This window comes from Triticum urartu, chromosome 3 (genome assembly GCF_003073215.2).
Source record: "Triticum urartu cultivar G1812 chromosome 3, Tu2.1, whole genome shotgun sequence".
Lineage (NCBI taxonomy): Eukaryota > Viridiplantae > Streptophyta > Magnoliopsida > Poales > Poaceae > Triticum > Triticum urartu.
Window position 1 is genome coordinate 216798675 of NC_053024.1, and position 144179 is coordinate 216942853.

Sequence of the window (144179 nt, forward strand, 5' to 3'; positions counted from 1 at the left end):
GCAGGATTTCTGCATCCCTTCAACGCAAACGGTTGTTTTGCATGACCCGTGTGCGACCACGTACAAACAATTGGGTAAGATTTGCATATCTGTCATTTTGGGTATGTTGCCATTTGTCAAACTAGAAAGATTGACATTTTTTATCTAGTAACATTGCCATTTTTCAACCTTGTAACACTGCGATTTGTCAAAATATGCAGCTCCGAATCACTAGCACTATCTAATTTTTGCAACTAAAATCACTAGCACTGTTCATATGGACACCACTAGCAGGCGTGAGTTCATGGATGCATATGCAAATGTATCATTGATTTCATACAACTAGTCATCAACCCACAACAACGATGAGGATACACGTTGGATTATAGATCATTTCCAGCAAAACATTCTAGTAAAGTTTTTCTCACACAACAAATAACAAAGCGATGGAATGAACTACAGCTCAACCACTCATCGGCATTGGAAACGCTTGCTTTGAACCAGAAGTGATTCTCTGGGAAGGGCCAGCTATTGTCAATCTCGAGACCAACGCATGACTGATCATCGAGGCTGAAGCAGCATATGTCAGGACCCATATTGTGACGGTACAGAAACATAGTAATGTACGAGGTATAGATACAGTTGCCTCTCATAAATGGTAGTAACGTTGTGTCAACAGCAGCTGGATCGCCTTGCACCATCATTGGATAGTTTTGTCCAAGGAAGAGTGAGTTTCCTCCTAGACTTTCAATACTGAACCAGGGAGAAGGTGTTGGCGCTAGTACACTAGTATCCATCCCGAATACCCTGCAACGGATGTTGGAATAGGTCTGGAGAGTGCGACCATACGAGACAACACCTGCTTCCTTGGTAACATCAGCAGTGCCCTGTATACAGACAAGAAGAGGTGATCCATCGGAATAAGTTGCCAGGCGCCACTAAGTATATGGGTCCTGCTCGTTCTCATGCTCGTGAATAAAATTTTCAAGTATAGGTGGTGGAATGTTCACAGGACCTTGGGAACACAATAAGGTTAATTAGTAAAGGGAAACTAGCTAACCCGCATGCATGTGGATGAAACAATTATAATTATGGGGGAAGACAAACGTACCGAAATCATAAGGGTTCCATGCAAAAATAGTGCCACGAGTGGTGGCAGCAAACACAAGACCGACATATTGAATTGCATCACAGTACTCATCCGTGTATAGAAACTGATTTTTGAGCAATATCCATTGAGTTGAACCATGAAGGACGACAACAAGCTTGTCGAAGATAGCAACAACAGAAGCATTCCTATAACCCCAAGAGCGGTTGGGAACTTGACAAATTACTATATTCCGTAGACGACAGTCAGCATGGTCGTATTTGAACTCACATAGAATACCGGTGTTCTCAACCTCTGGGCAGTCGTCTGAGATTTTTGGAAGTGGAACCCGGTGACTGGTGTACACATTCACAAGTTCCCACTCGCAGTTGTGCCCAATATAAACAACCCAATCTCCATTTGTGCCCGCCCAAGCCTTGCCCTCAAGCGATGGCATCTTAACATCATACGTATCATTATCAAGTGACATCAACTTACATAAGGCGAGACTTCCCTCGTCCCCACGCCAGTCAGCAGGGTCATGATGAAGAAGATAGGGGAGTTCAAACCGCTCCTGGACCCTTGGGTTCCTTGTAATGATGTTATTAGTTGAGTCGAGAATGGTCTTGAACGAACATGCCATGCTAGCGGAGGTGATGATGTCGCACCAATCAATGAGTTCCTCCACTGCGTTATCATTCAAATTGGGGCAAGAATAACGGGGTCGTTTCTGGTTTTGTTCCCTCCATGGAGAAGATGATCAAACAATGGCAGAAGGAAGGGTGAAGACAAATGGAGGAGGGAGGAAGAGCTAGTGTGCGACAGCAGTTCCAAATCGAGAAGGAAAGGCGAATAGTTGGTGGACGGTTGCCACGGTACACGAAGAGGCGCCTGGGGAGCGAACGGTTTCCGTAGAGGTCACACACTAACGACAAGGGTCGAGTGAACCACATGCAATCCCATCGCACAACACACACGTCTTGTTAAGTTGAACCGTTTCTGTTCTCTTGTGTCAACGCAAACAGTTCATCCGAGTGAACCGCATGCCGTATATCGCACACACCTTGATCTGGCTGACCATTACTTTTGTGTTGCCTCATCACAAACAGTTTATCCGAGTGAACGGTATGCTGTATATCACACACACCTTCATCTACTTGCCCCTTTCTTTTGTGTTGCCTAATCACAAACAGTTCACCCGAGTGAACCGTATGCTGTGTATCGCACACGCCTTCATCTGGTTGCCCGTTTCTTTTGTTCCTACTCATCGCAAATAGTTAATTGAACTGAACCGTATGCCCTTCATCGCACACACAACTAAAATTTGAACCGTGTTTGATGCATCCTCCAACGCAAACATTTTGCACCTTTTTTGACGGTTTTCATACACCACCGTTTGCGATTATTGCATCGCACACAGTTTCTCGAAGGGTCTCTTATCGTAGTGTCGTGTTAGCACCATCCTGCAGTAGTGTTGTGTGTGAGTTAATTCCATGTGCAGTAAATTGGAAGGAATTTTCAAACATATTGGTGTCACGGTCTGGACATACATGCAAGGAGCGCCATGCCATTCAAATTCCAAAAAATAAAAAAGATCAAAAACACATGAAACCTTGAGTGACGTAATGCCATGCTACCAAGATGATGTGTTAAAATAATTGGCATGTTTGACGAAATTTTGGACACAGACCCCTCACAAACCGGAGGAACTCACTAGACGGCTCGTGGTTTCGAGAGGGAACAATGCATGTTTGATGACGAACGGACGATAGCTTCCTCTTATGGGCTTAAAAAAATTCTATAGTTAACGTGCACTAATACAACTATCATGTTATAATTTGGAAAATTTCAGGGGTCATTTGCCCTTTTTAAGACATTTAAGTGATTTTCTAGCCATTTAATGACCGTAATCCAAATTTGAACTACATCTGCATGCAGCGCTAACCATAACGGTTTGATAAAAATATTTGTGTACTTGTGTGCGGGTTAATTCCATGTGCAGTAAATTGGAATGAATTTTCAAACATATTGGTGTCACGGCTTGGACACATGCATGGAGTGCCATGGCATTTAAATTCCAAAAAAAAAATCATCAGACGATGTAAATATCTGGTGTTCAAAAAAGAAAATGTAAAGATGTGGCAAGACAACCGCCCCCACACGATTGACACTCTCTATTTCACGCCTCAAGGTATGGAAAGTGAGTGGCGTGGGTTATTAATCACACACAGTTCTGTATTGGAAACCGTCAGCTATTAAGTTCACACACGGATTTTGCTGCGGGAATCATGTGTAATTCAAACTACAATACTCGTAAATTCTGGCGACCGGCGTGTATACTGTTCCTATCTAGATTCTGGCCACCAATAAATACTACCTTGCTCATGTCATCCCGCATGCATTCTCATCTACATCCTCCCCTCGCTCGCCCTCTCTCTCTCTCTCTCTCAAATCTCTGCCATGGCGCCGCCGATCTGCCCATGCACCGACGAGGAGTCGCCGCCCACTAAGGACACTCAGTCGAAGAGCAGCGACGAGGAGCACCCCTACACGCCGTCGGACGAGGTTGCACCGGACCCCTCCCCCACTTTGGAATTGTTTTGGGGACAATACAATCTTTTTCTGTGGAATTCGCTGCCGTCGGCTGAGAAATCCAGGCAAGTGGTCTTCAAGAAGGAGATGAAGGAGGAGGAAGCGAGGTACCAGGTGATGCGGCTTGAACTACGTCGGTATTTCCCCAAAGAGGAAGGGATGATGCAGCACAACTACGGTAGGTATTTCCCTCAGTGATGAGACCAAGGTTATCGAACCAGTAGGAGAACCACGCAACACAATGTAAACAACTCCTGCACACAAAGAACAAATACTTGCAACTCGACGTAAGAGAGGGGTTGTCAATCCCTCACGGGTAAAAAGATAGGTAAAATTGTAGTAGGCATAACATCCAATATTAGTAGTCCGACTCCTGCTTGCATCTACTACTATTACTCCACACGTTGACCACTATCCAACATGCATCTAGTGTATTAAGTTCATGGAGAAACAGAGTAATGCAATAAGAACGATGACATGATGTAGACAATATCTATTTATGTAGAAATAGATCCCATCTTGTTATTCTTAATAGAAATGATACATACGTGTCGATTCCCCTTCTATCACTGGGATCAAGCACCGTAAGATCGAACCCATCACAAAGAACCTCTTCCTATGGCAAGAAAAATTGATCTGGTTGGCCTAACGAAACCAAAGATTCGAAGAAGAAATATGAGGCTATAAGTAATCATGCATATAAGAGATCAAATAACTCAAATAACTTCCATGGATAAAAACATAGATCTGATCATAAATTCAAAGTTCATTGGATCCCAACAAACACACTACAAAAAGAGTTACATCAAGTAGATCTTCAAGGGACCATTGTATTGAGAATCTAGAGATAGAAGAAGAAATCTAGCTACTAACTACGGACCCATAGGTCTACGAAACACTACTCACGCATCATTGGAGAGGCACCAATGATGATGATGAACCCCTCCGTGATGGTGTTTAGATTGAATCTGGTGTTCTCGGAACTTGCAGCAGCTGGAATTGATTTTCGTCGACTCCCATAGGGTTTTTGGAATATTGGGGTATTTATAGAGCAAAGAGGTAGTGCGGGAGGCCACCGAGGTAGGCACAACCCACCTCGGTGCGCCTGGGGGGCCAAGCGCGCCCTGGTGGGTTGTGCCCCACTCGGGGCACCCCTAGGTGCTTCTCCAGCCCATTGGGTGTCTTCTGGTCCATAAAAATTCCACAAAAAGTTTTGCTACATTTGGACTCCGTTTGATATTGATTTTCTGCTTTGTAAAAAACAAGCAAAAAACAACTGGCACTGGGTACTATGTCAATAGGTTAGTCCCAAAAGTGATATAAAATGATAATAAAATGATTGTAAAACATCCAAGAATGATAATGTAATAGCATGGAAGAATAAAAAAATATACATACATTGGAGACGTATCACTAGGCGACATGTGAAGCCCGTGATGCCGCCTAGAAAAAGGAGGTGGTGGAGCTTTGGGGGTGGGCACGTCGTCGTGCGGAGGTGGTGTATGAAAACGGCTACTTCACGAGGAAGGTCAAAGGCACTAGGCACCTCATTGTTGCATGGAGGTGGGCTAATAAGCTCCAGCGTGCCACCGACAAGGAGCTCCGGTGGGCGCCCAATGAAATGGCAAGATCGTTCGCGCTTGTCCGCCAGCAAGAGGCATATCAGTATATCAAGCGCTGCGAGGATGCTGCGCACCAGGGAGCTGTTGGCGAGGGGCTGCCGGAATACTGCCCCCAGGAGGGATTATTAGTTTTAGTATTGTTCGTTTTCAATTTTATGCATTGTACCTAGTAGTTAAGTATCATCACATATATGTGATGATATTATATATATTATGTGATGAACTAATGAACAATTAATATATATATATATTATGAACTCCATTTTCTATCTATTTTTGTATACTAATTTGTATCTAGCTGTTATCATCCATATATACAGAATGGAAAGCATATATACACACAAATTGAAATAGAAGATATAAGAAAGAAAAACAGAGTACACACATTGAAACAGAGCAATAAATAGAGCAATATTATGATTGTTGTGAATACATAGCGATCCACGTCGAAATGACTCAACAAAATAAAATGCGTCCATGAGACCATGACCAGCAGCCTTTGCCTACGGTAGCTCTTGGCTCTGCCTGAAGTCGTGCAGGCGTTGGACCAAGCGGTCGACATGCTGGCGGTACATCTGGAGCGCGATCTTGAGCTCCAAGTTGGCTATTTCCTCAGAGATCACCAGGTCGAGGATGCGACGACCATGTTCCTCTACTATGCCAGATGGACACCTGGGCCAAGGAGGTGGTCGAGCCTAGCGACCAGTGCGTTGGCATCGAGCGGGCCGCGGAAAAGGCGAGTGGCGCAACCCATGCGTACACATCTTGATCGTACACATTTGACCGTACACTAATCATACACACAAATGTGTATGATCAAGATCAAGGACTCACGGGAAGATATCACAACACAACTCTAGACACAAATTAAAATAATACAAGCTTTATATTACAAGCCAGGGGTCTCAAGGGCTCGAATACAAATGCTCAAAGACACAAGAGTCAGCGGAAGCAACAATATCTGAGTACCGACATAAGTTAATCAAGATTTCCTTAAGAAGGCTAGCACAAAATTAGCAACGATCGAAAAGGCAAGGCCTCCTGCCTGGGACCTCCTAACTACTCCTCGAAGTTGAACTCCATGTAGAATCATCCTCGAGATCCTCTGGCTCCTGGACTCCATCATATGATCGCAATAACCGGGAAAGGGGGAAAAAGAAGTAGCAAAGCAACCATGAGTACTCATCCCAAGTACTCGCAAGACTTACATTAGATCTAAACTAAGTATGCATATGTATTAAAGGAATGGGTTGTATCTGTGGACTAAACTGCAGAATGCTAGAAGGACTAAACTGCAGAATGCTAGAAGAGAAGGGGAAAGCCTAGCCTATCAAAGACTAGCATCTTCAAGCAGCTCCAAGCATCTTGCAGCATCATAAGAGATAAGAGTGGCATATTATAATATTAATAAGCATGTTGTAACATTGCCCAGATATCACTTCCTCGACTCCCTGCGAGGAAACAATCCCGGAGCCATCATATCCAGTACATGACTCAACATCCAGTATCCAGTTCTAGTTGTATCGATCGGATACAACTCCGAGCATCTGTTACTGTAGGACAGGCTATTGATAGATGTTTTCTTCCCTACAGGGGTGCACAAACTTACCCAACACACTCGATCAACTCCGGGCGGACACACCATCAGGTCATGACCGGCCTCGGTCGATCGACACACCGCAATCCTACGTAGGCTCAACAGAGAGGCCAGCACACCGGTCTACATCCTAAATGCGAAGGGGTCATGGGCCATCGCCCTTTGCAATCCTGCACATTGCATACGCGGCCGCTGAGCAGACCTAGCCTCCCTTATAAAAGGCGAGGTGTTCCAGTCCAACCCGGCACGCACCGCTCCATCGCTGACGTCCGTTGAGCTTTCGGCTGATACATACGACGCGGAGTGCCCATACTTATTCCCACGTGGTGGTTAGTGTGAAAAAGGCCAGAGGCCTAGTCGGGTCAAATATCCAAACCATTAGTGTGTTGGTAGTGCGGTCACGAGCAGAGACTCACGAAAGATGTGACCCCATCGCCCCATCTCGAGGACTTGCGGCAAGGGCTAAGAATGCCCGGCCACGCCTCGTATTCAACTCTCGGGTACCCTCTAGGTCAACCCGTCTCCACATCACCCGTGGGTACCCCTCAGGGTCGACCTGCCTTTCCAAGTAACAGTTGTAAATTCCAAGTATCCGTGTGTCCAAAACACCAAGGGGAAACCTCGAGGAATCACCCTCGGCGGATTCCACTCGATGTAATCATCAAGGTGAACTTAGGAGGAACCACCCTCGAGGTTCACACTTGAGGGGTTGCACGATAGAGTCATATCGGAAGTGGTTAAGGAGGAATCACCCTCGATGACCACGACCAAATAGCTACACTATAGGGTTAACATCAGAAGTGCTGTCGAGGTACTACCCTCGACACTCGATAGTAACTCTGCAGAGTCGTACAACTAAGGGGGGGCTGATGTGCGGTGTCGGGGCCTGGATGTCGATCACATTGATCAAGTCATCGAACATAAAGCGGGGCAACTGGGACAAGGTGGGGGTCACTGATGGGTCTCTAACTAGGCTATACTAAACAATTTAGAATACGCAGGTAAGGTATGAAAGCAGGTAACAACACACGCTATGCATCAGAATAGGATCATACAAAAAGCAGTACTAGTTCTAATGCAATCATAAGAGAGAAGGGAATGGGTGATATCGGAATGGTCAAGGGGGATTTGCTTTCTTGGAAGCTTTGCTGCAAAAGAAGGGTCGTCGGTGACGTAGTCGAACACAGGGGCATCATCAACGTCAGTCTTGAAGTATACCGGAGAGAAGAGGGGGAAGAAGAAGTAAATACAAGCACACAAATGCATGACATGACAACAAGCAAAGCTAGGGTGTTCTAACGCAGGGCTATACGATATAGGTGAAGGGGAATTCAACCGGGAAAGTTTTCCCGGTTCCAGACTTGCGTCAAACAGATGACCGAAGGGGGAATGTTCCATGTTCAGCTAGTTAGAGGCATTTGACAAGTAAACGGACCTCGTGTTCGGATTCGTCTCATCGTTCTGAGCGACTTCCATGTAGAAAACATTTTCATCCGAGTTACGGTTTATTTTTTATGAATTTCTAAAGTTTAAAACATTTTCTGAAATTATTTAATTTTAACAGAAACATAATTAGATGTCAGCATTGCATGGGGGTGATGTCAGCAGTCAACAGATTCACTGACCAGGGTCAAACCTGACCTATGGGTCCAGTGGGACCCACATGTCAGCCTCTGTTAGTATAACAGTGGAATAAACTAATCTAGCAGGGTTAATTAGGGTTGTGGGCCCCGGGTGTTAGTGAGTGTTTAGGTTAATCTAATTACTTTTGTTTATAAACATTTATTAGACTAATTAATAGAGGGGGCCCACATGTCAGTGGCTGGGGGCTGCCCAGTCAGCACGTGGACCGCGGTCAAGAAGTCAAGGGGGCCACTAGTCAGTGACCCAGGTGGTGGCCCCAGGCTGGCCACGCCGGCTGGCGGCGACCATTCAGACGGCGGCGCTGTGTGGACATGGTAGGAAAACGGCCACGGGGGGACGTTTGGTCCATCGTGAGCATCTACAGGCGTAGGGAGACGGCGCGCTTTGAACAGCGGCAGCTGTGGGGGCGGGGGTTGGCCAGAGCGGCGCCGACGGCGAGCATGGGCGGCGGTTGGCTGCGGGCCTCATCGGGGACGGGGCTACGGGCACTCAAAAGGAGCGTGGGGTGGTGCGTTCAAAACAAGGGGCTCGGGCGCACCCATTCGAGGTCTCAGCCGAGGCTTGGATGAACGATGTCGACGGTGGCGCCGACCGTGGCAGACGCCGGAGCTCAGGCAAGCTCGAGCGCGTCGAAGCAGGGCACGACAGGGGCAACTAGCATGTGTGTCAGGCTGCTCGGAGCGTGCTGAGAACAGCGCAGTGCTCTGTTGAGCTCAACGGCGAGCGTGGCCATGAAGTCTGCGGATCTAGGCGACGGTGAGCTACTACAACTGCGGCGAGTGAGCTAGGGAGGTTGGTAGCCTACACAGTGCAGCCAGGGGAGAGAGGGAAGAGGGAGGGGCTCACAGTGAGCCGTAGGGGGGTGACAGCGGACTCGAGGGGGCCTGCCTGAGCTGGAGTAGTCGACAGAGTCCGGCGAGGCAGAGGAGGGAGAAGATGGTGAGGCGGGCGCTCTGGTGCTCGATGACGAGGTGCAGTCGAGGCAGACGAGCGAGGCAGAGCGGTAGGGCGCATCGGTGAGGCGAAAGAAAGGCGGTGGCCGCGGATATGGCACGGCCATGGTGGCGGGCGTGTCAGATCTGACGAGGAGGGAGAGAGAGGTGGAGCGGGTGGAGGTGGAAGAAGGAGCTAGGGTTTGTCGTGGGGATCGGGGAGGGTCAAGCAGACGTCGGAGAGTGGCGGATGACCGCCCCGTGGCCGATCTGAGCTGTGGATGTCGCACATGCGTCCACCGTGCTCTGATGAATAGAGGTAGGGGAAAGCCCCCAGATGGGCTGGGCCGTGGCACTGTAGAACTAGAGGCCCAGCCCCATAGTAGCATTTGGGCTTTTTCTATTTCTTTTTTTTATTTTAGCTTTTATTTATTAACAGAGAGAGAAAGGGAAATATTTGGTCAACTATTTCACTTAGGAAAAATTTGTGAGGTGTCCCATTAAATCCCTGGTGATTATAGACAGTGCCATAAATATTTTGGAGACCAGAAGAATTAATTTGTATTTTTCATAAATAGGATAGCATTTGAAAATGCTGAATTGGTGCTGTTATAATTGCTAATGCTCATCTCTCCACAAAAGTGATGTTGTGTTCCTTAACAAATAATTTTTATGGAATTTTTGACAAATGATGAACATTTTGTCAGCAACTTTTCTTCAACTTCAAACTTCACTTGAATTTGAATTGACTGGAATTTCAAATGGGATACTGAACAAAGGTGATTAAGCACTATTTGGAAAAATAATTAGCTTAATCACAAAGGGTTACTATAGCATGACACTGGGGGCGTTACTGTTGTGCCCCCCTCGGGGCACCCTCAGGTGCTTGTATGGCTCATTGGATGTCTTTTGGTCCATAAAAATTCCACAAAAATTTCGCTGCATTTCAAGTCCGTTCGATATTGATTTTCTGCGATGTAAAAAACAAGCAAAAAACATCAACTGGCACTGGGCACTATGTCAATAGGTTAGTCCCAAAAAATGATATAAAATGATTGCATAACATCCAAGTATGATAATATAACAGCATGGAACAATAAAAAAATATAGATACGTTGGAGACATATCAGCATCGCCAAGCTTAATTCTTGCTCGTCCTCGAGTAGGTAAATGATAAAAATAGAATTTTTGATGTGGAATGCTGCCTAACATGTTCATCACATATTATTTCTTTTATAGCATGGACAATTGGACTTTTATATGGTTCAAAGCAATAGTCTAGTTTTAACACGAGGACTCTAATACTCAAGCATGGCGACTCCCACCTCCCACCTCCCACCCTCCCATGGCGACTCCCACCTCCACGGATCCTACACCGTCGATAAACCCCTCCTTGGACTCCTCTAACTACTCCACGTCATGGCCAAGATCCTCCTTTGGGATTTTGCCCCGGGTCTCAAAGTGGAGGATCAGATCAGATGCAGGTTTGGATCTTCGGTTCATTTCAATCATGATCCGAAAACCAAGGAGTTTTTCTTGGTGGTCTCTTTTTCCTCTACTTCTTTCCCTCTTTCAGTGGAATCTGTTGGTTTGGTGTTACAATGTTGCATTGGTGGTCAGGCCTTAGGGTTTAACGTGATTCAATTGGGGCCTCGCAACTTTCGCTTCTCGGTGGCTTCAAATAAAGTTGGGCATTTCATATACTCTCTTAAGGATCGCATCTGGCCTAATTTCATATGTCATTTCCGTTTATATAAGGATAATGCGGATTATTCTTACGACTCAGGTTCTTGGCATTTGGATCTCGAAGTCCCGAAGATTGTGGCTCATAAACCACTGGCTATCAAATCGTCTCTGGATTTCCTTCATGATAGTTCTCAAAAGGATCATTCTAGTGCTAGAGAGTTGGCAAAATTTGGCCTTCACAAGAACTCTTTGGCCCAGCGTATTCTTGATTTTGAGGAGAATCATCTGGAGAATGTGTTGGTCCAGAATGACACGGATTCAATTCTCTCTTTTGGTGTTATCAATTGCAAGCTGTCCTCAATGCATGATCATGTTGACAAATCCACGTTCTTGGGTATGGACTTTAAACACAAGTATTGGCGGTCTATTCATTGCACAACTCTGGAGGAAATCTTGGATCTTTGGCAGGCTGGGTATTCTAATATTCATATCATGAAAGCTCTTGCTCTTAAGGATGTTCCAGATAAGCAATTTATTTCCAAGCTCTAAACAGATGTGAATTATGCTTCTGAACGAGTCATCCTGGTTCTGATTGCCCTAATAATTCGTGTGCTTCTTGTTTGAACTTGGGATACATTTGCAGTATCCATAATGTTAGTGTGAAGTCATCTACTCAGTGCTACAAATGTTTTTCTCATTTGCATGACAGTTCTGCCTGTACTATTGGGCTTCAATGTCGTATCTGCATGCAGGTGGGACATAGGGGCTGGCAATGTATTTCTAAGTGGAAGGATCAGACGCGTGCGGTTTGGAAAAAGAAAAAAAGGATTGATGAAAGATGTCCAGCTCCAAAACTACTGCCGCAACAAAAGGGTCAAGAAAAAGTTTGGCGCAGAAAATCGGGGAAACCGAATGTACGAGATAAGCGCTATAAGCAAATTTGGATTCCTAAACAGTTGGAGAGAGAAGCTCGTGCTTATCCTACACTTGACCCAAATACCCCGGACGATACGCCTTCTACTCAAAGTATCATAACGCCTCCAGTTCCCCAAAACCACCCCCAGCTTTCGTCTGCTCCGCCACCCTGCAACATCCCATCTCTCTCCTCTGCTCTCTCTGCTTCTCGCACCATGGAGAATCTACCAGTGATGCCCTACCAGTTCATCCCTGGTGTCATGAACATCCAGCAGGGGCCAGAAGGAAGGTTGCATAGGAACATGATGGTGGTGGATGATCCGCCTCTTGACCATGCAAGGTTTGCTCTGGTTTTTGTAGTTCCTCCTCCTCCAGATCTACAAAGGGAAGCTGTTCTTGCTGATGTTAGGCAGGTTTTGAGAGATGATCATGATGCGAGCACCACTGAGGGAGAGACTTATCCTTTCTGTGTCGGTTTGGTTTGTTTTGAGTATAGAATCATCAGAGATGCTATGGTAGATTTGGGGGAACAAGCCTTGGATGAGCATTCTAATTTTTATTTGCTGCGTCATGATGATGGACCAAACATGAGGCATCCTATAATTGAGAGAGATGCATGGGTAATGCTGCTAGGATTCCCGCTCGATTATCAAACTGAGCACTACATCATGAAGGCGGTTTCTTGCTTCGGTAGATGCATGTTTTGGCACCGTCCTGGTCACAAAAAAGCTAGAGTGTTGGTCAGAGTATTAATTAATGAGCTCATGTCTGTGCCATTCAGCTTAGTCATCAAAAGATTCATGGATATCAGTGGCATTGGTAAATCTTGGACTGTACCAGTATATGTGCTTAATGGTAGAAACCCAAGCCTGGGTCTTGAAGGAAATGAGGATGCTCCTCCTCCGTTAGGGGCATCTCCACACCCATCTCAGTTACCGTTTCTGAATGGCATGCAACAAGCTCAGCATAACACTCAGGTTTGGCAAATGGAAAATGCTGCAAATGCTTGAGAAGATTGCACCTACATCTCATGTTCCACATTGTTAACATAAATCTCAGGAATTTGCCTTGGCTTGACATGAGACTCTTTCCTTTTGATGTCAGACATAGAAGGCGCTTTGAAACCAGCATTACAGCATCTGGGAAGCTCAGCACATATGTTGATTCCATTTGCCAACTCCTATCAAGACATTACAACATTTGGGAATCAACATATGTGGAGTACCTCCTGAAGAACTCTCTGAAGACAACCTGATGCAGGGGGAGGAGGAGCAGAACCACGGACAAGTTTAAAGCACTGCTTTTATTTATATTTGCTTGCTATGGTTGGTTTGTGCTGGCTTATTTTGTTAGCTTGTTTTATTCCTTTTAAGACTATGTCATCAGTGCTTTGGAACATCTTATGTTGGAACATCCGTGGCATTAATTCAGAACCGAAATGCTTAGCTCTCCGTAATAAAATTGATGAATCAAACTGCTCCATTGTGTGTTTACAAGAAATGAAGAAAGAGCATTTTGATCATTCTTTTCTGAGAAAATGCTGTCCTAGAAGATTTGGTAAATTTGAATATGTGCCTTCATCTGGGGCATCTGGAGGACTTGTAATTATTTGGTGCAGTAGTCAATTTACCGGGCAAGTATTGCATAGCTACAAGTTTGCACTGACAATTAAATTGACCTCACTGGTATCTAATCAAACTTGGAATCTAACTAATGTGTATGGGCCATGTGAGGGTCCTGAGAGGATTGAATTCACGCAATGGTTTGAAGCTATTGAAATAGAAGATGAGGAGTTATGGCTTTTTATGGGTGATTTTAATTTTATGAGGTCATTAGATAACAGAAATTGGGAAGGTGGCAACATCGAGGATATCATTAAATTCAATGAAATTATCAGTTCTCTTGCGCTTTTGGAATTGCCCATAAAGGGACGCAAATACACGTGGAGTAATATGCAACAGTCACCTTTATTGCAGCAGTTGGACTGGTTTTTCTCATCACCCAAATGGATTTCAGTCTTCCCTAATACAGTGGTAAAACCCCTATCCCAACCAATTTCACACCATATTCCATGTGTGCTTTCGGTAGATACAATTATTCCAAAGAGCAAAAAATTTCGGTTCGAAAGTTTCTGGCCATCTCACCCTGGTTTCATGGACGTGGCGAAAAACTCTTGGTCGGCTCCCATCAAAGCTAGCTCTAGCGCAACAAAGATCTCAACAAAGCTAAAAAGATTGTGACGTGCACTGAAAAGGCGGAGCAAGAAAATCTCTAAATTACGTATGCTCATTGAAAACTGTAATAGAATTCTAGCACAAATTGACAATCTTGAAGAGCTACAACAACTTTCTGTACCTGCGAATTTTTTTAGAATAATTCTAAAGAAGCATCTCCTTTGTCTTCTAAAGTATCAGAGTGATTACTGGAAAAAGAGGTGTACTTTTCGATGGGTAGTGAAAGGTGAGGAGAACACAAAATATTTTCATGCTCATGCAATGGAAAGATTCAGAAGAAACTCAATCACTTCGATTATTTTGGAAGATGGTAACTCGATTGAAAATCACAATGACAAAGCTGCGGCCTTCTTCGAGTGCTTCAAGGAAAGAATGGGTGTTTCGAACACCACAACCTATGATTTTGAAATGTCTGAGTTAATCCAAGAATACCCTGGACTTCCGGAATTATCTGAGCCTTTTACCACTGAGGAAATTGACATGGTCATTAAACTAATACCTGCTGACAGGGCTCCAGGACCGGACGGGTTTAATGGCCAATTTCTGAAAGTCTGCTGGGAAATTATGAAGGAGGATTTTTATACTCTTTGTCAGGATTTCTGGGATGGAAATATAAATCTTAACTTCCATAATACCTCATTGATAACACTTATTCCTAACAAAGGTACACCTGAAATTGTTAATGACTACCGACCGATATCCCTCCTTAATTGTGTGCTCAAAGTCTTAACCAAAATTCTTGCTGAAAGATTGCAAAAATGGATTTTGAAAATTGTTCACCGTAACCAGTACGGTTTCATCAAATCCGCACAATTGAAGACTGCTTGGGATGGGCATTCGAATATATACATCAATGCAAACAATCCAGGAAAGAAATTGTTATCCTAAAACTAGACTTTGAGAAAGCTTTCAACACCATGGAACATGACTTCATTCTCAACATTCTCAAGTACAAAGGTTTTGACGAGCGCTGGTGCATGTGGATAAAAATGCTCCTGGAATCTGGTACATCTTCAATTCTCTTAAACGGAGTGCCTGGTAAAGAATTCAAATGCAAAAGAGGTGTGTGTCAAGGTGACCCGGTATCTTCCCTATTGTTTGTTATTGCGGCAGACCTTCTACAATCTCTTATCAACAAAGCTTGGGAACTAGGGCATATTCAGCTACCGATTGAACAACCTGCATCAGAACAATATCCTGTTATTCAATACGCAGGTGACACAATCATTGTGCTGCCGGCCGATGTTGACCAGTTGCATACCATTAAAGCTATTCTTGATTCCTATGCTAGAGCAACTGGGCTTAAAATAAACTATGGAAAATCACAATTGATGCCCATTAATATTAATGATGAGAAAGCTCGTCAGCTAGCTATGGAAATTGGTTGCCAAGTTGGAAACATGCCTTTCACATACCTACGCCTCCCAGTGGGTACCACACGACCAACAGTTAGAGAACTTATGCCACTGGTAGATAGACTTGAAAGAAGATTAACTGGTACAGCCATATGGCTATCTTATGGAGAGAGAGTGCAACTTAATAATTCTGCACTTTCATCTTTACTATCATTTGCCATGTGTGTCCTCAAACTCCCGTTGAAGTTGATTGATATATTTGATCGGGCAAGGCAACACTGTCTGTGGAGAAAAGTTACAGATCGAGATGCTAAAACTCATTCCTTGGCAGCGTGGGATTTGGTCTGCCGCCCAAAGAAAAAAGGTGGCTTAGGGGTTCTGGATCTTAAAGCACAAAACAAAGCGCTACTGATCAAATACCTTCACAAGTTCATTCACAAAGTTGATGTTCCTTGGTTCATGCTGATTTGGAATGCATATTATGATCAGGGTGTGCCTCACGCACATGCAGCTTGTGGGTTGTTTTGGTGGAAGGATGTTTTTTTTCCTTAATGGATATATTTAGAGGCATCAAGATTTGCATTCCTAGAGCTGGTGACATGGTTCTTTTTTGGAAAGACTTATGGCAGGGGGATACGGTCCTTTCGAATTCTCATAATCATCTTTTCTCTTATGCCTAAGATGAAGACATTTCTTTGGCTTAGTTCCACTCCAATCCTGATCTTGCAACATTGTTCCATCTACCTCTGTCTATCGAAGCAAGATCAGAGCTTGATGACATCATGCCCGTAGTAAACACTATGACCCTACAACAAATGGATGTCGATGAATGGATTCTTTGTTGGGGAGATGAGCAATTCAAACCCAGGAAATTCTATAAGTTCCTCTTCAGAAATATAACAGCCCCAACCCATATAACTTCAGTATGGAAATCTAAATGCATAATGAGGCACAAAGTTTTTGCATGGCTCATGTTAATGGATAGGGTGAACACAAGAGATATGCTCCTACGAAGGCACTTCAATATTGGAGAAGATCATTCCTGCCTCATGTGCAACCTTGATGTGCTTGAAACAAACAGACACCTTTTCTATGAATGTCAATTTGCTATCAGTTGCTAGGATACAATAGGAATCCAATGGGGGACTAAAAGGGATATCCAAATAATGTTCAATACAGCTCACAACTCTTGGCACAACCCTGCATTCAAGGAAATCACAATTCTTGCAGCTTGGAACATCTGGAAGCAGAGAAAGGAAGTTTTATTTGATGGTGAGGTGGCCTCACACTTGGACTGGCTCAGGATGTTTAAGAAGGATCTTGAGATTCTAACATTTAGGATAAAAGGTGATAACAATGCTTTTATCCAAACCCTGATTCAGGATTTGGCTCTTCACCAAAACCCCTCTGTGTAAAATGTAGCCTTCTTTTATTGTTTAGCCCTTTGGTTCTGTACAAAATGTAAACTGTAAATGTCCTCCCTTATAATAAAGCAACAGTAGGAGCCTCTCCTACTGTTTTTAATTTTCAAAAAAGCAACCATGTCTTTCAAAATATCAACGCTAAAGCAAGTTATCCCTAGCCCATTATGCTCAATCGTTGATCCATTCATGAAACACACTCGCATATTAGCTACATCCAATTCTCAAGTACGATCATAGTGCCCCTTAGTTGGTGCTCTATAAGAGAAGATGGAGACTCAAGTAAAAATAAAAATTGCATAAAGTAAATAGAAAGGCCCTTCACGGAGGGAAGTAGGGATTTGTAGAGGTGCTAGAGCTCAAAGCGAAAAAGATCGAGATAAAACATTTTGGGTGGCATGCTTTTCCTGTCAACGAAAACGATCAAGTAGTTCCCAATACTTTCCATGCTAGATATATCATAGGAGGTTCCCAAACAGAAAATAAAGTTTATTCCTTTTTCCACCATACTTTCACTTTCCATGACTAACCATATCCACAGGTTCCTTCCATACCAACACTTTCCAGGGAATTTATTATTTGACAACATAAAGTAATTTCATTTTTCATTTTGGGACTGGGCATCCCTAATACCTTCGTCGTACTCCCGTGCAATGACAAGTGAATAAACACTCATATTGAGAATAACACATCTAGCATGGAAATATATTAGCCACCCCTACCGTTTCATGAGCGGTACGAGCACACAAAAGGGAAGTTTATTTTGAAAATTAGAGATGGCACATATAAATTTGCTAAGAATGGAAAAATAATACCACATATAGGTAGGTATAGTGGACTCATGTGGCAAAACTAGTTTAAAGGATTTTGGATGCACAAGTAGTGATCATACTTAGTGCAAATGAAGGCTAGCAAAAGATTGAGAAGCATCCAACCAAGAAACGAAAAATCTCATAAGCAAGCATAATCATAACTAACACTCAATAATGCACCACAAGTAGGATGTAATTTCATTTCATAATTATTGACTTTCGTTCTTGCATAGGGAATCACAAACCTTAACACCAATATTCTTACTAAAGCATAATTACTCATTAACACGACTCACATATTATATCATCATATCTCAAAACTATTACAAGGAATCAAGTTTATTTTGTCCAATGATCTTCATGAAAGTTTTTATTATATCCTCCTTGCATATCTATCACTTCGGGACTAGTTTCATATGTTGCTTTTAATAAGCTCAAACAAATATAAGTGAAGAACATGAGCATAAAAATTGTCTTCTCTCAAAATAATTTAAGTGAAGGAAGAGAGAATTTCTTAAATTTTTTACTAAATCTCAAATAAATCTAAGTGAAGCATCAGAGCATTTCTTAAAAAATACTAAAGCATACCGTGCTCAAAAATATATAAGTGAAGCACTAGAGCAATTCTATAGCTCATAAAGATTTAAGTGAAGCAAAGAGAGCAATTCTAACAAGTCATGGCATAATTTTGGATCTCTCAAGTAGGTGTGTCTAGCAAGAATTCATGACTAAAAACACAAAGCAAAACAAGCAAAGACTCATATCATACAAGACGCTCCAAGCAAAACTCATAATATGTGATGAATAGAAATATAGTTTCAAGTAAAATACCAATGGTTGTTAGAAGAAAGGGGGGATGCCACTCGGGGGCATCCCCAAGCTTAGTTGCTTGATACTTCTTAAATATTATCTTGGGGTGCCTCGGGCATCCCCAAGCTTAGCCTTTTTCTAATCCTTATTCCTTCATCCATCGTAAAGTCACTCAGAACTTGAAAACTTCAATCACACGAAACTCAACAAAACCTTCATGAGATCCGTTAGTATAAGAAAACAAATAACTACTATAAGTTCTGTTGCAAACCCATTTATATTTTAATTTTTCATTATATATAATGTATTCCAACTTTTTTATGGAAAAACTCTTCAAATAAAACCATAGAATCATCAAAACAAGCACACAATGCAAAGAAATTAGAATCTGCCAAAAAACAAAACAGTGTGTAGCAATGTGGAGATTTCAAATAATTGTGTAACTCCAAAAATTAAGAAAAATTAGGACAACGTGAGAAATTTGTATATTAATCTTCTGCAAGAACAATTAGTATTTTATCGCGCTTCTGTCAAAAACAGAAATTATTTTTCTGGGCGCAAAAGTTTCTGTTTTTGAGCAAGATCAAATCAACTATCACCCAACATGACCCCAAAGGATTTACTTGGCACAAGCACTAATTAAAACACAAAAAACACAATCATAACAGTAGCACAATTTTGCAAACACTCCAGAACAGAAAGAAAAGGACCAAAATAAATTTTATTCATTGGGTTGTCTCCCAACAAGTGCTATCATTTTATGCTCCTAGCTAGGCATAATGTGAAGGATCTAAGTATTGTCATCTTTGTTTCTAGATCCATATGATGCCCTCATGATTTATTCATAAGGTGGCTTAATTCTAGTTCTAGGGAAGTGTTCCGTACCCTTCCTTAGTGGAAATTGAAATTTAATATTTCCTTCTTTCATATCAATCACGACACCAATAGTACGTAAAAACGGTCTACCAAGAATAATTGCACAAGACGGATCGCAATCAATATCAAGAACAATAAAATATATGGGCACATAATTCCTATTTGCAAGAATAGGGAAATCATTAATTCTTCCCATAGATTTTTTAATAGTAGAATCCGCCAAGTGCAAATTTAGAGAATACTCTTCAATATCGGTAAGACCAAGCACATCACATAAAGATTTCAGAATTGTAGAAACACTAGCACCCAAGTCAAATAAAAGCAAAACACTAATAATTTTTAATCTTGACTTTGATAGTAGGTTCCCATTCATCATACAATTTTCTAGGAATTGCAATCTCTAATTCCAACTTTTCTTCCAAATCTTTCATCATAGCATCGACAATATGTTTAGTAAAAGCTTTATTTTGTTCATAAGCATGGGGTGAATTTATCATGGATTGCAACAAAGAAATACAATCAATCAAAGAGGAACTATCACAATTAAAGTCTTTGTAATCCAAAAGAGTGGGCACATCACTAGTTAATGTTTTGACCTCTTCAAATCTACTTTTATCAAATTTTTCAACAAGATTTTCACCCTCCGAATTATCGGGACGCCTTCTAGCTAAAGTTGACTCTTCTTCAGTCCCTTTATTACCAATCTTAATTTTACTAAACAAGGAATAAATATAGGAAACACCAATCATTTTAAGATCTTCATCACTTTTATGAAAGCAATCACTAGGAAACGCTTTTCTAAAAATTCTCTTCTAGCTCTAAGCATAGAAGTTCTTTTCTTAATTTCATCCATAGAAACATAAAGAGCCTTAATTGATTCCTCAACCTTAGGCATGAAAATTTTCATCTTGAGATTTTCGACATCATGAGAAATTCTATCAATACTTCTAGACATATCATCAACCTTATTCAGCTTTTCTTCTATTGTGGTATTGAAAACTTTTTGAGTATTGATAAATTCTTTAATATTATTATCAAGATCAGAGGTGTTCCTATTATTATTGTAAGAAGGATTACCATAGGAATTACTATAATTAGTAGAGGAATTACTAGGAAAAGGCCTAGGATTAAAATTACCTCTATAAGCATTGTTATTGAAATTGTTTCGACAGATAAAATTCACATCTATGCATCACTATTTTGCTCAATCAAAGTAGATAAAGGAACATCATTAAAATCAATAGGAGCATTTTATTAGCAACCAATTTCATAAGAGCATCAACTTTTTCTCTCAAAGAAGAAATTTCCTCAACAGAATTAACTTTTTTACTAGTAGGAGCTCTTTCGGTGTGCCATTGTAAATAATTTGCCATAATATTATCAAGAAATTTGGTGGCTTCACCCAAAGTAATATCCATAAAAGTACCACCCGCGGCAGAGTCCAAAAGATTACGAGAAACAAAATTCAACCCCACAAAAAAAATTGTATGATTATCCAAAGATTTAACCCATGAGTTGGGGAATTCCTTAGCATTAATTTCATCCTTTTACAAGATTACACAACATGCTCATGTTCAAGTTGCTTGAAATTCATGATCTGGGTTCTAAGGGAATGTCAGGACCCCGATTCCAAGTCACATCGATCTAGCCGGTAACACCTCATATCACATTGCGGCCTCACGCACGGTATCCCCACGGGTGTCGCCTTACCATGGCCCGGGACCGTTTGCGCCTTTTGGCTCACGTATATGATAGTGTCGCTAGAATCCATATGACAGAGAACCCGGGCCGACATGGCTAGTCGTGAACCCAAAGCGGCACAGACCTATGGAGGCAGGCATACGTGGATCACATCGAGCATGTCGGTCATCAGCGTGTGAATCCGGGCTGTAGCACTGGGCTAACAGGACTCCGGGGAACCCGGGCTGTAGCAGGCTAGGCAGGACGCCGGAAGTCACCGCGTGACATTTCCCCGAAGGGACAGACATAGGAACAAAGTGAAACACATGCCGGCCAGTCAAGTGTCCTGAGCAGTAGTGCTGGGCTAGCAGGACTCCGGTGAACCGGGCTGTAGCGGACTACTATGGCTCGAGGAACACTAGACTACATTTCCCCATAAGGAAGGCTGCCAAGGATAAACAACTAGATTGTCGGATCCCACACATACCAAGCATTTCAATCATACACACAATATGCTCGATATGTGCAAATACAACATGGCATCACAACAAAACTCTACAACTCAAGTACTTTATTTAAAGGCTCCAGAGAGCCATACATAACATGTTCATACAGGTAGGGGTCACATGACCCAACACTCAAGTCATACAAGCATACAAGCACATGCGGAAGCAAATAGTCTGAGTACAGACACTAGAAAGCAAGAAGGCTTCTCGAAGCCTGTCTATCTACATGGGGCCCTCCATGGCCATGATCACCACCTGGGTGGCAAGTCAGTCATCGACGTCGAGATCTACATAAAACCCATCGAGGGGCGGTGTTGTCGTCTGAAAACAGTAATTAAGCAAACATGAGTAGAAAGGTACTCAGCAAGTCTTACATCAGAACCTACTATACATGCTCATTCTCAAGAAGGTGGTGGGGTTATTGCAGCAAGCCAGCTTTGACTCTTGGCTAAGCTATCCTACGAGACTCCACTAGTAAAATAGTTTTCGCACACGAGTCCACTACTCACCAACACAATACTCCACCGGGGATCCTCCCTCGTCATCCTACGTGAGGGGCATCCTCGGTACTCACAATTATCTTGAGTCTTTTAGTAGTATCCATTAACTTGTCTATGAACTGTATAGGTAACCAAGTAGTCCTTTACTGCGGACGCGGCTATTAGAATAGTTTTATACCCTGCAGGGGTGTACATCTTCACACATGTTTCCACCACTTGGCGTCTGCACACGACATGTGCTCGGCAGACTTCAAGCGAAAACCGACGTGGGTGTAGACCACGACCTGACTAACCGCACAAGTCTCTAGTCCAGGTTTATCACCTATTCAGGTTCCATCCGCAAGGAAATCCGGCCGGGGTGTCCTCAACGGCCCCAAACGATGTGTGCAGGGTTCCCGAGAAACCAAACGGGCGACTCGGTACACCGTGCCATGGTGTATCTACCGCATCATAGCCCACCCCTAGGGTCAGCGCTACGCACGGCCGCCATCACATAACCTACAAACACCAAAAACTAGTTGCAACTCCTGGACAGAGGACGAGATGGGTCAGTAAGTCGAGCGGGGTCATATTTCAGGGCCCAATGTGTGGTAGTAACCGAATCTTAAATCACGCATACAAATCTCAGTTCTTATGGACGACCTCAATGACCACCATGTACTCCTACAAGGCCTCTCATCGATACCTTTACCAAAACATGTTCAACACATCCCTCACATTACCGACATAATCATTTCACTCTAGCCCATCACCCAAATGAACCAGACCTGACACAACTCTAAGCATAGCAGGCATAGCAAGGTAGGAAACACATACATGGCTCAATCAACTCCTACACATGCTAGTGGGTTTCATCTAGTTACTGTGGCAATGACAGGTCATGCAGAGGATAAGGGTTCAACTACCGTAGCACACAGCAGTTTGAATCGCGTTGTCTTAATGCAGTAAACAAGAGTAGAAGCAAGAACATGGGTTTGTATCGGAATGATCAATGGGTTGCTTGCCTGATGGAGTGGTAGTAGGGTACTGCCCTTCAGTTGGATACTTGGAGATATCCTCGGAGGCAGAACCTACCACGAAGGACACACAACACATAATCAACACAAGACAATATGCAACAATATGATGCATGCTATGACATGGCAAAATGATGTGTCCTGCCTAATGCAATGTGAAACAAGTTGAAATGGGTCCATTTGAACCAAAGATTCAAATGGAAGTTAAAGTTCTTATGCATAAAAAGTGTATTAGCTTTTTTCACCTAAACAACAAGGTTAAAGTGGTTTGTCATGCATGAAACCATTACAGATGGATAGATTGAATTTTTCTGATCATTTTTCATATATAATTTGTTTGATTTGGAGCTATGGTTGATTTTATATGATTTTTAGAAGTTTTGGCTATTTTCTGGAATTTCCTATATAAAAAATCCAGAAAATGATAATTGCGTCAGCACTGCGTCACTGTGACGTCAGCGAGTCAAAGGCGCCAGAGCCAGTCAAACCTGACTGGTGGGCCCTGTCTGTCAGTGACTCAGCTAATTAACAGGATTAAATTAGTACTAATTAACTGTCAGTGGGGCCTGGGCCCACATGCCAGTGACCTAACTAACTAAAATTAGTTAACACTAATCCTAAACTAACTAACCGGCCGGCCCCACCTGTCATAGACTCAGGGGGGAGTCAACCTGGGCCCACGCGTCAGTCCACGGTCAAAACGTGGTCAACTCGCCGGCGGCTTGACGCCGGCGACGACAGACGCGGCGGAGGGGCTCGGGTTTTGCCCACTGTCGACCAAATCGACTGCGGTTTGGTCCTACGAGTAGCTGGGGGCAAGCCGCGGCGCTTGTTGGCAGTGGGTGGAGCTAGGATGGCCGGAAACGTCGCCGGCGATGAGTTTGGCGGCGGCCAGAGCTCGGGTGAGCTCGGAACCGAGGCTGCGGGGCACGGCGAGGCGCGTGGTAAGGTGCGTTAGGCTCCTGGAAATGTGGTGAGGTTAGTGGACTAAGTGGCGTGGCCGTGGCATGGCCAGAGCCTCGTCGACGACGAGCTCCGCGGCGACGCGTGCGGGCGAACTCGAGGCGGCGCGTATGGTGCACGAGAGATAGAACGGAGAGGGGGAGAAGGGTCAGTGGCTCACTGCGGTTGCAGGGGAGCGAACGGCGAGCTAGGGGAAGAGCTGGAGTGAGCGGGGCGGCGAGGGGGATCTCCGGCGACCGAGGTTGAAGACGAGCTCGGTGAAGACGCTCGGGGGCCTCCGGCGGGGTGTGGCTCGGTGGAACGGTCGAGGAGGGAGTGGCGAAGCTTTTTGGCACGGTGAGTCAACGAGTGGACGGCGGTGGCTGCAGTGGTGCTTGTCGGCGACGACGGCTGCGCCCTGCTTCGGGAGAGAGAGAGAGCGAGAGAGGCGAGGCAGGGGGAGAGTGGAGCGGTCGAGGGGTCCAGGGGGTCTGCGTGGCACTCGTAGACGCGTTCGGGGCATCAGCAGAAGCAGGAGGTGGCCGGTGTGTGGCTACGGGCGCCGGCCACGCGCCTCTCGTCCTCCTGGCGAGAGGAGGAGGATGACTGACGGGAGCCAGTGGGCTGGGCCGAGCTGGGCCAGGCCAGGCGACAGGTAAGTCCTCTATCTCTCTCTCTCTTTCTGTTTGCTTTTATTTATTTTCTGCTATGTGTATTGAAATATAATAAATACTATTTCATTTCCAAAAACTCTGGAAATATTCAGAGGCACATTTGGGAATATTCTCAACTGCCTAAAAATGCTTCCAAGATTATTTGAGCACTTTAAAATATTTATAGCATTTAAAATGCCCAAATTCAGGTACATATGGCTTGTTTAAAAATCCAGAATGGCTCCATAAATTGCAAGACCATTTTTGGCAGAGGTTTTAGTCAAGACCAAAAATGGTGGGCTTTTATGAAGGGCATTTTGGGTTCATTGAAATTCCAATTGTTGGAAATTAGCATTTTCAGGGGGGTGTTGGGGTTGATTAGCCCCCATTTCAAGTTTAAGAGAAATTTAAACATGATGCACATGTTCATCCAATCCGAATGCATGACTAAAAGCAGGGATGTGACAACTCACCCCCACTCAAAAGAATCTCGTCCCGAGATTTAGGATCCTCCGGGAAGAAGGTGGGGTACTCGAGTCGAAGACGATCCTCCCTTTCCCAAGTGGCTTCTTTCTCGGAATGCTGTGACCATTGAACCTTGAGAAACTTGATATTATGGCGTCGAGTGGTACGCTTGGCTTGATCAAGGATACGAACGGGATATTCCCGATATGAGAGGTTATCTTGTAGATCAAGCGTTTCGTGGTCCACTCCACGGATAGGATCCGCGAAGCAACGCCTGAGTTGAGAAACGTGGAAGACATCGTGAACTCTGGAAAGATGCGAAGGTAGTTCCAATTGGTAGGCAACTTCTCCTCGTTTGGCAAGAATGCGAAAGGGTCCAATGTAACGAGGAGCCAATTTGCCTTTGATACCGAAACGATGGGTTCCCTTTAACGGAGTAACCCAAAGGTAAGCCTTCTCGCCGACTTCATAAGTCATGAGCTTATGTTTACGATCATATTGGCTCTTTTGACGAGATTGGGCTGTTTTCAATTCCTCACGAATAACGTGAACCCGCTCTTCTGCTTCCTGAATCATATCCGGGCCAAAGAGTTGTCTTTCCCCGGTTTCTGACCAGTTAAGAGGCGTTCGACATTTTCGTCCATAGAGAACTTCAAAAGGAGCTTTGCCCAAGCTAGCTTGATAACTATTGTTATAAGCAAACTCCGCGAATGGAAGGCATTTCTCCCAACCCATTCCGAATGAGATGACAGAAGCTCGGAGCATATCTTCCAAAATTTGATTGACTCGCTCTACTTGACCACTTGATTGAGGATGGAAGGCGGTGCTAAAAGAGAGACGAGTTCCTATAGCATTTTGGAAAATTTCCCAAAATCGAGAGGTGAAGAGACTCCCACGGTCTGAGTTAATTTCCAATGGGACACCATGAAGCGACACTATTCGGGAGATGTATAATTCAGCTAGCTGGCTAGCGGTGATACTCTCACGAACAGGTAGGAAGTGGGCTACTTTGGAAAGACGGTCGATCACGACGAAGATGGCATTATTCCCTCTCTTGGTCCTGGGAAACCCAATGATGAAATCCATACTGATTTTATCCCATTTCCACTCAGGAATAGCCAAATGTTGAAGGGTGCCAGCAGGCCGTTGATGCTCTGCTTTAACACGATGACAAACGTCGCAATTAGCAATGTATTGAGCGATTTCTCTCTTCATCCTAGTCCACCAAAACCTCTGGCGTAGGTCTTGATACATCTTAGTACTACCAGGATGAATGGTGAGAGGGGATTCATGAGCTCCCTTAAGAATCAACTGGCATAGATGTTGTTTCTTGGGAACCACCAAGCGGTTTTCGAAGAAGACAACACCTCGCTCATCCATGGAAAAACATTTAGCAACTCTGCTAGCAATGTTTTCCTTAATCTGGAATATGCCCTTATCATGCTTCTGGGCAGCTATGATTTGATTCGTAAGGTTAGGCTTTGCCACCAGGGTGGATAGAAATCCTCGAGGAACAATGTGAAGATTAAGCTTACGAAATTCCTCATGGAGAAGTGGTTGACTTTGTTATAACATCAGGTTGTTACAATAGGACTTACGACTTAGTGCATCAGCCATGACATTGGCTTTGCCCGGGGTGTAAGTTATTCCTAAGTCGTAATCCGAGATCAACTCGACCAAACGTCTTTGCCTGAGATTCAAATCCGGTTGGATGAAGATATATTTCAAACTTTGGTGATCGGTGAAGATCTCGCAACAATTACCGAGGAGGTAATGTCGCCATGTTTTGTGCATGGACTACAGCTGCAAGCTCTAGATCATGTGTGGGATAATTTTCCTCATGTGGGTGTAATTGCCGTGAGGCATAGGCAATTACCTGACAATCTTGCATGAGTATGCAACCTAGTCCTTGTCACGAGGCGTTGCAATAGATAATGAAGTCCTTGGAGAAATCTGGTGGTACCAGTACGGGGGTAGATGTCAGGCGTCTTTTCAGTTCCTGAAAGCTAAACTCGCACTGTTGGGTCCACTCGAACTTTTTATCTTTCTTGAGGAGTTCAGTTAGAGGTTTAGCAACCTTGGAGAAATTCTTGACGAAGCGGCGGCAATAGCTCGCTAAGCCAAGGAAGCTCCGAACTTGCTTGACCGTCTCAGGTGAAGTCCAATCAAGGACGGCCTGAATTCGCTCGGGATTGACAGTAATACCCTTACCAGAGATTGCATGGCCTAGATAGGTCACTTCTGGCAACCAAAATTCACACTTGGAGAATTTGGCATAAAGGCGATGCTCTCGAAGTTTCGTCAATACCAGCCTTAGATGTTCGGCATGTTCCTCTTCATTCTTGGAGTAGATGAGTATGTCATCGAGGTAAACTACAACGAATTTATCCAAATACTCCATGAAGACCGAGTTCATTAACCGAGAGAAGGTGGCTGGGGCATCGGTTAAACCGAAGGACATGACGGTGTATTCGTATTGGCCATAGCAAGTAACAAAGGCCGTTTTGGGAATGTCCCTGTTTCTGATTTTGATTTGATGGTAGCCCAACCTCAAATCCATCTTGGAAAAGACTGAGGATCCAGCGAGCTGATCATACAGATCGTTGATCCTGGGAAGCGGATACTTGTTCTTGATAGTGACCAAGTTGACAGGTCGGTAATCTACAACCATCCGATCCGTTCCATCCTTCTTCTTGACGAAGAGAACGGGGCAAGCCCAAGGAGAGGAACTAGGATGGATGAAACCCTTTTTCAAGGACTCATCGAGTTGGTTCTTAAGCTCGGCTAGTTCTAAGGGTGCCATCTTATAGGGTCTTCTAGAAATTGGAACGGTTCCTGGAACAAGGTCTATCACAAACTCGACATCCCTGTCAGGTGGAACACCTGGCAGTTCTTCTGGAAAGACATCCGGAAAGTCTCGGACTACCGGAATATCCTCAAGGTCTGGAAGGGGGTTGGCATTTAGGGAGTAAAGCTGGCGCTTGGCCACTCGAGTTAAGACATTGACTGTCTTGCCCGATGGGTGAGTAAGTTGAACGGTTCTAGTGGCACAATCAATCTTAGGATAATGAGCTGACATCCAGTCCGTACCCAAGATGATGTTAATGTCTGAGGACTTGAGAGCTATTAAGGACGCAAGGAAGATAAGTCTATCGACAAGAATTTCGTTCCCATGGCTTACTCTAGAAGTTTGCCATTTGGAACCCGGAGTTTGAATTACCATGGAAGTGGACATGTCACAGAATGTTGTGTTATGCAATCGAGCATAGCTCTCAGATATGAATGAATGAGATGCTCCAGTATCAAGAAGAACAGATGCCGGATGGCAATTAACAAGGAGCGTACCAAGGACGACGTTAGGATCCTCATGAGTCTCCTCGGCTGAAACATAGTTGACATGGCCACGTGCAGTGGTGACCGGCTTGGCGTAGAATGTCTTTCCCGCTGGCTTACCACGGCCAACGGACTTTCCAGACTGATTGGGGTTGTTGTTCTGGGGACACTCTCGACCATAGTGACCCGGCTCTCCACACTTGAAACATGTCACAACATTGGGGCGTGGAGCAGCATTAGCAGCGGGGCCACCATAGGGCTTGGGCGGTGCAAACTACTGGTTGGGACGAGGCGCCTCAAAGGATGGCCTCGGAATTAACCTAGGTGGCAGTGCCGTGCTTGGAATCCACACCCGGCGCTTCTGAGATCCAGAGCTGGATGAAGAGCCAAAATCACGGGAGTGCTTGCGTGAAGCGTCATAGTCAGACTGGCCTGTCTCAGCATTGATGGCTTTATTGGCCAACTTCTGAAAGGAGGTGCACTCGTGCAGACGAAGATCGCGGTGAAGCTCAGGGCTAAGTCCCTTGCGGAACCTTGCCTGCTTCTTGGCATCGGTGGATACCTCTTCAGGAGCATATCGTGCCAGATTCCCAAATTCACAACTATATGCATCCACAGTCAGTCTACCTTGGGTGAAATTGCAGAACTCTTCCCTCTTGCGATCTATGAGACCTTCCGGAATGTGATGCTCACGGAAAGCCTCACTGAATTCAGCCCAAGTAGTGATTTGGCCGATAGGGCGCATAGCTTCAAAGTTTTCCCACCAAAGGCTAGCAGGGCCTTCGAGGTGATAGGCAGCATAAGTAACCTTATCAGCTTCGGCTACATTGGCAGAACGTAGCTTGTGGGTGATGCTGTGAAGCCAGTAATCCGCGTCGAGGGGCTCGACAGAATGGTTAAACTTTGGTGGGTACAGCTTGATGAAGTCATTGATTGACACCATGTCATTTCGCTGATGGCGTGCAGTGTTCTGCTCAATCCGCTCCAACAAGCGGTTAATCTCACGCTTGTTTCTTTCCGCCTCTAGCATCACTTCGGCCAGAGAAGGCGGGTGAGGCAGATTTTCACCCCTAGCTACACTGGCTTCCCCCTGCTCCGGGGCAGCAGGGTTGCTGTGGGTGTTGACCATCCTAGGAGAAAACAAGACAATGGTTTAGATAAGGATGGCACAAACTTAGCAAGGAAGTGCAGAATGTAATGGATAACATGGAATGCTAAGATGTTCGTTGCACGACATGGTAATATAGAAACTGCCATATATATACCATTGGTCATACACACCGTACATAGTTTTGTACAAGCCCAGGCTAGAGTACAACTACGGTGAAAGACATTACATCTCATCGAAGGCATTCCAAGCTCCTATACATTATTTTCCTACACCTCCGGAGCATGATTCACACCAAGTCCTATCCCACGGTCACGCAGGACTGTGGAGAATACAACTACTACAATACAAGTGAAACTACTACTAGCTCAGACGGTCCGTAGTAATCCTCATAGAAGTCACCACCAAAACCTGGAAGTGGAACATGATCATCTGGGAACAGACGGTCCTGCGGAGCCTGCGGACCATAGGGACTCGGATGTGGACTTGGTCCCACAGGTGGTGGCAGACGGGGACCACGAGGAGGGGTGATGCCTCCTACATCGCGCCACTCCATACAATCTAGCAATCCAGACCATACAGGGTACAGATCCCTCAGATCCATGTATCCTGCCTGTACCGCCGGTGCAAACCGAGTCAAAGTGGCCCAGTGATCAGCAGGAGAGTTAAAAATCTCCATACGCAAGGCCCGATTTTTGCGGTCCTTATCCTCGAGCATCTTGGCAGTGGTGCGGAGTAGTGACTCCTCATGTGTGGGGTCAGCATAGATAGCCTGGAGATACCCTTGCGCTCCCGGAAGTGAAGCTAGCATATAACGGAAGTCGGTGTTCCGAAGCAGGCCAGTCCGGACTCGCATGATGGTCATCATGGAATAGGCAGCATCCTGCACAACCATCTCAATAGTAACCCCGAGTCCATAGGAACAGTGAAGGGGCTCAGTGGCTCCAGGATATGAGGGATATATCCTGACGGTACAGAGGTACTGGCTCTGGTTGAAGTCTCGGAATTGCTCTTCGACGGTGTATTCGGGATACCAACGGTAACCCGTCTCGATCATTACCCGGACTAACATAGCAGTATGACCGGGCACATCGAGGCACCGGGTCAGGCGAACCACTTGGTTTTGAGCACGAGTGGCCATCTGAAAGCACAACCACAATGCAGAGACATTAGAATTTCTAGGGAAAATTGGACAGCATAACAGCTGTAAATGCTCAGAAAAGGATTTGAGACATCCACAACAGTTTGCAATACCACTCAACAACATCATATCAAGGTTCTGATTCAACTGGCAACATACTAAAAGTAGTAGAAACTGTACTGAGGCTTGTAACAACAATCCTATAAGCTACTACGGATTAGTAACACGTGAACCTGATAGAAGAAGAGAGCCTAGTCCTTAACCCACATTGAATGAGAAGAGAATGACTCAGATCAGAGGGCATAAGGTAAGGGAGTAAAAAGAGCCTTACGTTCCCTCCCACAATCAATTCCCCTACATATAACTAAAGCATTTCTAGACTCGACATCGACCAGTTTGGCTCAACGAACCTACAGGCACTCCGGCTCTGATGCCAACGCTGTCAGGACCCCGAATCCAAGTCACATCGATCTAGCCGGTAACACCTCATATCACATTGCGGCCTCACGCATGGTATCCCCACAGGTGTCGCCTTACCATGGCCCGGGACCGTTTGCGCCTTTTGGCTCACGTATATGATAGTGTCGCTAGCATCCATATGACAGAGAACTCGGGCCGACATGGCTAGTCGTGAACCCAAAGCGGCACAGACCTATGGAGACAGGCATACATGGATCACATCAAGCATGTCAGTCATCAGCGTGTGAATCCGGGCTGTAGCACTGGGCTAACAGGACTTCGGGGAACCCGGGCTGTAGCAGGCTAGGCAGGACTCCGGAAGTCACCGCGTGACATTTCCCCGAAGGGACAGACATAGGAACGAAGTGAAACACATGCCAGCCAGTCAAGTGTCCAGAGCAGTAGTGCTGGGCTAGCAGGACTCCAGTGAACCGGGCTGTAGCGGACTACTAAGGCTCGAGGAACACTAGACTACATTTCCCCATAAGAAAGGCTGCCAAGGATAAACAACTAGATTGTCGGATCCCACACATACCAAGCATTTCAATCATACACACAATATGCTCGATATGTGCAAATACAACATGGTATCACAACAAAACTCTACAACTCAAGTACTTTATTTAAAGGCTCCAGAGAGCCATACATAACATGTTCATACAGGTAGGGGTCACATGACCCGACACTCAAGTCATACAAGCATACAAGCACAGGCGGAAGCAAATAGTCTGAGTACAGACACTAGAAAGCAAGAAGGCTTCTCGAAGCCTGTCTATCTACATGGGGCCCTCCATGGCCATGATCACCACCTGGGTGGCAAGTCACTCATCGACGTCGAGATCTACATAAAACCCATCGGAGGGGGCAGTGTTGTCGTCTGAAAACAGTAATTAAGAAAATATGAGTACAAAGGTACTCAGCAAGTCTTACATCAGAACCTACTATACATGCTCATTCTCAAGAAGGTGGTGGGGTTATTGCAGCAAGCCAGCTTTGACTCTTGGCTAAGATATCCTACGAGACTCCACTAGTAAAATAGTCTGAGTACAGACACTAGAAAGAAAGAAGGCTTCTCGAAGCCTATCTATCTACATGGGGCCCTCCATGGCCATGATCACCACCTGGGTGGCAAGTCACTCATCGACGTCAAGATCTACATAAAACCCATCGGAGGGGGCAGTGTTGTCGTCTGAAAACAGTAATTAAGAAAACATGAGTACAAAGGTACTCAGCAAGTCTTACATCAGAACCTACTATACATGCTCATTCTCAAGAAGGTGGTGGGGTTATTGCAGCAAGCCAGCTTTGACTCTTGGCTAAGATATCCTACGAGACTCCACTAGTAAAATAGTTTTCGCACACGAGTCCACTACTCACCAACACAATACTCCACCGGGGATCCTCCCTTGTCATCCTACGAGAGGGCCATCCTTGGTACTCACACTTATCTTGAGTCTTTTAGTAGTATCCATTAACTTGTGTATGAACTGTATAGGCAACCAAGTAGTCCTTTACCGCGGACGCGGCTATTCGAATAGTTTTATACCCTGCAGGGGTGTACTTCTTCACACATGTTTCCACCACTTAGCGTCTGCACACGACATGTGCTCGGCAGACTTCAAGCAAAAACCGACGTGGGTGTAGACCACGACCTGACTAACCGCACAAGTCTCTAGTCCAGGTTAATCGCCTATTCAGGTTCCATCCGCAAGGAAATCCGCCCGGGGTGTCCTCAACGGCCCCAAACGATGTGTGCAGGGTTCCCGAGACACCAAATGGGCGACTCGGTACACCATGCCACGGTGTATCTACCGCATCATAGCCCGCCCCTAGGGTCAGCGCTACGCATGGCCGCTAACACATAACCTACAAACACCAGAAACTAGTTGCAACTCCTGGACAGAGGACGAGATGGGTCAGTAAGTCGAGCGGGGTCATATTTCAGGGCCCAATGTGTGGTAGTAACTGAATCTTAAATCACGCATACAGATCTCAGTTCTTATGGACGGCCTCAATGAAACAACCCACCATGTACTCCTACATGGCCTCTCATCGATACCTTTACCAAAACATGTTCAACACATCCCTCACATTACCGACATAATCATTTCACTCTAGCCCATCAACTAGATGAACCAGACCTGACACAACTCTAAGCATAGCAGGCATAGCAAGGTAGGAAACACATACATGGCTCAATCAACTCCTACACATGCTAGTGGGTTTCATCTAGTTACTATGGCAATGACAGGTCATGCAGAGGATAAGGGTTCAACTACCGTAGCACACAACAGTTTGAATCGCGTTGTCTTAATGCAATAAATAAGAGCAGAAGCGAGAACATGGGTTTGTATCGGAATGATCAATGTGTTGCTTTCCTGATGGAGTGGTAGTAGGGTACTGCCCTTCAGTTGGATACTCGGAGATATCCTCGGAGGCAGAACCTACCACGAAGTACACACAACACATAATCAACACATGACAATATGCAACAATATGATGCACGCTATGACATGGCCAAATGATGTGTCCTGCCTAATGCAATGTGAAACAAGTTGAAATGGGTCCATTTGAACCAAAGATTCAAATGTAAGTTAAGGTTCTTATGCATAAAAAGTGTATTATCTTGTTTCACCTAAACAGCAAGGTTAAATTGGTTTGTTATGCATGAAACCATTACAGATGGATAGATTGAATTTTTCTGATCATTTTTCATATATAATTTGTTTGATTTGGAGCTATGGTTGATTTTATATGATTTTTAGAAGTTTTGGCTATTTTCTGGAATTTCCTATATAAAAAATCCAGAAAATGATAATTGCGTCAGCACTGCGTCACTGTGACGTCAGCGAGTCAAAGGCGCCAGAGCCAGTCAAACCTGACTGGTGGGCCCTGTCTGTCAGTGACTCAGCTAATTAATAGGATTAAATTAGTACTAATTAACTGTCAGTGGGGCCTGGGCCCACATGTCAGTGACCTAACTAACTAAAATTAGTTAACACTAATCCTAAACTAACTAACAGGCCGGCCCCACCTGTCATAGACTCAGGGGGGAGTCAACCTGGGCCCACACGTCAGTCCACGGTCAAAACGTGGTCAACTCGCCGGCGGCTTGACGCCGGCGACAACAGACGTGGTGGAGGGGCTCGGGTTTTGCCAACAGTCAACCAAATCGACTACGGTTTGGTCCTACGAGTAGCTGGGGGCATGCCACGGCGCTTGGTGGCAGTGGGTGGAGCTAGGATGGCCAAAACATCGTCGGCGATGAGTTTGGCGGCGGCCGGAGCTCGGGTGAGCTCGGAATCGAGGCTGCGGGGCACGGCGAGGCGCGTGGTAAGGTGCGTTAGGCTCCTAGAAACGTGGTGAGGTTAGTGGACTAAGTGGCGTGGCCGTGGCATGGCCGGAGCCTCGTCGACGACGAGCTCTGCGGTGGCGCGTGCGGGTGAACTCGAGGTGGCGCGTACGGTGCACGAGAGCTAGAACGGAGAGGGGGAGAAGGGTCAGTGGCTCACTGCGGTTGCAGGGGAGCGAACGGCGAGCTCGGGGAAGAGCTGGAGCGAGCGGGGCGGCGAGGGGGATCTCCGGCGACCAAGGTTGAAGACGAGCTCGGTGAAGACGCTCGAGGGCCTTCGGCGGGGCGTGGCTCGGTGGAACGGTCGAGGAGGGAGTGGCGGAGCTTTTTGGCATGACGAGGCAACGAGTGGACGGCGGTGGCTGCGGTGGTGCTTGTCGGCAGTGACGGCTGCGCCCTGCTTCGGGAGAGAGAGCGAGAGAGGCGAGGCAGGGGGAGAGTGGAGCGGTTGAGGGGTCCAGGGGGTCTGCGTGGCACTCGTAGACGCGTCCGGGGCGTCGGCAGAAGCAGGAGGTGGCCGGCGTGTGGCTGCGGGCGCCGGCCACGCGCCTCTCGTCCTCCTGGCGAGAGGAGGAGGATGACTGACGGGAGCCAGTGGGCTGGGCCGAGCTGGGCCAGGCCAGGCGACAAGTAAGTCCTCTAACTCTCTCTCTCTCTGTTTGCTTTTATTTATTTTCTACTATGTGTATTGAAATAGAATAAATACTATTTCATTTCCAAAAACTTTGGGAATATTCAGAGGCACATTTGGGAATATTCTCAACTGCCTAAAAATGCTTCCAAGATTATTTGAGCACTTTAAAATATTTATAGCATTTAAAATGCCCAAATTCAAGTACATATGGCTTGTTCAAAAATCCAGAATGGCTCCATAAATTGCAAGACCATTTTTTGCAGAGGTTTTAGTCAAGACCAAAAATGGTGGGCTTTTATGAAGGGCATTTTGGGTTCATTGAAATTTCAATTATTGGAAATTAGCATTTTTAGGGGGGTGTTGGGGTTGATTAGCCCCCATTTCATGTTTAAGAGAAATTTAAACATGATGCACATGTTCATCCAATCCTAATGCATGACTAAAAGCAGGGATGTGACAGGGAAATAATTTTTGTGGGTGGAAAATATTTAGTAATAAAAGCATCTTTGCACTTATCCCAAGAATCGACTCTATTGCAGGGCAAAGAAGAAAACCAAATGTTTGCACGATCTCGCAAAGAAAACGGGAATAATTTCAACTTCACAACATCATTGTCCACACCTTTTCTCTTTAGCATATCGCATAATTCCACGAATGTGTTACGATGGGATGCGACATCCTCATTAGGAGTACCGGAAAATTGATCTTTCATAACAAGATTCAACAAAGCGGTATTAACATCACAAGACTCCGCACTAGTGGCGGGAGGAGCAATCAGAGTGCTAATAAAATCATTGTTGTTGGTATTAGAGAAATCACACAACTTGGTGTTCTCTTGAGTCATTGTGACTATGCAACAAGATTGCACTCAAAAACAGATCTGACAAGAAAATGGTGAACGAAAAAGTGGGCGAATAAAATGACATTTTTTTGTGAAGTGGGGGAGAGGAAAACGAGAGGAAAATGGAAAATAATGTAAATTGCAAGGAGATGAAATTTGTGATTAGGAACCTAGTAGATGTTGATGATGTCTCCCCGACAACGGCGCCAAAAATTCCTTTTGATGCGGCTTGAACTACGTCGGTATTTCCCCAAAGAGGAAGGGATAATGCGGCACAACTATGATAGGTATTTCCCTCAGTGATGAGACCAAGGTTATCGAACCGATAGGAGAACCACACAACACCACGTAAACAGCTCCTGCACACAAAGAACAAATACTTGCAACCCGGCGTAAGAGAGGGGTTGTCAATCCCTCATGGGTAAAAAGATAGGTAAAAATGTAGAAGATTGGATAAATAGATCTCGTGGGAACGCGAGATAAAATAAATAAATAAAAATTGCAGCAAGGTATGTTTGTATTTTTGGATTAATAGATCTGAAAACAAAAGCAAATAAAAATAGATTGCGAAGGCAAATATAATAAAGAAGAGACCCGGGGGCCGTAGGTTCCAGTAGTGGCTTCTCTCGAGAAAAATAGCAATGGTGGATAAACAAATTACTGTTGGGAAATTGATAGAACTTCAAATGATCATGATGATATCCAGGCAATGATCATTATATAGGCATCACGTCCAAGATTAGTAGACCGACTCTTGCCTTCATCTTCTACTATTACTCCACACATCGACCGCTATCTAGCATGCATCTAGTGTATTAAGTTCATGGAGAAACAGATTAATGCAATAATAACGATGACATGGTGTAGACAAGATCTATTTATGTAGAAATAGACCCCATCTTGTTATGTTTAATAACAACGCTACATACGTGTCAGTTCCCCTTCTGTCACTGGGATCAAGAACCGTAAGATCGAACCCATCACAAAGCACCTCTTTCCATGGCAAGAAAAGTCGATCTAGTGGGCCTAACACAACAAAAGATTCGAAGAAGAAATATGAGGCTATAAGTAATCATTCATATAAGAGATCAAAGAACTCAAATAACTTTCATGGATAAAAACATAGATCTGATCATAAATTCAAAGTTCATTGGATCCCAACAAACACACGGCAAAAAGAGTTACATCAAGTAGATCTTCAAGGGACCATTGTATTGAGAATCTAGAGAGAGAGAGAGGAAGCAATCTAGCTACTAACTACGGACCCATAGGTCTACAAAATACTACTCACGCATCATCAGAGAGGCACCAATGAGGATGATAAACCCCTCTGTGATGGTGTTTAGATTGGATCTGGTGTTTTCAGAACTTGCGGCAGCTGGAATTGATTTTCGTCGACTCCCCTAGGGTTTCTGGAATATTGGGGTATTTATAGAGCAAAGAGGCAGTGCGGGAGGCCACCGAGGTAGGCACAACCCACCTGGGTGCGCCTGGGGGGCCAGGCGCGCCCTGGTGGGTTATGCCCCACTCGGCGCACCCCTAGGTGCTTCTCCGGCCCATTGGGTGTCTTCTGGTCCATAAAAATTCCACAAAAAGTTTTGCTACATTTGGACTCCGTTTGATATTGATTTTCTGCTTTGTAAAAAACAAGCAAAAAACAACTGGCACTGGGCACTATGTCAATAGGTTAGTCCCAAAAAATGATATACAATGATAATAAAATGATTGTAAAACATCCAAGAATGATAATATAATAGCATGGAACAATCAAAAATTATACATACATTGGAGACGTATCACTAGGCGGCATGTGAAGCCCGTGATGTGGCCTAGAAAAAGGAGGCGGTGGAGCTTTGGGGGTGGGCACATCGTCGTGCGGAGGTGGTGTACGAAGACGGCTACTTCACGAGGAAGGTCAAAGGCACCAGGCACCTCATTGCTGCGTGGAGGTGGGCTAATAAGCTCCAGCATGCCACCGACGAGGAGCTCTGGTGGGCGCCCAATGAAATGGCAAGATCGTTCGCGCTCGTCCGCCAGCAAGAGGCATATCAGTATATCAAGCGCTGCCAGGATGCTACGCACCAGGGAGCTGTTGGCGAGGGGCTGCCAGAATACTGCCCCCAGGAGGGATTATTAGTTTTAGTATTGTCCGTTTCCAATTTTATGCATTGTACCTAGTAGTTAAGTATCATCACATATATGTGATGATATTATATATATATATATATTATGTGATGAACTAATGAACAATTAATATATATATATTGTGAATTCCATTTTCTATCTATTTTTGTATACTAATTTGTATCTAGCTGTTATCATCCATATATACAGAATGGAAAGCATATACACACACAAATTGAAACAGAAGATATAAGAAAGAAAAACAGAGTACACACATTGAAACAGAGCAATAAATAGAGCAATATTATGATTGCTGTGAATACATAGCGATCCACGTCGAAATGAATCAACAAGATAAAACGCGTCCATGAGACCATGACCAACAGCCCTTGCCTATGGTAGCTCTTGGCTCTGCCTGAAGTCGTGCAGGCGTTCGACCAAGCGGTGGACATGCTGGCGGTACATCTGGAGTGCAATCTCGAGCTCCAAGTTGGCTATTTCCTTAGAGATCACCAGGTCGAGGATGCGACAGCCATGTTCCTCTACTGTGCCATATGGACACCTGGGCCAAGGAGGTGGTCGAGCCTATCGACCAGTGCGTTGGCTTCGAGTGGGCCGCGGAAAAGGCGAATGGCGCAACCCATGCGAACAGCGCAGCGGGCGTCCGGTGCAAGTACGACGCGGCCAACCTCTGGTGCAAGTATGGCGCAGAGGGCCTCTGCCAACTCCTGGCGAGGAATGGGGGTACTTACGGGACGTGTACCTAGCTGCGACGCCCTGGCGACAACAGGCAAGCGCTGATGTATCCGCTCCTGCTGTGCGGTGTACCGCGCCTCTCGCTCTGCGGCGCTCCAACGGTTCCGCCGTGCAGCGAGCCACAGCCTATTGGCGCGGACGCGGCTAGCTTGCTCTGCAGCGCGCCATCGATCATGTTGTGTGGCAAGTTGCAGCCTCTCGGCGCTGACATGCCTATCTTGATCTACGGCGCTGAAGCGCCATGCTCCAAGGGTCTGCTTAACCCTGGTAATGACGCACATCACGGCGTCGTCCATTGTGTTGCCGGGGAGCGCCTCAGCCTCGACGGACCGTGGCGCCTTCTTGTTTTCCTCGTCGACAAGGTTGAGGGCAAAGGTGACGCTTTGGTGTGTTGGCATGCTTGGAAGAGGTGGATGTGCTACAGGCTGCGCTTGTTGCCTCCGTGCATCGCGCACCACCTAGGTTTATGCGCAATATCACTGGGTGGCAGGAAACCGGTGAGGAAATGGTGGGAAATGATGGCATGTTCATAAAATTCCATCAATTGATGGAAACTTAGCATAGAAGGAACATCGAGCTAGCACAAGAAGTAGATGATGATCAGATGATCGTTTATCCTAGTTAATGATGCATGTAATAGTTTACTTTGGTGTGTGGAAATTTCATGTGTGTACTAGCCACCTATGTAATTAGATGTTTCCCGCGTATTACACACATCTTGTTTATGTGAAACGTTTCTGTTCTCTTGGCTCAACACAAACAGTTTATCAAAATGAACTATATGCCTTCCATTGCACACACCTTGATCTAGTTGGACCATTTCTATTGCATTTCCTAATTGAAAATAGTTCATCCGAGTGAACCCTATGCCATATATCGCACACACCTTGATCTGGCTGACCGTTTCTTTTGTGTTGCCTAATCAGAAACAATTTATCTGAGTGAACTGTATGCCGTATATCACACACACCTTCATCTGGTTGCCCATTTCTGTTGTTCCGCCTCATCACAAACAGTTTATCCGAGTGAACTGTATGCCGTATATTGCACACGCCTTTATTTGGCTGCCCGTTTCTTTTGTTCTGCCTCATCGCAAATAGTTAATTGAACTGAACCGTATGCCCCGCATCGCACAACAACTAAAATCTGAACTTGATATATCCTTCGTCACAAATGTTTTGCATCGTTTTTATGGTTTTTACATCACCGTTTGCGATTAATGCATCGCACACAGTTTTGTCAAAGGGTATCTGATTGTAGTGTCGCGTTAGCAGCATCCTGCAGTAGTGTAGTAGCCTTTTGTAGCAAAACAAAGCAACGGTAACTTGAACAAAGGCAATAGTATTAAAGCGTAGACATGGAGTAGTGATGGATATTTAGATGAGATTCAATATGTAACTATCACTACCTAGAGCGACACACAATAGATCCAATTCATCAATCATATGTAGGCATGTATTTCGTACATAGTCATATGTGTTTGCGATAACTTGCATAACATCTTTTATCCTACACTCCTGTGGCAGCAGAGTCCTAATATAAACTAAGGGTAATTAAGCCATCCTTTTAATAGAGAACTAGAACAAAGCACTGATACATAGTGAATACATGAACTCCTCAAATTAATGTCATCCCCATCGATATCCTGATTACTGTCACCTCGGGGGGTCTAAGGTTCAGAACGACAACAGGTGCATATGGCTTGCAGGTAAGATCAACATCTCGACTATATTCATGAAAAGCATAAGTGTTTAGATCTGAAATCATGGCACTCAGGCCCTAGTGACAAGAATTAAACATAGAAAAGTCATATCAACATCTGATGACACACAAGTATAGGGGATCTATCATAGTCCTTTTTATAAGTAAGAATGTTGAACCCAACGAGGAGCAGAAGGAAATGATAAGCGGTTTTCAGCAAGGTATTCTCCGCAAGTACTGAAAGTAGTGGTAATAGATAGTTTTGTAGTAGGATAATTCGTAATGAGTAACAAGTAGCAATAGTAACAAGGGTGCAGCAAGCTGGCCCAATCCTTTTTATAGCAAAGGACAAGCCGGAAAGTTCTGTTATATAAAGCAAAGTGCTCTCAAGGACACATGGAATTCTTGTCTAGTCATGTTCATCATATTTAGTTGATTCGCGTTTGCTACTTAGATAATTTGATATGTGGGTGGACCAATGCTAGGGTGTTGTTATTACTTGAACAATAAACCCTCCTATGATTACCCCCTCTCACAAGCATCCACAACTACGAAAGAAGAATTAAGATAAATCTAACCATAGCATGAAACATGTGGATCCAAATCAGCCCCTTAAGAAATAACGCATAAACTAGGGTTTAAGCTTCTATCATTCTCTGACACATATTCAACATATCTATAATTTTTTATTATTCCATGCTATTATATTATCTGTTTTGGATGTTTTATATGCATTAATATGCTATTTTATATTATTTTTGGGACTAACCTATTAACCTAGTGCCCAGTGCTAGTTTCTGCTTTTTTCTTCTTGTTTTTGACTTTTACAGAAAAGGAATATCAAACGGAGTCCAAACGAAATAAAACTTTACGGTGATTTTTCTGGGACCAAAAGAAACCTACGAGACTTGGAGAGGAGGCCAGAAGACCTACGAGGCGGCCACAAGCCGTAGGGGCGCACCCCCAGGGCTTGTGGGCCCCTCACAGCCCTTCCGACCCTAATCTCAGCACTATAAATCCTCAAATATTTCCTTTACATCAGAAGCGTCCACAAAAATACTTTTCCGCCGCCACAAGCTTCTATTCTCGTGAGATCCCATCTTGGGGCCTTTTCTGGCACTCCACTAGAGCGGAGTTCGATCTTGGAGGGCCTCTACACCAACCTTGCTGCCCTTCCGGTGAAGAGTGAGTAGTTTACAACAAACCTATGGGTCCATAGCTAGTAACTAGATGACTTCTTCTCTATCTTTGATCTTCAATACAATGTTCTCCTTGATGTTCTTGGAGATCTATTCGATGTAATCTTCTTTTGCGGTGCGTTTTTAGAGATTTGATGAATTATGATCAGATTATCTATGAATATTATTTGAGTCTTATCTAAACTCTTTTATGCATGATTGAGATAGCTTAGTAATTCTCTTCGATCTATTGATTTGGTTTGGCCAACTAGATTGGGTTTTCTTGCAATGGGAGAGGTGCTATGTGATGGGTTTAATCTTGGGGTGTCCTCTCCCAGTGACAGAAGGGGCAGTGAGGCACATATTGTAATGTTTCAATTAATGATAAAAAGATGGGGTTTATATCATATTGCTTGAGTCTATCCCTCTACATCATGTCATCTTGCTTAAGGCATTAGTCCGTTCTTATGAACTTAATACTCTAGATGCATGCTGGATAGCGGTCGATGTGTGGAGTAATAGTAGTAGAGACAGGCAGGAGTTGGTCTACTTGTCACGGACGTGATGCCTATATTCATGATCATTTCCTTAGATATCATCATAACTATGTGTTGTTCTATCAATTGCTCAACAGTAATTTGTTTACCCACCGTATGCTTTATTCAAGAGAGAAGTCTCTAGTGAAACCTATGGCCTCGGGGTCTATTTTACATCATATATTTTCATATCTATAAACCAAAAAACCCAAAACTACCTTGCTGCACTTTAGTTATATTTACTTTGTTTTGCCTTTTTTATCTTTTATACCTATCTCTATTAGATCTCACTCTTGCAAGTGACCGTGAAGGGATTGACAACCCCTTTTTCGCGTTGTGTGCAAGTGTATGTTAGTTTGTGCAGGTGCATATATTGGGGACTTGCTTGTGCCTCCTACTGGATTGATACCTTGGTTCTTAACTGAGGGAAATACTTATCTCTACTTTGCTGCATCACCCTATCCTCTTCAAGGGAAAAATCAATGCAAGCTCAAGAAGTAGCACTCCCGCAACCCATCATCTACATACTTACTACTCTGCAATGCCTTCCCATAGGCCCAAATATGGTGAAGTGTCTGCTACTTGTGAGCTATGTTGGGATTTCCCCGAAGAGGAGGGGATGATGCAGTACAGTAGAGGTAAGTATTTCCCTGAGTTATGAAACAACATCTGCACACAAACAACAAATACTTGCAACCCAACGGTAGAGGGGTTGTTAATCCCTCAATGGTATTGAGATAGATTAAATTGTATCCGATTGATAAATAGATCTAAGTAAAATACAAAATAAAATATCTAAAAGAAAATTGTAGCAAGGTATTTTTAGGATTTTTATATGATAAAATATGGACCCAGGGGCCATAGTTTTCACTAGAGGCTTCTCTCAGAAAATAGCATACGGCGGGCAAACACATTACTGTTGGGCAATTGACATATCCAAGGAAATAATCATGTATATAGGCTTCACGTCCAAGATTAGTAGATCGAAATGATTCTCCATCTACTACTATTGCTCCACACGTCGACCTCTATCCAGCATGCATCTAGTGTATTAAGTTCATGGAAAACAGAATGATGCCTTAGGCAAGATGACATGATGTAGACACGATAAACTCACATATGAATAAACCCCATCTTATAACCCTTAATAGCAACGATACATGCGTTTCTTGTCTCTTTCTGTCATTGAGATTGATCACCGCAAGATCGAACCCATCACAAAGCACCTCTTCCCATGGCAAGATAAAGCAATCTAGTTGCACAAACCAAACCAATAAATCAGAGAAGAAATACAAGGCTATAACAATCATGCATAAAAGAGTTTAGAAAAAACTCAAATAATATTCATGGATAGATCTGATAGAAAACTCAAAACAATATTCATGGATAGTTCTGATCATAAACTCACAATTCATCGGATCCCAACAAGCACACCGCAAAAAGTCATTGCATCAAATAGATCTCTAAGAACATCAAGGAGAACACTGTATTGAAGATCAAAAGGGAGAGGAGGCCATTTAGCTACTAGCTACAGACCCGTAGGTCTATGGTAAACTGCTCATGCATCATCGGAGGGGCAGCAAGGATGATGAAGAACCCCTCCCAGTGATCGTTAACCCCTCCGACAGAGTGCCGGAAAAGGCCTCTAGATTGGATCTTGTGGTTCTGGAACTTGCGGCGGAGGAAAAAGTATTTCCTATACTCCCCTAGGGTTTTTGAGATTTTAGAGTATTTATCGAGGCGGAGGTAGGTAAAGGTGGTTCCCGTGGGCCCCACTACCCACCAGGGTGCGCTAGAAGGCCCTTGGTGCGCCTTGGTGCCTATTGGGCCCCATGAGCCTCTTCTCCTAGCCTCCAGAAGCTTCCAGGGTCTCTTATCACCAGAAAAAATCTCCAAAAAGTTTCATGGCATTTGGACTTCGTTTGGTAATGATATTCTGCAAAGTAAAAACAAGCAAAAAAATAGCAACTGGCACTGGGCACTAAGTTAATATGTTAGTCCCAAAAAATGATATAAAGTTGCTTATAAATGTATATAAAACATCCAAGATTGATAATATAATAGCTTGGAACAATAAAAAATTATAGATACGTTGGAGACGTATCAGTGTCATGTAGTTGACGTTCACATGACACCACTAAAGGAAGAACAACATACATATCATCGAAATATCGAACGAATACCGACTTCCACTACAAAAAAGACACTTCCGTGATGATACGTGTTTGTCATAGTAGGTCACGTTTTCTGTCATGCATGTACATCCATGAAAAATTTATGATAGAATGAAGATAGTCATACCTGTGCTGTCGTAGAAGTGTTCCATGACATTACCAAAATTATCATCACGGAGGTGTCCACTTCCATGACGATAAATCGCGCGTCATAGAAGTGTTTTCTTCAAGGTTGACAGACACGTGGCCTCCACCGTAACGGGACGCCGTTAAGCTACCGGTTCGGTTTTGGATTCGATAACCCATTAATAGCCCGGACCAATGGGAATTTTCCACGTGTAAAATTCTCATTGGCCGGAGGAAACACGTGTAGGCTCACCGTTCGGTCAATTGTCATCCACTCATTGGACAGGAGGCGCCTATGATACGTCGACACGTGGCACGGCCCAACATAGGCCCATTCCGGTGAAAAGGTTGGCCCGTTTGACTTGGTCAAAAGGTAACGGGCCGGCCCACGGAAAGCCTGTTAATGGCCAGTTCGTATATAGCCCATTTACGACCCGCTTACTACCGGCCCGTTATGGCCTATCAGAATTAAGCCCAGTAGCTTCATCTGGGCCGTCCAATATGATTCCAGCCCATTGTAACTTCCGGCCCATGTATGGCCCATGATGTCTTTTGGCCCATATGAGGCCCTTTGTAACTCTCGGCCCATTAAAGGCCCGAGATGAAATGGCCCATAATGAACAGTGTATCACTTTGTACCCATTAACGACACATTATTCTGTCGGCCGTTTCCAACCCATGTTAACTTTCGGCCTTCTAAGGGCCCATTTATTCTTGGGCCCATTTCTAGAATTCGGTTAGATACGGTCCGTTACTGGCCTGTTCCGTTTGTGGGCCAAATACAGCCCCTGATTACATTCGGCCCGTTTGTGGCCCGTTAACCCGTTGGGCTGTTTTCATAGCTTTATCAAATACAACCTATTAACGGCCCGTTATGGTCCATGAATAGTACGACCCATGTTTGGCGAAATGATTATACGCCCCGTAGAAGGCCCATAGATCCTACGGCCCGTAGAAGACCAATGGATCCTACGGCCCGTAGAAGGCCCATGGATCATACGGCCCGTAGAAAGTCCATGGATCCTATGGCCCGTAAAAGGCCCATGGATCCTACGGCCCATAAAAGGCCCACAGATCCTATGGCCCGCAGGAGGCCCATGGTTACAACAGTCCATGTGTTGCCATGATTATTGTGGCCTAGTTACCAAAACTAGGTTATTGTGGCCACTAAAAACGCATAAAAAGAACTGCAGTGACTACAAGCAAACAACTAAACAAGACAATAAGGAAATAAATAAGCAAGAAACTAACGCTAGCCTATTACAACTATTACACATATTACATCCACTGGGCATCAAAGTTCGCCACCAGTGCAAATATAGGGAACAAAGCAGCATATTACATACACTGGCGGTCAAATTGTCCACCAGTGCAAATAAACGCAGCAGCAAAACAAGTCCATAACTGAAACAACTTCAGAAGAGCTCAAGAAATGTTATCCTGGGTATCCACCATGCTGGCAATAAGCTTAGCAAGTTTATTAGCTTTTTCCTGTTTGGCGCTAAAATCCTCCAACGCTTGCTGTTGCACTAGAAAGTATGCATCTGAATGCTCCAGGGACTTCCGCAGTCCTTCCGCTTCTTGTCGCAGCACAGCTGATCGATGTCGCAGCACAGAGACTCAAGAAACCGAACTGATTCAGACAGTGAGTTTGAATAGCTTGTGCAAGCGGTAGTGGCCAGTAACTCGAACAGTAAACCAAGACAGGACTTTGGGGTTGCCTCACTATCTTCAAGATAGTTTTCCTTAGCTGTTTTATCAGCTTTGTTGGAGACCAACAAGGATGTCTCATGATCCTGAACCTTATCTGCATTACATCCTTTATCATTGCTTAATAAGGCACTCTTCCCCAATATTCTATCAGCATTCTAAAAGAAGAAACAAGCAGACACATAATAGGTTTAGCATGTACTAGTATATGAAACTCATTTCGGTGAACCGGTTCATTAGTAAGGTGGATAGGATTAAACTACCAAGTCTTCTATTGCCAAGTAGTACATTATAAAAGCATCAAACAAACATATATCTATGTCCTATGGTCACTACATTGTCTTGCCAAATCAAAATAGAGACACAATTCAAATCATATCGGTTCAAGAGAAAGCAGCACTGAAAGAATACAAAGCGTGGGAAACTAAATGGCACAACAAGATTTCAGATGGGTACCACGGGTATACATGTACAACAACACTATTGGCCCTGTTATGATGCTAGTAATGTGCATGATACGAGAAGTCAACTGTATACACAATTGAAATTGAAATCAATAGAGCTATTTATAAGAGCAAACCTGTTAAAGAAACATGCGTAAACATACCTATTGTGCCATTGGAGTTTCCATTGGATAGTTCAATTTAAAAATAAGTTTGTATGAGTAAATATAGTGATACAAGAGCAAAGCAGTATGCACGATAGCAATGGAATCTTAAATAAGAACATTTGTTCTTCAGGTTTAAGCACTTGTTCTACATGAACAGAGTACAATAAGACGCAAGCATATAGTACTTAAAATAAAATGAGCTCATAGACCTTACCACATTCTTGGTTCGGGACAAGTAAAGAACAAGGCATTCACAGTCATCGTACAGTAAATGTGTCTCAGGAGAACGTAAGGGAATTTGATGAGTTTATTTGCCAGTGAAGTATGTTTTCTTCAGGTAATTCTGATACTACCACCAAGCATTCTTGAAGATAGCAGAGGTATTAGCACAGGTTACCTCATCCCGAGTTTCCAAATCGGTCCTTCTCTATAGAGAAAAATGGGAAAATTTGCTGTATTATAACCATCATGGAGGTAGAATCTATGGGACAAAGCAAAGTAATTGCCATGAATAACATTACTTACATATAACTCCTAGACAAACACCTGCAACTGGCATTTTCCTTCATCTTCAGTATAATATTTCCATGATGGGAAGATACGCACATAGGATTTAACAACATCAAATGCGATAGATGCTAAACTATGAATGGCTGGTTGTGCTTCCTCCACAGGAATAGGTGTACTAAGGCCAACTCCACCGCCGAACCCAAACGGACGTCCGTTTTCTCTGGATTTTGTCCGTTTGGGTAGTGCGATGGGGTCGTGTCCGGGCCTGTCCTGGGATGCGGTGGCCGTGCGCCCAGCGCGCGCGCATCCCGGCCGCATCCTGTCCGTGTACATTTTTCCTTGCAAGTCCTTAACTTCTTTTCATCATTCATTTTCGGTACATAAAAAATACATCATCACATTTTGACTAGTAAAGCAAGACCAAAGAAAATAAGAACAACAAGAATACATTTTAGAAGATAGCCAACTTCCATAACTGCCCCCTTGAGTTGGGTTAGGGCCTTCTCGATGCACTCATTGTTGATCTGTGGAGGAGGCTCGATCTGGCATCCTCCTTTATTCTTCAAGCCAGAAGTAGATGTTGCTTCCTCAGACCTAGTCTCGTGTCTAGCCTCTAATCTAGCAACAAGTGCACTAGTCTCATTTACAACCTCTATGCTAGCTAAAAGTGCACGAACATGTACTAAATTTCGCTCTATCAATATATCGATGTACTCTTCTTCCCGATACCAAAACTTGCATCCATTCTACACAACAAAATTTGAAGTTAGCACAACTAGTCAAATCTAGAGCACAAACCGAAGCTAAAAAAGTGCATACCCCATCGTTTAAGCACTTGATGAACACCCATCTAGGATGTTCCGGCGTTGTAGACACGCGGTGCATGACCATCCTTGGGCAGTGGTCGCACTTAATGAGTGGCAGCGGTGCGCCGGTGAGCTTTTGGGCAAGCACCGAGCTCGGCTGACTGCCATTCGTGTATCTGCCGGCGGACCACCGACGGTGCAGATCCGAGCGGCTAGAGGAGGAGCCACTTCCTGCATGTGGCCTTGCGGCCTTGCCAGGGCCTTCCGGCGAGGTGCTCGGCTAGTCCATGGCGCGGCCCGGCCTCCCACAGCCGACCGAACTCAAGACCGACCGGATCCGCCCCAAATCCGGCCGGCAGGTGTGCAAACCAGGTGACCGTGGTTGGGTAGCTCGGCGGCGCCGAGGGGAAGGGGCTGGGTGAGCTCGCGTCCGAACTGCACGGCTGCAATGGCAGCAGCAGTGGCGGCAGCTAGGGGAGGAGTGGGGAAGAGTGGAGGGGGTGCGGCCGGAGGGAGGGAGGGGGCGGATAGAAAAAGGCCCGCCCTGTGCCACCGACGGGCGGGCCAGGGGAGGACACGCGCAGACGACCTGCGCGTCCGCGTGGTGTCCGTTTCACCCCAAAAGCGGCGCAAACTTGGGCCGCGGATGGGTCGAAAGTGGACACAAAACGGACAAAAGTCTATTTGCTCCCGCGCGCTGGGCCGCCTTGTTTGTCCGTTTTACCCCAAACGGACGGGGCCGGACAGGATATGGTCGCGCGGTGGAGTTGGCCTAACTAGTGGAGTTGGGTTCGCCATGGTAGTACCGGCGCTTTGGGCACTGGAGCTGCCTTACTAACTGCTCTTTGTTTGGGAGCTCTGTGGTGGAGATGGTGCTGTGTCAACAGGAATTGGGTTACTATCTGCTGGGGTTCGGGTTAGATTGGGTGAAGCTGGTTCTCTGTCCATCGCATTAGGGTAAAATCTATGAGAGTCTGGGTTATATGTGGTACGGCTGGTTCTCATGCATGTACACCCAGGGTGCTATCTCCACCAAGAGGTAGCACTGTTTTATTTGAAGACCGTGTTTTTACTCCGCTAGATACTACCATCACCCGCTCCAATTCAAATGGCTGATAAACAGGAAACATAATTGAATGTACAGACATTGTATGAGAGACAGATGCAATAGATAGTGTGGAAAAAAGAGGGCATTAAATAATTGACATGTATATTGTTGACCTAAAACGGATAGCATGACATAATTTCACATATATGATGTCTATCTAAACTAGATAGCATAGCATAACATAATTCAAAGATATGATGACTAACTAAACAGGATCGCATGACATAATTCACATACATGTTATCTAAGTAACCAGGATCACATGATTTAATTCAAATATGTGATTTATATGCTAAGCAGAGGGCATTCTCATATATGATGTCTGAACTAAGAACATGATGTTGAATATTGTGTATATGATGTCTAAACTATGCAATGCAAGACACCATATGCATGATATGAGCAATAGAACCGTGCCAAGTTAGAGCATACACCTCGGTGGGGGAATAGGACTGGTCATCTGTCTCTGAATCCATCTCATAGGAGCTATCGGGACCCAGCAAGAGATGTGTTGCGACAGGTAGCACTGTCTGCTCTGAAGGCCTTGTTTTCACTCTAGATTTTCCATCACCCACTCATGCCTGATTCACAGGAAGAGTAGTTTAATCTACAAACATTGTCGACAAATCGAAATTTATTGAAGAAAAGAATGAGCTAGATATCATTCAAATATATGATGCCTGGTTAAACAGGATGGCATTGCATAATTCCCATATATGATACTAAAACTAAACAGGTGGCATTACAGAACATGTCTAAACTAAGCAGATGACATATATGATGTCGAAAGTACGCACTTCAAGGCAACATATGCATGATATGACTAACATCATCATGCCAAGTGAGAGCAAACACCTTGGGGGTAAATAGGAGAGGTCAGCTGCATCTGAATCTGCCTCGGAACAGATATCTTTCTCTGGATTACAATCTGGAGAGGGGGGGAAGGGTTTGCCATTGAACCTACCATGGAGCGATGTCTGCATGACATTGTATTGCCGTGCAAAAGTCTTCTCTTTTTCTCTACATGTTTAGCATGACTGTGTACAATATTTGACATGCATACAAAAAAATATAGTGAGATTATGCAAGGAGAGCATGCAGAAATCTAGAGTAATGGTAACAATCTAGAGTAATGGTAACAACCAGTGGATGGATCCAAAAAAATGATAGCATGCTGATGATTGCTTTAATTTAATAAAAAACAAATGATGCTTGCTTTACTATTTGTTTCCCACCCAAGATGAACAACATAAGCATACCCTAGGTGAACCAGATATTAGACCGAGATACTATGCATTGCTGCCTCGATATGTGCCCCACAACTAATTTAGAACTCAAGTTTGAACATCAATTTGGACCTGACTTGGAGTCTAAGAGGTGAATAGGACAATAAAGTAGCAGTTAATATTAAGCAATGCACAACATAAGCAGAAACAAAAGAGTGCGACCTCTCTTGTGGACCCGTGTTCTCCTCAAGTTCATATGTTGAGTCGATAATGGTGATGCCGTTGTGGTGGGTGCCGACGGTAGGGAAGGAGATCTGAGGCGGCGAAAGACGGTCAGGAGTCGTGATATCTGGTTTGGTGGATGATTTTGTCGATGGAGCAGCTCAGGTGAGGTGGAAGACGTCGCGGCAGGAGCAGGACAAACCACACAAAGTTTTCTTCGACACCTACCTGTAACTAAAGTAATTTTGTAAGGGCTCATTTGGCTTGCATGATTCTAAAAATGCAGGGATAGGAGGAAAAACACCGGAATAGGATAGGAATGCACATGGGAAACAGAGCATTTGTGAACACAGGATTTCTGTCAACTTGGGTGTTTGGTTCACAGGAAAAGGAGGAGCGGAGGAATGCAAAGAAACATGGCCAAAATAATCTGAAACCATGTGAAAGCGTGTACAGTTAGAATGTTATTCTGCCACTGATGCACTTGGTCTTGTTTTCTTGCATAGGATTTTGAAAAGTAGGTCTAGGTGGATGTTTTACTCCTTTCCTTTTAACAAAATGCATGAATAATTGAATAGTAGAGTGCCATAGGAAAATTTCCAATTGCTATGTTTTTCTGTTGAACCACAATAGCCCTAATTGATCGACATGAATGTAGAGTAATAAGTGATGCGACAAGTGTACAACCTCTTTGCCATAGCCGTGTCGACCTCAGCATCATTGGGTTGGTTGCTGAAGAAGTTGAGGCAAAGGTGGCTGTCGGAGGTGTGGAGGAAGATCTGAGGAATCTATAGACGGCGTCCAGGGCACTGCTCTATTGTGATGGATCATTTCTTGCTTGGAGCAACTTCAGTGAGCCGTAAGACGTCAAGGCTGAAGCAGCACAAGACAGACATCGTTAATCTCAAGTGGGATTCTAATAGCATCTTCAATAGATGATGTAAAATGCATTACCGAAAAGTGATAGATGTAAAATTTACATCACCAAAAAACACCTGACTACAACAGATGAGGTAAAAATGTTGACTCTGAACTTAGCTGTGAAAACTGAAATTTACTTTGGAATCTGAATGTTACTGTCCAAACTGAACGCAATGGTAGCAGAGAGGCACTTCACATGGGATAGTTTAGGGAGGGCCTGCAGTTCATCTTCAACCTGCACCCCCTGAGCCGCCAGCCAACAACGGCCAAACCCGCGCCGCCTCGCCGCCCCAAAACAACTCCCCACCGCCGCCTCGCCGCCCCGAAACAACTCCCCACCGTCGGTCCGCCGCTGCCTTGCCGCCCCGAAACAACTCCCCACCGCCGGTCCGCCGCCACCTCGCCGCCCCGAAACAACTCCCCACCGTCGGTCCGCCGCCGCCCCGGCCAGCCATCTAGCCCCTCCCCCCCCCCGCACCAGCGCCCCACCACCGTGCCCCCATCGCTAGCGAGCAGCACCCCACCCAGAACCCTAAGATAGATACTGGGGTACCTGTTCGGCGAGCCCCCTCCCTGCTGCGTGTGGTTCTTCCTTAACTCCGGCGAGATCCACCACCCCCTGAAAATCGACTGACCCAAAAGTCAATTCAGTCGACTGAAGTGTAGCTAAATCGGAGCAGAGCAGCAGCACGAGCAAGGGGGGAGCATCAGTGCAAGCGAGCGAGAGCCAGAGCAGCAGCAGCAGCGCGAGCGAGCAAGAGCCGGAGCAGCAGCAGTAGCGCGAGCGAGCGAGAGCCCGGACAGCAGCAGCGTGAGCGAGCGAGAGCCGGAGCAGCATCAGTTGGGCGAGCAAGCAAATGAGAGCCGAAGCAGCAGCAGCGCGAGCGACAGCCGGAGCAGCAGCAGCAGATCCGGCTGGTATGGACGCCGCCGCCGAAGGGGCCTCACACAGGGAAGAGCCACCATGGAGATGTCGCCCGCGGCGCCGGCTTCGAGGTAGCCGCTACATGGGGGTTCTGGATGGAGCACCGTCGGTGCCGGGCGGTCGAGTTAAGGAGAAGGTGCAATGCGATGAGTGTACAACCTCTTTGGTGGCGCCGTGTAGGCCTCGGCTTCGTCTGAGGAGTCGGTGAGGATGTTGTGGTTCCGGTGGAGCAGGTTAAGGCGGCGCTGTGGGGATGGAGCAGCCGCGATAGACGAGGTGATCATTGGAGCAGCTCCTTAGAGGTGGAGGACAGGGCGGCTGAACCGGCGGGACGACGGGATGAACGAGGGATCCTCATCCGGGGAGTCGGATGAGGGACGTCAAGCTGTTGCGGTGGACGACTTCATCGGGGGAAGAGGCTCTGACTAGGTAGCGGTGAGGTGGCGGACGGAGGAGGGTGGGGTTTCGCGGATGGAGCGGAGAGTTTATGGCGGCCTGGGATTTCGAATGGAGAAAAGGAGGCGATGGGAGGGGGGAACCATGACTTAGGGACACACTTGTCCAAAATGTAGGGTGTGTTACAAAAGTACCCCCACTGATTTGAACTAGCGGCCCTTTCGGCTCAGGGTTAGAAGGGGGATTTCATGTGTCGGGATTTGGCAGCTGGAGGGAGTTTTCGCGCGCGTTGTAATTTCGGGATCGCAAGGCGCGGGTTGTGAAGGCGCCAGTTTTGGGAGCATGATATCAGAATTTTTGGGATATAACAAAGCATGGGTTGAATTTTAGGGACAAGCCTAACGTGTAATATTGTACTTGTACGTACCAAATCAATTCGCACTTCCCTCAACAAAGAAACGAAAAAAAATAAAACTATTCACACCACACAAAGAGAGAGTCTTGTCCCGTTTTACTATACAAATGCTATTCAAAGCTACACAAAGAGAGAGTATGAATCCATGTTATGTCCAATTAAATTTTTTCGTTGGCTGTATAATGCATGTAACCTACTCATACCAACATTTTAGTGCATTCCAAATATTTATACTATCGCTGCAATTCGAAGTGAATTTGAATTCGTTTCTCTATTTCAATAAGAATCTACAATCATGATTGTTGCCAACTTCAACCATCATTCGTGTATTACCTTAACAACACACCACATGATTACTATAGAGATAGATATGAACTATGTGTACTATATGAACTCGAATTCGATCTTTTCAATACACTTGATGTTGATTCCAAATAATAGTACATTTGGCATACTAACTATATATTCACAATCTAAACCATGTTCCATACGTACACCGTGTTTATCACACAAAGTATAGTGCCCCGCCCCCTACATTATGACAAGTATTTAGCCCTGAGTTAGCCCAAATTATAATCAATGTTCTACATTATGATATCTTCTTCAAGTATCCGTATCCACTTTTTTATAATGAATTATGATCTATGTTCGTCTTTAACACCTTCACGATCCCCTTCTCTTTGTAGCTAGCTAGCGCTAATTTTCTATCGTGCATGCACACGCCCGCCCCCTCTCACCCTCCCTCAGTGTCCCCTCCATCGCGCACGTCGTTCACCCGTGGTGTGTGTAGCCCCCCCCCCCCCGACTCCTTCTTTCCGGCACACACCGGTCGATATACCTCTCTAGCCAAGTGTGTCTACCACAAACACATACTTACCCTCTTCTCTTCTCACCGTCCATGCCCCCTATGTCCAATACGGTTCCACACAGGTGCACACTCCCTCCCCTCTTTTCATCGATCTCCTAGTCGCACACTCCTCCCCCCTCGACATAGTAGGCCTCTCGCACCACCTCCTAGCCGCACCCCTCTCCCCCTGTCTGTCTCTCCGGAGCTTATTTGCTTCTAACACATGCATGCATGTATACATACTGATCTCCCTACATATAGCTAGGTCGACTATAATTCTTTTCCCCACGCACCGATATACTTACCTCACTAGTTATGCCTCTCCCTTTCTTAGACACACGACAGTTGATCTTCCTATGTAGTTACGTATGCTTGCCACAACCATACGTCTCCCCTCATAATCCTTGCATACCTCCCGACCCGTCTCTCACACGCATGTGCATAGACAGACAGACATCCCTGCCCTCTCTTATTGATATTGCACTCGTACCCTCCGTTTTTCTAGCAGGCCTCTCCCACCATTTGTGAGACGCCACTCCACCACCAACCCTCCGACACTCTACCTTTGTCTTTCTCCCAACCTTATTCCTCTGCTACACATATCCATGGATGCTGATCAATCTCCCTCTATACATAGCTAGGTCTCTCTCCTTCTCCACACATATAATAGTCGATCTACCTCTCTATAGTTAGGTCTCTGCCCCCTCCCCCCCACCGATAGTCGAACGTTGTAGGTAGGTATCCATGCCACAGAGAAAAACTGCAACTTTGCCCTCTCAAATTCCAGTAGGCCAGCCCCCCTGTATCTTTGACGTGGGAAAACACAAATTCGATGGCACTCTTTATCAATCGCGCAGCCACACACTTCATCCCTGTTTTTGATTCTATCGATATCTCACGTCGATGATCCCTCCACTCTCTTCTCGTGGATCGCTCCCTCTATATATGATATATCCATGACTTTGTTTCACACACATTGCATATGTTATGTTTTTTTGTTTGAGATATCATCGACACATTGCCTCGGTTTCGCACAAACAATCTCTCTCACACCCACCCACATACGCACCTGCACCTAAAGAAGAGGTGCACGCAGGACGCACGTACTCACGTCTCGTTCCCGGCCACACCCGCTAGGGTACACGGTGGAGTTCTTATCTGTAAGAAAAGGCAGCCCACGTGATAATTTGATGCGTGAAGCGATTGTTTACTCGAAGGAGGGTCGGGTACCACGCCTAGACAGAACAAAGTTCGACTTGATGCGTTTGTATTAAATAAAGTTATATATTGCTCCTCAATGGCGCGTAGTATAGAATATAAAACGATTGCTGTGGGGAAAATGGAAAATTCGCTCCACTATATACAACGGAGCCTGCCTGCCGGGGTTTGTCTCTCGTCACACCATCTCACACAAGGCGGCGGTGGCCTCTCTCTCTCTCACCGTTGGTCAGTGATCCGGCCGCATCCCGTCCGCCGGCGGAAAGGGAGGATGTGCATTGTTTCTCCGTTTGACGGCGTTGAGGCAGCACGTCCCGATCTGCGGTACCCGCTGATACGTCTCTGTCGTATCTACTTTTCCAAACACGTTTGCCCTTGTTTTCGACTCTAACTTGCATGATTTGAATGGAACTAACCCCGACTGACGCTGTTTTCAGCAGAATTGCCGTGGTGTTATTTTTGCAGAAATAAAAGTTCTCGGAATGACCTGAAAATCAATGGAGATTATTTTTGGAATATATAAAAAATACTGGAAGAAAGATCCATGTCAGGGGGCCCACACCCTGTCCACGAGGGTGGGGGGCGCGCCTACCCCCTGGGCGTGCCCCCTGCCTCGTGGGCCCCCTGACACTCCACCGAACTCAACTCCAACTCCATATATTCGTGTTCGGGGAGAAAAAAATCAGAGAGAAGGATTCATCGCGGTTTACGATACGGAGCCACCGCCAAGCCCTAAACTCTCTCGGGAGGGCTGATCTGGAGTCCGTTCGGGGCTCCGGAGAGGGGAATCTGTCGCCATCATCATCATCAACCTTCCTCCCTCACCAATTTCATGATGCTCACCGCCGTGGGTGAGTAATTCCATCGTAGGCTTGCCAGACGGTGATGGGTTGGATGAGATTTATCATGTAATCGAGTTAGTTTTGTTAGGGTTTGATCCCTAGTATCCACTATATCCTAAGATTGATGTTGCTATGACTTTGCTATGCTTAATGCTTGTCATTAGGGCCCGAGTGCCATGATTTAAGATCTGAACCTATTATGTTTTCATGAATATATGTGAGTTCTTGATCCTATCTTGCAAGTCTATAGTCACCTATTATGTGTTATGATCCGTTAACCCCGAAGTCACAATAATCAGGACCATTACCGGTGATGACCATAGTTTGAGGAGTTCATGTATTCACTATGTGTTAATGCTTTGGTCCGGTGCTCTATTAGAATGAGGCCTTAATATCCCTTAGTTTCCAATAGGACCCCGCTGCCACAGGAGGGTAGGACAAAAGATGCCATGCAAGTTCTTTTCCATAAGCACATATGACTATATTCGGAATACATGCCTACATTACATTGATGAACTGGAGCTAGTTCTGTGTCACCCTATGTTATAACTATTGCATGATCGATCGCATCCGACATAATTCTCCATCACCGATCCAATGCCTACGAGCTTTTCCTATATTGTTCTTCACTTATTTACTTTTCCGTTGCTACCGTTACAATCACTATAAAACCAAAAGCATTACTTTTACTATTGTTACCACTACTATCATATTACTTTGCTACTAAATACCTTGCTGTAGATATTAAGTTTCCAGGTGTGGTTGAATTGACAACTTAGCTGCTAATACTTGAGAATATTCTTTGGCTCCCCTTGTGTCGAATCAATAAATTTGGGTTGAATACTCTACCCTCAAAAATTGTTGCGATCCCCTATACTTGTGGGTTATCAAGACTATTTTCTGGCGCCATTGCTGGGGAGCATAGCTCTATTCTTTGAGTCACTTGGAATTTATATCTGCTTATCATTATGAAGAACTTGAAAGATCAAAGAACCAAGATTTTTCCCTCAACTACGAAGGGAGGTAAGGAACCACCATCTAGCTCTGCACTTGATTCACCTTCTGTTTTGAGTAAACTTGCGACACCTACACATGCTATTGATTCTGATAGGTCACATGTTATTGATGATTCCACTTATGCTTTGCATGATACTTATGATGAAACTACTTCTATGCTTGATAATACTGTGCCACTAGGTGAATTTCTTGATGAACAACTTGCTAGGGCTAGAGAGAATTAAATTATTGAATCTGACAATATTGATGAAAGTGATGATGAAGATTCTCCCCCTAGATATGAATTGCCTGTTGTTCCTGATGGTTATGTTATGGATGAAGAAACTGCTAGAGACTTCTTTGCTTGCAATGATAGATCTGATCTTAAGAAATTATTAGCTAAGCTTAAAGAAAGGTCTTTGAATGCTAGAATGAAATATGACCCTGCTTTTTCTACTTCACCTATCTTTATTACTGATAAGGATTATGATTTCGCTGTCGATCCTAAGTTAATTACTTTGGTTGAATCTGATCCTTTCTATGGCTATGAATCTGAAACTGTTCTGGCACATCTTACTAAATTAAATGATATAGCCACCCTCTTTACACATGATGAGAAAACTCGCTATTACTTTATCCTTAAGTTATTTCCTTTCTGATTAAATGGTGATGCTAAAACATGGTTTAATTCTGTTGATCCTGGTTGTGTGCGTAGTCCCTAGGATATGATTTATTACTTCTCTGCTAAATATTTCCCCGCTCATAAGAAACAAGCTGCCTTAAGGGAAATATATAATTTTGTGCAAATTGAAGAAGAGAGTCTCCCACAAGCTTGGGGGAGGCTTCTCCAATTACTTAATGCTTTGCCTGATCATCCTCTCAAGAAAAATGAAATACTTGATATCTTTTATAATGCACTAACCAATGCTTCCAGATACCACCTGGATAGTTGTGTTAGTTGTGTTTTCAGGGAAAGAACTGTTGATCAAGATGAATTTCTATTGAATAATATGTTGACTAATGAAAATAATTGGACACTTCTTGAACCAACTCTTAAGCCAACTCCGAAGAAAAGGGGTATTCTGTTTCTCAGTCCTGAAGATATGCATGGGGCAAAGAAATCTATGAAAGAAAAAGGTATTAAAACTGAAAATGTTAAGAATTTACCACCTATTGAAGAAATACATGGTCTTAATTTGCCGCCAGTTGAAGAAATACATGGTCTTAATAACCCGACACAGGTAGTAAAGGTAAACTCTCTCTATAGATTTGATAAATATGAATTCCCATTTACTAAGTTTGCTAGCCCATGCTTGGATGAGTTTGATGACTTTATGGTTAAATAAGAAAACTTCAATGCTTATGTTGGTAGACTATTGAAACACAATGCTGACATGCTTGAACACTTGGGTGATTATATGGCTAATGTTAAAGGTGAACTTAAACTTATTAGTAAACATGCTTCTATGGTTACCAATCAAGTACAACAAGTGCTTAAAGCTCAGAATGATTTACTCAATGAATTAAATAATAAGAAGAATCATAATGCTGTTAGAGTTATGACTAGAGGTGGTAAAATGACTCAGGAACCTTTGTATCCTGAAGGCCATCCCAAGAGAATTGAGCAAGATTCCCAGAGAGCTAATGTTGATGCACCTAGTCCTTCTAAGAGGAAGAAAAAGAAAAATGATAGGACTTTGCATGCTTCTAGTGAACCTGTTGTTGACACACATGAGAATCCCACTGATATTTCTATTTCTGATGCTGAAACACAATCTGGTAATGAACAGGAACCTAGTGATAATGTTAATGATGATGTTCATTTTGATGCTCAAAGTAGCAATGATAATGAGGTAGGTATTGAACCTGCTGTTGATCTTGATAACCCACAATCAAAGAATCAATGTTATGATAAGGGATACTTTGTTGCTAGGAAGCACGTGTGAGAACCCGGAATTAGCTTCCAGATCCTCCTGTGTATATTTGTCAACTCCAGGATCATTGTTGACAACACAGTGAAATGATATCATTGCACAATACATTAAAGTATTACAAGTAATATATATTGTCACAAGACATACCTAGCGATATGTCTCATGACATTTATTACATTCAGAAAAACAGAGGAAAGTACAATTCGTAGCGACTCCATCTCAGCCACAGGCAGTCGACGTAGTCCACGTGACCTCACTTCTACAGATCGCCATAGTAGTCATAGTCATCATCTTCATCTCCAGGTAACTATGTTGTCAAAAAAAATATTGCCATGAGTACATTACGTACTCAACATGCCTCCCACGGGGAAGGTCCTCATAACTACACGTGGCTTCAAAGGAAGGTTGTATGGCTCATTTGCATAAAGTTAATTTTGTTTGACAAATAAAGCAGTTGGATAAAAGCAGTTTTTGATGAGAATGTGTTTTATCTCCAGAATAATTTTCATCAAAGTGAGGATCCTCGATCAACTCACACTCTTCATAGGTTCCAAGAATAGGGGTAAAGAGGGAATAAGCAAGACAGGTCCTGTATGTCAAGAAAGATTCATGTGGTGTCCTTGACCGTGGACACGGCAATTCGAATAGTTTTACACTCTGCAGAGGTTGTACACTTTACCCACACGACACAATCCCGACTTGTTGCCACTACCCTTCGCTAGCGTAGTACACCATCTGGTATACCGGTAGGGAGATTTGACGAGGTCTTTGGACTAGATCCCCCAAAGATGTGGCATGCCCACCGGGTCTGGCGCCCGGAACTGAGAGTACGTCCCCAAACCGGTCCCCCCATCTGTGCCGAGGATACTCCCCGCAGGGCAGCAATCCCATCTGCAGTACAGCAACATCGACACCTAAGGCTGACTAGCTTACTTGACCAAGCCAGTGCCCATATAACATGTGGCTGTACTGTTATCAAAATCTTCAAATCCAAGACTTATTAGGCCTTATGCGGCATGGACGACTGATTGCCCCCTTCGACTCGTGAAGGGCAGCCAATCGCTCCTTCAATTCTTGATTCAGCTGTCGCCTGCGCTAGTATTCAGATGGTAAGTTTCACCCAGAGTAGAAGAGGATAGAGAAGGTCAACAAGGCCAACTTGCCTAGCTCAGCGAGCTCAAGAAATAAGTTTCAAGTGTCAATGACTAAAAGGACATTCAACAAAGCACCTATAGGGTAATAAGCATGGCTAAGCATTTCTACTCTACCAGAATACTATATAATTCTACTCGGGTGTCAAGTGAATAGGCGACAAGCGGATCAGGGTAATGTGTCAATCGACTCACTAGCTACGAGAATTAAAATAGCATGCACATAGAAACAATAAAACTCAATGCAATTTTGTAAACCATAGGATAATAAGTATGATCAAAGAAGGAGGCATGCCTTTGTTGTTGAGTCCTTCGATTACCTGATTATGTCCTTCTCCAACATCGTCACTCCCTACTCTTCGTAACGATAGCAAAGGAAAAACAATAAATACCAAAGCAATAGAAAATCCAAATAACATCCAAAACAAATTAAGAGTGGATGGATGGCAAGATACTGATCAAGATGGAGATTCCAAAAGGAGATAACATGACTGCAAGGTAAGTAGAGGACTCGATGAATTGACAGGGTTTAGTTGATGATGGATAATCAAGGCTTGCCAACAATACTAACGTTCTAATACGAACTATGGTACTAACCACTAGTAGTACCCACTACACATCTCACATAACTATATAAAAAATAATGGCATCAACACACATGAAAAGGAACCGTCCTTTGCATACTACACAATCATAATCATGGCATGATAGAGTAAAAGTTAACCAAAATAAATATTTAGATAGAATCTAAATATTTACAATGGTTATTAGCAAGCAAGTATTCTATATGACAACCAAACCAACATTATAAGCCATACTAGTTAAGCAATCAAATATCATTCCATAAAATGAATTGAATTGATTTAGGTTTAGACCTAAAACATTATTAAAATAAAATGGGATCAACACCGTTATATCTAACAAATTCATTTGTCAAACAATCAACAAGAACTATACAACACATGGAACAAGTGGATGAACAACTATCCTAGACATGATATGATTAAATGTGGTAATCAACCAAGAATAAATATTTGGAGGAGAGTCCAAATATTTTAATGGTTAACAACAAGCAATGTATAAACATCATCCATAAGTAATATTAAGAAGTACTCTTATATCAAGAGCCAACACAACACTAGGAAGAAAATAAACAATACAATAATATGGCACGTATCATACAAGGCATGTGAATAAAGAATCATAAAGAGATCTTAACTAAAACCACAAGCATCAAACATACAAGTGATCATGAGAAGATACTAAAGTAGTACATGCTCTTTAAGTAAGAAAGAACAGATATCCAATAACTACTAGTAACAAGATTACCCACACATGCTTAAACAACAGAGCAAACTATGCGCGTTAAGCATATGAGGAAGGCACAACTCAACTAATATGAAAGGTAAAATATCTTGAACATGAGATGGACTATTGAAACAATTATAACACATGGTAGTATAATAAGACATGAAACATCACTTGCATGAAAGATGTCTAGGCATATAACAATGCAACGACTAGATATATACTCATAAGCATGGAATATCATTACATATGCTACCCGTTATGCTACCAATACAATACACTCATAATAACAACACAACTTAGTTGATATACGCTAACCAAACATCGAGCATGCCGTTAGCACACAACATTATCATGCTAGTTGCTCCATAGAAGCACGAGGGGTAAATCATACTAAGCAAGTAAACATCGAGGTCATTGCATCAATGAAATCAAGCAATGAAATAACAAAGCAAGAATAACAGAAATGTCATGCATTTGCTATATAGTACAACTTACACTTGCACCAACATAGGACAGTCAACTAGGCATGATTCGATACACGATTGCTATACCCACACTATGCAATCTAATTATACAATCGAACATCATGACATGGTATTGACCAAGCATGAGGAATAATTCACTACTAGCATGTATCTCTACCGAGCAAAGACTAACCATATGCGTGATCATAAAGTATAAACTAGCGATGATATAACACATGCATGGGAAACATTCAATAAAGAATGCTTTCTACTTTAAGAAATTGCAAACATGGCATGGTAATAAACTAAGAAAAAATAAACACACGTTATAGTTGCCGCGATGTAAGAAACTAAGTTATATGCAACAGGAATAAATTGTAAATATGAGAATACAAATACGACCATGACATAAATCATCAAACCGAGCAATCGTGTATGACTACAAAATAAGAGGAACCACTTGGCAATCACGAGCTATACAACAAACTACAATATACTAGTTCCCCATAGTAAAGCCTTTCATTTGACGTCTAGCATAAAGAAACTACATAGAAACACACAAAATAATTACCTGAAGAACTATCATAGATATGGCATGATTTCAAATCAATAAAAAAACACGTAACATGGGTGAGAACAAATATATAAAACATATCTAATATATATTCATGCTAAACAAAACGAACTAATTAAAACATGAAATATTCCATGACTCGATAAAGAAAGCAAAGCTTAGAATAATTCTATGAAATTATAAGCTTGGTGATCATTCATCAAATTTTGTACACGTGCACAAAAGAGAACTACATTATCTAAAAAGAAAATAACAACATGAGACACCATACAAAACTATAAGAAATAATAAAATAAATCCTTACAATAAATCTAATCAATCACATCTAACTCCTATAATTATGGAATAATTACGAGTGACTCCTGAGCATGTCATGAGCATACGATAAATAACGTATTTTAACAAACAAACAAAAATATCACCGATCAACAAGCAATAAAATCTACACCACATCCAATTGACCAAATAAGTAATCTAACTCCTCCACGGGGTTACGAAGGACCTATGGGATATTTCATCTATGGGGTATGAAGTCATATGACGAATGAAAATTAAAGAAAAATATGAATACCATCGGATGGCCTCCGGTTCATGGACATGATGAAATTGGCGCGGCCAACTACCATCATAGGATGTAAAGAGATGTCTACAGCGTACTACAGGTACGAAATAGTACGCGTATAAAAGGAATTAGGCAGAGGCTCACTGAGTTGGATGGAACGGTGTGGTGAAGTTGAAGAACAGTGTAGACGCACATGTGAAATTCTTCGCGTGTGGTCGACGGATCCCGGTCTTTCTTCTCTAAATGGATCCATGTTGAGGAAGGGAAGTTCCCGGTCCAAGGGAATGGATGGAGGTGCTCTGAGTTGCCGGGAACAAGCACTCGCATCCATGGAGCAGCAACACTTCGTGGATGAATTTGGGAAGAACAGAGAAGGGAGATGGCAGGAGGTGGTAGGGAATTGTAAGAGGAGGTGGAGGTGCACATGAAGATGTCCTTAGTTTGTGGAAACAACCAAGGGAGAGGGGAGTTAAAAGGAGGAGGCAGGAGATGAATCGCTCAAGATGTTGTAGTTTGGTCTCTGTGAGCGTACACGCGTACACATGAGAGGAGGAGAAGAGGCGTTCGCTCGTGGGAGAGATGGACCAATTTATTTATCTACAGATTTCCAAACGGTAGCAGTTAAAGGAGTTGGAGGAGGGGTTTTCATCATGGCTGAACGTTTCCTATGGTGGTTGTTTCCATTCTGTAGATTGGGAACGTACAAAAGGAGAGGAAGCTCTCGCTCGGGTGACTGAGATGGCCCAAATCGGCAAGGCCCATGAGGAAGGAGGGGAGGAGGAAAATAAGAGTGGGAAAAATACATGGGCTAGGCCCATGTGACCTGAGAAAGAAAACAAAAAACAATGGGATGAATCCAGGAAAAACAAGAGAGATGCATAAATGCATGTATTGGTGGATTTGTCTCAGAAACAATGTATGTGTGGATGAAAGTATGAGTAAGATAGGTGAACAATTCAAATGGTAGAACGTATCTAATGGTCCGATGAAATTTGGCCGAGATTTAGAAAAGGAAAAAGAAATTGATTTCCGTTTTAGTAAATCTAGAGAAGGAAAAGAAGCTCGTGCAATCAAAGAAATTTCAGAAACCCAAAGAAAATTCAAGGCGCATATTTCAATATGCCAAAGAAGAGAAAATAAAGCCCGACTAGAAGAAAAGAAGTAAAATCAAATTTTAATTTTGGTTCACATTAGTTCAAATTAATACCATTAAATTCTAAAATTCTAATTTAAGCTTGGTTAACAAATAAAACAAATGAAATTTTCTCGCCGTGATTTTTGGAAAACGTTTTCTTAAACATTTCGAGAATCGGGATGTTACACACGGTAAAGAAAGAGAACCATGGGTTCAGAAACCCATGCCTTTTCCTCTGAAACCATCCAAGAAAAAGGATTATGAGGATTTTGAGAGCTTTGCTGAAATGATTAGACCTGTCTTTTTGCATATGCGTTTGGCTGATATGCTTAAAATGAATCCTTATGCTAAATATATGAAAGATATAGTTACTAATAAAAGAAAGATGCCGGAAGCTTAAATTTCCACCATGCTTGCTAATTATACTTTTAAGGGTGCAATACCAAAGGAACTTGGAGATCCAGGAGTTTGTTAACAAGACCTGATCAACCTTGTTAATGGATTCCTTTTGATGAGCATGATATGGATGAATTTAGAAAACACAACTTTCTGTACCCTCTTTTTACTTTCTCTTATTTATATTAAATAAAGCAAAAATAGTATTTTTCTGTCTGTTTTCTGAATTTTCCATGCAATAAAAAACACCCCAAAAATAAAATTTCCCCAAATGCCCTGAAATTTAAATATGATTTTTTCTAGAATATTTGAGAATATCTGGCACTGAGAACACAACACGGGGAGCAGCCATGTGCCCACGAGGGTTGAGGGCGCGCCCCCTGCCTCGTGGACGCCACATGGGTCACCTCCACTTATTCCAGCCACCACACACTCCCTCTTCCTCCCAAAAAAATCACTAGCTAGCTCAAACTCAAGTTCTTGGTCATCTTGCTGCCATTTTCGATCTCCTTGCTCAAAGCTCCATTCACAAAACTGCTTTGGGGAATTGTTCTTTGGTATGTGACTCCTCCAATGATCCAATTAGTTTTTGTTCTAGTGCTTTATTCATTGCAAACTTTTTCTGCTTAGGTGACCTTGTTCTTGAGCTGGCATGTCAAATTTATATGGTCAAAAGTAGTTTTAATGCATGATATAGCCTCTAGACACTTGTGGGAGTAGTTGCTATCAGTTTTGTTGAGTTTGGTTCACTTTTATTTTTGAGTTACTAAAAATTTCAGAAATTTTTCAATGGAAGAAATATGTTGAGGAAAATGTACCAAGGTGGTTATCCAAGGAAGCAAGGACCCAGGCCCGCAATACGCGAGCCGGACAATGAACTACCAAGAGATGCTCAAGTGCGGCCTTGTGAATGGCCATCAGAGGACTTCATGGTTCGAGCAGGAATCAAGGAGGAATTTGATGCATATGTGAATAACGCTGATCTTGAGAGCTTCGTGGCAGACAAGTGCCGTCAGTACCTCTACTTAACTGATTCATTTGTGCGAAGGTTTAAATTTTCATCATCACACAATTCTCAAACTGTCATGTTTAATCTTTATGGTAAATCTTATACCATGGACTTAGAAGATTTTAACACTGCTTGTAAACTCCCACAGTGGGGTAATGTTAGTGAACCTCGCAAATCTTAATATAAAGACTTTCTTGCTAGTATAACTGTGGGGGAATCTAGGGAAATCACACAAGCTACCATAGGGAGCATTCATTTTCTTGCCATTCATTATTTTGCTCTCTTCATAGGTAGATGCATAAATGGTATGGATGAGGCATGTCATATGTGTTTGCCAGATCTTAGTGTTCTCAAGAGTGTTGTATTAGGAGATAGACAATATAATTTGGGGGCCATTGTTGCACATAGATTGCATAATAATAGTATTGATGGAGATTTCTTTGGTGGAATTTATGCAACCGGTTTAGCTGATTTTCTTGAGATACCCATTCGGGGAGATGATATTGAGTTGCCACCTGCTTATTAAGATTATAATTCCATGGTTCGTCATCAGTTTGTTGAGAGGAACAATCAGTTCCTCCAGTACCGACTAATCTTCGACAGACGACGCACATATCACGTCGCTCTCCCTGCTCCTGCTTTCTTTGACTTTCAGGCAAAAGGGAGATATGTTATAACCAGGGAGGAGGCGACCGAGTATGAGAGGAGGGCGGAGGCAGCTCGCCTCCAAGCTGCAGCTCATTAGGCAATTGCCGCTTCATCTGAGTACGACCCCAACTACAACTTTGATCCATGGGCATAGACCAACTTAGGCCAAAATACTAAGCTTGGGGGAGCACGTATCTCTCACCGACATTACATTCATGTTCACACACTCATGCCAGTTGTCGGTGCTCATACTTTTTCACTGTATCATCCATGCCAGTTTATTTTCTTTTTAAGCTTTCTTCTTGTGTGTTTGAAAAACCTTAAGAAAAACCCAAAAAATTAGTTGTAGCTTTTAGCAGTCTACTTTCCATGCTTGTAGTAGTAGTAATTAAAAAGAAAACCCAAAAAGATTTCTCGTTCTTCTTTTGCTTGTTGGGAGCTTTCCCGTGTAGTTAGTTTTATTTCTTTTCTTTCCTTTGGGGGTCGAGAGGAGAAGACCATGATGAAAAAGTTGAGTCGCTCATTATTGTTGATCTAACAAAGAGCCCATATTACCATGTCTTCTCTCTTGAATCGAATGCTTGCAGATTCCAGCTTAGTCCAATGCACATGCACTATTATTATCCTCCATACCGTTCGGTCGTGCAAGTGAAAGGCAATAATGATGATTATATGATGAACTTATTGAGATGAGAAAAGCTGGTATGAACTCGACCTCTCTTGTTTTTGTAAATATGATTAGTTCATCGTTCCTGATTCAGCCTATTATGAAAGAAACATATTTGCAATGACAATTAGAGATTGTAGTTGCTTATGCCATGCTTAATTAGTTAGGAGTTTATAATGATTTACCTTGTGTTCCAACATGCTATTAAAATGGCTGTGATGTGATATGATAGGGTGGTATCCTCTTTTGAATGATTCGAGTGGCTTGACTTGGCACATGTTCACGCATGTAGTTGAAACAAAATCAACATAGCCTCGACGATATTTATGTTCATGGTGCATTATATCCTACTCATGCTTGCATTCGGTGTTGATTAATTTTAATGCATGTTCCTGACTGTTGTCGCTCTCTAGCTGGTCGCTTCCCAGTCTTTTTCTAGCCTTCACTTGTACTAAGCGGGAATACTGCTTGTGCATCTGATTCCATAAACCCCAAAGTTATTCCATATGAGTCCACCATACCTTCCTATACACGGTATGTACTTGTCGTTCCAAGTAAATTTGTATGTGCCAAACTCTAAACCTTCAAACAAACATTCTGTTTTGTATGGTCGAATAGCTCATGTATCAACTAGGGCTGTCTGTATCCTCCATGCTAGGCGGGTTATTCTCAAGAGGAGTGGACTCCGCTCCTCATTCACGAGAAGATGGCTGGTCACCGGGATGCCCAGTCCCATGCTCAAATCAAATCAAAATAATTGCAAACAAAACTCCCCCAAGATTGTTGTTAGTTGGAGGCACCCGTTGTTTCGGGCAAGCCATGGATTGATTGTTGTTGGTGGTGGGGGAGTATAAACTTTACATTCTACTTGGGAACCGCCTATAATGTGTGTAGCATGGAAGATATCGAGATCTCTTGGTTGTTATGTTGACAACGAAAGTATACCACTCAAAATATTATTCATATCTATTTCAAAATCGAGCTCTAGAACCTCTACAAATCACTGCTTCCCTCTGTGAAGGGCTTATCCATTTACTTTTATATTGAGTCATCATCCTCTTATTAAAAAGGACCAGTTCGAGAGCACCGCTGTCATTTGCATCCATTACTGTTAGTTTACATTGAGTATGACTACGACTGGATCTCTTTTACCATGAATTACAATGTCTAGTCAGTCCTTGATCTTTAAAGGTTCTCTGCATTTATGTTTTGCGGTCTCAGAAAGGGCTAGCGAGATACCATCTTGTTATATCATATGATGATTGTTTTGAGAAAGTGTTGTCATCTGAGATTTGTTATTATTGCTCGCTAGCTGATTATGCCATTGATATGAGTAAACATGAGACCTAAATGTTATTGTGAATATGGTTAGTTCATAATCTTTGATGAAAACTTGAATGTTGGCTTTACATATTTACAACAACAAGAGCAAACAGAGTTTGTAAAAGTTTTTCTTTATCACTTTCAGTTTATCAACTGAATTGCTTGAGGACAAGCAAAGGTTTAAGCTTGGGGGAGTTGATACGTCTCCGTCGTATCTACTTTTCCAAACACTTTTGCCCTTGTTTTGGACTCTAACTTGCATGATTTGAATGGAACTAACCCGGACTGACGCTATTTTCAGCAGAATTGCCATGGTGTTATTTTTGTGCAGAAATAAAAGTTCTTGGAATGACCTGAAAATCAACGGATATTACTTTTGGAATATATAAAAAATAATGGAAGAAAGATCCACGTCAGGGGGCCCACCCCCTGTCCATGAGGGTAGGGGCGCGCCCCCTGCCTCGTGGGCCCCCTGACGCTCCACCGACCTCAACTCCAACTCCATATATTTGTGTTTGGGGAGAAAAAATCAGAGAGAAGGATTCATCGCGTTTTATGATACGGAGCCACCGCCAAGCCATAAACTCTCTCGGGAGGGCTGATCTGGAGTCCGTTCGGGACTCCGAAGAGGGGAATCCGTCGCCATCGTCATCATCAACCTTCCTCCATCACCAATTTCATTATGCTCACCGCCGTGCGTGAGTAATTCCATCGTAGGCTTGCTGGACGGTGATGGGTTGGATGATATTTATCATGTAATCGAGTTAGTTTTGTTAGGGTTTGATCCCTTCTATCCACGATGTTCTGAGATTGATGTTGCTATGAGTTTGCTATGCTTAATGCTTGTCACTAGGGCCCAAGTGCCATGATTTCAGATCTGAACCTATTATGTTTTCATGAATATATGTGAGTTCTTGATCCTATCTTGCAAGTCTATAGTCACCTATTATGTGTTATGATCCGTTAACCCCGAAGTGACAATAATCGAGACCATTACCGGTGATGACCGTAGTTTGAGGAGTTCATGTATTCACTATGTGTTAATGCTTTGGTCCGGTGCTCTATTAAAAGGAGGCCTTAATATCCCTTAGTTTCCAATAGGACCCCGCTACCACGGGAGGGTAAGACAAAAGATGTCATGCAAGTTCTTTTCCATAAGCACGTATGACTATATTCGAAATACATGCCTACATTACATTGATGAACTGGAGCTAGTTCTGTGTCACCCTATGTTATAAATGTTGCATGATCGATCGCATCCGACATAATTCTCCTTCACCGATCCAATGCCTACGAGCTTTTCCAATATTGTTCTTCGCTTATTTACTTTTCCGTTGCTACTGTTACAATCACTATAAACCAAAAAACATTACTTTTGCTACCATTACCACTAATATCATATTACTTTGCTACTAAATACCTTGCTGCAGATATTAAGTTTCCAGGTGTGGTTGAATTGACAACTCAGCTGCTAATACTTGAGAATATTTTTTGGCTCGCCTTGTGTCGAATCAATAAATTTGGGTTGAATACTCTACACTCGAAAACTGTTGCGATCCCCTATACTTGTGGGTTATCACCCGCTGTTCTCTCTGACCAAGCTCCGGCGTGGTAGGGCCTTCGCCAGTTGCTCGTAGTATGGGCAGATCTGTTGGGGAACGTAGTAATTTCAAAAAAATTCCTACGCACACGCAAGATCATGGTGATGCATAGCAACAGAGGGGAGAGTGTGATCTACGTACCCTTGTAGATCGACAACGGAAGCGTTTGGTTGATGTAGTCGTACGTCTCCATGGCCCGACCGATCAAGCACCGAAACTACGGCACCTCCGAGTTCTAGCACACGTTCAGCTCGATGACGATCCCCGGACTCCGATCCAGCAAAGTGTCGGGGAAGAGTTCCGTCAGCACGACGGCGTGGTGACGATCTTGATGTACTACCGTCGCAGGGCTTCGCCTAAGCACCGCTACAATATTACCGAGGACTATGGTGGAAGGGGGCACCGCACACGGCTAAGAATATGATCACGTGGATCAACTTGTGTGTCTAGGGGTGCCCTCTACCCCTGTATATAAAGGATCTAGGGGAGGAGGCCGGCCGGCCCTCTATGGCGCGCCAAGGAGGAGTCCTCCTCCTAGTAGGAGTAGGACTCCTACTAGGAGGGGGAAAGAAGTAGGGAGGGAGAGGGAAAAGGGGGGGGCGCCGCCCCCCTCTCCTAGTCCAATTCAGACCAGGGGGGAGGACGCGCGCAGCCCACCTCTGGCAGCCCCTCTCTCTCTCTCCACTAAGGCCCATATGGCCCATTACTTCTCTCGGGGGGTTCCGGTAACCCTCTGGCTCTCCGGTTTTCTCCGAAATCACCCGGAACACTTCCGGTGTCCCAATATAGCCGTCCAATATATCAATCTTTATGTCTCGACCATTTCGAGACTCCTCGTCATGTCCGTGATCACATCCGGGACTCCGAACTAACTTCGATACATCAAAACTCATAAACTCATAATATAACTGTCATCGAAACCTTAAGCGTGCGGACCCTACGGGTTCGAGAACAATGTAGACATGACCGAGACACGTCTCCGGTCAATAACCAATAGCGGAACCTGGATGCTCATATTGGCTCCTACATATTCTACGAAGATCTTTATCGGTCAGACCGCATAACAACATACATCGTTCCCTTTGTCATCGGTATGTTACTTGCCCGAGATTCGATCGTCGGTATCTCAATACCTAGTTCAATCTCGTTACCGTCAAGTCTCTTTACTCGTTCTGTAATACATCATCCCGCAACTAACTCATTAGTTGCAATGCTTGCAAGGCTTAAGTGATGTGCATTAACGAGAGGGCCCAGAGATACCTCTCCGACAATCGGAGTGACAAATCCTAATCTCGAAATATGCCAACCCAACATGTACCTTTGGAGACACCTCTAGAGCTCCTTTATAATCACCCAATTACGTTGTGACGTTTGGTAGCACACAAAGTGTTCCTCTGGCAAACGGGAGTTGCATAATCTCATAGTCATAGGAACATGTATAAGTCATGAAGAAAGCAATAGGAACATACTAAACGATCGGGTGCTAAGCTAATGGAATGGGTCATGTCAATCAGATCATTCACCTAATGATGTGATCTCGTTAATCAAATAACAACTCCTTGTTCATGGTTAGGAAACATAACCATCTTTGATTAACGAGCTAGTCAAGTAGAGGCATACTAGTGACACTCTGTTTGTCTATGTATTCACACATGTATTATGTTTCCGGTTAATACAATTCTAGCATGAATAATAAACATTTATCATGATATAAGGAAATAAATAATAACTTTATTATTGCCTCTAGGGCATATTTCCTTCAAGATCCCGGCCGCTGGCGCCCTCCTAGTAACATGTTGACGACCCTCAGGTACAACTTCCTCTGGCCTTGCTCAAATGCCCATCTTCCCACGTTCCTGCATGTGGATCTTCTTTAGTTATTTGCTTAAAACGTATCTCGGCTGGTGTACTTTCCATCTTGCAATCTCGTCCTCAAACCATTTTTGATAAACCACCATGCTGCTATCTTTCCCTTATTACATGGAATATGCTTCTTTTTTGTCGGTGTATGTGTCTTCAACTCATGTTATTCGCCAGTAATTGTTTCCTTTCTACCTCTTTTTTGCAAATAGGGCTAGCCATTTCACCTTGTTGCTATTGCGACCTTTTGGTGAACTGCACAAATCACTTTTTTCTTAAGAGTGTTTTGTGCAGTTCTGCCAAAATGTCACGCGGGCAACATTTTTACATTTCCGTGGGACTACAGAAAGGGAGATTGGTTTTGCTATCCTCCTCATCCAAATCCTGCCTAATCTTCTCCAACAAGTAGTTAGTCCTAAAGAGATATCGCAGAGGTGATCGGCTTCTATTTATGTGTGTTATGTTTCATCATCTAGTTTCACTATTATTGTAATCACACTGGCTGGATATCTTTGCAAACAGGGATGGTCAGCTCGATTTTAGCGGAGCTGCACAAAATGATCGGATTGTTGTGTCCTCCGTACACCCCCTTTTTGGCTACAACGCTGGGTGAAACTAGCTGCCAAGCAATGAACACTATGCCTAGGAAATGGACCCATGCCTATGAACAACATCGATCAATTATCTATTTTTATTTATTTGTACACCTTCTCACAACTTTGTCTTTAGCTGTGATGTCAATATTGGCGCTGATCTGTGAACCATTGAGATGCATTAGCAGCCATGGTAGTTTCATTTGTATTTGATGGAATGTTGTAACGAGATAATCTTGAGGCAAGAGGACACATGAATCCTAGGTTGAAACATTTTTTTCCTGCAGGAACCAAAGTTCAAACCTTCATATCATCATAGTACAATTTCATTAAAACTATGCATACATATAAACAAATCCTGAAGGATTGACAGCAATGCCAGAAACAATTCAACTTTGTTTCGCCGACATGTGGGACATCCTTCATCTGGCTCCACCTGCCATGCAGCAATATTGAGTGCACAACTGCAGGGAAAGATTCACCCTGGTCATTGCGCCGCATTAGTAATGACTAGTGAGAAGTCAAATCACAGAGCCACACCTTCCCCACAGTAAGTTGCTCGGACGAAGCAACCATCATTTCTCTGTTCCTTGAATCCGTAGGTACTCCCATATTCCTAGAGTAATAAGTTGCTTGGGCGAAGCAACCATCACTTCACCTTTCCCACAGTAAGTACCTCCTTGGGCCCACTGAAAAATCACTTTTCTCTCTTCATCAAGTGCATTTATTGTCAATCTAACCCTGTCATCGAAACACCTCTTTGGCTACAGTTAGTTCAGGGTTAGTCATGAGTTAGTCTAACCTCTAGCTAAGTTAGAGTATCCAAACAGGAGCAGTATAGGACATGCAAGTTGCTCAAAGCATACAGTCAAATTCGTACGTGAAAGGATCTTTTTTCTTTTTGAAAACGGAACATGAAAGGATCTTCGAATGATATAATTTTCAAATTGTATAAAATCTTATCAATAGTCAAAGGCATCCTCGAAGAATACATTAGGCCCTACTCCCTCCGTCTAGGTGTATAAGTCACCTTACGAAAACAAAATAATCCCAAAATACTTAGGCGCGGTGCATTAACTCCCACCTTGTTTCTTGTTTCTTGACATATACACCAATAAGAGATGTGGGGCGTGCATGTTTTTAATGACTTAGACTACCAAACACAACATGCAATGGTTAGTTCATTGCATGCAATGCTATTAATTAGCAAATAAATATTAATTTCTCTCGTTTTCCCCTCTTCCTTGGTCATGGTGCACAATCTAAGATGACTTATTCACTAGACGGAGGGAGTATATAAAATCTTACCAATAGTCAAAACCAAGTGTTACTACTACACCAAACAAGTTCAAAACAAGAAACTGGACCCACTCACGGCACGTCACGTCTGTCTCGTTTGGTCCGTCGGTCAAAGCGCTTCCTCTTCTTGGCATAACAATAGAGTTCAGTAATTTTTGAGAATGCTCTTGGCATGTCGCTAACATGTGATGAGTTAACTGACCTCAATAGACGGCAAAAACGCCAGCCTGCCGCACTTTGAGAGAGACGAGGAGCGAGAAGCGATACGGGCTGGTGAATTACTAGAGCTAGGTGTCGCACGGAGGCCAAGAAATATGGTGATAGCGTGGGTTGGCCACGTACAGTATGATGTAACTACACTAGGCTGCCGTGTTTCGTACTCTTCCGGTCTACTGTGGAGATGATTGGTTGATTTTATATCGCTAAATAATATAAAATACTATGAGTGCAGACGCTCCACCACGAGGTTCCTTGTTCCTTATCGGTCGTCGGGAATCTAAGTTCTTCCACTCTTTTTTTACATGAGCTTTGTTCATCCTTTTGCCAACACGCGGGACATCTAGCATCAAGGTTCACATGTCATGCAAGAAAATGAAGATAAGCAGTGCGTAAGTGAGTCATGCACTACGATAGCACCTAGTACTACGTAATATTATTCCTCCTCGATGGCACGTGAATACTACATGTACTCCATGACGGAGCACGGGATGGTAGCCATGTACTGATGGACATGGTCGGCCCTTTTTGGAGAGAGTACTGAATACGTATTAAATTTGATGTGTCCCGTCAATTCACAGAACGGCGAGAAGCACACACTGAATGACGGAGCACGAGATGGTAGCCATGGACATGGTCAACCCTTTTTGGAGACTAATGCACAACTTTTGATGTGTCCGGTCTACTCGCAAACGAGGAGAAGCTTTGCTTACTAGTACGTACACTATCGACTGTAGTACCATCATCATTGTTTGACTTTCGGAAGAGACGAGAGAACTTAACGTTTATTTGCTAATTCATAGCATTGCATGCAATGAACTAACCACTGCATGTCGTGTTTGCTAGTCTCAAGTCATTAAAAACATGCACACCCACATCTCTTTGGTTGATATGTCAAGAAACAAGAAACGAGGTAGAAGTTAATGCACCGCGCCTAAGTATTTTGGGATTATTTGGTTTTCGTAAGATGACACCTAGACGGAGGGAGTATTTTACTTGAAGGCTACAAGGTTGGCTATATATGACGTGGCAGTGTCATGTAGCCATCAGCTGGTTATACTATTAACCATGCTCTTATGATACTCCTATATTTAGGAACGGAGGGAGTAGTTGGCATGCATGATACTACCTATAATACTCCCATTACAACCAGCCTGGTAGAATTAAAATACCTAAACTAAATGGTCGCCGCACGATCTCTTTGTCCTCCTCCAGCATCCGGCAGAAGAAGAATCGAGCAAGACACCGGCTGTATTCGCCCGCGTCGCCTCGGCGGTGGCCTTCATGGGATACAATCGGCGGCAGCCTCCTGTGTTCTACTTTTCCTTGATGATGGCGGCGGGCGGGGACGTGCTGCCTGTCACCTCGTCCACATCCGCGTAGCCGCATCACCTCATCGACATTCGTGGCAGCATCTTTCTCTGCCTGCATGTCGCGGCTACGCGCGCGTCGATGGCAGATGGCGCAGTCGCAGACACTGGAAGCGTTGTACGACGCGACGGCGGCGAGGGCAGCGACGATGCCCGTGCCACCGTGCTCCCCGACAAGCCGGCATGGAGCAAGTCGACACTCTTCCTTGAGCTGTATTGGAGAGGCCAGCTGCGGAACCACGCGCTGGCTTAGTGCGGCAACTACCTCTGACGGGCTAGGATAGGTAGGTGGATAAGCGAGCTGCCGGGCTCGGCGGGCCACCTAGACGGCTTTTATGCCGGAGAAATGCTCTTCTTGCTCATCGGATGCCGCCGAAAGAGTGGACAAAATGGTGGAAGGAGGAGCTTGGCCGGAGTCCTGCTCCTGACAGACGTGTGTGGCCGGAGTTGGTTTCTCGCATTCCACGCGGGTTTCTATATCAATATCTATATCTATACTACTATATAGTATAAAAATTTCAAGTAGGACTAAGAACATCAATCTTAACCGTTGATCTTCTAAATCCAACGGCCAATATCAATAGGATTCACATGAACAGTACACTGCTGCTACCTCACCTGTGTTCTAGAACAATCAAGATGGAGGGATGTGATGGTTGCTTGTCCATTTATTTTACCAGGACACTTATTAGTGGTTGGGTTTTGTGATATGACGGCTTTACTACAGCGAGACTCGCGTGCAGCGCCACCCTCTAAACTAGTAGTACATCGGTCGTGGTTTATTAGTCCCGCATTGAATTTGACTGAAGATTTAACTGACAAAATGTTAGTGCATGTCAACAAAAACTATATCATTGGATTAGTATTTGAACATAGTTTTCAATGATATAATTTTAGGTGACATGCATCAGCATTTATCTTACTATATATAATGTTAGTTCAATTTTTGGTCATACTAATCTATAGTAAGTTGCCCGTGCATTGCATGGAACAGTTATATTAAGACGTGCCTTGCACATGTATACATACTAGTAAATGTAGGTTTTTGAATGCGGCGAGGAGGCGGGTACAACTGGGAGTGCAGCGGGCGGCACCCTGGGCTGGAGTGCCGCTTCAAATGGCAGATGCAGTGAGAGGTCGCGCCCGCCCAGGCCCCTTGATGGTGCACGTCACCTTGTGTCCAGATCTGAGATACCACGTGTACCATATGAATGACTCCAAGCTCGACCACCGTAATGCAAGAGGTGCGAGCCGAGGAGCGTTGTTGGAGACACCCTCCTCGTCATCATCTGAGTCCTAGAAGATCTCACCCACGTCATCATTAGGCATGCAGCCGCCTTCATAGACAACATGCGCAGAAGGAGTAGAGCCGACTGGGGACGCACCACGTCGTGGGCACTCCGTACATGCTCGTGTGCGTGCAGCATGCGTGCTTTTCCATTGGTGCTAGCTCTAAGGCCGAGGCTGCGGTCGTCTCCGTCTCCGGCTAGTCATTGAGCAACAACGGCAAAGAGGTGCTACAAGATATGCGTAGGCACCGTTGTGTGCGAGCTTCGCCATAGCACGACGAACCGAACATCACCGCAGATGGCGCACGCCACCATGCAGCCTAGTGTGTGCGCATGCATGTGTTATTCACGTGCATTCTGTGGCCGAGTGTGTGTGCATGCATGTGTTGTGTACGTGCGTTGTGTGCTCCATGCTGTGCGCGTTTGTGCATGAGTTGGATCGGCATGAGTTAGTGCGTTGGCTAGTGTACATGCATGGCTGCATGCGTCCTGTACATGCGTGGCATCTTGCGTGGTTATCAATGTAAACTAATAAAATATCTTCAACTTAGAATCCTGATGTATCGTCTCTAGTTGTTAGCGAAGAGTTCATGTTCTTTTATTTGTTTATAGGCGGGCAGGCGGCAAAAAACAGGGGGAAACGCACAAGGTTCCTTGCAGACGCTCAACCGCGAGGTTCCTTACTCCTCGGTCATCAGGAATCTATGTTCTTCCACTCTTTTTTTACGTGAACTTTGTTCATCCTTTTGCCAACACGCGAGACATCTAGCATCAAGGTGCATGTGTCATGCAATAAAATGGAGATAATCAGATAAGCAGTGTGTAAGTGAGTCATGCACTTCGATGGCACCTACTCCTATACGCAATATTTTTTTCTCCTCGATGGCATGTGAATAGTGCACGTACTCAACGACAGAGCATGGGATGGTAGGCATGACATGGTCAGCCCTTTTTGGAGAGAGTATGTACTAAATAACTTTGATGTGTCCCGTCAACTCGCAGAATGATGAGAAGCTTGCTTATTACGCCTTCTCCCTCGCCAACGCATGCATAGTAGCTCTCATCACGAGGAGAAACTTTTGCTTACAAGCGGTGGACATGCAGCAGTTCATTTGGTGTCAGATTGCCAGAAGTACTACTGTAGTACAATCATTATTGTTCGACTTTTGAAAGAGGTGAAGAGCCAAGCGCAAGGCTAGCCATAGTGGGAGTAACATAAGTAGGAGTACCTCCTTTTTTTATTCTAGAAACAACCACACGCGAATATTAGATGGTAGCAGCACAACAACTGAATCAAAAATCGGAACCTTCCCGCCCGGCGTCGGCTGAGCCCGCCGCTCCACATTGATGGCAAGTCAGGGCGACGCGACCTCTCACTTCTTCCGCCGTTGAAGTGGCGTGCCGACCAAGGGCACCGTCCGCTGCATGCCCGACATTTCAAACTACACATACTTTGTGAGACAAAAGGTGGGGCCGTTATTAATGATATAGTATTATACTAAAGGGATTAACTATTGTAAGCAAGCTCCGTATTAGGTTGGTTCTAGATGATGTGTCAACTTCATATAGCTGGATGTTGTCTATACTATTAACCATGCTCTAAGTGTGGCGTGAGTCGGAAAATTTACTAAGTCGTTAATTAATAATTAACGGACGCCTTAATTACTCAGTCATTTCTGATTCTTTTGTATAGTGGGGCTATTATTGACTGGGATGTGGGGTTTGGGATAAAGGCGTATTATTATACTACTTGGTCTTACTCGCACGACCGACCTGACAGGCTCTACCCTAGCCACTGATGTATCATATAGTTTCGCACCATTCCAGATCTTAGCGCCGCCACACAATTCTTCTCCATCCCTCCTTTCGGCATGCACCACGAGAAGGGACATCAGTCCTCCGAACCCCTCCTTTCGTGATCCTGTACGGGAGAGTGGCGATCAGGTTCTTGTGGAGCACACTCCTGTGACTGCTGCCAGTGATGACTTCCTCAACGACAGCCTTCTTCCTCGACCTCGGTAACCTCTTCATCAACAACATGAGTGACAACATCAACCACAGCGGTTCTGCTCCCGCTGTACAGTATGTGATTCTGTCCTCCTGGTTTAGTTCGCATCATTACTTTGATCTTTGCAATTGTTGTCATGATCTATTTACTGTTGATTCGGATTACATCTCATAGTAAATTGCTCATATATTCAACAATCCAATCCAAAAACCTAATTATAGGCAATTTACTCCGAGTGGTTTTGCTGCGCTTTTGAAGCTACTTACTTTTAAGGGGGTGCAATATAAAAGGTGGCGCACAAGAGTAGTATATTGGTTTCAGATCATGTACTGCTATGATGCCACTAAGGGTAAGCCTGAGGGCGATATTAATCCTACACAGCAGGAAGCTTTTGAGATCATGGATACCCTCTTCAAAGCCGCCCTGCCGAGTGTTCTGGACGATTCCATTGTGGATTCATATATGTCGTTTTACAACGGCAAAGACATGTTGGCTGTGCTCGAGGCCACGTTTGGGGCCTCAGGCGCTGGCAATGAGTTGCACGTCATGGAGCAATTCTGTGACTACAAGATGACTGATGAGCGCTTTGTTGTTCAGTAGAATCCTGAGATACAGTCACTCGCAAAGGAACTTGAGTACTTCAAGTGTGTGTTGCCGGACAAATTTGTTGCTGGGACCATCATTGCCAAGCTTCCACCTTCGTGGAATGATTTTGCTACTTCTCTGAAAAACAAGAGACATGAGTTTTCTGTTTCAGATCTCATTAGCATTCTTCATTTTGAAGAGAAGGCGGGAGAAAAAGACACACGTGCTTGGGTCGCTGAGGATGCTTCTAGTGCCCACATGGTACAAGAGAAGAACTTCCAGCCCAACCAGCCCCAAAACAATAAGAACAAATCTCAGGGGAAAGGCAAGTTTGATGCAAAGAACAAGCCGTCACATTCTACCAACTTCAAGAAGAATTCTCATAACGGGAAGTGATACAAACCTCAATTTTGGTAGCACCACACAGAACTTATATGGCTGCATCTACCTGCTGTCAGCTAACCTCATGGTGCTCCAGGTATTCCTACATTCGTAACTAGGTACAATAACCACTGCAAGATTAAATAAGCTTATCCATACATTGACTTGCTGATTGCAGTGCGGAACGATCCTGTCATGTGTGGAGTAGCAAACAAGCAGTGCAGCCAAGGGTGGAAATCAACCAAGGACTTATGAAATTATATATAATCTTCCTCAGGCAGGTCAGTATCCCCTTCGTCCAGATGATCATGTTTTCTCATGCCTAGCTACTGATATGTGCTGCTGTTTTGCAACACCGTTTAAGTATAGCTATTGTTTTCCTATCTTTTCAGATTCAGGAGAATGAAGATGATTTCAGGGGAACTTCACAATATGGACTCATGTTGAGTCATCTATATTGCCTCATGCGTTTGCTGCAAATGTGTCAGCATCAATTGCAAGATGAGGCAGCTAGCTAGCTGTGGAGTTTCCAACATGCTGAAAGTGCTCGCAACATAGATAAGAAACAAGCATGCCCAGGAAATTAAGGAAATTAATGTGTGCGCATGGAGGCCCTTTGCTCAGAGAAGCATTGACCGATTTTATTTATTTCCACACCTTCTCAAAGCTTTGTATTGGCTATAGTATGGTGAATCATTGAGATGCATAAACAAGTTGAACTTTTTTTCTTCTCAATGTTAGTATGCATACCGTATCTTCTGAAGCTTAGTTTAATGTAAATGTTGACTAGCCTATGAACGTTCACAATTTAGTAAGTATATTGTAGGCCTGTTATTTGACACCTCACTTTGCCACGCTACGCGACCAGTGTGAGTGTCTGTATCCAGTACCGCATCCTCTAATTTGGTGGATGCCAAGTTGAAAAAGGTTACCGATGAGTAGCCATAACTGGAGGCATCTCTTTTTTTCTTCCGAATGGGCAATAAGCTGGAGAGTGTCTCGGGCTGCCTCTAGCACAAGGCCCATCTAGTACGAAAGACGGGCAGCCGACTGGGCCGATACAAAAGCCTATCCATCTTAAAGCCCATTTGTTTTTGCGAGGAGAAGCCCATTATTTCTTGAAGAGGGGGTGATCCATGGAAAACCCTCCTTCCTCCTCTCTTCCACTTATATTACAGCTCGCTGGACTCTCCCGCTTCCGTCGCCCCCCAATTCCCCCCACTCCCCATCTTCCTCACTCGTCTAGAAAACCCCCGCTCACCTTCTTCCTCACTAGTATAGAAAACGCCTGCTCCTCTTCTTCCACTCCTACAGAAAACCCCAGCCCTCCTTCTTCCCTACTTGCACTGCCACTAGGCTTGTCTTTGGCTACTCTGCTCAAACCCATAAGCACGGCGCGACGTCCACAAGGAAAATGGAGTTGGCTGGCCCAGCACCAAGAAGATGAGGCTCCCGCCAGTGGCGATGCCGGTTATAGATCCCGCACCCGGCATCACGGAGAGAAGCGGTGAGCCCCCCCCCACCCGGATCTAAGGAACCGGTAGAATCTCCGGTGGACTGCATCAACGATCTCCCGCTCGTCATCCTTGAGGAGATCATCTCGCTTCTCCCCACCAAGGATTGCTCCCGCACACAAGTCCTCTCAACTCGGTGGCGCCCTCTATGGCGCACCGCGCCCCTCAATCTCGACTGTCGTCAGATATCTGTCCTTCCTGAATTTGATCTCCTCAGAGCCATCGTCTCCTCTCACCAGCAGGGTCCCGTTCAACGCCTCTGCATCTCGACATGTGTGACGCCCCCGATTTAATCGTACACTAATCATACATGCAAACGTGTACGATCAAGATCAGGGACTCACGGGAAGATATCACAACACAACTCTACAAATAAAAATAAGTCATACAAGCATCATATTACAAGCCAGGGGCCTCGAGGGCTCGAATACAAGAGCTCGATCATAGACGAGTTAGCGGAAGCAACAATATCTGCGTATAGACATAAGTTCAACAAGTTTGCCTTAAGAAGGCTAGCACAAACTGGGATACAGATCGGAAGAGGCGCAGGCCTCCTTCCTGGGATCCTCCTAAACTACTCCTGGTCATCGTCAGTGGGCAGCACGTAGTAGTAGGCACCTCCAGTGTAGTAGGAGTCGTCGTCGACGGTGGCGTCTGGATCCTGGGCTCCAACATCTGGTTGCGACAACCAGGTAGAAGGGATAGGGAGAAAAGAGGGAGAAAGCAACCGTGAGTACTCATCCAAAGTACTCGCAAGCAAGGAGCTATACTACATATGCATGGATTGTTGGGTTTCGTAGTAATTTCAAAAAATTTCCTACGCACACGCAAGATCATGTGATGCATAGCAACGAGAGGGGAGAGTGTTGTCTACGTACCAACACAGACCGACTGCGGAAGCGATCACACAACGTAGAGGAAGTAGTCGTACGTCTTCACGATCCAACCGATCAAGCACCGAAACTACGGCACCTCCGAGTTCGAGCACACGTTCAGCTCGATGACGATCCCCGGACTCCGATCCAGCAAAGTGTCGGGGAAGAGTTCCCTCAGCACGACGGCGTGGTGACGATCTTGATTTACTACAGCAGCAGGGCTTCGCCTAAACTCCGCTACAGTATTATCGAGGTATATGGTGGCAGGGGGCACCGCAGACGGCTAAGGAATAGATCACGTGGATCAACTTGTGTGTCTAGAGGTGCCCCCTGCCTCCGTATATAAAGGAGTAGAGGGGGGGGGGCTGGCCGGCCAAGGAGGGAGGCGCAGGAGGAGTCCTACTCCTTCCGGGAGTAGGACTCCCCTCCAATCCTATTCCAATTAGGATTCCCCAAGAGGGAAAGAGGGAGAAGGGTGGCCGGCCACCTCTCCTAGTCCTAATAGGACTAGGTGAGGGGGGAGGTGCGCAGCCCCCTTGGGCTGCCCCTTTCTCCTTTCCACTAAGGCCCATGTAGGCCCATATGGCTCCCGGGGGGTTCCGGTAACCTCCCGGTAACCCGGTAAAATCCCGATTTCACCCGGAACACTTCCAATGTCCAAACATAGGCTTCCAATATATCAATCTTTATGTCTCAACCATTTCGAGACTCCTCGTCATGTCCGTGATCACATCCGGGACTCCGAACAACCTTCGGTACATCAAAATGCATAAACTCATAATGTAACTGTCATCGTAACCTTAAGCGTGCGGACCCTACGGGTTCGAGAACAATGTAGACATGACCGAGACACGTCTCCGGTCAATAACCAATAGCGGGACCTGGATGCCCATATTGGCTCCTACATATTCTACGAAGATCTTTATCGGTCAGACCGCATAACAACATACGTTGTTCCCTTTGTCATTCGGTATGTTACTTGCCCGAGATTCGATCGTCGGTATCCAATACCTAGTTCAATCTCGTTACCGCAAGTCTCTTTACTCGTTCCGTAATACATCATCTCGCAACTAACATATTAGTTGTAATGCTTGCAAGGCTTATGTGATGTGTATTACCGAGAGGGCCCAGAGATACCTCTCCGACAATCGGAGTGACAAATCCTAATCTCGAAATACGCCAACCCAACATCTACCTTTGGAAACACCTGTAATGCTCCTTTATAATCACCCAGTTACCTTGTGACGTTTGGTAGCACCCAAAGTGTTCCTCCGGTAAACGGGAGTTGCATAATCTCATAGTCATAGGAACATGTATAAGTCATGAAGAAAGCAATAGCAACATACTAAACGATCGGGTGCTAAGCTAATGGAATGGGTCATGTCAATCAGATCATTCAACTAATGATGTGACCTCGTTAATCAAATAACAACTCATTGTTCATGGTTAGGAAAAATAACCATCTTTGATTAACGAGCTAGTCAAGTAGAGGCATACTAGTGACACTTTGTTTGTCTATGTATTCACACATGTATTATGTTTCCGATTAATGCAATTCTAGCATGAATAATAAACATTTATCATGATTATAAGGAAATAAATAATAACTTTATTATTGCCTCTAGGGCATATTTCCTTCAGTCTCCCACTTGCACTAGAGTCAATAATCTAGATTACACTATAATGATTCTAACACCCATGGAGCTTTGGTGCTGATCATGTTTTGCTTGTGGAAGAGGCTTAGTCAACGGGTCTGCAACATTCAGATCCGTATGTATCTTGCAAATCCCTATGTCTCCCACCTGGACTAGGTCCCGGATGGAGTTGAAGCGTCTCTTGATGTGTTTGGTCCTTTTGTGAAATCTGGATTCCTTTGCCAAGGCAATTGCACCAGTATTGTCACAAAAGATTTTCATTGGACCCGATGCACTAGGTATGACACCTAGATCGGATATGAACTCCTTCATCCAGACTCCTTCGTTCGCTGCTTCCGAAGCAGCTATGTACTCCGCTTCACATGTAGATCCCGCTATGATGCTTTGTTTAGAACTGCACCAACTGACAGCTCCACCATTTAATGTAATCACGTATCCGGTTTGCGATTTAGAATCGTCCGGATCAGTGTCAAAGCTTGCATCAACGTAACCTTTTACGGTGAGCTCTTTGTCACCTCCATATACGAGAAACATATCCTTAGTCCTTTTCAGGTATTTCAGGATGTTCTTGACCGCTGTCCAGTGATCCACTCCTGGATTACTTTGGTACCTCCCTGCTAAACTTATAGCAAGGCACACATCAGGTCTGGTACACAGCATTGCATACATGATAGAGCCTATGGCTGATGCATAGGGAACATCTTTCATATTCTCTCTATCTTCTGCAGTGGTCGGGCATTGAGTCTTACTCAACTTCACACCTTGTAACACAGGCAAGAATACTTTCTTTGCTTGATCCATTTTGAATTTCTTCAAAATCTTGTCAAGGTATGTGCTTTGTGAAAGTCCAATTAAGCGTCTTGATCTATCTCTATAGATCTTAATACCTAATATGTAAGCAGCTTCACCGAGGTCTTTCATTGAAAAACTTTTATTCAAGTATCCCTTTATGCTATCCAGAAATTCTATATCATTTCCAATTAGCAATATGTCATCCACATATAATATCAGAAATGCTACAGAGCTCCCACTCACTTTCTTGTAAATACAGGCTTCTCCAAAAGTCTGTATAAAACCAAATGCTTTGATCACACTATCAAAACGTTTATTCCAACTCCGAGAGGCTTGCACCAGTCCATAAATGGATCGCTGGATCTTGCACACTTTGTTAGCTCCCTTTGGATCGACAAAACCTTCCGGTTGCATCATATACAACTCTTCTTCCAGAAATCCATTCAGGAATGCAGTTTTGACATCCATCTGCCAAATTTCATAATCATAAAATGCGGCAATCGCTAACATGATTCGGACGGACTTAAGCATCGCTACGGGTGAGAAGGTCTCATCGTAGTCAATCCCTTGAACTTGTCGAAAACCTTTTGCGACAAGTCGAGCTTTGTAGATAGTAACATTACCATCAGCGTCAGTCTTCTTCTTAAAGATCCATTTATTCTCAATTGCTTGCCGATCATCGGGCAAGTCAACCAAAGTCCATACTTTGTTCTCATACATGGATCCCATCTCAGATTTCATGGCTTTAAGCCACTTTACGGAATCTGGGCTCACCATCGCTTCTTCATAGTTCGTAGGTTCATCATGATCTAGTAGCATGACTTCCAGAACAGGATTACCGTACCACTCTGGTGCGAATCTTACTCTGGTTGATCTACGAGGTTCAGTAGTATCTTGTTCTGAAGTTTCATGATCATTATCATTAACTTCCTCACTTATTGGTGTAAGTGTCGCAGAAACAGTTTTCTGTGATGTACTACTTTCCAATAAGGGAGCAGGTACAGTTACCTCGTCAAGTTCTACTTTCCTCCCACTCACTTCTTTCGAGAGAAACTCCTTCTCAAGAAAGTTTCCGAATTTAGCAACAAAAGTCTTGCCTTCGGATCTGTGATAGAAGGTGTATCCAATAGTTTCCTTTGGATATCCTATGAAGACACATTTCTCCGATTTGGGTTCGAGCTTATCAGGTTGAAGCTTTTTCACATAAGCATCGCAGCCCCAAACTTTAAGAAACGACAACTTTGGTTTCTTGCCAAACCACAGTTCATAAGGCGTCGTCTCAACGGATTTTGATGGTGCCCTATTTAACGTGAATGCGGCTGTCTCTAGAGCGTATCCCCAAAATGATAGCGGTAAATCAGTAAGAGACATCATAGATCGCACCATATCTAGTAAAGTACGATTACGACGTTCGGACACACCATTACGCTGTGGTGTTCCGGGTGGCGTGAGTTGCGAAACTATTCCACAGTTTTTCAAATGTACACCAAACTCGTAACTCAAATATTCTCCTCCACGATCAGATCGTAGAAACTTTATTTTCTTGTTACGATGATTTTCAACTTCACTCTGAAATTCTTTGAACTTTTCAAATGTTTCAGACTTATGTTTCATTAAGTAGATATATCCATATCTGCTCAAATCATCTGTGAAGGTGAGAAAATAACGATATCCGCCATGAGCCTCAATATTCATCGGACCACATACATCGGTATGTATGATTTCCAACAAATCTGTTGCTCTCTCCATAGTACCGGAGAACGGTGTTTTAGTCATCTTGCCCATGAGGCACGGTTCGCAAGTACCAAGTGATTCATAATCAAGTGGTTCCAAAAGTCCATCAGTATGGAGTTTCTTCATGCGCTTTACACCGATATGACCTAAACGACAGTGCCACAAATAAGTTGCACTTTCATTATCAACTCTGCATCTTTTGGCTTCAACATTATGAATATGTGTATTACTACTATCGAGATTCAATAAAAATAGACCACTCTTCAAGGGTGCATGACCATAAAAGATATTACTCATATAAATAGAACAACCATTATTCTCTGATTTAAATGAATAATCGTCTCGCATTAAACAAGATCCAGATATAATGTTCATGCTCAATGCTGGCACCAAATAACAATTATTTAGGTCTAATATTAATCCCGAAGGTAGATGTAGAGGTAGCGTGCCGACCACGATCACATCGACTTTGGAACCGTTTCCCACGCGCATCGTCACCTCGTCCTTAGCCAATCTTCGCTTAATCCGTAGCCCCTGTTTCGAGTTGCAAATATTAGCAACAGAACCAGTATCAAACACCCAGGTGCTACTGCGAGCATTAGTAAGGTACACATCAATAACATGTATATCACATATACCTTTGTTCACCTTGCCATCCTTCTTATCCGCCAAATACTTTGGGCAGTTCCGCTTCCAGTGACCAGTCTGCTTACAGTAGAAGCACTCAGTTTCAGGCTTAGGTCCAGACTTGGGTTTCTTCTCTTGAGCAGCAACTTGTTTGCCGTTCTTCTTGAAGTTCCCCTTCTTCTTCCCTTTGCCCTTTTTCTTGAAACTAGTGGTTTTGTTAACCATCAACACTTGATGCTCCTTTTTGATTTCTACCTCCGCAGCTTTCAGCATCGCGAAGAGCTCGGGAATAGTCTTGTTCATCCCTTGCATATTATAGTTCATCACGAAGCTCTTGTAGCTTGGTGGCAGTGATTGGAGAATTCTGTCAATGACGCAATCATCTGGAAGATTAACTCCCAATTGAATCAAGTGATTATTATACCCAGACATTTTGAGTATATGCTCACTGACAGAACTGTTCTCCTCCATCTTGCAGCTATAGAACTTATTGGAGACTTCATATCTCTCAATTCAGGCATTTGCTTGAAATATTAACTTCAACTCCTGGAACATCTCATATGCTCCATGACGTTCAAAATGTCGTTGAAGTCCCGATTCTAAGCCGTAAAGCATGGCACACTGTAGTATCGAGTAGTCATCAGCTTTGCTCTGCCAGACGTTCATAACATCTGGTGTTGCTCCAGCAGCAGGCCTGGCACCCAGCGGTGCTTCCAGGACGTAATTCTTCTGTGCAGCAATGAGGATAATCCTCAAGTTACGGACCCAGTCCGTGTAATTTCTACCATCATCTTTCAACTTTGCTTTCTCAAGGAACGCATTAAAATTCAACGGAACAACAGCACGAGCCATCTTTCTACAATCAACATAAACAAGCAAGATTCTATCAGGTACTAAGTTCATGATAAATTTAAGTTCAATTAATCATATTACATAAGAACTCCCACTTAGATAGACATCCCTCTAATCCTCTAAGTGATCACGTGATCCAAATCAACTAAACCATGTCCGATCATCACGTGAGATGGAGTAGTTTCATCGGTGAACATCATTATGTTGATCATATCTACTATATGATTCACGCTCGACCTTTCGGTCTCCGTGTTTCGAGGCCATATCTGTATATGCTTGGCTCGTCAAGTATAACCTGAGTATTCCGCGTGTGCAACTGTTTTGCACCCGTTGTATTTGAACGTAGAGCCTATCACACCCGATCATCACGTGGTGTCTCAGCACGAAGAACTTTCGCAACGGTGCATACTCAGGGAGAACACTTCTTGATAATTTAGTGAGAGATCATCTTATAATGCTACCGTCAATCAAAGCAAGATAAGATGCATAAAAGATAAACATCACATGCAATCAATATAAGTGATATGATATGGCCATCATCTTGTGCCTGTGATCTCCATCTCCGAAGCACCGTCATGATCACCATCATCACCGGCGCGACACCTTGATCTCCATCGTAGCATCGTTGTCGTCTTGCCAATCTTATGCTTCCACGACTATCACTACCGTTTAGTAATAAAGTAAAGCATTACATCGCGATTGCATTGCATACAATAAAGCGACAACCATATGGCTCCTGCCAGTTGCCGATAACTTGGTTACAAAACATGATCATCTCATACAATAAAATTCAGCATCATGCCTTGACCATATCACATCACAACATGCCCTGCAAAAACAAGTTAGACGTCCTCTACTTTGTTGTTGCATGTTTTACATGGCTGCTACGGGCTTAAGTAAGAACCAATCTCACCTACGCATCAAAAGCACAACGATAGTTTGTCAAATAGACTCCGTTTTAACCTTCGCAAGGACCGGGCGTAGCCATACTTGGTTCAACTAAAGTTGGAGAGACAGTCGCCCGCAAGCCACCTGTGTGCAAAGCACGTCGGGAGAACCGGTCTCGCGTAAGCGTACGCGTAATGTTGGTCCGGGTCGTCTCGTCCAACAATACCGCCGAACCAAAGTATGACATGCTGGTAGGCAGTATGACCTGTATCGTCCACAACTCACTTGTGTTCTACTCGTGCATATAACATCAACATAAATAACCTAGGCTCGGATGCCACTGTTGGGTTTCGTAGTAATTTCAAAAAAATTCCTACGCACACGCAAGATCATGTGATGCATAGCAACGAGAGGGGAGAGTGTTGTCTACGTACCAACGCAGACCGACTGCGGAAGCGATCACACAACGTAGAGGAAGTAGTCGTACGTCTTCACGATCCAACCGATCAAGCACCGAAACTACGGCACCTCCGAGTTCGAGCACACGTTCAGCTCGATGACGATCCCCGGACTCCGATCCAGCAAAGTGTCGGGGAAGAGTTCCGTCAGCACGACGGCGTGGTGATGATCTTGATGTACTACAGCAGCAGGGCTTCGCCTAAACTCCGCTACAGTATTATCGAGGTATATGGTGGCAGGGGGCACCACACACGGCTAAGGAATAGATCACGTGGATCAACTTGTGTGTCTAGAGGTGCCCCCTGCCTCCGTATATAAAGGAGTAGAGGGGGGGAGGCTGGCCGGCCAAGGAGGGAGGCGCAGGAGGAGTCCTACTCCTTCCGGGAGTAGGACTCCCCTCCAATCCTATTCCAATTAGGATTCCCCGAGAGGGAAAGAGGGAGAAGGGTGGCCGGCCACCTCTCCTAGTCCTAATAGGACTAGGGGAGGGGGGAGGTGCGCTTCCCCCTTGGGCTGCCCCTTTCTCCTTTCCACTAAGGCCCATGTAGGCCCATATGGCTCCCGGGGGGTTCCGGTAACCTCCCGGTAACCCGGTAAAATCCCGATTTCACCCGGAACACTTCCGATGTCCAAACACAGGCTTCCAATATATCAATCTTTACGTCTCGACCATTTCGAGACTCCTCGTCATGTCCGTGATCACATCCGGGACTCCGAACAACCTTCGGTACATCAAAATGCATAAACTCATAATGTAACTGTCATCGTAACCTTAAGCGTGCGGACCCTACGGGTTCGAGAACAATGTAGACATGACTGAGACACGTCTCCGGTCAATAACCAATAGCGGGACCTGGATGCCCATATTGGCTCCTACATATTCTACGAAGATCTTTATCGGTCAGACCGCATAACAACATACGTTGTTCCCTTTGTCATCGGTATGTTACTTGCCCGAGATTCGATCGTCGGTATCCAATACCTAGTTCAATCTCGTTACCGCCAAGTCTCTTTACTCATTTCATAATACATCATCTCGCAACTAACATATTAGTTGTAATGCTTGCAAGGCTTATGTGATGTGTATTACCGAGAGGGCCCAGAGATACCTCTCCGACAATCGGAGTGACAAATCCTAATCTCGAAATACGCCAACCCAACATCTACCTTTGGAAACACCTGTAATGCTCCTTTATAATCACCCAGTTACCTTGTGACGTTTGGTAGCACCCAAAGTGTTCCTCCGGTAAACGGGAGTTGCATAATCTCATAGTCATAGGAACATGTATAAGTCATGAAGAAAGCAATAGCAACATACTAAACGATCGGGTGCTAAGCTAATGGAATGGGTCATGTCAATCAGATCATTCAACTAATGATGTGACCTCATTAATCAAATAACAACTCAGTGTTCATGGTTAGGAAACATAACCATCTTTGATTAACGAGCTAGTCAAGTAGAGGCATACTAGTGACACTTTGTTTGTCTATGTATTCACACATGTATTATGTTTCCGGTTAATAAAATTCTAGCATGAATAATAAACATTTATCATGATTATAAGGAAATAAATAATAACTTTATTATTGCCTCTAGGGCATATTTCCTTCATGGATATATGTGTAAAGGGCCATATCAGTGGACTGAACTGCAGAATGCCAGAATAAGAGGGGGATAGCTAATCCTGTCGAAGACTACGCTTCTGGCAGCCTCCATCTTGCAGCATATAGAAGAGAGTAGACTGAAGTCCTCCTGGTAGCATCGCATAGCATAATCCTACCCGGCGATCCCCTCCTCGTTGCCCTGTTAGAGAGCGATCACCGGGTTGTATCTGGCACTTGGAAGGGTGTGTTTTATTAAGTATCCGGTTCTAGTTGTCATAAGGTCAAGGTACAACTCCGGGTCGTCCTTTTACCGAGGGACACGGCTATTCGAATAGATAAACTTCCCTGCAGGGGTGCACCACATTCCCCAACACGCTTGATCCCATTTGGCCGGACACACTTTCCTGGGTCATGCCAGGCCGCGGAAGATCAACACGTCGCAGCCCCACCTAGGCACAACAGAGAGGTCAGCATGCCGGTCTAAACCTAAGCGCACAAGGGTCTGGGCCCATCGCCCATAGCACACCTGCACATTGCGAACACGGCCAAAAGCAGATCTAGGCCCCTTAATACAAGCGCGAGCTTACGATCCAATGCGGCGCACGACACTCAGTCGCTGACGTCACGAAGGCTTCGGCTGATACCACGACGCCGGGATACCCATAACTACTCCCGCGTAGATGGTTAGTGCGTATAGACCAAATGGCCAGACTGAGATCAAATACCCAGATCTCGTTAAGCGTGTTAAGTATCCGCGAACGCCGACCAGGGCCAGGCCACCTCTCTCCTAGGTGGCATCAACCTGCCCTGTCGCTCCGCCACAAAGTAACAGTCGGGGGCCGTCGGGAACCCAGTCCCACCTCTACCGGGATGGAGCCACCTGCCCCTTCAGCCCCCATCTCCGAACAGTATCACAGGTAATGTAACAGTGTAAAGTATATAGTATATGCCCGTGATCACCTCCCAAAGTGATCACGGCCCAGTAGTATAGCATGGCAGATGGACAAGAGTGTAGGGCCACTGATGGAACACTAGCATCCTATACTAAGCAGTAGGATAGCAGGTAAAGGTAACAACAGTAGTAGCAAGGACAGGCTATGCAGCAGTATAGGATTAACTGAAAGCAGTAACATGCTACACTACTCTAATGCAAGCAGTATAGAGAAGAATAGGCGATATCTGGTGATCAAGGGGGGGCTTGCCTGGTTGCTCAGACAAGGAGGGGTCGTCGGTGACGTAGTCGACCACAGGGGCATAAGCATCGTCACGGGGTCTACCGGAGAGAAGAGGGGGGAGAAACAGTAAATACATAGCAAGCAAGTGCTTAACAGGACAACAGGCAAAGCTAGACGTGTTCTAACGCGGTATGAGGTGATACCGGTGAAGGGGGGAAACATCCGGGAAAGTATCCCCGGTGTTTCGAGTTTTCGGACAGATGAACCGGAGGGGAAAAGTTACAGGTTCGCTATGCTAGGGACGTGTGGCGGACGAACGGACTACGTATCTGGATTCGTCTCGTCGTTCTGAGCAACTTTCATGTACAAAGTTTTTTCATCTGAGCTACGGTTTATTTTATATTAATTTTAAAAGATTAAAATCATTTTTAGCATTTATTTAATTATTTTAATCCAAGATTATCCAGAACAGTGCATGCTGACGTCAGCATGACGTCAGCAGTCAACAGAGGCGTTGACTGGTCAACTGACGTGTGGGTCCCGTTCGTCATTGACTGTTTAGTCTAATTAGGATTAACTAATCTAATTACTATTTAATTAAACTAACTAGTTAATTAGATTAATTAAATAGGATTAATTAACTTAATTAATTCATTAATTTATTAATTAATTAATTTAATTACTATCTATTTATTTATTTTATAATCATTTTTTATATCCCCTTTTTTTTACAAACGTTTTGGGGTGGTACCCCAAGGTCAGTGGCTCAGGGGGAAGCCTAGCGGGCGACGGCTAACGGGCCACGGGCACCAGCCCGTCTGGGCGCTGGCAGGGGCGTCGACCGCCGGAAGCTAGCACGGGAGGAGCTTCAGGCGCGGCAGCGGCAGCGAAGCAGCAGGTCGGGCACGGGACGGTAGCGAGCGGGTGCAGCGGCGGCTGGAGCAGCTGAGCGCGGGTCATCCGGCGCGGCGCAGGAGCAGAGCGCCGGCGTAGGAGGGATGCAGCAGCAGCGCGAACGCAGGCGGGACGAGGTTGCGTCGTGCGGTGCGTACGGGAGCTGCGGTAGCCGCCGCGGGCAGCGCCGACGCAGGTTGCAGGGGAGCGCTGCTGGCGCGAACGACACGGGCGGGCGCCGAGCGCGGCAAGGACGTCGACTGCGGGGGCACGACGCGACGGAGCTCGTCGGGGCAGTCGGGAGCGGCGAGCAGCGGAGGGAACGAGCACGGGGCGAGGGGAAGAGAGGAGGGGCGCGGCTCACCGGGCCCTGCAGATGTGCGTACGCGGGCTCGGGGAGGAGGACGAGGACGCGAGGTCCGGTGAGGAGGCGGTCGAGGTGGCGTCCGACACGGTGCGGGGGGTGGCGACGCCGGCGAAGACGTGGGGCAGCTCCGGCGAGGTGGCACCCGGAGGAGGACGAAGACGTGGCGGGCGGCGATGAGGCGGCAGTCCGGCAAGGTCGATTCGGCGAGGGGCGGCGGCGTCGGGGAGCCCTCGGGGGTGTGTGGCAAAGGGTGGGGAAGATATCCCGATCCATATCGGGATCGGGAGAGGGGGAGAGTGGGGAATCGGGGGAGTGGGCTAGGGTTACGGTTGGGTAGTGGGGGGGTTATGGGGGAAGCAGGGAGAGGTGGGCCGGCCTGGTTTGGGAGGCCAGCTGGGCCGATTGGCCCCATTGGGCCAGGGGGGTTGCTCTCTCTCTCTCCCTTTATTAGTTTTCTGTTTTTGTTTTTCCTTTTTATTTATCTTATATCTTTTTTTATCTTATTCCTCATTTTATTTTAGTTTGTTAAAGTACAAGAATGATCCCTAACTTAGTACTACCACTAAACCCACTGCAATAAAAAGTTTAACACCTAAATAGAATAGTTTAACATTTTATTAATTATAAAAGGCATTTCAATAATTGTTTTGACTACTGTTTTATTCATTCTAGAGTATTTAAAGATTTTATATAAGTGTGGTGTCTCCATCATAATAATCCATGATTTATTTGAATCCACCCGAACATTTAGTTTTAATATTTGAAAACTTTTATTGTTTGCCTTTATTTTAAATTTGAATTTTGAACTGGGTTTCGAACTACGCGGGTTTAACCGAGGTGACGTGGCATCATTAGCGGAGATTCACTATAGCTTAATTATCCGGGCGTCACAACATGATACCTGATGTCCATACCCGACACGGTGGACGCTTGGCTGACATCCCCTGAATTTGGAAAACTCCAGCAGTTTGAGTTCTACCATTACCATGAAAGTTTCATACCACGAACACGCCAAGAATTCGTGCCCACACCACCTTTGTCCATCTTGCGGTTTTCCTCCTCTCTCCACACCGCCACCTTCGCCCGGTGCCATCTACCAGATGATCTGGTACAAATGCTTCGACTCCCACTTCTAAAAAAACTTTCGCTTGTGGTGGTTTATCTATCGGAGGCCTCACTGCACGACATCATTCAGTAAAGTTGCCCTGCCCTGGAGCACTTGTTGATTGTTTTGGGAATAGAAATCCCTATCAGTTATCTCAAAATAAAGTCGCCTCACCTTAAAAGCATTGGAATTTGTTTTGAAGGACATCAGCTCATCATCAAAGATGCCCCTTCACTTCAAAGGTTGCTCCTTCATAATTGTTATACACCTTCGCAAATAACTACCATCTCTGCGCCCAAACTGGAGACCTTGGGTGTAATTCTTGGTCCGTTTGATGATCAGAACAAGTTGGTGTTTGGCTCCACACTTATTTAGGTACTGTATATTATCATCTACACATTTGTAATCATAAGCTGCATTTTTCATTTGTGCGCATAAGTTTTATATCATCTTGGAGTACACTTTGGGTACTAATATTATGTTATATGCTCAATGAAGAGTTCGTTCATGGATAGCCTATCAATGTTGCTGGATTCTGCCAAGATCTTATATATCGGAATGTTTAGTTTTGATGTGAACATAATTATTGTCTTGCTGCGATGCTTATCATCTCTAGAGAATTTATATATAGAGGTGATGATTTCATGCACATTGAAAGCCCCTATATATTTTACTAGAACTAATCGTTCAGCTGTCGCTCTTTCGACATACTCTTTGTTCAGACCTTAACTGTTTTCAATCTTCATGTCTACTTAGGCAGTGCTACCGCATGAAAAAAAATATAACCAATCGGTGGTGTAATAAGCACCAGGATTTTCTTAGTTCTCATGACATTCGTTTGAGGGCAATAACGATGGAAGGATATGTATCCAACCAGGCAAACAGAAGTTTTGTCACATTCTTCCTATTGAATGCGAGGTTACTATTGTCCATGAGGCTTAAGTTTTACCGCAAGAGATTTCTCCCGGACGGACACGTTGGACAGCAAAAAAATAAGTTTCAGGTGGACAAATGGGCTTCTAAACGTGCTCGACTTCTATTTACAACAAGTCATAGTCATCCTGAAATAAATTTTTTTGCACAGGATGTTGATTTTATGGATCAGTCCGATCCATTTGTTTGTGACTGCGAAAAAGAGTGGTTGGGTTAGATGTTACTGCCATGTTCAATCTGGGTTTTGTCTAAAAATTTGATGAACAATTAATCCTTGGGCTTTTTGTACCGTTTCTCACCTTGAGTTGCATGTTGTTGCCCTCGTACTCCCCACCACCTGCCACTACACTGCCACATCTTCCACGGCTGCTGTTCGTTCCCGTCCGAGGCCTCTTTGTCGTTCTCCGCCTTGCTTCGCTCGCTGTGCCCGCCGCCGTCTGGCGTTGTCAACATGGTCAACAACCTCCCTGCAAAAAAAACATGGTCAACAACCAAGAGGAATCAAGAGAAGACTGTACGTGGAGAGGCTGAGAGTAGGGACCCACCAGGGTCATTGCATTACGCAAGCAGGTGCCTCATTATTACAAGCCAAAAAAATACTTCCTCCTAATTCCTCACTGCTAGAAAATCACTTAAATGTCTTAAAAGGTCAAATGACCCCTGAAATTTTCCAAAATTTGACATGACAGTTGTATTAGTACTACAAAATTTCTCGTTCATTTAAAACACCATCCGTTGCCACTTTACTCCAAATTCGTCTATCATAGCTAATAAAAAATATGTACAACATCATACACAATTGTTTTCTAGGAACCCTTTGCGATGAAAATATCTGGGTCTATTTAAGTCTCCCTCCTTAAGCTTCGCCGGCTCGTCTGCTCCAGTGCCGACAACCCCCAAATCCACGAATCCCAATCCCCATTCCCGCACCCCTTCTTGCAAAGATGACACTGTGGAAAAGCTTCATGAACGCCCATACGATGGCCGCGTCCCCCCCTCCCGAGCGCGTCCGCCTGCACCGAGAGCGCGGCCGCCTACGCCGAGAGTGCCGCCGCATCCGCATTGAGCGCGGTCGCTTCCGCCGAGAGGGTGTCTGTGGCAGCTGAGACAGTTGTTGCTGCTGCGACGACGGCTGCAAATGCCGAGAGCGCTCGAGCTGCCGTCCGTGCCGCCGATGTCGCCCTGGCCCGGGTCGAGGCCATCCATGCCAAGATCGAGGATGCACACGCCAAGATATTCTAGGCCACCTCAGACTCCAGCATGCAACCCACGTCTGAAAAGGCAGCGGTGGCCATGGAGCACCTGCTTGCTCATGAGGTCGTCGAGCGGGAGCTGGAGATGCAGGAGGCGGCGGAGATCGAGGAGCACCGGGAGGAGGAGTTGCGCGTGGCTGAGGTCAACGTAGAGAAGAGTCTGTCCATCGAGGAATCGGTGGTGCAGTACCAACACAAGCTCTGGCGCAGCCACTACTACGAGTACCACAACCTTGAGGGCAGCGCCGACGACGAGGATGAGGACGTGGTCGACTTCAGCAAGGGGGACGCGGAGTCCACCACCGGTGGCATGTCGCCAGGACAAGTCATCAACGTTTCATCTCACACCGGCGATGCATAGGCCTGCGGCGGCAGATTTGTTAAAATTACACAACGAGCGGATAACACCAGGGACCCAGCAGCTCACCCACTTGTTTTTTTAGTTTCAAAGACGGAGTTCAACTGCGCACTGTGCAGGGGCTGTGGCCTGTCTAGCCCACGCTTACGCTTTTATTTAAGCACATGACGAGCCCAGTTGATATATTTTTTATTTCTGAAAATGGCTAGCCCAGTTCTTTTTTTTTGGAGAACACCAAAACCGAGGCCTACTTGCTTTTTTCAGCCCTGCTGGGCAGCAAATCTTTCAAGATGAGGAGGGAGGGATGTAAAGTAGTAAGAAATGTTGCTTCCCCGGAAAATGGGCTATAAGTTGTGAGAAATGGGCTGTAAATTTTTAAACCAAAGCCAACCGGCAATTACATTAAAATATCATTTTTTCTGGATTTCTCTACTCTCTACTCTTATAAAAACCAAAGCCAACTAGAAATTACATTAAAAGATCGTCTTTTCTCCCACAAGATAAACTACTCATACAAATGCATCTTCATGTTCCGTGCAATGCACGGGCATCTTGCTAGTTAAGATTTTAAAGTTCATTCATTTTTTGCGGAGAATTGTTTTTTGAATTTTATTTTGATATAATTTTTTTAAAATTATTTTTAACGCGAATCGAAATTTCGTGATTAAAAGAGTTTGGACCCCACCGAGATATGAAAAATGTCGTTGAATTTTTTAGTAGTGCCCAGAATATTTGGTCTGTAATGCTAATAAAATGAATATGGGCTTCAAATATCCTTAAGAATTAGCAAATGGGTTGTAAATTATTGAAAATAATGGCTAACGGGTTGTATGTTGTTTTCCATAGATTTGGAGGCTGACTTCTAGGCCTACTAGGTTGACGATGACGCTGTCCTAATTTTTTTTATGCGTACGCAAGGCTTTGTCAACTTAGTCAACACAGAGCCGTGACTATTGGATGTCCATCCAATAGCCACCGTGCTTCTTCAATCTTTGATCTTCCAGCTCCAACCGCCCAAACCAGCGCCAACGGGACTGCCTGCTCCCTCCCCCTGTGGCTGGTTGTGCTGCCGCCAGGCCATCTGTTGGGGATATTACTACTGGACATAAACCGGCCAGGAGAGGCCGGGTTATGTCTATGATTATTACTTTATTTGAAGCCCAGGAAGACAAAGGATGGTGGCGCTTCATGAAGGCCCAAGGCCCAAAGGCGGGTTAAGGCATGTAGACATAAACCGGCATTATTATGTAACTTGTATTGTAAGATAGAAGGAATAGAGACTGAGCTGGACACGTTTATGATCCGGCCTCGGGACTTTGTAAACTGACGGGTGTTGACCTGTGTATATAAAGGGGCGACCTGGCAACGGTTTAGGGACAAGACACAATAACACGAGAGCCAGTCAAAGCAGATTCGCTCACTGGTCATCAAAAACCCAAGCAATTCCATCACAACTGGACGTAGGCTTTTACCTTCATCGGAAGGGGCCGAACCAGTATAAATCTTGCGTCTCTTGTCCTCTTTAACCCCTTTAAGCTAACCCGTCGCGATGGCTCCACAACTAAGTCCTTCCACGAGGACATCTGTCGTGACAAAACCATGACAGTTGGCGCCCACCGTGGGGCTATCGCACGATGGTTTCGAGTTCTTGAAGGGTAGCTTTGAAGGAATCAAGGGACATGCTGTGGGCCGGATGACTAAAAGTCATCGCGGCAAGCTCTACATCGATGATGCAGGATGGAGTCCCGAGGCTGGTGCTACCTCTTGAGCACTGTGTTGGTTTTCCCCGAAGAGGAAGGGATGATGCAGTAAAGTAGCATAAGTATTTCCCTCAGTTTTTGAGAACCAAGGTATCAATCCAGTTGGAGGCTATGCGCAAGTCGCATGTACCTGCACAAAACAAATAAATCCTCGCAACCAACACGATAAGGGGTTGTCAATCCCTACACGGCCACTTACGAGAGTGAGATCTGATAGATATGATAAGATAATATTTTTGGTATTTTTATGATAAAGATGCAAAGTAAAATAAAAAAAAGTAAAAAGCAAAGGAAATAACTAAGTATTGGAATATTAATATGATGAAGATAGAATCGGGGGTGATAGGTTTCACTAGTGGCTTCTCTCAAGAGCATAAGTATTTTACGGTGGGTGAACAAATTACTATTGAGCAATTGACAGAATTGAGCATAGTTATGAGAATATCTAGGTATGATCATGTATATAGGCATCACGTCCGAGACAAGTAGACCGACTCTTGCCTGCATCTACTACTATTACTCCACTCATCGACCGCTATCCAGCATGCATCTAGAGTATTAAGTTAATGAAAACAGAGTAACGCCTTAAGCAAGATGACATGATGTAGAGGGATAAACTCATGCAATATGATGAAAACCCCATCTTTTTATCCTCGATGGCAACAATACAATACGTGCCTTGCTGCCCCTACTATCACTGGGAAAGGACACCTCAAGATTGAACCCAAAGCTAAGCACTTCTCCCATTGCAAGAAAGATCAATCTAGTAGGCCAAACCAAACTGATAATTCGAAGAGACTTGCAAAGATAACCAATCATACATAAAAGAATTCGGAGAAGATTCAAATATTGTTCATAGATAGACTTGATCATAAACCCACAATTCATCGGTCTCAACAAACACACCGCAAAAAGTAGATTACATCGAATAGTTCTCCACAAGAGAGGGGGAGAACATTGTATTGAGATTCAAAAAGAGAGAAGAAACCATCTAGCTAATAACTATGGACCCGTAGGTCTGAGGTGAACTACTCACACTTCATCAGAGGGGCTATGGTCATGATGTAGAAGCCCTCCGTGATGGATACCCCCTCCGGTGGAGCTCCGGAACAGGCCCCAAGATGGGATCTCGTGGATACAGAAAGTTGCGGCGGTGGATTTAGGGTTTTGGCTCCGTGTCTGATTGTTTGGGGGTACGTAGGTATATATAGGAGGAAGGAGTACGTCGGTGGAGCAACAGGGGGCCCACGAGGGTGGAGGGCGCGCCTGGGGGGTAGGCGCGCCCCCTACCTCGTGGCCTCCTCCTTTGTTTCTTGACGTAGGGTCCAAGTCTCCTAGATCATGTTCGGTGAGAAAATCACGTTCCCGAAGGTTTCATTCCGTTTGGACTCCGTTTGATATTCCTTTTCTTCGAAACCCTAAAATACGCAAAAACAACAATTCTGGGTTGGGCCTCCGGTTAATAGGTTAGTCCCAAAAATAATATAAAAGTGGTTAATAAAGCCCAATAATGTCCAAAACAGTAGATAATATAGCATGGAGCAATCAAAAATTATAGATACATTGGAGACGTATCAAGCATCCCCAAGCTTAATTCCTGTTCGTCCTCGAGTAGGTAAATGATAAAAACAGAATTTTTGATGCGGAGTGCTACTTGGCATAATTTTAATGTAATTCTTCTTAATTGTGGTATGAATATTCAGATCCGAAAGATTCAAGATAAAAGTTCATGTTGACATAAAAATAATAATACTTCAAGCATACTAACTAAGCAATTATGTCCTTCAAAATAACATGGGCAAAGAAAGTTCATCCCTACAAAATCATATAGTTTAGTCATGCTCCATTTTCGTCACACAAGAATGCTCTCATCATGCACAACCCTGATGACAAGCCAAGCAATTGTTTCATACTTTAGTAATCTCAAACCAATAAACTTTCACGCAATATATGAGCGCGAGCCATGGATATAGCACTGTGGGTGGAATAGAATATGATGATGGGGGTTATGTGGAGAATACAAAAAAGGAGAAAGTCTCACATCAACGAGGCTAATCAATGGGCTATGGAGATGCCCATCGATTGATGTTAATGCAAGGAGTAGGGATTGCCATGCAACAGATGCACTAGAGCTATAAATGTATGAAAGCTCAACAAAAGAAACTAAGTGGGTGTGCATCCAATTTGCTTGCTCACGAAGACCTAGGGCACTTGAGGAGGCCCATTGTTGGAATATACAAGCCAAGTTCTATAATGAAAATTCCCACTAGTATATGAAAGTGACAAAACAAAAGACTCTCTATCATGAAGATTATGGTGCTACTTTGAAGCACAAGTGTGGAAAAAGGATAGTAGTATTGTCCCTTCTTTATTTCTTTTATTTTTTTGGCCTTTCCTTTTTTAGGACAATGCTCTATGAATGATGGTCATCACACTTCTATTTACTTACAACTCGGTACTTAGAACAAGATATGACTCTATCTGAATGCCTCCGGCGGTGTACCAGGATATGCAATGAACCAAGAGTGACATGTATGAAAGAATTATGAACGGTGGATTTGCCACAAATACTATGTCAACTACATGATCATGCTAAGAAATATGACAATGATGAATGTGTCATTATAAACGGAATGGTGGAAAGTTGCATGGTAATATATCTCGGAATGGCTATGGAAATGCCATAATAGGTAGGTATGGTGGCTGTTTTGAGGAAGATATAAGGAGGTTTATGTGTGAAAGAGCGTATCATATCACGGGGTTTGGATGCACCGGCGAAGTTTGCACCAACTCTCAATGTGAGAAAGGGCAATGCACAGTACCGAAGAGGCTAGCAATGATGGAAGGGTGAGAGTGCGTATAATCCATGGACTCAACATTAGTCATAAAGAACTCACATACTTATTGCAAAAATCTACAAGTCATCAAAAACCAATCACTACGCACATGCTCCTAGGGGGATAGATTGGTAGGAAAAGATCATCGCTCGTCCCCGACCGCCACTCATAAGGAAGACAATCAAATAACACCTCATGTTTCAAATTTGTTACATAACGTTTACCATACGTGCATGGTGCGGGACTTGCAAACTTCAACACAAGCATTTCTCAAATTCACAAATACTCAACTAGCACGACTTTGATATTATTACCTCCATATCTCAAAACAATCATCAAGCATCAAACTTCTCTTAGTATTCAAAACACTCATAAGAAAAAAAATTACTAATCTTGAACACCTAGCATATTAGGATTATTTAAGCAAATTGCCATTCTATTTAAGACTCTCAAAATAATCTAAGTGAAGCATGAGAGATCAATAGTTTCTATAAAACAAATCCACCACCGTGCTCTAAAAGATATAAGTGAAGTACTAGAGCAAAACTATATAACTCAAATGATATAAGCGAAGCACATAGAGTATTCTAACAAATTCCAAATCATGTATGGCTCTCTCAAAGGGTGTGTACAGCAAGGATGATTGTGGTAAACTAAAAATCAAAGACTCAAATCATACAAGACGCTCCAAGCAAAACACATATCATGTGGTGAATAAAAATATAGCTCCAAGTAAAGTTACCGATAGAAGTAGACGAAAACAGGGGATGCCTTCCGGGGCATCCCCAAGCTTGCATGCCTGCAGGTCGACTCTAGAGGATCCCCGGGTACCGAGCTCGAATTCGCCCTATAGTGAGTCGTATTACAATTCACTGGCCGTCGTTTTACAACGTCGTGACTGGGAAAACTTCACAACACAAAACTTAAAGTAGAAAATCTCGTGAGCTCCGTTAGCGAAAGAAAACAAAAGACCACTTAAAGGTACTGTAATGAACTAATTCTTTATTTATATTGGTGTTAAACCTAATTTATTCCAACTTATCTATGGTTTATAAACTATTTTACTAGCCACAGATTCATCAAAATAAGCAAACAACACACGAAAAACAGAATCTGTCAAAAACAGAACAGTCTGTAGTAATATGGAGCTACTGCAAGATCTGGAACCCCAAAAATTCTAAAATAAATTTCTGGACGTGAGGAATTTATCTATTAATCATCTTCAGAAAGAATTAACTAAATATCACCTTCCAAATAAAAATGGCAGCAGTTCTCGTGAGTGCTAAAGTTTCTGTTTTTGACAGCAAGATATCAAGACTTTCCCCAGGTCTTCCCAATGGTTCTACTTGGCACAAACACTAATTAAACACAAAAAACACAACCTAAACAGAGTCTAGATAAATTATTTATTACTAAACAGGAGCAAAAAGCAAGGAATAAAAATAAAATTGTGCTGCCTCCCAAACAAGCGCTATCGTTTAACGCCCCTAGCTAGGCATAAAAAGCAAGGATAGATCTAGGTATCGCCATCTTTGGTAGGAAATCCATAAGTGGCTCTCATAATAGATTCATAAGGTAATTTAATTTTCTTTCTAGGAAAGTGTTCCATGCCTTTCCTTAACGTAAATCATAATCTAGTATTTCCTTCCTTCATATCAATAATTGCACCAATCGTTCTAAGGAAAGGTCTACCAGGAATAATAGGACATGAAGGATTGCAATCTATGTCAAGAACAATAAAATCTACGGGTACATAATTCCTATTTGCAACAATAAGAACATAATTAATTCTTCCCATAGGTTTCTTAATAGTGGAATCCGCAAGATGCAAGTTTAGAGAGCAATCATCAAAATCATGGAAACCTAACAAGTCACACAAGGTCTTTGGAATCATGGAAACACTAGCACCCAAATCACATAAAGCATAGAACTCATGATCTTTAATCTTAATTTTAATAGTTGGTTCACACTCATCATAAAGTTTTCTAGGGATAGAAACTTCCAATTCAAGTTTTTCTTCATAAGATTGCATCAAGTCATCAATGATATGTTTAGTGAATGCTTTGTTTTGACTATAAGTGTGAGGAGAATTTAGCACAGATTGCAACAAGGAAATACAATCAATCAAAGAGCAATTTTCATAATTAAATTCCTTGAAATCCAAAATAGTGGTTTTAGCAACATCTAGGGTTTTAATTTCTTCGATCCCACTTTCATCAATTTTAGCATCAAGATCTACAAACTCTGAATTCTTGGAACACCTTCTAGGTAAAGGTGGATCATATTCAGTCCCATCATTATTAAGATTCATATTGCAAAACAAAGATTTAATAGGGGACACATCAATAACTTTTAGATCTTCATCTTTATTTTCATAGGGATCCGGTTTAGCGGCCATCCTATTAACTAAGGTAGCCTGCTTATCCAAAATTTCAGCAGTCAATTTCTCAAGACGAGCAATTTGGGATCTTAAACCATCAAATTCTTTAGACATATCATCGAGCTCTTTATTCATAAAACTCATAAAACTTTTTTGTTCTTTAAGCTCGTTTCTAAAGAAACTATTATGCTTGAATTGCAAGACCATAAAACTCCTAACGTTGTTTTTGATTTCTTCTAACCTTTTAAGGTGAAGATCACCAAATGGGGGTAGAGCCATCGAGACAAGCAGGCAATCCAACTCACAAGCAAACAAAAAGCAAGCGGGCAAAAAAGAGGCAAATAGAGAAAGAGAGGGAGGATGGAGAGAGGGCGATAAAACAGCAAGGGTGAAGTGGGGGAGAGGAAAAAGAGAGGCAAATGGCAAATAATGTAATGCGGGAGATAGGGATTGTGATGGGTACTTGGTATATTGACTTTTGCGTAGACTCCCCGGCAACGGCGCCAGAAATCCTTCTTGCTACCTCTTGAGCACTGCGTTGGTTTCCCCCGAAGAGGAAGGGATTATGCAGTAAAGTAGCGTAAGTATTTCCCCCAGTTTTTGAGAACCAAAGTATCAATCCTGTAGGAGGCTACACGCGAGTCCCTCGTACCTGCACAAAACAAATAAATCCTCGCAACCAACGTGATAAGGGGTTGTCAATCCCTACACGACCACTTACGAGAGTGAGATCTGATAGATATGATAAGATAATATTTTTGGTATTTTTATGATAAAGATGCAAAGTAAAATAAAAACAAAGTAAAAAAGCAAAGGAAATAACTAAGTATTGGATGATTAATATGATGAAGATAGACCCGGGGGCCATAGATTTCACTAGTGGCTTCTCTCAAGAGCATAAGTATTTTACGGTGGGTGAACGAATTACTATTGAGCAATTGACAGAATTGAGCATAGTTATGCGAATATCTAGGTATGATCATGTATATAGGCATCACGTTCGAGACAAGTAGACCAACTCCTGCCTGCATCTACTACTATTACTCCACTCATCGACCGCTATCCAACATGCATCTAGAGTATTAAGTTAATGAAAACAGAGTAACGCCTTAAGCAAGATGACATGATGTAGAGGGATAAATTCATGCAATATGATGAAAACCCCATCTTGTTATCCTTGATGGCAACAACACAATACGTGCCTTGCAGCCCCTACTGTCACTGGGAAAGGACACCACAAGATTGAACCCAAAGCTAAGCACTTCTCCCATTGCAAGAAAGATCAATCTAGTAGGCCAAACCAAACTGATAATTCGAAGAGACATGCAAAGATAACCAATCATACATAAAAGAATTCAGTGAAGATACAAATATTGTTCATAGATAGACTTGATCATAAACCCACAATTCATCGATCTCAACAAACACACCACAAAAATAAGATTACATCGAATAGTTCTCCACAAGAGAGGGGGAGAACATTGTATTGAGATCCAAAAAGAGAGAAGAAGCCATCTATCTAATAACTATGGACCCGTAGGTCTGAGGTGAACTACTCACACTTCATCGGAGGGGCTATGGTGATGATGTAGAAGCCCTCCGTGATGGATACCCCCTTCGGTGGAGCTCTGGAACTGGCCCCAAGATGGGATCTCATGGATACAGAAAGTTGCGGCGGTGGAATTAGGGGTTTGGCTCCTTATCTAATCGTTTGGGGGTACGTAGGTATATATAGGAGGAAGGAGTACGTCGGTGGAGCAACAGGGGGCCCACGAGGGTGGAAGGCGCGCCTGGGGGTAGGCGCGCCCCCTACCTCGTGGCCTCCTCCTTTGTTTCTGGACATAGGGTCCAAGTCTCCTGGATCTTGTTCGGTGAGATAATCACGTTCCTGAAGGTTTCATTCCGTTTGGACTCCGTTTGATATTCCTTTTCTCCGAAACCCTAAAATAGGCAAAAAAAATAGCAATTCTGGGCTGGGCCTCGGGTTAATAGGTTAGTCCGAAAATAATATAAAAGTGGATAATAAAGCCCAATAATTTCCAAAATAGTAGATAATATAGCATGGAGCAATCAAAAATTATAGATACGTTGGAGACGTATCAGCTATCTCAATTGAGTGTGGGTACCGGGTCCCCTTTGGTGGAATTCACGTCTTCATCGGCAAGATCAGTGAACCGGGCCCTGAGCCAGACATCTGCACCGACCTCATCGAGACGCCTCAGCATGCAAGATCCGCCCAGGTTCAGCCCGCCGTAAAGCATGCATTCGTAGGTGTCATCCATGGAGCTGAATATGAGGACAGATCGGCATCTGATGGTGAAACCATTGTCTATTCTGATGATGAGTCTTCAACCGGAGAGACCGAGTCACTGTATCAGCTGCAGGATGGCCGGGTCAGTGGAGGTTCCGATGGCGACAGTATTCCGGACCCCATGGAACCGCCGAGTCGGGCCGCGGTCTTCATGGCCGGTACACAATCAGCATAGCGCTGTTCTACCGCCGCAGCAATGATCTCCGGTTCAGCTGCGGCAACACCAGTAGGAGCAGGGGGCTCTGCACCGCCTCCGGCTCAAGTTTTGTTCGGTTTGTTCGACGCTTTGGCAACATTGCTGGCAGCAGAGGTGGACGCGGCAAACTGGGATCAGCACAACGCAGAGATTGCAAAGGTGAAGGATCAGATAACTCAAGCTAAGGTGGACCTGGCGGCAAAGAACGCTAGGATGACTACAGAGCGGGCTGAGTTAGAGGCTCAGCCTACCGGCTTATGCTGGATCAGAGTGCGTCAGATGATGTCATGAGAAGAAGATACCGGTCGCACCTCCCGCCGGTTTTTGAGGCAAGAAATCTCTTTAACACGCCAGGAGCAGGCACCAGCAACCAGCGAGTTGTAAACCGGGCGGAGGCACCTGGGACCGGGACACCGGTTCAGCCTTGTGCGATGGATCCGCCACCTCAGCCTCGTCAAAACGATACCCCATCACGACACGTCTCAACACCTCTGGGTCATTACTCTAACACGTTGGATAACATCGTTGCTGCCGCTTCGCGATTGGCAGCTCTCCCGATTAATGGCGAGTCCCCAGTAGCGGTTGAAACACGACGGGCTAGGGAGCTCCTTTAGACGGTCTTGACTCAGCAGCAGGCTTATTCATATAGCCGCGAAAGGATTCATTCTACTCCCCGCCCAAGCCGGAGCTATAGCAGGCATATCGATGAACCGACCATATCAAGCAGTACGCGGAATCGCAATCCACCCTGTGGCCATAACCCGACTGGTGGTGGTGGCAATGCTCGAGATGTAGTGGATCGCGCTAGGGCACATCGGGAAGCCGAGTTAGCGGCACAGCACGAAGATCCGGTTCGACAACTCACTCCGGTTCGTCAGTTCACTCCGGTTCATCCAACAATGTCGGTGGAACCGGGGGTTACTTCCAGTTCTTTGGGAGTACCATGTCTTGTCCCCGCATTGCGCAACGTACGGCTACCCAAGGATTTCAAAGGCCCGTGCAAGGTGCCGAATTACACCGCCGATTTATCCCCCGAGTCATGGGTGGAAAGCTATGAGATGGCAATGGAGATGCTAGATGTGGATGAGGCGGCGTGCGCCAAATACTTTACCATGATGTTGGAGGGAACAGCTCGCACATGGTTGAAAAACCTCCCGGCCAACTCCATTGGGTCGTGGGTCGAGTTAAGGGCCCGGTTCATCCAGAATTTCAAGGATACATGCAAGCAGCCCATGTCAATCGTGGATTTAGCTACCTATGTCCAGGAGGACGGAGAATCAACAACCCACTGGGTGCGCCGGGTTTCGGAGATTTTGCATTCATCAGACCGCAACAACGCTGACACAGCCGTTTTAACATTGGAAGGCAATTGCCGGTTTGCACCTTTGAAACTGAAGTTGGGACGGCTCAAACGCCATTGTAATGACATGGGAACACTTATGGCGGCTCTGGTGAAATATGCCGACAGTAACAAGGACCCCGAGTCTGATGATGAGAAGACAGGGAAGGGAAAGAAGAGCGGCAGCGCCAAGGGGCAGTAGCATAACCCGGCAGGTCATGGGAACAATGGAAACGCAAAGCAGATAATAGCCTAGACTTTGTGGCTAATACCAACACCCAGGATAACGGTCAGCGGCGTAAGGGTAAACCGCCCCAGCGGGGTGGAGGGTCAAGCCCCAATTTGGAACGCCTACTAAATCAGGCTTGCCCAAAGCACGGATCAAAGGAGAGGCTGGCCATGCATCTTTGGAAGGATTGCTTCATTATGCGGGAGTTCAGAAATTCAAATCTCTTTCAATACGACAATGGACCGCCCAGCGGTTCAGGAGGTAGTTTCCCTGGGCCGAGTTATGGAGGTGGCAGCTCTGGTTCAGGATTCCAAGGCAACCAAACCGGACATGGCAATCAAGGCAGTCAGGGCAAACAGGGAGGTTACAACCATCAGGGGAATCAACACCAGCAGCAATCGGGTTATCAGAGCAATCCGAAGCAGTTGAACAGTGGGCAGTATCATGTCTTCACCACTAGCTTATGTCAGCACGATCAAAAGCTTCATAAAAGGGCCGTGAACTCTGTTGAACCAGCGGTACCTCGTTATCTGCGCTGGTCTGAACAGTCCATCCTGTGGAGTCGAGAAGATCATCCAACCCGGGTTGACAATCCGGGTCATCTGGCCTTGGTGGTGGCACCTCAGGTTGGGGTGTATAAGTTTACCAAGGTGCTTATGGATGGAGGAAGCAGTATCAATATACTTTACTATGAAACCTTCCATCGCATGGGGTTAACAGATAAGAATCTCAAACCGTCGAACACCGTGTTTCATGGTGTGGGGCCTGGTAAATCGGCATACCCAGTTGGCAAGATAGCTCTGGAAGTTGCTTTTGGAGACGATCATGATTCAAGATCAGAGGTGTTGACTTTTGAAGTGGTGAAAATCAAGAGTCCATATCATACCCTGTTCGGACCGCCGGCTTATGCTAAGTTCATGGCAAGGCCTTGTTATGTTTATCTGCAGCTTAAGATGTCGGGTCATAAGGGGACCATCATAGTACATGGGAGCTGGAAGATTGCTTTGGAATGTGAAGAAGGTGATGTGGCTTATGCTGAGTCGGTTTGTGCCACAGAGTAGTTAAATTTTTATAAGGACAATGTTGATCTGGCAGATATGACTTCTCTGAAAAAGCCAACTACCGAGCATGATCTGGCGCTGAAATTTAAATCAGATGAGGAGACTAAGCTGGTTGACTTTGTTCCTGACGATTCATCCAAGCAGTTCAGCATCAGCGCTAACCTAGATCTGAAATAGGAAAGCGCGCTCATCGAGTTCATCCGTGAGAACCGGAACATCTTTGCATGGAAGCCTTCTAACATGCCAGGTGTACCGAGGGAACTTGCCGAGCACACCCTTAATATAGATCCTAAGTTTAAACCGGTCAGGCAGGTTCTTCGCCGCTTCAACGAAGAGAGGCGTAAAGCTATTGGTGAGGAGGTAGCCCGGCTTTTGGCAGTAGGGTTTATTGTGGAGGTCTTTCACCCTGAGTGGCTAGCTAATCCGGTTCTGGTACTTAAGAAAAATGGCACTTGGCATATGTGTGTGGATTACACAGACTTAAACAAAGCCTGTCCAGCTGACCCCTTTGCTCTCCCTCGTATCGATCAAATTATTGATGCTACAGCAGGTTGTGACCATTTGTGCTTCCTGGATGCTTATTCTGGTTATCATCAGATCAAAATTGCAGTTAAGGAATAGGAGAAGACAACTTTCATAACTCCTTTTGGAGCCTTCTGTTATGTATCTATGCCTTTCGGGCTCAAGAGTGCCAAGCGACTTACCAACGCTGCATCCGGAATTGTCTGCATAAACAGATTGGGCGCAATGTTCATGCATATGTGGATGATATTATGGTGAAGTCCATAAAGGAGGAGACATTGATAGGTGACTTGAAGGAAACTTTTGATAACCTCCAGGTTTATAAGATGATGCTTAATTCGGCCAAATGTGTCTTCGGTGTACCGGCAGACAAGCTTTTGGGTTTTCTGGTGTCTAACAGGGGCATTGAAGCTAATCCAGAGAAGATCATGGCTATCACATCTCTGGCTAAACCGGCTGTATCAACGATGTTCAGCGTTTGGTGGGCCGAATTGCAGCCGTAAGCTGGTTTATCAGTCGCCTTGGAGAGAAGGCTATCCCTTTGTATCAGATGCTAAAGAAAACGGATCACTTCGTCTAGAGTGATGATGCTGATAAAGCGCTTGAGGATTTGAAGAGACAGTTAGCCAAGCCACCTGTACTTGTGGCTCCGGTTGATAATGAGCCCTTGTTATTATATGTGGCTGCTAATGCCCGGGATGTTAGTGTGGCTATTGTTGTGGAGTGCAAGGAGGCTGGAAAAGAGTATCCAGTTCAACGGCCGGTTTATTATATCAGCGAGGTGCTTATTGAGTCCAAACAGAGATACACACATTGGCAGAAGCTGGTGTTTGGGGTTTTCATGGCAAGCCGGAAGCTCAAGTATTATTTTCAGGGTCACCTTATCACAGCAGTCAGTTCAGCCCCTTGGGAGATATCATCCAAAATAGAGAAGGAAGTTGCCGGATTCCTAAATGGGCTATTAAGCTGGGACCTCACGGGTTAAAGTATACGCCTCGCACAACAATCAAATCCCAAGCACTAGTGGACTTCATCAATGATTGGACGGAGTTGCAAGCACCGGAGGAAAAGCTAGACAACATTTATTGGACTATTCATTTTGATGGGTCCAGGCAATTGGAGGGCTCGGGGGCTGGAGTCATATTAACTTCCCCACGAGGTGATAAGTTTTGTTATGTTCTCCGTTTAATGTTCCCTTGTACTAACAATGCAGTTGAGTATGAGGCCTTTCTCCATGGTCTTAGAATGGCTAAGGAAATGAATTTAAGCTGGGTTAAGTGCTTTGGTGACTCGGACCTGGTGGCCCAACAGGTATCTGGCACTTGGGATTCCAAGGATCCACTCATGGCGGCATATAGACGAGAGGTGGATGAAGTGGCTGGTCATTTCAAGGGTTATCAGGTTTACCATATAGACCGGCGAAAGAATGAAGCGGCAGACGCTTTAAGTCGCTTAGGCTCTCAATGTAAACCGGTGCCACCCAATACCTTTCTAGATGTGCTGCATAATCCGTCAGTCAAGATACCTACGGAGGAGGATTTGGCCGTGCCTAACCCCGAGGCTCAATTGGTGGCGGCTCTTCATGTTATTCCAGATTGGACGGTCCCATACCTGGCATACATCAACCGGGGCGAGTTACCACACGATGAAACCTTGGCCCGGCAGATAATTCGGCGATCCAAGTCTATCACCATTGTCAATAGGGAGCTGCATCATTGCAGCATCACGGGAGCGTTTCAGCGTTGTGTGTCTCCTCAAGAAGGTTGTGAGATTTTGCGTGAGATCCATGAAGGAGATTGTGGTCACCACACCGGTTCAAAATCCTTGGTGGCTAATGCCTTTTGTCACGGATTCTATTGGTTGATGGCTCATGCTGATGCTGAGGATTTGGTAAGGAGGTGTGATGGTTGTCAGAAGTTTGCACGCCGTGCTCATGTTCCGGCTCAAGAATTAAGAATGATTCCAACAACTTGTCCATTTGCAACTTGGGGGCTCAATATGGTTGGACCTTTTAAGAGGTCCAAGGACAAGAAGACCCACCTGCTGGTGGCGGTTGATAAGTTTACCAAGTGGGTAGAGGCAGAGCCAGTCAGTAAGTGTAATGGTACTAATCAAAAAGGTGACATTCCGGTTTGGTTTTCCACACAACATTATAACTGATAATGGTACTAATCTGTCCAAGGGTGCTATGGAAGAATTTTATCAACGTGAGCACATCCAGCTTGACGTGTCATCAGTGGCTCACCCCCAATCTAATGGTCAAGCAGAGAGGGCCAATCAAGAAATTTTGAGAGGTATCAAACCCCGGCTTATGGTTCCTTTAAAGCGGACGCCGGGTTGTTGGGTGGAGGAGTAACCTTCCGTGTTATGGAGTATCAACACCACACCGAACAGATCTACGGGTTACACGCCTTTCTTCATGGTTTACGGAGCAGAGGCAGTTCTCCCTAGTGACATCCGTCATGACTCGCCCCGTGTGGCGGCTTATGTTGAAGCTGATAATGATAAAGCACGTCAGGACTCACTAGACCTGTTAGATGAGGAGCGTGATCTTGCGGCGGCACGTTCGGCGATTTATCAACAAGATCTGCGACGTTATCATAGCCGCCGGGTTAAAACCAGAACTTTTCAAGAAGGCGATCTAGTGCTCCGGCTCATCCAGGATCAGACTGATATGCACAAGTTATCCCCACCTTGGGAAGGGCCTTTCGTGGTCAGCAAAAATTTGCACAATGGATCATACTACCTTATCGATGTTCGAGAGCACAAAGACTCACGTAAATCGGAGGAGGAGACCCAGCGGCCGTGGAATATAGCTCATCTTCGGCCTTACTATACTTGAGCCATAGGCTCTTTTTATGTACACAATTATGACAATGTATATATTATGATCAATATAATAAAACGGAGCCTCGGCTAAAGCGGGGTCTCTGTTGTTTTTACATCATGTGTGTTTACATGGAGGCTTCTATTTTCAAAGCGGAGTTCTGCTGATCTGGCTTGTAAAGCCACACATATAAAAGGAAATCACTAGGGGACTTGGTCGTATCAGAACCTTAGCTACACCTCTTGATCGGCTTAATGCCAAAGGGAAATCACTAGGGGGCTTGGTTGTATTCGCACCATAGCTACACCTCTTGATAGGCTTAAGGCCAAAAGGAAATTATGTGGGGCCAAAGAGAGTGTTGCACCAGCACAACTCAAACATAGGCACCCACCAAGCACAGCTCAAATGTTGCTTGGGGGCTCTTTGCTTCTCAAAGAACAAAGAGTCTGCACCCTTGCAATAGGCTATCAAGCCAGGCTTGGAAGCCAGGTGTATTCACCTAAAACCCCGTGTTATCCTGCCTCTTTAACTAAGCCACTCCGTCCACGTAAAACCGGTATGACCCGTCGAATGTTTGAAAAGTCAATCTCATAGACCCTGAACTTGTCAAAGTTAAAACGATGATTGGTTGAAGATTGAGGTCCATCTTAAAAGGCTTTGAAAAATGGTTTAACTCAGTGGCCTGGCAGCCCATGAAAAGCCTCGATTTAGGGCCTGTCAGCCCATGAAAAGCCATGCATATTCTTCTTATATTTTTTTGCAAAGTTTTTTCTCTTTTTAAAATTCATCCATATTTTCTGATAAACCGGCATTTACAGCCCGACGTATCTTACAATACTAAGTTGTCAGTACATGATCATCTATAATCTGACGTTTGTTGCTTCGGTCTGGTTTTGACTACAAGTCACCACTATTATATGGCTAAAATCGGTGTTTATCATAACCCGGTATGGTTTTATCGTAAGCCAGCAAACCTGGAAGGAGTCATCAATACTCCAGATTGGTGTTATCACCCTTATTATAATAACCCTTGGTCAACCAACAAGGTAACATGTATCATCTGTTTAATACCTGGCTTGTTTTTAAATACAACCTTGGCTCTACACCTAGGCTATCTATTTGGGTATCATGACTCGTCCACTGGTAAACCACCAGGATGCTTTCAATCTCTTATATGCAGGAACAAGTTCAAATACAGCCACTGCGGATTATGCATATAATAAGATCCCAAAAGCATGGCGAGTTATCAATATCAAGCAAAATAAGTATCCTCGATGGCATAACAGACAAGTGTTTGAACTAGCCTATTACAAGGCGCTTTAATGTCCACACAGAATAATTGTTTCAGTAAGAATGGTAGGTTGTGACCGACTAAACCGGCGTACGGTTCAGGATTCATCGCCAGGACGACTTGAAGATTGAGGGTCATCTTGAGTTGGTGCATCCTCCTCCTCCCTACCCAGTGGCTGGAAATCAATCGTTGTCCAATCGATTCCAGTTAAAGCTTGGAACACAGCTTCCTTACTTATAAGGGTGGAAGGATCAATGTCAGGGGCATAAGTGTGCTTACGAATTGGCGGAACCAGCTCTTCTACATCATGTGTTGGGGCAGGATGTCTTGTTTGATCAGCATCATAAACCGACTGATAATGAGACAAGTCCATTTCTTCCGCCAATTTGCTCGCTATGGGTCGCATTTCCCTTGTTAGCCTTCGGAGATCATCATTGTTAAATTCTGAATCGTCTTCCTTCACGCGGGGATAGGCTTGGCCAATATCTGCCGGTTCAAGATCTAGAATCCAGGCTTCGGCCCGGATTAGCACAGTCAGCGCGCCTGACCTTGCAGCTGATTTTTTAAGTTCATCCAACGGGGCAGGCAACATTGACAACTTCTCGATGGTTTCTTTTATCAACGTTGGAGGAGGCCTATTATACGCAGCGGTGAAAATAGCCCATTGGGATCCGAAATATAACTGCTCTATCAAAGTATAGGCAGCCTTCAGCTTCATCCGCATGTCAGAGCCCAGATGGGTAATGCGGGTCCCTGTGACATTGCAAGCATTAGTAAACCGATAACTGATAAGATAAAATGACTTGAAAAACATCAGATGAGGATACTTACCAAATACAGCAGAGGTCATAGCGTTTATTTGCCGCTTTAAACCGGTCAATTCTTCGACCAGCGGTTTAAGGGTTGCTTCTGCATCTTCGGCCCTCTTTGCTAAAGCGGGCTTCTCTGTGTCCCAATATGCCCGTTCCTTCTTAAAGGTTTCCTTCAGCTTCTCCATGGTTGTTAAGACATTGTTCAGTTCCTCCTTGGCTTTAGAAGCCTCCGCTTGCTGAGATTTAATGTTCTCTTGAAGATCAGCGTCTTGGCCGTCCTTTTTGCTCAGCTCAGCCTATAAAGGAAAGACATATCATCAGTAGTCTATATATATTTGAAGTACCAAGCACATAACAAGTTATGCACTTTGCACTTGGGGGCTAATGCCTACTCGCTTCATTTCTAGAAAATTATTTTAAGTCCCAAGTGTAATGCAAGCATTATTCCTGGCACTTGGGGGCTAATGTACATCTGCTCAAAGTAACAGTGGTTAAAGTCATGGTTCTCCTTGGAAAGATAAATCAGCACTTGGGGATTACACAGGCGAAAGTTATAGGATTACAATGCTAGAGTACCGGTTCATTTTTAAAGGATCAACCGACCCCTGGAGGATAAGTATACAGAGTTGCGTTATTATGAAGTCCCGGTTTTCGATTACCATCATAAATTGGCCCTTGGGAGCTACTAGAGTCGGTACTTACAATTAGACTTAAGAGAGAAAAGATTAGGCAATTACCTCATAATGCACCTTCATCAGGTTCACTAAACCGGCTTCATAGTCACGGTTTTACCTCTACACACCCGCACATCATGTTATTTTTCGGCGACGTTAGCCTCACCCCGCAGCCGACCAGTCAGCGCTTGTACACCCCTCAGCATGGGCATCCGCTGCAGTGGCTTCGCCAGCTCCGGGTCGTTCCCTTCCTGGGCCTCGCCCTCATCCACCGCGTTTGTGCTCTCGGCACGACGGGGTCAACATGGTCAACAAACAATAGCCATCGGAAGAGGCTGACAGTATGGGTCCACATAAGGAAATGCCTCCTTATTACATGCAAAATAATGATTCCTCCACCTGACAGCCGGGACCCACCGGAAGGGCCTTTGTATTTCTTGAAAAAATGTTCCTCCTGCTGTCAGCTCGGACCCACCAGCTATATCTTCGCACACAAGGAAGTGCCTCCTTATTACGCACAAAAAATGAATACTCCCCCTGCTAGCTGGGACCCACCATTGTGGGGGGCTGACTTGTGGGCCTACTAAGATGACGGGGACGGAGGGCTGTGTCAACTTAGTCAATATGAACGATTCTAGCTCGAGTGACCGTACGATGTCCATTCAACGGCCGTAGTGCTTCTTCAACCTCTAGTCTTCTCGCTCCAGCCACCCAAAGTAGCACCGGTCGTGCCGCCTGCTCCTGCCTCCCATGGCCAGCTGGGCTGCCGTGGAGGCCTCACCGCCCCCTACTACTCCCAACGCTGGCCAGGCCATCCCTCCACTCACCCACACCCCCTATTATTCTGCGGCGAGGGCAGCCTCACACCGAAGCCGAACCAGTGAACCCTCGTACTCCTCTCCACGTGGGCATCCACTGCCGCGTCTTCCCCGGCTCTGTGTCGTCCCCTTCCTAGGCCTCGCCGTCATCCACCGCCCTGGTGCTCTCGTTGCGGCGTGGTCAACATGGTCAAGGAACGACTTCCATCGAAAGAGTATTGTACGTGGAGAGGCTGACAGCTGGGTCCACGACCGCAGCAAGGAAGTGCCTCCTTATTACGCGGAAAATAATGATTCCTCCACCTGACAGTGGGGACCCACTGGACGGGCCACCGTATTTCATGAAAAAAACGTTTCCCTCCTGATAACCCTAGTTGATACATGAGCTATTCGAGCATACAAAACATAATGTTTATTTGAAGGTTTAGAGTTTGGCACATACAAATTTACTTGGAACGACAGGTAGATAACGTATATAGTAGGTATGGTGGACTCATATGGAACAAATTTGGGCTTTATGGAATTGGATGCACAAGCAGTATTCCCGCTTAGTACAAGTGAAGGCTAGGAAAAGACTGAGAAGCAACCAGATAGAGAGCGACAACAGTCATGAACATGCATTAAAATTAATCAACACCGAATGCAAGCATGAGTAGGATATAATGCACCATGAACATAAATATCGTAGAGGCTATGTTGATTTTGTTTCAACTAGATGCGTGAACATGTGCCAAGTCAAGCCACTCGAATCGTTCAAAAGAGGATACCACCCTATCATACCACATCACAACCATTTTAATAGCATGTTGGCACGCAAGGTAAACCATTATAAGCTCCTAGCTAATTAAGCATGGCATAAGCAAATACAATCTCTAATTGTCATTGCAAACATGTTTCTTTCATAATAGGCTGAATCAAGAATGATGAACTAATCATATTTACGAAAACAAGAGAGGTCGAGTTCATACTAGCTTTTCTCATCTCAATAAGTTCATCATATAGTCATCATTATTGCCTTTCACTTGCACGACCGAATAGTGTGGATAATAATAATAGTGCATGTGCATTGGACTAAGCTGGACTCTGCAAGCATTCAATTCAAGAGAGAAGACAAGGTAATATGGGATCTTTGTTAGATCAACAATAATGCATATAGGAGCCACTCAACATTTTCATTATGATCTTCTCCTCTCGACCCCCAAAGAACAAGAAAAGAAATAAAACTATTTACACGAGAAAGCTCCCAACAAGAAAAACAAGAACGAGAAATCTTTTTAGGTTTTATTTTTAATTACTACTACTATAGCATGAAAAGTAAACTAACTATAAGCCACAACTAAATTTTTTGGGGGGTTTTTCTTAACGTTTATCAAACACACAAGAAGAAAGCATAAAAAGGAAAATAAACTAGCATGGATATTACAGTGAAAAAGTATGAGCACCGACAACTAGCATGAGTGTGTGAACATGAATGTAATGTCGGTGAGAAATACGTACTCCCCCAAGCTTAGGCTTTTGGCCTAAGTTGGTCTATGGCCACGGCTGGCCTGGCGGATATCCAAAGTTGTAGCCGGGGTCGTACTGAGATGCAGCGGCAATTCCCTAATGAGCTACAACTTGGAGGCGAGCTGTCTCCGCCCTCCTCTCGTACTCGGTCGCCTCCTCCCTGGTTATAACATATCTCCCCTTTGCCTGGAAGTCAAAGAAAGTAGGGGCAGGGAGAGCGATGTGATAGGTGCGTCGTCTGTCAAATATTAGTCGGTACTGGAGGAACTGATCGTTCCTCTCAACAAACTGATGATGAACCATAGCATCATAATCTAGATAAGAGGGAGGCAACTCAATATATCTCCACGTATGGGTATCTCAAGAAAGTTAGCTATACGAGTTGCATAAATTCCACCAAAGAAATCTCCATGAATACAATTATTATGCAACTGACGTGCAACAATAGCCCCCAAGTTGTATTGTTTATCTCCTAAAACAGCGCTCTTGAGAACGCTAAGATCAGGTACACACATGTGACATGCTTCATCTTTACTGTTTATGCACCTTCCTATGAAGAGAGCAAAATAATGTATAGCAGGAAAATGAATGCTCCCTATGGTGGCTTGTGTTACATCTCTAGATTCCCCCCCCCTGTAATACTAGCAAGAAAATCTCTAAATTCAGATTTGCGAGGTTCACTAACATTACCCCACTTTGGGAGCTTACAAGCGGTGTTAAAATCATCTAAGTCCATGGTATAAGATTTATCATAAAGATCAAACAAGACAGTTTGAGAATTGCGTGATGATGAAAATTTAAACCTTGTCACAAATGAATCAGTTGAATAGATGTATTGACGGCACTTATCTTCCTCAAAGCTCTCCAGATCAGCATTGCGCACATATGCAACAAATTCCTCTTTAATTCCTGCTCGGATCATGAAATCCTCTGACGGCCATTCACAAGGCCGCACTTGAGTGTCTCTTGGTGGTTCCTCGTCCGCATCGCGTATTGCGGGCCTGGGTCCTTGCTTCCTTGAAGAACCACCTTGGTACATTTTCCTAAACATATTTCTTCCTCTAAAAAATTTCTGCAATTTTTAGTAACTTCAAAATAAAAGTGCACCAAACTCAACAATATTGATAGCAACTACTCCTACAAGTGCCTGGAGGCAATATCATGCATCAAAACTACTTTTGACCACATAAATTTTACATGCAAGCTCAAGAGCAGGGTCACCTAAGCAGCAAAAATTTGCAATGAATAAAGCACTAGAACAAAAACTAATTGGACCATTGGAGGAGTCACATACCAAAGAACAATCCCCCAAAGCAGTTTTGTGAATGGAGCTTTGAGCTAGGAGATAAAAAATGGCAGCAAGATGAGCTTGAACTCGGGTTTGAGCTGGTTGGTGATTTTTGTGGGAGGAAGAAGGTGTGTGTGGTAGCTGGAATAAGTGGAGGGGAGCCGCCGTGGGCCCACGAGGCAGGGGGGTGCGCCCAGGGGTGGGTGCACCCTGGACCCTCGTGGCCAGGTGCTTGCTCCCCCTGCTGTGTTCTCAATGCCAGATATTCTCAAATGCTCCAGAAAAAATCATATTTAAATTTCAGGGCATTTGGAGAACTTTTATTTTCGGGCTATTTTTTATTGCATGGGTAATTCAGGAAACAGACAAGAAAATACTAATTTTGCTTTATTTAATATAAATAACGGAAAGTAAAAAGAGGGTACAGAGAGTTGTGTTTTCTAACTTCATCCATCTCATGCTCATTAAAAGGAATCTACTAACAAGGTTGATCAGGTGTTGTTAACAAACTCATTCCAAATAACATGGAACCGGAGAATTTTCGAATAACACTAGATTACCTCAACGGGGATATGCACATCCCCAACAATAAGAATATCATATTTCTTCTTGATAGTAGGAAGAGGAAATTCAAAACCTCCAATAGTAATTGTTGAAAATTTTCCAATAGAATTGATAATGTGGACTTGAGGTTGTTTCCTCGGAAAGTGTACCGTATGCTCATTACCATTAACATGAAAAGTGACATTGCCTTTGGTGCAATCAATAACAGCCCCTACAATATTCAAAAAGGGTCTTCCAAGAATAATAGACATACTATCGTCCTCGGGAATATCAAGAATAACAAAGTCCGTTAAAATAGTAACGTTTGCAACCACAACAGGCACATCCTCACAAATACCGACAGGTATAGCAGTTGATTTATTAGCCATTTGCAAAGATATTTTAGTAGGTGTCAACTTATTCAAATCAAGTCTATGATATAAAGAGAGAGGCATAACACTAACACCGGCTCCAAGATCACATAAAGCAGTTTTAACATAGGTTCTTTTAATGGAGTATGGTATAGTTGGTACTCCTCGATCTCCAAGTTTCTTTGGTATTCCACCCTTGAAAGTATAATTAGCAAGCATGGTGGAAATTTCAGCTTCCGGTATCTTTCTTTTATTAGTAACAATATCCTTCATATATTTAGCATAAGGATTCATTTTAAGCATATCGGTCAAACGCATACGCGAAAAGATAGGTCTAGTCATTTCAGCAAAGCACTCAAAATCCTCATCATCCTTTTTCTTGGATGGTTTAGGAGGAAAATGCATGGGTTTATGAACCCATGGTTCTCTTTCTTTACCGTGCTTCCTAGCAATAAAGTCTCTCTTATCACAACGTTGATTCTTTGATTGTGGTTTATCAAGATCAACAGCAGGTTCAATCTCTACATCTTTATCATTACTAGGTTGAGCATCAACATGAACATCATCATTAACATTATCACTAGGTTCATGTTCATTACCATCTTGTGTTTCAACATCAGAAATAGAAATATCATTGGGATTCTCAGGTGTGTCTATAACAGGTTCACCAGAAGCATGCAAAGTCCTATCATTTTTCTTTCTCTTCCTTTTAGAAGGACTAGGTGTATCAACGTTATTTCTCTGAGAATCCTGCTCAATTCTCTTAGGATGGCCCTCAGGATACAAAGGTTCCTGAGTCATTTTACCACCTCTAGTCATAACTCTAACAACATTATCATTTTTCTTACAATTTAATTCACTCAGCAAATCATTCTAAGCTTTAAGTACTTGTTTTACTTGAGTGGTAACCATATATAGAAGCATGTTTACTAATAAGTTTAAGTTCACCTTTAACACTAGCCATATAATCACTCAAGTGTTCAATCATATAAGCATTATGTTTCAATTGTCTACCAACATAAGCATTGAAGTCTTCTTGTTTAACCATAAAGTTATAAAATTCATCCAAACATTGGCTAGCAAACTTAGCAGGAGGGATTTCAGCTTTATCATATCTATAGAGAGAATTTACCTTTACTACATGTGTCAGGTTATCAAGACCATGTGTTTCTTCAATAGGCGGCAAATTAAGACCATGTATTTCTTCAATAGGAGGTAAATTATTAACATATTCATCTTTTATACCTTATAAAAGATATCAAGTATTTCATTTTTCTTGAGAGGATGATCAGGCAAAGCATTAAGTAACTGGAGAAGCCTCCCCCAAGCTTGTGGGAGACTCTCTTCTTCAATTTGCACAAAATTATATATTTCCCTTAAAGCAGCTTGTTTCTTATGAGCGGGGAAATATTTAGCAGAGAAGTAATAAATCATATCCTGGGGACTACGCACACAATCGGGATCAAGAGAATTAAACCATATCTTAGCATCACCCTTTAATGAGAACGGAAATAATTTAAGGATATAATAATAGCGAGTTTTCTCATCATTAGTAAACAGGGTAGCTATATCATTTAATTTAGTAAGATGTGCCACAACAGTTTCAGATTCATATCCATAGAAAGGATCAGATTCAACCAAAGTAATTAACTCAGGATCAACAGAGAAATCATAATCCTTATCAGTAACAAAGATAGGTGAAGTAGCATAAGCATGATCATATTTCATTCGAGAATTCAGAGTTTTTTTCTTTGAGCTTAGCTAATAGTTTCTTAAGATCACTTCTATCATTGCAGGCAAGAAAGTCTCTAGCAGTTTCTTCATCCATAACATAACCCTCAGGAACAGTAGGCAATTCATATCTAGGGGGAGAATCTTCATCATCACCTTCATTAATATTATCAGTTTCAGTAATTTCACTCTCTCTAGCCCTAGCAAGTTGTTCATCAAGAAATTCATCAAGTGGCGCAGTAGTATCAAGCATAGAAGTAGTTTCATCATAAGTATCATGCATAGCAGAAGTGGCATCATCAATAACATGCGACATATCAGAATGAATACCAGGTGTAGGTGTCGCAAGCTTACTCAAAACAGAAGGTGAATCAAGTGCAGAGCTAGATGGCAGTTCCTTACCTCCCCTCGTAGTTGAGGGAAAAACCTTGGTTGTTTGATCTTTCAAGTTCTTCATAGTGATAAGCAGATATAAATCCCAAGTGACTCAAAGACTAGAGCTATGCTTCCTGGCAACGGCGCCATAAAATAGTCTTGATAACCCACAAGTATAGGGGATCGCAACAGTTTTCGAGGGTAGAGTATTCAACCCAAATTTATTGATTCGACACAAGGGGAGCCAAAGAATGTTCTCAAGTATTAGCAGCTGAGTTGTCAATTCAACCACACCTAGAAACTTAATATCTACAGCAAGGTATTTAGTAGCAAAGTAATATGATAGTAGTGGTAATGATAGCAAAAGTAACGGTAGCAAAAGTAATATTTTTGGGTTTTATAGTGATTGTAACAGTAGCAGCGGAAAAGTAAATAAGCGAAGAACAATATATGAAAAGCTTGTAGGCATTGGATCGGTGATGGAGAATTATGCCAGATGCGATCGATCATGTAACATTTATAACCTAGGGTGACACAGAACTAGCTCCAGTTCATCAATGTAATGTAGGCATGTATTCCGAATATAGTCATACGTGCTTATGGAAAAGAACTTGCATGCCATCTTTTGTCCTACCCTCCCGTGGCAGGGGGTCCTATTGGAAACTAAGGGACATTAAGGCCTCCTTTTAATAGAGCACCGGACCAAAGCATTAACACATAGTGAATACATGAACTCCTCAATCTACGGTCATCATCGATAAGTATCCCAATTATTGTCACTTCGGGGTTAACGGATCATAACACATAATAGGTGACTATAGACATGCAAGATCGGATAAAGAACTCTCATATATTGATGAAAACATAATAGGTTCAGATCTGAAATCATGGCACTCGGGCCCTAGTGACAAGCATTAATCATAGCAAAGTCATAGCAACATCAATCTCAGAACATAGTGGATACCAGGGATCAAACCCTAACAAAACTAACTCGATTACATGATAAATCTCATCCAACCCATCACCGTCCAACAAGCCTATGATGGAATTACTCACGCACGGCGGTGAGCATCATGAAATTAGTGATGGAGGAAGGTTGATGATGATGATGGCGATGGATTCCCCTCTCCGGAGCCCCGAACGGACTCCAGATCAGCCCTCCCGAGAGAGTTTAGGGCTTGGCGGTGGCTCCGTATCATAAAATGCGATGAATCCTTCTCTCTGATTTTTTTCTCCCCGAACATGAATATATAGAGTTGGAGTTGAGGTCGGTGGAGCATCAGGGGGCGCGCCAGGGGGGCAGGCGCGCCCCCACCCTCGTGGACAGGTGGAGGCCCCCCTAACATGGATTCTTCTTCCAGTATTTTTTATATATTCCAAAATAATTCTCCGTTGATTTTCATGTCATTCCGAGAACTTTTATTTCTGCACAAAAATAATACCATGGCAATTCTGCTGAAAACAGCGTCAGTCTGGGTTAGTTCCATTCAAATCATGCAAGTTAGAGTCCAAAACAAGGGCAAAAGTGTTTGGAAAAGTAGATACGACGGAGACGTATCACTGCACAAGTAAGCTTCCGGGCATGAAGTATCCATCTCTCTCTTTGAGTCTGGGTGGAACTTTTCGCATGAGTACTGGCCTACTCCAGCTCACATTAGGAAGTTCTCCTGGTTACTCCAGGTACCTCCGACCATTCCACCCAGTAGTGTGTATTGAAATCTTGTCTCGAGTATTGAAGTCTTGAGGTCTTGCAGGTCTTGAAGTTGCCATCACGAAGTTGTCCTCATTGACGTAGAGTCCTTGTCAGATCACTCACGAACACTCATCCAATTCCCGTCTACGATAGCGTAGCATTAAAATAAATAATGTACTCAGGGCTCAGTAACAAGGCTATGGGTTCCTACCTCATGCTTCTACTCAACTACAAGATTCAATATAACTACTGGAGGTAATGTTGCAAGGTGACAGTAAATGCAATAAAAACATATGTATAAACCTATGGTCAAAGTGAACTTGCCTGGTATAGTTGATGAAAATTATATCGCTCTCAGAAAAATTGAAAAGACTATACGTCACTCTCCGATGAAATCTATCAAGTCAAACATTTCATTCATCTAAGCAAACATTCTAGCAATCAAAATAGCAATCAACAAACAATCATAATCATTTATTTAATATAAAATTTTAGAATTTTGGGATGTTACACAACTTCCACCGTTCTTTTATTATGACACACATCATCATTGTCATATTGTTTTGCATGATCATACAGCTAACATAGTATTTGTGGCTCAACTACCATTCATCATTTTATACATGTTACACTAGATCATTGCACATCCTGGTACACTGCCGGAGGCATTCATATAGTCATATTTTGTTCTAGTATTGAGTTGTAATTTTGAGTTGTAAGTAAATAGAACTGTGATGATCATCATTATTCATTATTGCATCATTGTCCCAAGTGAGAAAATAAAACAAAAAAGAGGCCAAAAAGATCCCAGAAAAAAAGGCCAAAAAAGAGCCCACCAAGAAAAATGAGAGAAAAAGATAGAAGGGGAAATGTTACTATCTTTTTCCACACTTGTGCTTCAAAGTAGCACCATGTTTTTCATATAGAGAGTCTCCTATGTAGTCACTTTCGTATAACTGGTGGGAATTTTTCTTATAGAACTTGGCGTGTATATTCCGATGATGGGCTTCCTCAAATGCCCGAGGTCTTCTAGAGAAAGCAAGTTGGATGCACACCCACTTAGTTTTCATTTTGAGCTTTCATACACTTATAGATCCTAGTGCATCCGTTGCATGGCAATCCCTAAACCTTGCATTGGCATTAATTGATGGGCATCTCCATAGCCCGTTGATTAGCCTCGTTGATCTAGGCCCAGGGCTATCGGGCGAGGCTGAACCCGGGCAGCTGTTACGCACTGCGAGGCGTTGTAGGCCCGGGGCGACGACGGCGAGTGCCGGCCTCGGGCGGTGGCTAGCAGCGGCAGCCCGGAGCGGCAGCAGCAGGTAGCATCACAAGCGAAGCGAAGCGGGATGGCTGCGGCGCAGGAAGGCAGCGGGACAACAGCGGTGCGGCTCGGTAGGTGCGGTCAGGCGCCGGCGGAGCAGCAAGGCAGTGGCGGCGTTGTGCATTGGCGGCAGGAGATGCAGTAGCCGCAACATGGTGAGCTGGGGCACGACGTGCGGTGCGGGGAGGGCGCAATGGCGAGGCGGGCGCGACAAAGGGGCAGTGGCCGCGGGTGCCAGCGGCGGTTGGCCGGGTCGAGGCCTCACGCGCGAGCACTGGAAAGCGCATGCAGCGGCAGGGGAAGAAGGCAGCGGGCAGCGACGCGAGCGAGCAGCACGACGGGGAGTGGTGGCGGATGGGCGCCGGACCCGGGCGACGGGGCCGCGCGTCGGGGCTGAGGACGTGGCACTGGGGGTGCGCAGAAGCAGCGGGGTGAGGTGAGCGGCGATGGCACGAGTAGGCGGTGGAGGCAGCAAAGCGGAGCACAAGCAGCCGGTGGCAGCCGGCGGCAGCCGGGGCACCGGTGAGCGCGACTCCGGCGGGAGGGTTGGCGGAAGTAGTAGAAGCGGGAGCAGGGCGCGCGCGACCGTCGCAGGTGGCGCGTGCGGCGACCATCGGGGAGGAGTAGCACGGGGTGGCCGTGTGGGGAGGACGGCGTGAGTGCGGTGAGTCCAATGGGCACGAGCCCGTGACCAAACAGTCACCAGAGATGCGTCGGCGACGAGCTCTGCGGCGATGCATTCAGCCTCACCTTGAGAGCTAGCTAAGGTGCGCGCGAGAGTAAACGGAGAAAGCTAGGAGGTAGAGGAGTTAACCGTGCGGCACACGGAGGCCGGTAAGAGGCTTAGTAGCAGCAACAGTCACCGGAGTCGAAGAAGGCGGCGGTGACCCGAGGAAGAAGGCGACGTCGTTGGGGGTGATGGAGGGGGTCCTAGCTCGAGCAGGTGGTCGGAGGGGATGTAGCGAGGGCCGGCGAACCGGTCTGGCACGAGGATGAGGCAAGTGGCGACGGTGGCCGCAGCTAGGACGGGGCCATGGCGACGGGTGCGCTCGGGATCGAGCGAGAGGAGAGGGGAGAGGTGGATCTGGGGAGGGGAGGCGTAGGGGCGAGTAGGAGGGGCAAGTGGGAGAGATGGGTGGAGGCCGAGGCGTCAGGGTGGCCTTATCCCCTCCTGGCGTTGGCGCCGGTGAGGTGGTCGGGCGGGAACGTGCCCCTGTTCCGACCCTGGTCGAAAGAACAGGGAAGGGGGACAGTAGGGGGGCGGGCCGGCTGGGCCGGTTGAACTGGCCAGCTGGGCCGTTTGGCCTAGTTGGCCAGGGGGTTTCCCCCTTTCCTTTCTTTTTGCTTTTTTTGTTTGTCTTTTCCCTTTTATTTATATTTCTTGTACTGTTTTATTTTAGCCTCTAATTAATTTTCAATTCTAAAAAGATAAAAGTAGTTCCTAATTTAGTATAACTAAATATACTACTGCCACATTAACTATGGCACCCAAATAAAATAGTTTAGTATTTTATTAAATATAAAAGGCATTTATTTAATTGTTTAAGATGTTTTTTTATTTATTTTAGTGCATTTAAATAATTTATAAAAATGTGGTTTCACCACCATAATCATCTATGATTTATTTCCTACATTTCGAACACTTTCATTTTAATATTTGGAAACTTTTATCACTGGCTTGATTTTGAATTTGAATTCGAAACGAGATTTGAATCATCATGAAACTAACAATAGTAATCATGGTGATGTGGCATCATTAGTAGACAGTTACTGTAGCTTAACTATCCGGGCGTCACACATTGCCATTAAGGATAAAAAGATGGGGTCTATTCCTACATGAATAGATCTTGTCTACATCATGTCATCGTTCTTATTGCATTACTCCCTTTCTCCATGAACTTAATACACTAGATGCATGCTGGATAGCGCTCGATGTGTGGAGTAATAGTAGTAGATGCAGGAAGGAGTCAGTCTACTAATCTTGGACATGATTCCTATATACATGATCATTGCCTTGGATATCGTCATAATTATTTGCTCTTCTATCAATTGCCCAACAGTAATTTGTTTATCCACTGTATGATATTTTCCCGAGAGAAGCCACCAGTGAAATCTACGGCCCCTAGGTCTATTTCCTATCATATTGTTTCCAGATCTATTATTCCAAAAACCTAAAAATACCTTGCTACACTTTTTCTTTATTTATTTTATTTTGTGTGTTTGCTAGATCTATTTATCCAATCTCATACAATTTAATCTATCTCAATACCGAGGAGGAGTTGACAACCCCTCTTACGCGTTGGGTTACAAGTATATATTATTTGTGTGCAGGTACTGTTACATAGTGTTGCTTGGTTCTCCTACTGGATTGATAACCTTGGTTTCATAACTGAGGGAAATACTTACCGTTGTTGTGCTGCATCATCCTCTCCTCTTCGAGGAAATACCAACGCTGTTGCCGGGAAGGATCAAGTCTAGATCTATTAGGTACCCAATCGCAAATCTCATCTCCTTGCAATTTATTTTATTTGCCATTTGCCTCTTATTTTCATCTTCCCCACTTCTAAAATTTTTTCAGAAAAACACAAAAATATTTGCCTTCTTATTTGCCTTCGTTTCCATTTGCCTGTTTGCTTGTTTGCCATCTTCTCTTGTGTTGTCATGTTCCTTCTATTTTCTTGCATCTTTGCTAGCTATAAATCTATTGATAGGGATCCTCATCCACTTGCTATTCGTTTCAAAAGATCCAATTATGATGAACCAATTGCTAGTGAGTTCAGTGTACTTGAGTATCTCTTGAAGTTTTGCTTGAAAATCATGAATCAGAAAATTGTGATGAAGTGTTAAACGAAAAACTTTATAGAGTGATTCATGATAGCTCCTTCAATGAAATGCATGATTGCAATGATGTTATTATAAATTCTATTAATGTCAATTGTGCTAATGATATGCAAAACCCCAAGCTTGGGGATGCTAATTTTGCTATGACCACTACCTATTGTAATGATCATGATTGGGGTGATTCTCCTTATGATCATGAAAATTTATTTAAGCCTCATGATGAATATGATATTGATAATAGTGTTTGCAATAATATTGAAAGTGGGTTTGGAAGAGTATCAACTCTAGGTAACGATGATCCCACTACTTTGGAGAATGATCAATCTTATGAATTTTTTGATAAAAGTGGGTTTGCAGAGGTCATGACTTTATTTGATGATAACCCCACTATTTTGGAAGAGTGTCAACTTTGCATGCATGTGGATCATGAAGAGAATATTTTATGTGATAGTTATATTGTTGAATTTGATCATGATCCTACATGTAATTATTATGAGAGAGGAAAATATGGTTGTAGAAATTTTCATGTTACTAATTCTCCTCTCTTTGTATTGAAATTATTTATGCTTCCTTCTTCCTAGTTGCATATGCTAGAAACTGCTTGTCTTGATAAAAAAACTTCCCTATGAAATGCCTATGCGTAGGAAATATGTTAGAATTAAACTTGGTTTTCACATGCTATATGATGCTCTCTACGTGCTTCAATTTTTTGTCTTTCATGTGAGAATCATTAAATTATCAATGCCTAACTAAAAGCCTTTAAAGAATAGCGCTTGTTGGGAGGCAACCCAATAAAATAAAATAATTTCCCCCTTTTTCTTTCTGTTTTTGTGTGTTCACACAATTATGCTACTGTCGTGATTGAGTTTTATGTTTTAATTAGTGTTTGTGCCAAGTAAAGCCTTTAGGATCATGTTGGGTGATAGTTGATTTGATCTTCTTGGAAAATAGAAACTTTTGCGCCCAGTAGCAGAATTGTTAGAAATCACATAAGCGCGATAAAATTCTTATTTTTGTCCATAGGATTGATATACAAGTTGCCTACGTTTTCCTAATTTTTAAGAATTTTTGGAGTTATAGAAGTATGGTCAAAGTCCAGATTACTACAGACTATTCTGTTTTTAACAGATTCTATTTTTGTTGCATTGTGTGCTTATTTTGATGAATCTATGGATTTTATCAGGGGGTATAAACCATGGTAAAGTTAGAATACAGTAGGTGTAATGCGATAATAAAATATGAATGGGTTTGCAACAGTACTTAAAGTGGTGATTTGCATTATTATACTAACATATCTCATGAAGGTTTTGTTGAGGTTTGTGTGATTGAAGTTTTTAAGTTTTGGGTGAGATCACAATGGACGAAGGAATAAGGAGTGAAAAGAGCCTAAGCTTGGGGATGCCCATGGAACCCCAAGGCAATATTCAAGGAGAACCAAGCAACTAGCTTGGGGACGCCCCGGAAGGCATCCCCTCTTTCTTCTAACGACCATCAGTAATTTTACTTGGAGCTATATTTTTATTAGTCACATATCATTAGTTTTTCTTGGAGCATATTGTATTATATGAGTCTTTGCTTGTTTTGCTTTTTAGTGTGTCACAATTATCCTTGCTATACACACCTATTTGAGAGAGCCATAATGATGTTATGATTTGTTAGAATTTCTCCATGTGCTTAAATTTTTTGAGCTATGGAATTGCTCTAGTACTTCACTTATATATTTTTGAGCATGGAGGTGTTTAAATTTTGAAGAAATATGCTCTCATGATTCACTTCGATTATTTCGAGAGTTAGTAAAATTCTAAAGAAATATCCTCTCGTGCTTCACTTATATTATTTTGGGAGATTAAAATTATTTTGAAGAAATTTGTGGCCTCATGCTTCACTTAGATTTGTTTGAGAACTTTGTTAGTAGCAATGGTAATAAATTAGTCCCAAAGTGATAGATATTCAAGAGGGATATAATAAAAACATTCATGAAGATCATTGGATGTTAAAAACTTGATTCCTTGTAATAGTTTTGAGATATGATGATAGTAATATATTAGTCATGTTGCTGAGTAATTATGTTCTAATAAGAATATTGGTGTTAAGGTTTGTGATTCCCTATGCAAGAACGAAAGAAAATAGTTATGCAATGAAATTACATCCTACTTGTGGTGCATTATTCGGTGTTAGTTATGTTTAATGCTCTTTTATGATCGTTTTCTTTTCTTGTTTGGTCGCTTCTCAATCTATTTGCCAGCCTCCATTTGTACTAAGTAGAAATACTACTTGTGCATCCAAACTCCTTAAACCAAGTTTTGCCAAATGAGTCCACCATACCTACCTATATGCGGTATTTCCATGCCGTTCCAAGTAAATTTTATGTGCCAACTCTAATTTTCAAAATGAATTTCCTTTTTGTGTGCCTGTACCGCTCATGAAGCAGCGGGGGGTCGCCAATATTTTCCATGCTAGATATTTTACCCTCAAGATGAGTGTTTATTCACTTGTCATTGCACGAGAGTGTGGCAAGGTAATAGGCATGCCCAGTCCCAAAATAAAAAAAACCATTTATGTTGTTCAATAATAAATTCCTTGGAAAGTGTTGGTATGGAAGGCACCCGTGGATACGACAAGTCATGGATTGTGAAAGAATGGTGAAAAAAGTAATAAACTTTATTTTCTATTTGGGAACCGCCTATGATTTATTTAGCATGGAAAGTATTGGGAATTCTTGGTCATTTTCGTTAGCGGGAAAATCATGCCTCTCAAAATAATTTTATCTCTCAATTTAAGCTTTGAGCTCTGGCACCTCTACAAATCTCTTCTTCTCTCTGCGAAGGGCCTAACTATTTACTTGATGCAAATTTTTATTTTTATTTGAGTCTCCATCTACTCTTATAAAGCACCAACTAGGGAGCACTATGATCATACTTGTGCATTGGATGTAGCTAATATTCGAGTGTGTTTCATGAATGGATCAAATATTGAGCACGATGGGCTAGGATAGCTTTCTTTAGTGTTGATATTTTGAAAGACATGGCTGCTCGTTGATATTCTTGAGTATTGATGTCTTCATGTCAATTATAGACTATTGCTTTGAATCATCTAAAGTCCAAATGTCCATGCTACAAAAGAAAATAATATGTGATGAACATGTTAGGCGGAATTCCACATCAAAAATTCTGTTTTTATCATTTACCTACTCGAGGACGAACATGAATTAAGATTGGGGATGTTGATACGTCTCCAACGTATCTATAATTTTTTATTGTTCCATGCTATTATATTATCATTCTTGGATGTTTAATATTCATTTTATAGCAACTTTATATCATTTTTTGGGACTAACCTATTGACACAGTGCCCAGTGCCAGTTGCTATTTTTTGCTTGTTTTTACTTCGCAGAATATCCATATCAAATTCCAAACACAGTGAAACTTTTTGGAGATTTTTTTTCTGCCCAGAAGACAACTTGGGAGCTAAGGAAGTGCGGGAGGGGAGGCATATGGGGCCCACAAGGCACCACGGCGCGCTAGAGGTACCTAGCATGCCCTAGTGGGTAGTGGCACCCACAGGTGTCCTTTCCACCACCTCTCAACTCTATAAGTACCCAAATATTCTAGAAACCCTAGGAGAGTCGCCGAAAAACAATTCTAGCCACCGCAAGTTCCAGTACCACGAGATCCAATCTAGAGCCCTATTCCGACACCTTGCCGGGAGGGGAAACAATCACGGAGAAGTTCATCATCCTCATTGGTTCTCCTCCGATGATGCGTGAGTAGTTTACCATAGACCTACAGATCCGTAGGTAGTAGCTAGATGGCTTCTTCTCTCTTTTTGGTTCTCAATACAATGTTCTCCTTGATATTCTTGGAGATCTATTTGATGTAATGATTTTTCACAGTGTGTTTGTTGGGATTCGATGAATTATGAGTTTATGATCAGATCTATCTATGAATATTATTTGATTCTTCTTTGGAGTCTTGTATGCATGATCTTTATAGCCTTGTATTTCTTCTCCGAAACTTTGATTTGGTTTGGCCAACTAGATTGAGTTTTCTTGCAATTTGAAGAGGTGCTTTATGATGGGTTCGATCTTGCAGTGCTTATTCTCAGTAACAGAAGGAGACATGACACACATGTATCGTTGACATTAAGGATAAAAAGATGCGGTCTATTCCTATGTGAATAGATCTTGTCTACATCATGTCATCGTTCTTATTACATTACTCCGTTTCTCCATGAACTTAATACACTAGGTGCATGTTGGATAGTGGTCGACATGTGGAGCAATACTAGTAGATGCAGGCAGGAGTCGGTCTACTAATCTTGGACGTGATGCATATATACATGATCATTGCCTTGGATATCGTCATAATTATTTACTCTTTTATCAATTGCCCAATAGTAATTTGTTTACCCACCGTATGATATTTACTCGAGAGAAGCCACTAGTGAAATCTATGGCACCGGGGTCTATTTTCTATCATATTGTTTTCAGATCTGTTATTCCAAAAACCCAAAAATACCTTCCTGCACTTCTTCTTTATTTATTTTATTTTGTGTGTTTGCTAGATCTATTTATCCAATCTCATACAATTTCATCTATTTCAATACTGAGGGATTGACAACCCCTCTTACGCGTTGGGTTGCAAGTATTTGTTATTTGTGTGCAGGCATTGTTTACATAGTGTTGCTTGGTTCTCCTACTGGATTGATAACCTTGGTTTCATAACTGTGGGAAATACTTACCGTTGCTATGCTGCATTATCCTCTCCTCTTCGGGGAAATATCAGCGCAGATACAAGCAATGATGGCTCGACGACAAGGACTAAAGGCAATTCTTCTACTGTGGGAGCGCTTGTGTCGATGACAAGGACCTTTGTTCCTGTCGGAGCCTGCTGCCCACCGACAATAATTTCGTTGTTTCCGACAACTTTCTTTCCAGCGGCTGCTGGGAGCTCTGCCAGAAAGTAACCACCAGAATTCAACTTTCTTCTCTTGGATGACCTTGTTGATGGTGTAACAGATGGGTGAGTAAGATGGAGGACAAAAGTTCCTGGTTCCACAGGTATTCTCTTGGGGGCACATTTTGACAAGTCATCAACAATGTGTTTTCGGCATGAGGAATGTGCTATATTTGCAAACCAGCAAAATGCTCTTCCAACTTCCTCACTTCATCAATATATGCTTGCATCAACGGGCTCTGAGAATCTTTGTTCACTTGCTTCACAACCAACTATGAGTCACCTCGAATGATTAGCTTTTTGATGCCAACGTCAACAGCTATGCGGAGACCGGCAAGAAACCCTTCATACCCAGCAGGATTTTTTGTGACCTTCTCCCTGGGAAAGTGCATCTGAACCACATACTTGAGGTGCTCTCCGGTGGGTGCGACAAACAACACTCTAGCACCGGTGCCTTGAAGCAAGAAGGCACCATCAAAGCACATGATCCAATCTTCTGTTGTTTCTTTGCCGGGGAGAGATGTCTCTGGAATTTGTTCATCTTGCATTGGTGTCCATTCTGCAATGAATTCCACCAAGGCTCTGCTCTAGATTGTTGAAGTATTTTCAAACTTTAAATTAAAACTTGATAGCTCCAATGCCCACTCCACTATCCTATCGGTGGCTTCTGGGTTTCTCAAGATGTGCTGTAGTGGAAAGTGAGTGACGACAGTGATCTAATGTGCTTGGAAGTACTGCCGCAGCTTCCTTGAGGCCATAAGAAGACGAAAAAACAACTTTTGTACACCAGAGTATCTTGACCTAGCCCCCTGCATAAGAGAGCATACAAAATGAACTAGCTGCATCGTCTTCTTCTTTGGCACAATTTGTTGTTCTGTTTCATTTGCTTGCGCTGAACTTGACTTGTTGGCACCCAGACTTGCCAGAAAAGATTCCATCTTGTCAACTTGTGGCTCTGTGGTTGCTGCCACTTTGCTATCTGCTTCTCTCTCTGCCACTAATGCAACACTGAACACTTGATTGGTTGCTACCAAATATAGCAGCGACAGCTCCTGTGGTTTAGGTGCAACTAGTATTGGCGGAGAGGAGAGGTACTTCTTCATGTCTTGCTGCGCAGCCTCCACTTCCAGAGTCCAATTCATTGGACCTGCCTTTTCAAGATTTTGAAAAATGGCAAAGCGTGCTTAGCTGACTTGGAGGTGAACCTACTCAGTGTGGCAACAAAACTTGCCAAACGTCATACATCCTTGACGAGCTTTGGTGCTTCCACCTGCTCAATATCTTTGATCTTGTCAGGATTTGCTTCAGTTCCTTTCTGAGATACAAAGAACCCAAGAAGCTTGCCGAATGGAACGCCAAACACACACTTCTCGAGATTGAGCTTCAAATTATCCTTGCACAAGTTTGCAAATGTCTCTTCCAAATCTTGGATTAATGTTCCTTGTGCTTGGTTTTGACCACTATATCATCCATATAGACTTTAAAATTCTTGTGTAGCTGAGGCCCAAAACCAATCTGCACTACCCTAGCAAATGTTGCTCTGGCACTCCTCAATCTGAAAGGCATATGTATGAAACAATGCGTGCCACATGGAGTCATAAATGCTATTTTCTCCTCGTCCTCCTTGGCCATGAAGATCTGATGATAACCAGAGTAGGCATCAAGAAAAGAGAGAAGATCATAGCCAGCAGTGGAGTCTACAATTTGATCAATCCACGACAAAGGAAAAGGGTCTTTTGGACATGCTTTATTTATATCAGTGAAATCAATACAAAGCCTCCATTTTCCATTTGCTCCTTGAACAACCACTGGATTTGCCAGCCATGCTGGATGTAGAACTCCTCTAACTAGATTTGCTACTTCTAACTTTTGGATTTCTTAGGAAATCAACTCATTCCACTCCAAAGCTAGCTTCCTCGCCTTCTGCTTGATGGGCTTCGCATGAGGACAGAAGGCAAGGTGGTGCTCAATCACCCCCTGGGAACACTGGGGGTGTCAGATGGTTGCCAAGCAAACACATCGACATTCGCCCATAGGAAGGCGACGAGCGCACTTTCCTATTTGCTGTCAAGAATGGCACTTATGGTGAAAGTGTCGCTCGTACCATCCTCCCGTGCAGCCACTTGCTTCGGCGCAGGAGCTGATGCTTTGGATTTCTTGCTCTCCCTGCTAGATCTCTCTGGCATGTCCCCAACAAGCATGCAACACTCTGACGTGCACTTCCATGTCTTCTTCTTCTCCCCCAGGAGCTTTATCAGCAGGAGCAAGTGCCTTGGCGGCAGATGCTGCCACTGCCTCTCCGTAGAGCTTGCTAGTGCAAATAACTGCGTCCTTGTCTGAATGGATGGTGATGACACTCATGGGCCCTGGCACCTTCAATGTGTTGTAGGCATAATGGGATGCCACCATGAATTTTGCCAGAGTAGGATGACCAAAAATTCCATTGTACGACAATAGGATCTTGACAACATCGAAGACAATCTTCTCTGTTGTGTAATTTAGCTCGCTGCCAAACGTCACCAGTAAGGTAATCTTCCCCTTGGGTTGGCTGCTTCCGGGATTGACTCCTTGAAAGGTTATCGTTTCTTGGAGATCTTCATCAGGGATTTACAGCCTCTTGATCACTTCTGGTGAGATCAAGTTCAAGCCAGGCCCACCCTCAACCAACATCTTTGTCACCTTGAGATTGTGAATTGTTGGTGAAACCAACAATGGCAAGCTCCTGACCGCAGTTGTGCAATCCGGGTGGTCCTCGGTGTAAAAAATGATGGGCGTGTTAGACCACTTGAGTGGCTTCTGCGCCTCCATCGCCGGTTCCGCCACATGGCATCCATTGCCTTATGGAATTCTTGTTCCTCAGATTCTTGTTCATCTTCATCATCATCCTCTTCATCATCTTTCTTGTTTGGGCCTCTAGCAGCCTTCTCCTTCTACTTCTTGGGCTTGTCACGGCGGCCCCCTCGGGCGCCATGGTTCTTCTTGCTGGATCCACCGGCACCATCTTGGCCTTTCTCATTGTCGCGCTGCTCATACTCTTACTTTTGCTTCTTAGCAAGCTCCTTAACTTGCTGGCACTCTTGGAGATTGTGCCCCTTGGTGTGGTGAATCTTGCAGTATCGCATGTTGGTTTTCTCTTGGAGATCACAGGTACAAGCAGTAGTCTCTTTACCGGAACCTTCAGTCTTGGCCTTCTTGCCGGCATTGCTGGAGCCCTCAACAGCCATCACTACTTTGCCCTTGTGCTTCCGACCTTTCTTCTTTGGGGAGGATGCGTTGTCATCCTTAGAGTCAACTTCAGCACTAGCATCCTCCCTGGGAAGTCGCCTCCCCTCCTCATCATGTGAACACTTGTCATCCAGAGTGCAAAGCTCATTAATGGTTCTCACTTTCGTGATATTCATATCCTCCCGCGTCCTGCAATTGCGCACATTCATGTGGAATGAGGCAATCACAGCAGTAGGGTGGATGTCCGGTATGTTATGGTGCATGTGGCTGAATCTTTGAATATACTTGCGAAGAGGCTCTCCATCTCTCTGCGGTAACACATGCAGGTCGCTGGACTAACCGGGAAGCTTGTGGCCTCCTGTGTATGCGCCAACGAACTAGTGGAACAGATCTGACAAGGACGAAATGGAGCCCTCTGGTGGGTTCATCAGCCAAGACATCACGTTGGCCTTGAGTGCCAACGGAAAGTAGTTGGCGAGAACCTTCTCGTCTCTTCCCCTAGCAGCCTGCACTGAAATGGTGTAGATGCCAATGAACTCTGACAGATTGAGATTGTCATGATATTTATCTGACAAATCAGGTTTGAAGCTCCGGGAAGAGAACAGACTTGCTGCAGCTCATGAGTAAATGCTGGGTAGCCTACCTCATAAGGTAGGCTCCCAGGATACCCCAGCGCAGGCTCGTTCGCTGTCGGCCCGGCGCGGTCATCTGATTGATGGCGCGCTTCCCGGTGCCGCTCGATGGTGGTTCGAGCATCTTTGACGCGACTGTCTTGAAGAACCCGGCACAAATCTTGGTGGGCCCACAGATCGGACGAAGCCATGGACACCTCGTCCAGCTTGTTGTTTTGGTGGGTTTGCCGCTGCTGCCATCGAGGAGACTACACAGTTGCCGCAGTGCCTCCAGTGCATTCACCACCTAGTCTTGCCGGTGATGTAGGCTACCACTGTGATGGTCCCACCTATTGTGTATGTCTGTCAGTATCAGCAAAGCTGAGTGGGCTCTGTATAGTGGCCCTCCACTCATCCATCTTGTCAGTAGGGGGAGGGAAGTTCATCAATAGCTGAGCCTGTGCCATGGCGTCTACCAGCGTGTTGGGCATGACTGGGCACGAAGAACGGGCAGTGCTCTTACTTATGACAGCGCCAGAAGGAGCTCTATCCCGCTCACGCTGCCGCTGTCGATCTTCGTCGGTAGGTTGGCATGGGGGTTGCCCATGAGCATCTTGGGAATGATGCTTAGGAGTCTTGTCGTGGTGGCATCCGGAGCCGCCGATGTCGCAATGTTGTGTGGCGTGCCCATCTTGTGATGGTCGTGGTGTCTGCACAGGCGTGGCGGTCTTGGACATCGCCGCACCATCCTTGGAGGTTGTAGTGCCGCCCATAGGCTTGGCAGCTCCACCCTTGGATGTGGCAACGGCTGGGTTTTTGTTTTCCCCACTCCGGACTATGCCACTCGCCTGGCTAGGATCCCCAGAGTGTTGTGGATGTTCTTCACCGTCTCCGCCCCCTCCATCGCCTCCGCCACTGTCGCCCATGGGTGTGCACGATGGAAGCTTGAACATAGACAGAGCAACCATCGCCTTGCCCTTCTTCTTGGGCGCCATGGGTGATGAAGATGAACCTAGTGCCTAGACCGTTGGAGCAGATTTCCGCACACGACTCCCCTGTTTGGTGCGTCAAAGATGTCGAGGTACGAAGATCTATCGGACTAGCAAAGGCCCCTTTGCGGTTCGACTGTGGGGATCGGCAATGCACAAAGAGTAGATCCAACAGAGACACACAAATTTTACCCAGGTTCAGGCCACCGTGAGGTGTAAAACCCTACTCCTTCTTTGGTGGATTGCTTGTGTATGAGCTCAGATTACAAGGAGCGCAACTTGTCGGCAAGGTGCGTGGGAAGTGCACCTACTACACGTAATTGAGCAAAGTGTCGACCCTTGTGAAGGTAGCAATGAGCCTCCTTTTGTAGATTAAGGGGTCACCACAATGGCAAAATTGTAATTACATGAGATGAATAGTGGCTATAGTGCTATCATACCTAACCCTTCCGGATTAGAACAAAAGCAATAAATGCACTGTGAGGTGTCGTGCTGGGGTGAGCTTCGGCAAGGGAGTGCCTCTCCCGCCACTACTAGGAAAAGGCCTACTAGTGGCGCACCAGTTTTGCCTACTAATGGCGCACTACTGGTGCGCCACTAGTACCACGCCACTAGTATTTTTTACTAATGGCGCACCACTGGTGCGCCATTAGTATCTGGTATACTAAAGGCGCACCACGCCGTGCGCCATTAGTATAGACCACCATGCGCCATTAGTATGCCTCCCAGGGGGCCATATTTACCCACGTGCTTTGGCATACTAATGGCGCACCGTGGGGTGATGCGCCATTAGTATCCTTTGGCATACTAATGGCGCACTATGTAGTGATGCGCCATTAGTATCCTTTGGCATACTAATGGCGCACTTTGAGGTGATGTGCCATTAGTATGAATATTAGGTTTTTTTTACTTTTCTGATTTTTGCACAGGTTACAAAATATATTATTGGACAGAATATAGACAGCAGCACACAGCAATAGCAGATTCATCGAATACAATAAAAGATTAGTCTCCGAATATAATTCATCATATTAGTCTCCGAATTCAAAAGACCGAACAAAGATAAAACATTACAAGTCTCGAGACCACGAGTAGCGAGTTTGTCTTTACATTACAAGTCGATATCGATCATCTAAACTACCATCACATAGAAGAGAGCTGCGGTCATCACGATGAGCATCATCGCGATGAAACTAGTCTTCATCTGGTTCCTTCAACGCTCACTCCTCTCTCCCGCTAGATAGCGGGCGTATCTAGATTCCGCCTCCGACCTAGTGGTGTACCCTTTGTAACTGTTACCGCTGAAACAGTGAACCTGTCTCCGACACTCCTCCCAGTCGTCGTAGACTCCGGGAACCTTACCCTTGTACACGACATACGACGACATCTCTATGCACAAGCCAAACAACAGACAATACATAAGCAATATATAAGTATGCAACAAAAGGATCGGAAGAGAAAAGCAAGACATTAATAGCACGATTCATGGTCCTACTAATAAATAGCATCAATTACATCTAAGTTGAACGACTGTCCAAACCAAAGAGACATACAATTCATTAAAGTTTAATTACAACATGAGCCAATCAATGTTTCAGAACTACACATAGCATCACTACTTTCGACTCGACTCATGGGACCGGAGCGTGGATGAAGCCGCCGTTTGTCGTGATGGTCATGAAATCGCGGGCGTTGTCAGCCTGCATTTGTAGCGTTGTGTCTATCTCAGTGTTGGACGGTTGATATCTGAGGTAGAACTGCCCCGAGGTATGAAGGACATCTTGATGGATGATGTCCGAAAACTCCGACTGGATGCGAAATTCTTGTCTGATGTCCGCGTCCTGGATTGCCGACAAGCTCGCGGCCCAATCTTTGAGATTATCTGGTAGCAGAAGGTGATGATGGTCCCTTACGATCGCCCGCATGTGATGGAGGGCGTAGTGAGCAGTCCGGCTCTCATAGGGAAATATTCTTTCTCTGCGGCGTCCCACGTATTGGCTGGCGTTTTCCATAGCGTGTCTAGCTCCTCTTTCAGCAGCCGCAGATACAGATCGATGTCGTTCCCTGGTTGTTTTGGCCCTTCAATTAGCATACTCATGTTAAAGTACTTCCTCTTCATGCACAACCAGGGGGGAAGGTTGTACATCCCCACAAACACAGGCCAGGTGCTATGTGTGCTTCTCTGGCTGCCAAACGGATTGACTCCATCGGTGCTCGCGCCCAGCACGATGTTCCTTGGATCCTTCCCAAATTCTGGGTGTTCAAAGTTCAACGCTTGCCACTGGCTCCCATCCTTAGGGCGACTCAGCATCTTGTCTTTTTATTTATCTCCAGATCATTTGCGTCATCTTCTCGCTTCTTCTCCTCCCTATCCGCGTGCCAACGCAGGAGCTTTGCTACCTTAGAGTCCGCGAAATACTGCTGTAGACGAGGAGTGATCGGAAAGTACCACACCACTTTTCGAGGAGCTTTCTTCCTCTTCTTGTATCGAGTGACGCCACACACCGGACATATGGTAGACTCCGCGTGCTCGTCCCGATAAATGATGCAATTGTTCATGCACACATGGTATTTCACATGCGGTAAATCCAGAGGACACACGATTTTCTTCGCCTCCTCAAAACTGGTAGGGCACTTGTTCCCCTTGGGAAGACGTTCGTGCCAGAATGACATGTTCTTGTCGAAGCATGCGTCGGTCATTTTGTGTTTTACCTTCATCTCCAGAGCCATGAGCGTTACTTTCAGACGGGTATCCTCGGGCCTCCATCCTTCATACAATGGAGTAACTGCGTCTATCTCCAGTTGATCCAGCTTGGCTTTCTCCTGGGCGGCAGCTCTTGCGTTATCCGTCTGCTTGAGAAGCAGCTCTTGAATATGAGGGTCCTGCACCCAGCCCATCGATGGTCCATCGTCGTCTGCTCCGCCGGCATCTTCATCTTCATGATCATGCCCTTCATCTGCTCCGGCATCTTCCTCATCATCATGTCCAGCATCTTCTACATGATGACTATGTACAACATCACCGTCGTGATCATGTCCTGGAGATTCTTCGTCTTCTCGCCCGTCCGAGCCGCGGTGGTTGTCTTGCTGCCCTTCCTCATTTCTTGCCCGCCCCCCATGGACGACTTCATAGTCATCTTCATCACCTTGCCACCGATAGCCATCCATGAAACCACGCAAGAGCAGGTGGTCCCGCACCTGCCCGGAGTCCGGGTCCGCAATAAGGCTCTTCAGCTTGCATCTTCGACATGGACATCTTATCTCCGTCTCATTCTTTTGAAGCATATCGGCCTTTGCGGAGCTCAAAAACCTATTCACGATGCCTTCGGTCATCGTGCAGACTATGGTCGCCTGCTGGGTAGAGCAAAATGATATTTTAGAATCAAGAAAAAATTTGGCATGACTTTCCCTAAAAATAGGACCAAAAAGAATGCATAGTGCCAAAATTCTCGCCGAAACGGAAATGAATCAACATTCCGGCAAAATATTGGCAACTATCGCATTTGAAATACTGGTACCTGCAAACACAAACATATATGCAACACCACAAACATATGCAACACCACAAACATACATAGATCTAGCTAGGCCACAAAAAGTGCATGTGCACGTTGTTGGAGCGAGCTAGGGAGAAAAAAAGTAGATCTACAACATGAAGATAGCTTTCCCCTTACTTACCTATCAAAAAAAATGTAATTTCACCACTTAATTTTGATGAATCAATGGTGCAAATGAGGTGAGGAGGAGGAGGCAGCCGACAAGTGAGTGTGTAGGTGTGGCTGTCCAAAATATCTAGCTGGTCCCAGGTTACTAATGGCGCACCACCCAGCCATGCGCCATTAGTAACCCAACATACTAATGGCGCACCTGCTAGCCGTGCGCCATTAGTAGTTTTGCAAAAAAATAAAAAAATATACTAATGGCGCACCGTGGCATAGTGCGCCATTACTAGTTTAAACTAGTAATGGCGCACTGTGCCACGGTTCGCCATTAGTAGTTTTGCAAAAAAAGAGTAAAAAAAATACAGTAGTGGCGCACTCTATGGATGGTGCGCCATTACTAGTTAGAACTAGTAATGGCGCACTTTGCCCGGATGCGCCATTAGTATGTTTGAAAAAATGAAAAAAAATTGTTACTAGTGGCGCACCTTCTGTCTGGTGCGCCATTAGTGTCTTCCACACTAATGGCGCATCGGCACATGGTGCGCCATTAGTATATAGTAGTGGCGCACCACTTCTCTGGTGCGCCATTAGTGTCAATTTCATCTATAGCCCTTTTCCTAGTAGTGCGCTGTGCCGTCAGTCCGGCTACCTCCTATTGTATTGACACGCTCCTGGGACGGGTGTCATTAAAGTTGATCTTCAGGCGGCGTGCTCACACGTGCCCCGACAAGCCTCACCTAAGTGCCTGCCCGCTCGACTCCTATTGACAAGCGACTAGCTGGTCGCTGAGGTGGAGCGGTGGAGAGGCAGAAGGAGCTTGCCAGCATAGAGCTTGTCGGTCCTTTACTTGCCGGTATATAGCTTGCCGGCAACTTGATGCTTGATCTTCACTACAGTCTTAGTACTTCTCGATCACCTGCCTAGAGGTCTTCTTCATGGTTTTAACAACCAAGCCTTGAGTCTTGATCAGATCCATCCTCCAGCAAGCCCTTGCCACCAGGAAGGCTACCACTGTCTGTGCATAGGTCAGAGTACTAATGCACCCATGTTTTAGTACGCTGACACACGCAAAATGGGGTGTAGCAGGCAGGGTTGATGAAGGGAGTGAAGAAAATATGCCCTAGAGGCAATAATAAAGTTGTTATTTATATTTCCTTATTCATGATAAAGGTTTATTATTCATGCTATAATTGTATTGATCGGAAACCTAAATACATGTGCGAATACATAAACAAAGACCATGTCCCTAGTAAGCCTCTACTAGACTAGCTCGTTGATCGAAGATGGTTAAGGTTTTCTATCCATAGACATGTATTGTCATTTGATAACGGGATCACATCATTAAGAGAATGATGTGATGGACAAGACCCATCCGTTAGCTTAGCATATGATCGTTTAGTTTATTGCTACAACTTTCTTAATGCATGAGATCATGCAACTCCAGGATACCGGAGGAATACCTTGTGTGCTATCAAACGTCACAACGTAACTGGATGATCATAAAGATGCTCTACAGGTATCTCCAAAGGTGTCTGTTGAGTTGGCATGTATCGAGATTGGGATTTGCCACTCCATGTATTGAAGAGGTATCTCTGGGCCCTCTCAGTAATACACATCACAAGAAGCTTGCAAGCAAAGTGACTAAGGAGTTAGTTGCAAGATGATGTATTAAGGAACAAATAAAGAGACTTGCCGGTAACGAGATTGAACTAGGTATAGAGAATACCGACGATCGAATCTTGGGTAAGTAACATACCGACAGACAAAGGGAATTATATATGTTGTCATAAAGGTTCAACCGATAAAAGATCTTCATGGAATGTAGAAATCAATATGGAGCATCCAGGTCCCGCTATTGGTTATTGACCGGAGAGGTGCGTCGGTCATGACTACATAATTCCCAAACCCGCAGGGTCGCACGCTTAACGTTCGCTGACGCTAGAGTAGTATTGGGATATTTGATGAGTGGTAATCAAATGTTGTTCGGAGTCCCGGATGAGATCCCGGACGTCACGAGGAGTTTCGGAATGGTTGAAAGGTAAAGATTTATATATGGGAAGTCATATTTTGGGTTCCGGAAAAAAGTGCAGTTTTTTCGGTATTGTACCGGGAAGCTTCTAGAAGGTTTTGGAGGATTCCGGAGGGGCCTGAAAGTCCACTAGTGGATCCACCAGTACCCAAGGGTTAGCATGGTCTGCGGGGAGGTGCCCTAACCTTATTGGGCTAGGCGCACCAAGTCCTCAAAAGCCCATGTGGCTAGAGAAGTCAAAAAAAGGAAGGAGTCCTGGTAGGAATAGGATTGGACTTGGAGTCGAAGTCCTCTCCCCCTTAGCTGCGCCCTAGGGCTTGGAGGGGCTGTTTCCCACGCCCCTCCACCTATATATAGAGGGGAGGGGGCGCCCCAAGAGGACACACCAAGCCCTTGGCGCCCCCCTCTCTCTCGTTACTCCATAGTTCCACCGCCTTGTCCCGGCGACGCTTAACGAAGCGCTGTCGGTACTCCACCACCACCATCACCACCACGCCGTCGTGTTGGTTGTGATCCCATCTACTTCTCCTCTCTCGCTTGCTGGATCAAGAAGGAGGATACGTCATCGAGCCGCACATGTGCTAAACTCGGAGGTGCCGTCCGTTCGGCACGTGATCAGTTGGATCATGATCGGATCGTGAAAAGTACGACTACATCAACCGCGTTGTTAAACGCTTCCACTTATGGTCTACGAGGGTACGTAGACACACTCTTCCTCTCGTTGCTATGCATCTCCATGGATAGATCTTGCGTTTCCGTATAATTTTTTTTTGTTTTCCATGCAACGTTTCCCTACAGGGAGGACAACGTTGACGAGGTCGATGACACGACGGAGCTTGAGGGTGGGAGATGGCGAGGTTGTTGATGTGGCGGTACTCAGATGGCTATAACCACTTCAACCATCGCGGCCTCAGCCTAGTAGTGCATGATGATGGTGACTCTCTACGGTCAAACAACAAGGGTGGCGCTGCCGCATTG